Raw genomic sequence first — 128,852 nt, forward strand, 5'->3', positions numbered from 1 at the left:
AAACACAGAACTCTTAAGGGAACTATGAGCAAAATAGGCTCAACTGCATCTTCATCTAGGAAATGAAAGCACAATGTATGAACACATTTTCTACAAACACTCTTTTAAAATATTAATTATAAAACAATGCAACACACATTATATTCTGTCCAGACAGCAAACTGTGCCTTAAGACAAAACTGGTGATCTGATCAAACTAAATAGCCTGTTTCATTTCTGTTTCTTGCATTTGCAGACTTGGGATCTCGACTGATTTTTATGTTTCTCTTTTATCTTTTCCTTTCATTCAAGCAGCAATCAAACACATCAAGATGGACTCTGGATTTGGTCTGATGCACAACAGCTTGCCAATGGGTGACTAGCATCATTTATTAAATACTGCATGAAATAGGTCTGTTTTCTCCCGGGTGTGCTTTGATTTCTTCATAGAGAAAAAAACTCTATATGGCAAAAAGAAAACACATCTGTATGCAGGCTGTCCTTAAACTTAAAACAAAGGATGTGTTTGACATTATGGTATACCTTCAGTGAAACTAAGGGGTGCAAACCTGCTGCAGTATGCCAGTGCCCCTTTGCACAATGCAAGGTCCATAAAGACATGATTTTCCAAGGTCAGAGTGAACAGTTGTTTGGTAACATTGAAAAATTATTTTGAAAGTGTTTGATATTTTCCAAATCCATAATAATTTTTTTCCAAAAAAAAAAAAAAAAAAAAAAAAAAAAAATAATAATAATAATAATAATAATAATAATAATAATAATAAAATAATAATCATCATCATCATTAAATATCAACAGTAGAATTCCACCCATAAAATATACCACTGTTTGAACATTAACATTATTCAATTATGTTTATCTTTTTACAATAATCTTATTAAATTATATACAGTAAATTAATCATAAATATCTAAAATCAAATATTTTGGACTATTATATAGCCATTAAAACCAGTCAAATAATATCATTCTTTTTCCTTTAAAGTTTTAGGGTCACTTTCCAGTGTGAATGTGGCTACACTCATTTACACAGTTTAATTTTATGTGAATTATATCATACTTGTTCTATGACTGCTTTCTCTGCAATTAATACGTAAAATACGTTTCCACATTCACTTATCAGGATAAGAAAAAAAATTTTGCTCAGTTTTATTGTCCCAAATGCCACAGCTCGTAATTTCAACCTATATTGTAGGATTTTAGGTAGTGGCTTAATTTCTGTTTATTTCTTTTTTAATTTTCTAATGTTTTTTAAGTATTTTTAAAAAGCATGATGATTATATTGTATCCAAGATCTTTATATGACGTATATCATATATCAGTTAATTTTCCTGGAAAGCAGTGAGTATATAGTATTGTATATCAGAACTATAAGGAGTACAGCCTAATCTGTGGAAGCTGAGTGGTTAAATTGTAGGACTTCTGATCGGAAGGTTGTGAGTTCAAATCCATGCGTCACTAAGCCGCCATTTCTGGGTCCTTGAGCAAGGCCCTTAACCTCAACAGCTGCTCAGTTGTATAAATGAAATAATTGTGAGTCGTTCTTGGTAAGGGCGTCTGACAAATGGCGAAAATGTAAATGTAACCTACGAGACACCTTTAAGCCACATCCCAAGTAACTGCCTAGTAATTCCTAGAGTTGCAGTGGGTTTCAGTAATGAATAAGAAGCAAACCGAGCACGGTCTGGTGTTTAGAAATGCTTGGTTGAAAGAGCCGAATGACATCCTAGAGGCAAATTATGGACGATGACTTTTTTCCTCTTATAATGAATCCTATTTAGTTATGAGATAATTAATCTCAGTTACCAAAGGGATGCGTTTGCAATAGGGTGTGTTGGGGGGTAACTAGTTGCTAGGGGTAACAGGGGTGAGATGGTTGCTCTGTGTGTGTGTGTGTGTGTGTGTGTGTGTGTGTGTGTGTGTGTATACGTGTGCGTGCATGAGCGCGCGCCCGTGCGCGCGCGTGTGTGTGTGTGTGTGTGTGTGTGTGACGCTACCGCGACCCTCGAGTCCCCGCGCGATTCTCTACACGGGGGTTGGTTGGCTGTGGTGAGGCGCGGGGAGGATGCGAACGGGGATTTAGTTTCTCTAGCTTTTTCAGTCTGCAGCAGATTATTCCCTTTCACCAACACCAACACCCAGCAACGGATTTAGCTTCCCAAAACAAGGTAAGGGAAACAATTACTTCAAATAATCAGTTTTTTTTATATATATATATAAATCAAAATGTTAGGTTTTCATGAAACGTGTGTAACTTATAGCTTAGTTGTTTTTTTTTGTATTTTGTTTGTTTGTTTGTTTTATTTATTTATTTATTAAGAAGGGGCAGCCTGTCCCTGTCTGCAGCTCCAGTCTGATGACTTTAGACAAAAAAGCAACATGCGCATGTGCGCGTTTATTTAGTTCACAGCTTCAAACAGATGCGGTGCTTCTCATTTATTTATTTCGTTTTGTATGTATGTATGTATGTATGTATGTATGTGTGTATGTATGTATGTATGTATGTATGTATGTATGTATGTATGTGTGTGTGTGTGTGTGGGGGGTATTATTGATCTATTTATTTGTTTGTTTGTTTATTTATTTATGTTTTTGGAGATGCAGTGTGAAAGGGCAGACGTCTGGGTTAAATAGAATAATTATCGCATGACTTCTTATTTTGTTTTGAATCCAGCGGTTTGGTTTATGGTGAAAATGATCACAGGTGTGTGTTTCATTCCTTCTGGACTGCATCTTTTCGTTAAGAAATCAGGCATCAGTTTTATGGCTTTGTTTGCTGCTGAAGCAGACGGCATTCATTCATTCATTCGGGCAACTTGGCCAAGCGGCGCCAGACTGTGTTCATGCACCTTCTAATTCGAGTCAACCGAGCGTGAAATTTTAAAGGACGGCGCTTCAGATGCAGTCAAATTTCCCTCATAAAGCGCAATTTCTAAACACTGTTTGCTTAGTCACGGCAAATATTTATACACTGTAGCTCCACCTGTGTCTTATATACGTGACGTCTCGGGTACGGTGACGACGGGTTTTGTTTGTGTGCGTGTGTGTGCGTGTGCGCGCTCGCTCAAGTGACTGTTGTTTTCCCGCTGCATATTGATTTCACAATTTACCAGCGTGTTTACCGCGTAACATGCGAATCTCATGTACGCGTTACAATGTCAGATTATATTGCAGGGCATGCACATTGTAAAATGTGCATGTGTTTTTTTTTTTTGTTTTTTTTGGAATCGGCGGATTTCGCATCAGCCCATTGTTCAAGATGTTTTCCAGAGAAGCATGACTCATTGTCTGTTGATGACGTTTTGACTAAGTTGCTCGTTTACGTCATCAATTTAAACGCAATAAGTAGCCATTTAGGCATTTGTGTTAAATGACATGCATTTTGTTTTTATGAAGGGGGATGGGAATTACATTAGCATTGCAAATAAGCTTTTGAAAGAAGCACGGACACCTGCTGTCTCGAGCATTTGCATTGCCCCGTCACACACACACAAGCCTTTTCCAGACACACACACACGCGCGCGCAAACACTTCTGCAATAAGGTTTTAGTCCACAGTGAGCCGAAATTGAGGAAGCTTCTGCAGACACCCCCCTTCCCAGATCCCTTTACCATAACAAAGGCAAGGAGCCAAAATGGCTTATTGAAAAGAGAGGACAAAACCTTTAACATTGAATTGTCTGTGTGTCAGTCCGAAGGAAAAGCGCAGACTCAGACGTGGCGGCGCAATAAAACTCAAATTGCAGCACCCTCCAAAAACGACCTGTTTTTCATGTGCCGTAACTGTAGAGAAACAAGTTAGTTGCAGAAGTAATCACTTCCCAAATCGATTACACTGTAGGGTTGTATGTCTGCCTTGAGCTGTAGCCTACATTTTAACCTAAATGTTAACGCGTTTAAAAAGCTTGAAATGGGCTCGAGCTTCAGAGGAGACTCATGAAAACTAAGATATTGAACCATAAAAGAAGCCTCAGTAAAACGAGAAGAAGGAGCCTAGTGTTAAGAAGGCAATACAGCTTGACCCGGGGTGAAGCGTCAATTAACAAAATGGGCTCTTTCATCGTCATGTAGGCATCAACATAAAGAGCTATTTTTTTTTTTTTACAGGATTTTCCAGACCCTTACGATTAACTAATAAATGCAGTAATTCCCAGCAGCTAATCTAAAAGTGCCTCCAGGAACCTTGTTGCAAAGGCTCATGAACAGATCATTAGAGCATATTTTCTACTGAAATTTTAAATGTGGATTTTTTAACCAGACTATTAGATAACTACACAGCGGCTATGAGTCAGCATCAACTTAACGACACCTGCCTTGACATAACACTGACCAAGTTGAAGATTTATTCCCATCAATTATGCCATTGTTTTATTACATCAAGTTTTGATGAAAGTGCATGTGAATAGCATTGCTGAATAACACTGTTTTTAGCATTTCTTTACTATAAACTCTAATGCAATTATCTCCATGCATACCCTACTTCCCCTCCACACAAACATCTTGAGATATCTACTCTTACTACCTTTCTTAAATTGAGATCATTCATTGTGTTGTCATATTCAGGATGTTTATTTAATCTCAGTTTGCCTAAGAATAAGAAAAAAACATTTGACATGTTTAGCATGTCTAGTAAAATGGGAAAATTGCCTTGCCAATTAATTTGATATACTCTCAATTTTCCCTCCTCTAGATTTGAAACCTAACTTCTACACACGGAATAGGATGCAGAATTCCTTATTTTTTATGGGAATGCTATCTAGCACAGCTGGTTATCGATGAACTCTGTTCCATAAATAATTTAAGGAAAAAACATAGTGTTTAAGTGAAGTGAGAGAACTTTTTTGATATGGCAGCCACAGAGGTCAACACAGAGCCACTCCAAGTGGATGCAGGGGAGACCAAAGCTGAGGAGGAGCCTTCAAATTCAGAGTCATCCCCAGTTCCAACTGAGGAAACACATCCTACCACTGATGCAACCCTGACGACAGAGCCATCAGCAGATAAAGTCAAGCCAGCCTCAGAGAATATCTGGGACTCTTTTTTGAACAAAAGTGGGCTTGGAAAAGTAATGGGAGGGAAGAAGAAAAAAGAGCATAGTACATTAGCTGAAGAGGGTCTTGCAGAAGACCCAGATAAAATCTCAGCCACAAATAAGAATGATCAAATGGAGGAAGTAGATCCTAAAGACCAGTCAACTAGTCAGCCAGCAAGTGAAACAGCAACGGATGGCCAAGTTATTGAAAAAATACCAGAAAATGAGGAGGCTGTCCAAGAGCAGAAGGCATCCAGTGCCAAGCCAAAGCATGGAGAAAAGTCTAGTGTGCGTGATTTAATTCGCAAGCCTGTCGCCAAGATTTTCTCCCACAAGAGCACAGAGAAAAAAGATGGCTCAGGAGAACTATCAAAACATGGAAAGGTTCGGTCGAAATCTCTTGACAGACTGGAGAATGCTGATGCCAGCGCAGTTGTGATAGATCAAAATGAGGACCCAAAATCAACAGAAGAGGCAGATAAATCAACGTCCCAAACTGCAAAACCGATGAAACGCTGGCATTCCTTTAGGAAGCTTATGGTACAGAAGAGTCACAAGAAAAGCACCGATGAACCCAGAGATGCAGAAGGAGCAGAGGGTGTTAGTGCAGATGCAGCAGGTGACACTGAAACACTGGACTCAACTATAAAGTCAGAGCACACTGGGCAAAAAAGGTGGAAATTGAAGAGGTCATGGACCTTTCAAGGTTTGAAGAGAGACACATCACTTGCTGTTATTCACAAACCAAAGGACAAAGACTCGTCAGATAATCTCAAAGATGAGAATACCCCAGAGGCAGATCAGGGGGCCACACAAATCTCTGAAGAGTCAAAGGAATCAGGTGATGCAGAAACGCAAGTGAAGACTCATGATGATGGAGAAGAAGAGAAAGAGGCACCTGCAGCAGCAGCAGCAGCAACTGCAACAACACATACAAAAAATGTAGACCAACATGCAAATGATATCTGGACCTCGTTTAAAAACCGAGTAATTCACAAGTCAAAGAAAGCAGCAGATGCTGGTGGAGAAGAGGAAGAACCAATAGGTGAACAAGAACAAACTGAAGAACCACAGGCGAGTAAAGACTCAAGCAAGTCTGCCAAGTCGAAAAGGACACATTTCAACCGTGCTGTCTCACTAAAGAATTTTATAATGCGTAAGGGGAAGAGTACTAGCATGGATATGGGGGATGGCTCAGCTGTACAGAAAGAAAATAAAGAGGAAACTAAAGACACTGATGGCTCTGCAGACACAACTGGTGCAGCTGACCTCGCACAGTGTGGATCAGAGGACCAGGCTGCCATCACAAGTGAGAGAAACAATGGAGCTCAGGTGGGAGATGAGCACAAAAGTTCGGATGTAGAGGAGAAGTCGCTCCCAAGCATACCATCTGGTGAGCAGTCAGACACGCCTCACTTATCATCTGAGGGAAGAGACCAGGCAGAGCCAAATGTGGAACCCGAGACTAATGGTGAGAATGGCTGTTCTGGTGCTGCAACAGAAGACCCCACAGCACAAAATAATGAGCCTCCTGTCCAGGTTGATGTCGTAAAGAAAGAAGAGACAAACCAGGAGGACACCAACTCTGACAAAACTTGTGCAAAGGATGGGAAGATTCTGAATCAAGATGGGAACTGTGGTACAGGAAACGCAGTTGCTGAAAGCGGTGAGTTTGAAGCAGCAATTGACTCAAATAACAAGGCAGAATCTGGGAAGGCAGATTCTATAGTAGGATTAGGTGCTAATGATGAGTTAGAGACCGAGGTGTGTTGTAGTCCTGGCAATGGTGGGTCCTTTATTGAATCATCAAAAAACAATGATCAGCCAGATGACCAAAATGAGACCCTGAAGAGGATGTTTTACCAGGCTGCAACTTCCATCGTTCAAACTGTTTTACAGGCAGCTACTGAACAGTTAGTCAAGGAGAAGAATTTCCTGGATAGTAGTCTAGAATTCTCTCAAACAAACCATGACAATTTTACTGATGTTGATGTTGGTTTCTGTCATTAAATAGTCAATCAACATATTGTGACTCCCCTTTTCCCTTTTTATTCTGGTTATTTGTTATCAGTCCCCATCTCTATGTTAAATTGTTCTTGCATCATTGCCAAAATTAAAAGCCATTAACCTGTAATACCCCAAACACTTAAAGACTCTTCCTTAGTTTACTCCTTTGTAATGTATTATTGGTGAGAAGAAACATGGTTCCATGGATTCTGATTCTGGTCATTATAAAACCAGTGATGCTTCTTTGTGTTAATAGAGAATATCATTAAATAATTTAAATAACCATACTATAGGTCCTGACCAAATGTATATTTTTGTGTTAAGACATCAACAATTAAATTGTGTATTTTCTTATGTAAGTTTTAAGTTAGAGCTAAAAATGGTATTTGTGGTATTTTGATTAGGGCAGAAAATATTTTAGAAAAAATAAAGTGTGTAAATTTAAAATGCATTCTGTATTTGAATATACATATATATTTATTGTAATATATTTAATTTCTTCTGTTATCATTTACCAGAAAAAATGGCGGGAAACGTGTGAGGCCAAACAAAGAGGATTAGATCTCCATGGGAGTCGTTCAGCGTGAAGCTTTGCCCCCGCCCCCCTCCTCCCCCCAAAAAGAAGTAATCACACGTTTGTCATGATTCACCGTGGTGAGAAATGCAATCCATATAGCTAAAAAAAAAAAAAAAAAAAAACTTGAAAAGCAATAATTCAGTCATCAATCAGCACATTCCATTATTGTCAATGTTTTGCTTGTCTTCTAGTGAGATTTTATATTATCAGAAATGACATTCCTTTCAATTGTTAATCTCAACGATCACAGTTGTGATCATAAAGACTGTTAGTTTTATATTAATTGACATTCTGTCTGTTTGTAGTTTCCCTTGCAATAGGATTATCAGTGTGATACACATTTCAGATAACTCCAGACTGCCCCCATTGTGAATTCAATACGGAATGTGCTCTAATCTCTGTGCTTGTTTTTAGACTGTTATGTTGTGTACATGAATAAACAACCATAAAACTGTGTCAATCTCTGGGCTTTTTTTTTTATTTATTTTATTTTTTTTAATCTTTATAAAAATGAATAAATTCATAAATAAGTACAGATGTTACAATTTGGTTGCAAGTTTCCATAGTTTAGAAGATCAGGCTTTTCTGTATTGATCACAAAAATAAACCCCTTAAAGTATCTTACAATTGAGTTTATATTCATGTGATTTTAACACTACAGTTTTGTCTTTCTTAAATAAAATATCAATACTTTGAAATACACTATATGGACTAAAGTTTTTGGACACCTGATCATCACATCCATAAGTTTATGTTAAACATCCTCTCTATAAAAATTATCTTTAAAATAAATCTTTAAATTCACTCTCAATTTTGCTGCTATAATATCCCTCACCCCTTTTTGGAGGATTTGCAGTAGATTTTGAAGCGTGACTGTGGGGCCTGTCCATTTATACACAAGACCATTAGTTATATTAGGCACCAATGGCAGGTGAGGAGGTCAGGAGTGTGGTCGATGTTCCAGATTATCCCAAAGGTGTTTACTGGGGTTAAAGTCGGGGCTCTGAGCAAGACACTCGTTTATTCTTCAATATTCATTGACAAAGACTGAAGTTATTCTTTACTCATGCTCAACCAATTCAACCATGTTATCAGGGACTTTGGTTTATGCACAGTGACAGTACCATGCTGGAACATGATTGGGCTAGGCTCCCTAGAGCCGCTAAAGGGAAACTTTTAATGCTACACCTTACGAAGACATCAGATATTGCATATAGTGTGTACTTCATGTTAACAGTTTGAATAAGGCCCACATATGGCTGTGATGGTCAAGCCTGATTAAAAATAAATAAATAAAAATTTTGACTACTCAGTATACTAGCAAGGATAACCATAAAAAACAACAGCACAGTCATTAAACCACTGGAAATCAGCAGACAACAAACTGATGCCAAATGATTGAATCTAAATATACACACACTAACAACTAAACAATGAATGATGGTGCTTTGTTTCATTAAAACTCAGGGCCCCTGAAGGCCTATTTTGACCTACTTATTTGTGACAGATTTAAAATGCATGTGCATATGTATGGATTAAAAAATGTACCAGTATATCAAACAAAAAGGAAAAAAAAAATTCAAATATTATGTGATATCAGACCTTGTTTCACTGAACTTAAATCTAACTTTATCTATTGTTTTTTCCCCCACAGTTAAACTAAAGCAAAGTGTGCATTAGCTATAAATCATGGAACATTAAACTCACATTAGATACATTTCTCCTGAACAGCAGTGTTTGATCAATAAGAATCCAGACAGATGACACTAACAGCCATGAACAAACAAACAAAGAATAGCAAGCTGAAACATTTAGTTTTATATGCTCTGTATGTTAAAGGTAGCACTTGGTGTGGGGAAAAAAAAACATTCATCTTAATTAGTATAAAGTAGTGGGTTTTAATCACATTTTGTATTTCAGATGTGTAAACAAATGGCAAATGTGATTACAGTTTAAGTTGAAGAAGCCAAAATCTTTCAAATGAAAATATAAATACAAACAGGCAATACAGGCAAAATAATAACTATCAGTTCGAAACCTCCAATATTCACATCCCACATATTTATATACATCACTTATAATTCAAGATAAAATAAGTGTTTACATTCACAGACACTCGATATTTACAACACATACATATGGCATAATTTTATTCCATTTTTGACATCTCAAATTTTGTGGTCATGATTTCCTGAAAAAAAAAAAAAAAAATTAATAAATAAAACATTAAAACATTATTATAACTTAATGGAAAATGCAAAACTGTGCAAAGAGTATAATAAGATTGGACACCTTCTAAGTAATAATACAAACTATATTACATAATAATGCATACACTATTGCATAAATGCACGGTTCCCCCTAGAACAATGTTTATTAGCACTATGTAATGTGCGTAAATGTACAGTATCCTCTACTGACAGGGAATAAATTTATAGCTTGTATTAGCAAAATAATATCTCTAAGGCCATCTTATGAAAGCTGTGATTACTCAGACAAAAGCATTAAATCTCCGGTGCTCTTATTGTTCTCAGTAGAAAGAAAAATAACCAAGAGGGACTGAACAAGGTTAAGCGATGTGACGTGGCTGGATGCTTTCTTAATGTTCTACATGAGGAATGCAGAGTTCGCCCACTTCTGGCTTTACACGGTATTACATTACATTGCACTTTGAATTACTAGTGGAAGGTGACTCATTTCAGTCTTCACAAGACTAAATATACCACAGACAATTCTAATTGTTTATACTTATGAACCTAAATCATTGAAAAACTATATGTTTTCCTTGAAATTAAATGACAGATATTATATTTCTTATATTTATACATTTTTTTGTGTGCTGGTGCTATCATCTAATGATCTGTATTTGTTTAAAGACCTTTGTGTGCAATTACTTAAATATTTTTTTAACGAATATTGGCACTATTTTTCAAAATCACCCATGTACCCCACAGTGGAATAAAAAAAAAAAACATACCTCATCTGAGTCCAACAGAGGGGGCAGTGCACTGCATGTCAAAAAAAGGTACACAATCTTTTAACCAAGCGATTTTTTTGAATGTAAAAAAAAAAAAAGCTATATTGCTTACATACAGGTATATAATTTCAGAATCATGAAATGTATGAAATCAAGGCAAACTAAATACATTACCATCTATTAAGGTGTATGTCTAAGATCAAATGAATAACATCATCTCTGGTGTTCATTATAACTTACACATCAGCCATTGAAGAGGGGATGTTTTCCTCAACCCATTTCAGATCTTCATCCTGAGGAAACCACAATTATTTTTATTATTAATTTATTTATTAAATGGTACAAATGTGCATCTAAGTAATGAAGCTCCACGTGTAATGAGATATTAAAAGTCAAATGTACTGTAAATGCTTTGAGGGAAAGTTTAAAAATTCTTACCACTTTACTAGGCTTTACACTGCCATTGGTTTCTGATTTAATACCTCTCATTTTTACACCCTCTGTGAATAAAAAAAAAAAAATGTAAACTGAATGTCAACAAATAAAAGTAAAACTGCTTTCAGTAGCATGACTGCTAAAGTTTATTTTTTAATTTTACTAACAGAACCGATTACATACTAGAACGGGTATAAATATGATACTAAAGGCTTGCATTATGTTTTAAAAAAAAAAGCCTAGAACATGTTTAGATCCTTACCAAAAGCTTCATTCATTAGTTGTTCTGCCTCCTCCTCATCACTGAGCTCATCCACCAATGGGCTAAAAGCATACCTGAGGACATAAAAGAACACAACTTATAACCCAATATCTTGTCTTCTTTGTCATCCCAAAGCCTACATACTCTTAATTTTAAACATCAGTGTTCTGATCTTCAAAACGTGCTTATAGGAGAAAGCTCAAGGTTTTATCATGTTCTTCAGTTATTCTACTTGTGTAAGTGAACAGATTTCTAGCAATCTGCTTATAAGCTTTGCAACTCTGCTTGGATTATAAGCATCCAATCATGTCTAGTCAATCGTAGACGATTCTATAAAGTTTATTCAGGTATGAATGTGCCTAGTGGGCTTTAGACTACAGCCCCTACAACATTTAAATAATATATAATAATAAAATAAGCACATTTCCTTTTTATGCTTTTTAACTAAGGTGTTGGACTAACTGTCCACCAGACTCCCATTTCTGCGTACGTATATCATACATATAACATACCTTAACTGACTGCATTTTACAAAAGGCATGTTTAAAAAAAAAAAAAAAGAATCATATAATTTTACTGAAATAAATGAATGAATATGGGTTTGGGTGATAAATATCATATGCTGTCATTTATATAAAGATCTTAGATCAATTTAATAGCTGTACATAATGCTTATTTATGTTAAACCATAAAATAAAATGTTTGTATTACAGGAGGAATATAACATCTGATCACATTCTCTTTAAAGAAGTTTGATGGGTTTGACAAAATAACACATATTACAGTCAAAACTAAACTTGCAAATGTTTTATCATTTATAACAAAACAAAAACCAAAATAATAAACAGGAAAGACTGTGTGCTCAGAAAACAAAAACCTGACAATAACATATGCAGAAATTTGACTCAAAGTCTTCACACATCCAAATAAAAAAAAAAAAAAACGAAATAAAGAAGCTATTAGACTCTGTGATAACACTGTTAGATCATTATATTTGCCAAAGTTAACTAATGACATTTTAAAGTGCTTCACCTTTGGTTGTTGGCAGATGGCCTCCACAAGAACATGATGACAAGCAAGATGGTAGAGAAGAGAAAACGCCAGAATGCATCATCTATCCACATCTCCCTCCAGTCCTGCAAGAGACATGCAGTACCAGGCAATATTTTGATTACAAAATAGTCCAAGGAATTTATCATATTTAAAACAAACAGGCTTAACCGAAATAACTAAGTCAAAGTTGAAGATTACAATTGTTCTGTCAAATCTAACACTGTTTCTGGAATAGAAAAAAAAGGAAAAAACTTTTGCCTATAAGAAATTCCAATAACAAACCACACCAGATAATTATAATAGGGAATAAAGATGATAATAGCACAATGGGGTTATTATCCAATCAGCTACCTGTTGCTGTGCAGTTTTAAAATGTAAGTGCCACATCAGTGGCTGGCAGGAAAATGCTCTCGATAAATAGTCTAATCTTTTCTGTGAAACATCTAATTGGTTAAACATATCCCTGATTAGCCCTAGAGTGCATTGTGAAATAATTCTGGTGATAAAAACAACCAATTTGAAAGTAATTAAATTACTCTTACAGACTGGCATTTTGTCAACTTGAAGGTCTTTGTTGTCCAAACAATGAAAATGACTGAAGCTGCAAAAGAAATAAAAAGAGATGAAATCAGGTATTTAATATAAATGTACAGAGTAACCAAGTAAGATTATACTCTTTCAAATCATCTCACCTATAACTGCGAAGATGAGGGTGTTGGTGAAGTGGCGGTAAAGGGAGAGTTTAACCACGTTTCTCCTAAGCCGCAAAAGCTTCATGGTCTGTGCCAAGCTTATGAATATGTAACTCAGAGTCAAGGAAAATTTTTTTTTAACTAAATCATACATTTTATTTATAATGCTGAGACCAAAAAAACATTCATTCATCGATTACTAATGCTACACTCTTTTCCCTCAAAGCTTTGCATTGGCAAGGGGGGCATTAAATGCATTAACTGAAAACTTGTGTTTGAAAAAAGAGGGAGAAAACAAAATGGAGCAAACATTTCAGAAAAGAAAGGACAATTTAGAAACCCGCATACAGAAGCAGAATAGCATAGCCATTAAAAAACAAGAGCGAATTTAAGGGGCACAAGAAGACAAACACAGACATTGTGCAATGCAGGATATCCACCAGCAGAGGGTAGAGTCTAGCACAGCCAGTGGAATGGCAGCCAGCAATACAAGGTCATCTTCAGCCTGGCGGGATAATACAAATCAAGGATAGAGAAGTAAAGAGAGTGAAAAACAAAGAAGAAGAAGTAGCTCTTTGACACCACCACCAGGTAGTTGTGAACACAAACACTCACAGTTCAGACCAAGCCAACAAGTAAGCAGTGTACAGTTTGCAAAATAAGCTTAAAAGAAATGTTATTTTGTTGTGAAAAGTGCCATCAAAACAGAGTCTGGATGCACTGTGTGAATGAACTCTGCACTGATTTATAGTACAAGTAGATCATTTACATTGTCACGATCATGGCATTATATTGACAAATCATCTCTGATATTTTTCATTCTTTTAAAACAATAGTGAGTGTTGTAAGAGCTTTAGATCATTGTGTAATAATAATAAAAAAGGAGCTGCTATATGTTCCTAAACATAAAAATAAATAATGCAAATCTGACCCTAATGCAACTGTCAAACAAATAGATTCAATAGATGGCTAAGGACAAAGGATATCCACCACACAATGCAAGAGTCAGTGACAGCCAGCACAATGTCACACAGTAGTCTGCTGGAGCTCCCTTGCTCCTGTGAGAAAAACAGGTTTGCTTTCAGCAACTTGAACAGCAGCACCACATTAGCATCCATAAATTGTTGAATTTAAGCAGAGATCAAGATGAAAAATCTTTTCAGAGTGCATAAAAACTTACAATTTCTTGCTGTGCTGAAACTTAAAAGGGGGCTGCTGAGCATGACGGTCATATTACATTTGTAAGCATTACAGTATATTAATCTAATTAGCGTAGTATGTGACTTGTCTACTAAAAAAAGTAGAACTTAATAAATAAAAATACATAACACAAAAGTGACACACTACTCACAGAGTTGACTCTTAAAACTCCTTCGACCACAGAGAAGCCAAGATAGAGCAGACCTACTCCTACCACCCTGTGCAGCAATGCTCCAAGCCTTGGTCTAAAAAATACAAAATAATCATTCAATAACAAAGTTTCTGTGATAAACACCCCTATACTGTACCTTGACAATGAAAACGTTTCCAACTGATATACGTGTATATAAATATATATACATACACACACACACACACACACACACACACACACACACACACACACACATTATATTATATAATATATTATAATAATATAGTATTCATCCCCCTTAAATATTTCTACATTTTGTCACGTTATAACCACAAAATTAAATGTACAACTAGAGACCTGTATTAGAGGAATGGGACAACATTCCTATTTCTAAACTTGAGTTATAAAAAGAAGAGGGAATGCCACACAGTGGTAAACATGGCCTTGTCCCAACTTTTTTGAGATGTGTTGATGCCATGAAATTTAAGATCAACTAATTTTTCCTTTAAAAATGACACATATTCTCAGTTTAAACATTTGATATGTCATCTATGTTGTATTCTTAATAAAATATTGAATTTTTTAACTTCCACATCATTGCATTCTGTTTGTATTTACAATTTGTACAGTGTCCCAACATTTTTGGAATAAGGTTTGTATTTCTTTGGAGTCTCAAATCTTTTGCAGCTTCTAATAGGTTTACTTTCAGGATTGATTTAGCTCCATCTATCTTTCCATCAACTCTGACCAGCTTCCCTGTCCCTGCTGAAGAAACGCATCCCCATAGCATTATGCTGCCACCACCATGTAGGTTAAAAAGTTAAAATTTGGTCTCATCTGACCATAGCACCTTCTTCCACATGTTTGCTATGTCCCCTACACATGGCTTGTGGCAAAATGCAAACAGCACTTCTTATTATTTTTGTCAACAATGGCTTCCTTCGTGCCACACTTTCCTAAGACCAGATTGGTGGAGTGCACAACTAATAGTCATAGTCCTGTGGACAGACTCTCCCATCTGAGCTGGGGATCTCTGCAGCTTCTTCAGAGTAACCATGGGCCTTCTGGCTACTTCGTGGATCAATGCTCTTCTTGCCCGGCCTGTCAGTTTAGGTGGACGCCCACGTCTTGGTAGGTTAGCAGTTGTGCCATACTCTTTCCATTTTTGGATGATGGATTAAAGAGTGCTCCGTGAGATGTTCAAAGCTTGGGATATGTTTTTATTACCTAACCCTGCTTTAAACTTCTTCACAACTTTATCCCTGACCTTTCTGGTGTGTTCTTTAGTCTTCATGATACAGTTTGCTCACTAATGTTCTCTAACAAACATCTGACACCTTCACAAAACAGCTGTAATAATACACACAGGTAGACTCTAATTACTAATTAGGTGACTTCTTATCTGGATTTTATTTAGGGTTATCAGAGTAAAGGGTGCTAAACAACCCAGCCATTAGGGGGGCACAAGCCAGTGTACTCTTAGTGCCGGTCCCAAGCCCGGGTAAATGGGGAGGGTTGCGTTAGGAAGGGTATCCAGCGTAAAACATGTGCCAAATCAAATATGCGGATCACAAATGAGAATTTCATACCGGATCGGTCGAGGCCCGGGTTAACAACGACCGCCACAGGTATCGTTAGCCGACAGGGTACCGGTGGAAATTGGGCTACTGTTGGCCGAAGGAGGAGAAGGAGAGGAGGAAGGCGTCTACAGAGACGGCAGGAAAAGGAGCAGTGTAGGAGAGTAGAGGTTCGGGTTGGTACTTTAAATGTTGGTACTATGACGGGTAAAGGGAGAGAGATAGCTGATATGATGGAGAGGAGAAAGGTAGATGTGTAGTGTGTTCAGGAGACCAAGTGGAAAGGGAGTAAGGCCAGGAACATTGGAGGTGGGTTTAAACTGTTTTATCATGGTGTGGATGGGAAGAGAAATGGTGTAGGGGTGATTCTGAAGGAAGCGTACAGTAAGAGTGTAGTGGAGGTGAAGAGAGTTTCTGATAGGGTGATGATCGTGAAGGTGGAAGTTGAAGGGATGATGATAAATGTCATCAGTGCCTATGCTCCACAAGTTGGCTGTGAGATGGAGGAGAAAGAAAGATTCTGGAATGAATTAGATGAAGTGGTAGATGGTGTACCTAGAAAAGAACGATTGCTGATTGGGGCAGACTTTAATGGGCATGTAGGTGAAGGGAACAGAGGTGATGAGGAGGTGATGGGTAGGTATGGTTTTAAGGAGAGGAATGTGGAAGGGCAGATGGTGGTAGATTTTGCTAAAAGGATGGAAATGGCAGTGGTGAACACGTATTTTAAGAAGAAGGAGGATCATAGGGTGACGTATAAGAGTGGAGAAAGGTGCACACAGGTGGATTATCTTCTGTGTAGGAGATGCAACCTGAAGGAGATTGGAGACTGTAAGGTGTTGGCGGGGGACAGTGTAGCTAGACAGCATCGGATGGTGGTCTGTAGGATGGTTTTGGAGGCGAAGAAGAAGAGGAGGAAAGTAAGGTTTGAAAGAAGAATAAGATGGTGGAAACTGAAGGAGGAAGAGTGTAGTGTGAGGTTCAGGGAAGAGGTCAGACAGGGGCTTGGTGGTGGTGAAGAGGTGCCGGATGATTGGGCAACTACTGCAGGAGTGATGAGGGAGGCAGCTAGAAAAGTACTTGGTGTGACATCTGGAAATAGAAAGCAAGACAAGGAGACGTGGTGGTGGAATGAGGAAGTGCAGGAGAGCATTAGGGGAAAGAGGTTGGCAAACTAGAAGTGGGATCGACAGAGTGATGAGAAAAGTAGGCAGGAGTACAAGGAGATGCGGCAGCAGGTTAAAAGGGATGTGGCGAAAGCCAAGGAAAAGGCATATGAGGAACTGTATAAGAGGTTGGACACTAAGGAAGGAGAAAAGGATTTATACCGATTGGCCAAGCAGAGGGACCGAGCTGGGAAGGATGTACTGCAAGTTAGAGCAATAAAGGATGGAGAGGGAAATGTGTTGACTAGTGAGGAGAGTGTGTTGAGAAGATGGAGGGAGTATTTTGAGCAGCTGATGAATGAGGAAAATCAGAGAGAGAGAAGGTTGGAGGATGTGGAGTTGGTGAAGCAGGATGTAGATAGGATTAGTAAGGAGGAAGTGAGAGCAGCGATTAAGAGGATGAAGAATGGAAAGTCGGTTGGACCAGATGACATACCGGTAGAAGCGTGGAGATGTTTAGGAGAGATGGCAGTGGAGTTTTTAACCAGATTGTTTAACAGGATTCTGGAAGGGGAGAGGATGCCTGAGGAATGGAGAAGAAGTGTGCTGGTACCGATCTTTAAACATAAGGGAGATGTGCAGACCTGCAGTAACTACAGGGGAATTAAGTTGATCAGTCACACCATGAAGTTATGGGAAAGAGTAGTGGAAGCCAGGCTGAGAGAAGAGGTGACCATCTGTGAGCAACAGTATGGTTTCATGCCGAGGAAGAGCACCACAGATGCCTTATTTGCTCTGAGGATGTTGATGGAGAAGTAAAGAGAAGGACAGAAGGAGCTGCATTGTGTATTTGTGGATTTAGAGAAAGCGTACGACAGGGTGCCGAGAGAGGAGTTGTGGTATTGTATGAGGAAGTCAGATGTGTCAGAGAAGTATGTGAGGGTGGTGCAGGACATGTATGAGGACAGTGTGACGGCAGTAAAGTGTGCAGTAGGTACGACAGACTGGTTCAGGGTGAAGGTTCGACTGCATCAAGGATCGGCCCTGAGCCCTTTCCTGTTTGCAGTGGTGATGGACAGGTTGACGGACGAGGTCAGACAGGAGTCTCCCTGGACTATGATGTTTGCAGATGATATTGTGATTTGTGGTAAAAGTAGAGAGCAGGTTGAGAAGAGCCTGGAGAGGTGGAGATATGCGCTGGAGAGAAGGGGAATGAAAGTCAGTAGGAGTAAGACAGAGTACATGTGTGTGAATGAGAGGGAGGGCAGTGGAGTGATGCGGTTGCAGGGAGAAGAGGTGGAGAAGGTGGAGGAGTTCAGGTACCTGGGGTCAACAGTGCAAAGTAATGGAGAGTGTGTTAGGGAAGTAAAGAAAAGAGTGCAGGCAGGGTGGAGTGGGTGGAGAAGAGTGACAGGAGTGATTTGTGATAGAAGAGTATCTGCAAGAATGAAAGGGAAAGTTTATAGGACTGTGGTGAGACCTGCGATGTTGTATGGATTAGAGACAGTGGCATTGAGTAAAAGACAGGAGGTGGAGCTGGAGGTAGCAGAGCTGAAGATGTTGAGGTTTTCGTTGGGAGTGACGAGGATGGACAAGATTAGAAATGAGTTTATTAGAGGGACAGCACATGTAGGATGTTTTGGTGACAAGGTGAGGGAGGCGAGATTGAGATGGTTTGGACATGTGCAGAGAAGGGACATGAATTATATTGGTAGAAAAATGCTGAAGATGGAGCCACCAGGTAGGAGGAAAAGAGGAAGGCCAAGAAGGAGGTTCATGGATGTGGTGAGGGAAGACATGCAGGTAGTTGGTGTAAAAGAGGCAGATATAGAGGAACAGGGTGGTATGGAGACGGATGATCCGCTGTGGCGACCCCTAATGGGAGCAGCCGAAAGAAGAAGAAGAAGAAGAAGAAGAAGAAGAGTAAAGGGTGCTAAACACATAGGCACAGCACACTTTTCAGATTTTTATTTGTAAACAAAATCTTTAACACCATGTATCATTTTCCTTCCACTTTACTTTGTGTAGGTCTATCACATAAAATCCAGTCTGTGGTTAGTACGTGACAAAATGTGAAAATATTCAAGGGGTATGAATACTTTTGCAATGCACTGTATATATAATGTGTATGTCAAAATTAACACTTTAAAATGTGCTAACGCAAATATAAATAAATAAAGTCACTTACTTGACAATACCATAACCCAAACTGGCAATTATGACAAGTACTCGAGCCAGAGTTCTTTTCACAGCTGATAAGACCTCAGCAAAGACCACTGCACCCTGGACTACAAGAGAAAACAAAAACAGGAAAATCTTTAAAGGCCACGATTGACTGCTCAGTGAACCACAAAGAGAATTTACTCAAATTATTAGTTCTGTAATTTAGCAACAGGTGATGTAATTAGCAAAGAAAATATGATTTTTGATTCTAGACAGTCATTTGATGTTGTCAGTAACAGTTTGGGAATGCTATAGGGTTGGTTATAGGTATACGTATCTTCACATGCTAACTTGTCAGGTCGAACCTAATAGTTACAAGGCTTTAATATGTCTCCAGCTAAACATAGTGTACAAGTCAGCACACCCTTAAATATGTTTGATTGTTAACTCTAGAACAGGTTTACTGCTATAACTACCCTACATTTGACTTATAGAAAACTTGGATTTAAAAAATGTTCATGGAATCAACAATTAGAGAATGTGGATGTACCACAAGCACAAATCTAGAGGTTGCTCATCTTGTAAGGTGGCATACTACAGCGAAGGACCACACCTACTTTCACATTTTTGTAGCATCCAAAAAGAGAAACTCATGTCTGTAAATTAAAACAACTGTAAAATACCATTTTATTATTAGCTAAATGTTTAAATGGGTGTGCTGTGGATCACTGCATTTGACAGTCAGCTTTCTACACTACTTTACTTTTAACAAATTGGTTAGTAAGCAGGCAGTAAACTATGTACTTTTAAATTTCTGTCAAATGGCATTAAAACGTATATCTCATTAACTTACTTTTGCTGTTAAATTTGTTTCGCTAGTCTATGATGTCTTGCAATTACAATCATTTTTAAGCCAGGAAAACTGGGTACATTTCAGTCACTTTTGAAGGTTGATAAAAACATGGTTTAATAATGTTTAAATATAAAATTTTTATTTGTATAGCACTTTTAACAATGTATACTGTCTCAAAGCTGCTTTACAGAGATAAAGAGATTAAAAATATATTAGCATATAGTTAACTATCAAGCTACTATTAGTCCATAAGTGCATGGACACTAATTAAGATCAGTCCATATCAACTCAAAATGGTTGTTTCTTGATTTCAAAATTCAGCAAATAAAATTTTGTGCAAATCACAAATATTAAAATCTACTAAAATATGAATATTAAAAAAAAAAAAAAGTCAAACTGCAATGTATACAAAAAATGATCTCTAACTAAATATATATAAGGAAATCTTCACTTGTTGTTTCTATGATATTGCATAGCTGTGCTAAAGTATTTCAGGACAAACTTCTCAGGTGTTCAGAATCATAGCAGGGCTGTATTTGACTTGCAAAAACAGATTTGAAACTTGTCGCATTATTGCACCTTAGATTCTACTGACAAACACTACCTTCATTGTGAACAGTGTAGATATTGCTTCTGGTCTTATTTAGTTATACAATTCCTTTACACCTTCCCGTGGGCTCACCACCTGCAGGAGGGACCGTAAGGGACGGTGCTGTGAGGATTGGGCAGCAGTCGAAGGCGGGGGCCTGCTTAGACTGCTGCCCCCGCGACCCGAATTACGGATAAGCGGGAGAAAATGAATGAATTAATGAATTCCTTTACACTAACTAGTACAAAAGTTCTAGTACTATTGGCACCCAACTCATAGATCTGTAACAAGTATGTACCAAGTTCACTTAAAAGAAAAAGTACCAGCAAACTTATTCATAAACCCAATATTATTAGATAACAAAATGTAGAACGTAAAAAATATAATTTCACTTTTAAATAATTAACACACAGATAACCCAGACTGACAGGCTAACCTCCTAGCCTGCTAACCCCAGGAAATCCTTTCATATTATAAATGGTCTAAGTGCCTTTATTGCACTGTCTTGATGTCTTATGACATATACAGTATAAATCACCAATTTACACAATATCTGATTTATATATAATAAGTTATTTAGTTACCTTGCTACATGCAGCAAACCTTTGGCTAGCCCAATCAAGAAGGAGACTTAACTTACACTGTCCATATTGAGAGTCCATTTCCCCTGCTCTAATACAGCACTGAGCGGCGGAATGGATATGGATTTCACAGAGGGTTACTACTTCCCATCTGAGTGTACCATCGTGTGACGTCAACTAACTAGTTCAAAGGTTCTAGTACTATTAGCACCCAACTCATAGATCTAAAAAATTGTTGGTGTCATCAATATGAAAGCAATAAAAACATATTCTGCAACCTCAAAGTATGTTTAATATAGAGCTAAATTTGCAAGGATTATGGGAATGCCCACATTTGAATTGAAAAACAATTTATCATCTTGACTACTGCAACAGCCATGACTGTGTCCATTTATGCTCTGTGTATGCTTAAATTCTGAAGTACAAAAAAAAAATCATGCCCTTATGTCATGTCCCTATTTCACTAATGTGACGTTTAATGACAGCAAAAGGCAGTCTGAAATAAATGATGAATAAATAAATCTGGCATCTTTATAATGGTTTGATAGGCTGTTACCTGAAAAACCATCGTAGCGGATGCTTTGAAACTCTGCGTAGTAGACAGCCTTCTCCAACATGCCGAGGAAAATGACGCCTCCTATCCAGAACTGGATCCTTAAAAGGTCTCTCCAATAGCACGCAGAAAGTGCAAGCCACAGAACACCCATGACCACGTAAATAATGCACATCACCATATAGAACTGAGGAGGGAATTGCATAAAATATTATAAAAGTTTAATACAATAAGGGTAAACAAATTACTTTTTAGATTTGCAAAAAAAACCCCTCAAAGTTTAAAGAAGAAAGCAGTTGTCATTTAAAAAATATTTTTTTTAGACTTACAATCATCAGAGGCCAATCTGTGGCTGAAATATACTGATAAGGGCCCCGCATGTTGACTTCCACTGTTGACAGAGTAAATGTACTCAGCAAAAGTCTCAACAAACTCATGTTACTTTGTTTGATTACTCCTTGGTTATCTTTTGTGTGTCTTACACTTAATGCTCCATTTTGTCTGTACATTTGGATTTTCAACGCGCAGAATGAACATGTACGGGCTGTCCTCCCAGGTCTGTGCCACTCTGTCGTGTGTAGGGTTCTGGCACAACAGAAAATTTGGTTAAATAACAAAAAATCTCAGGTTAGAAAAACCTCTGGATTTTTGGTAAACTAATTTACCTGATTGAGAACTGACAGAATCTTGTTTTTGTTTTCCACAACATTGCTTGACACCTTGGTGTTGTTTTCTAAAGCCTGCAGAGACAGAAATTATTATCAAGCTCAGTACTTTAGAAAATAGTCTGTAAATAGAGTTGTGTAATGTGACTGCAAATATTCAGTCACTGAGGAATTATTGTCATACACATACTTTTGATTAACAAATTCATTTTGCTTATTTGCAGTATAAACATAATAGTCCCATAAAAGCTCCATGATATATCATAAACTAAATTATAGGAAAAACTGTGCTAACAGTCTCTCTCTAAATATTATATATATATATATATATATATATATATACACAGTGAGGAAAATAAGTATTTGAACACCCTGCTATTTTGCAAGTTCTCCCACTTAGAAATCATGGAGGGGTCTGAAATTGTCATCGTAGGTGCATGTCCACTGTGAGAGACATAATCTAAAAAAAAAAAAAAATACAGAAATCACAATGTATGATTTTTAAACTATTTATTTGTATGATACAGCTGCAAATAAGTATTTAAACAACTGAGAAAGTCATTGTTAATATTTGGTACAGTAGCCTTTGTTTGCAATTACAGAGGTCAAACGTTTCCTGTAGTTTTTCACCAGGTTTGCACACACTGCAGGAGGGATTTTGGCCCACTCCTCCACACAGATCTTCTCTAGATCAGTCAGGTTTCTGGCCTGTCGCTGAGAAACACGGAGTTTGAGCTCCCTCCAAAGATTCTCTATTGGGTTTAGGTCTGGAGACTGGCTAGGCCATGCCAGAACCTTGATATGCTTCTTACAGAGCCACTCCTTGGTTATCCTGGCTGTGTGCTTCGGGTCATTGTCATGTTGGAAGACTCAGCCTCGACCCATCTTCAATGCTCTAACTGAGGGAAGGAGGTTGTTCCCCAAAATCTCGCAATAAATGGCCCCGGTCATCCTCTCCTTAATACAGTGCAGTCGCCCTGTCCCATGTGCAGAAAAACACCCCCAAAGCATGATGCTACCACCCCCATGCTTCACAGTAGGGATGGTGTTCTTGGGATGGTACTCATCATTCTTCTTCCTCCAAACACGTTTAGTGGAATTATGACCCAAAAGTTCTATTTTGGTCTCATCTGACCACATGACTTTCTCCCATGACTCCTCTGGATCATCCAATTGGTCACTGGCAAACTTAAGACGTGCCTGGACATGTGCTGGTTTAAGCAGGGGAACCTTCCGTGCCATGCATGATTTCAAACCATGACGTCTTAGTGTATTACCAACATTAACCTTGGAAACGGTGGTCCCAGCTCTTTTCAGGTCATTGACCAGCTCCTCCCGTGTAGTTCTGGGCTGATTTCTCACCTTCCTTAGGATCATTGAGACCCCACAAGGTTAGATCTTGCATGGAGCCCCAGTCCGAGGGAGATTGACAGTCATGTTTAGCTTCTTTCATTTTCTAATGATTGCTCCAACAGTGGACCTTTTTTCACCAAGCTGCTTGGCAATTTCCCCGTAGCCCTTTCCAGCCTTGTGGAGGTGTACAATTTTGTCTCTAGTGTCTTTGGACAGCTCTTTGGTCTTGGCCATGTTAGTAGTTGGATTCTTACTGATTTTATGGGGTGGACAGGTGTCTTTATGCAGCTAACGACCTCAAACAGGTGCATCTAATTTAGGATAATAAATGTAGTGGAGGTGGACATTTTAAAGGCAGACTAACAGGTCTTTGAGGATCAGAATTCTAGCTGATAGACAGGTGTTCAAATACTTATTTGCAGCTGTATCATACAAATAAATAGTTTAAAAATTATATATTGTGATTTCTGGATTTTTTTTTTTTTAGATTATGTTTCTCACAGTGGACATGCACCTACGATGACAATTTCAGACCCCTCCATGATTTCTAAGTGGGAGAACTTGCAAAATAGCAGGGTGTTCAAATACTTATTTTTCTCACTGTATATATATATATATATATATATATATATATATATATATATATATATATATATATATATAAAAACAGAAAGGGGTGAATGGAGAATCCAGAAATTAATGGACATCAGCTATAAATATAGCAATGAAGTGGAAAACTATGTTGCAATGAACCATTTTGATATCGAAGCAAATATTTTCAGTTCTTCTATAATGTCCGCATGTGACTACAAACAGCATGAAAAGATAAGAAATTTTTGCAATATGCCAACTCATTAAAATTACTTTTACAATTACAGATAACTATAGTTGCTTCTGCCGTCTTCATACATTCAGATGGTTACATTCAAAATCTCTCATGATCTCCCATACCTCTGTGTCTCTCCTTTTTCTCGCTGATTCAGATGTTCCCTAAAACAAAAAAGCTTTCATTCAGCAGCTCATTTGAACAAGACCGAATAATGAAGTTTATTTAAAGATGTTTAATCTGATAAAGTCTTTGCAATCAGATTAAAACTATTTTTCTTTCTATACATCTATAGCTCACCTTTGTTGGATCATTCAGAGCTATTATCTTGGAATTTTGCAATGCCAACTGTAATAAATAAATGTATAAGAAACAAGTCAAATTATTACAAAAATAGACCACCTTGTATGCAGACTATACCAATACTTATAATTATAAACAAAAAGGTTATCATTAATAATCCTGTAAGAGTCACCTATCAGGCTGCTGAGATTATAGAAAGTGGTAAAAGTGTTAATCTGCACATAATAAAACAATAGCTGCATTACCACATTACTGGTCATGTGTTGGTGGCATTCAACGGTTTTATAAGCGTGGTTGATATAGTAACCGCTATCGCCACTCTTAATCACTGTGTTCCCGTTAAAGTACAATAATGCTTTCTGAGGCTGTAAGACAAAAATCACAGAAACAAATAAATTGTGACACACTTTAAAAGTATTAATAAGTACTCATTTAATGAACATAAACTGTAAGAGAAAATCTTAAGGGTGTACTGACATCTAGGCCAAATGCCTCTTCAAAGCACCGGGTGCTGCGTAGATGCCACGATATACTCAGGTTAACCTTAGGATTGCATTCTTCTTTTAGCCCTGAAACAGCAGATTAAATAAAATAACCACTTACATGTTATCTGTGTATTTAATGCTTCATGTTGTTTTTAGGAGCCAGATATTTCTTTTGACTGTTCCCAGGAAAAGTGTGTGGAGCAAAGTGAGATCATAATGACTATATACTTACATTTGATTTCAACCTGAGAGTTATTAAACATTGTCTTTGAGAAATAGAAGTAGTTTTGTGTCTTTACTGTTTCCTGCAAAATCAGAAAGAGCATTTCAGCATGCCACAGATACGGATCATATGAGTGTGAGAAGAATCCCCAGCACCTCTTTACCCACCTACAGTATGTACCAAGTTCACTAATATAATTTCGCCTTCAAATAATTAACACCAGTAGTGAAGTAGTTCACAGATAACCCAGACTGACAGGCTAACCTCCTAGCCTGCTAACCCCAGGAAATCCTTTCATATTATAAATGGACTAAGTGCCTTTATTGCACTGTCTTAGTGTCTTATGGCATATACAGTATAAATCACCAATTTACACAAAATCTCATTTATATATATTAAAACGTTATTTAGTTACCTCGCTACATGTAGCAAACCTTTGGCTAGCCCAAACAAGAATTGACTCAACTTACGCTGTCCACATTGAGAGTCCATTTCCCCTGCTCTAATACAGCACTGAGCGGCGGAATGGATATTAAAATGAAGATCAATGTAAGCAGGGTATTTCTCCGATTTGGTGAGAATAAACGGCGAAGCAAAAAAGTTGCCATTTTCTATGAGATTTTAATGACAACTTCACCGAGGGTTACTACTTCCCATCTGAATGTACCGTCATGTGACGTCAACCGGTAGGCGGGGCGCATTTGCTTTCAGCGTGTACAAGGCGGAAGTGCTGCAGCATTTGCATATATATATATATATATATATATATATATATATATATATATATATATATATATATATATATATATATATGCAAATCCTGCAGCTAAATATATATATATATATATATATATATATATATATATATATATATATATATATATATATATATATATATATATATATATATATATATATATATATATATATAAACTGTTTACTCTCTGAATCAAAAGAAGAATTGAAAAAGAAAATAATTGTGTTGAAGTGAACGGCTTTTAACAATACCTTTAATATGAAATTGAACATATTAATAGTGATAAAGGCTTATGAAATATATATTTCCTAATGACCTGTTTAAGCAAGGAAAGGAAAATGAGTGGCCTTGAGGAGACCTAAATGAAGCCTGTTTAATAGATAGATCCAAGAGAGCCAAGGTTTCAACTTATCTTAGATTCAACTTAGCATCACTGTGGGAACATGGTGGGAAAAGGGTGATTTACAAGGCACATATGAGCAAAGACAAAGCAGATCATCACATATGAGTTATTCTTGTAGAACTTATTTGTCCTGTTGAACCTGTCTGGAAGGGCTTGTCCAGTACTTCTGGTCATGGTGTGTGTCTTGCCTTCTTCTTTAGTCTCTTTCAGATTTACCACATGTAAAATATGAGTGTGAAGACCGTGAAAGTGTACATATGTAAGTTTAGGGTGTGAAGCCTCTGAAGGTCAGACCGACTTTATATACTGGTTGGGTAAGTTTTTATTACACAGGTTATGGATCACTCTGACACATAAATATAACAGATTTAAAAAAAAAGTCAAATTCATTCTGTCACATTTTCTTTGCACCCTATTTGCAATCATAGGCATGTATTGACTGTTTCCCATAAATATAGATACAGTATATACAAGCTTTTTTTTCCTCAAATATCGCCCAAAATAACTACAACCAATGCTAAGTAGTGAACTGAATACTAAAGTTAATATTTGTGTTTTAGCATATCCTGGGCAAAAAATGAGCCAAGCCCAAAATGGCAAACATTCACGTTCTTAACAACCAATCATTACTCAGAAAATTAGCAAGGATTAAACAAGTGCACTCCTTAAGCCTCTTGTGTCACCATTTTGTTATTTACATTTACTGCAGTAAAAATTGTTTGGTGAAAGATTAGAAACAGGGGAATTCACTAACGTGTCTCCTTCTATACAAAGGTAAAACGATGATTATAAATTAAATGTGTAATGTAAAATTTATACAGAATGATGATGTGTCTGGGTACACAGATACAAAAAAATTAAATAGTCATTAATTGATTATCTGCCACAACTAATGCTGCCCATCAAAAGAATGATAGGAGTGATACCATGAGTGATAGAGCAGGGAAAGATCTACACTTAACATTTGTTTAATTTTTCCAAAAATTCCTGACAAAGGGTTTGGTATTAAGATCATTTAAAGCTTGATATTTATAAGTAAGACTTGTTTCATTTTTCATGTCCATGAGTGTACTTAAAACCCTGTACTATAATTCACTTATTTAAACAAACAAAAAAGTCCAGATTAGGTCTACACAGTAAAAAAAAAAAAAAAAAAAAAAAAGGGCTATTTAGGATTTTGTTGGATAATTCATAGTTTTTAGCTTCCCAAATGGTTCTACAGGAAATGTGTGTTTGGTAACAGGAGCCTGTGATTCCTCGCTGTTCGTGTTCAGGGCGGGGTAACATTTTAATGCGATAGTTTTCTCAACTAGACAGACAAGTTTCCACAGTCGCAACAGTGCAAGACTGGGCGAACTGAAGAAGCTCTCTTTCGTCTGTAATTGTAAGTCATTAATTTGTTTTTAGGTCCAAATGCTTTCAAAATTGTATGCAACTATATTATGCTACATTGTGCTGCAATCTGTATATGTTCTGCGGCGCTACATTAGAGGAAGTTGGATTATTACGACCAAAGTGTGTGATGCATATTGTTTGTGAACAGGCTGTGCTTCGATTTTTCTTTTTTGTTTGTCTGAAGCTGTCTGTTAGCTAATGCGTCAAGATTACATGCGGTTCTTTAATGCTCTATTCTAGCTCAAAATAGCATTTAAATGTCTTTTTCCTGATGTAGAAGTTTCAACTGCTGAACTTCATTTGCTCCACCTTTCAAACAGGAAATGCAACACTGCGGTTTTTTAGAGCAAGCAGATTGTCGATGTGTTTTTTGTTTGTTTTAGTTCATTTCCTGAAATCACCAATAAACAAAAGCGGCAGAATTGTAAATTCTAATTACATACATATATTTTCTTTTATAGGTTTTCCATTTTTAACCTGAACAACCACCACCATGTTTGCAATCAAAGGAATTGTAGGAGGCCTTATAAATGTTGTGAGGTGAGTTATCGAGTGTTTTGTGGTTACAATATAATAGTTAAAAATGTACTCCTAATTATTGCTTTGACATTTGTGTCGTTTCTACTTTAATGCACTTCACTTCTAAGCAAATTCTTTTTCCCTTTCTAACGTGTTCTGCAGCAATATTGATCCTGGCATGTTTACTCCATCTGCTCCAGTAAGTTCCTATCATATTTATATTTTGTCATTCTGTTGTTTAGTCACAACCCATATACACTCACTATACAAAAAGTCACCTAAGTCGTAGTTAGAAAATGTATATTCTACACTATTGCGTATACATGTCTTTATGGCAGTTCGAAAAGCATATATATGATTTTTACTGATTTATTTTGTATGCCTGCCCCAGCCTCCTACCAGAAGGCCCATATCAACAGTTCAGGCTGCGGCAAATGAGAGCGATGAAGACAGGCAGTTCCGCAAAGTTTTCCAGCAGCTCGCTGGGGATGTAAGAACCTTATGTCTTTTTTTCTGTTTTTACTTTAAATAAAAAAAATATGCTCATGCCTTTTTTTGTCTGTTTTTATGTTTATTTGGGTTATTTGTCTTTCTACTGAAAACAATGGGAGTGGCTTGGGCATGTAAAAACAAATTGATCCTTGTAGTTATGAATCCTGACTCATTCCTTCTCTTTAACACATTCCTGCCACTATAATGAAGAGTGACTTAGTAGCTCTGAGAATGTTGTTATGAAAGATAGGTGGGTTTGTTATGGAATGTCTTCCATCAACTGTGTTTTTTTGTCTCAGTTGTTTCTTTTAGTTTCTTACATATTATAAAATGATAAATAACATTTGCCAGACATTCAGTTTTTTACAACTATTCTTCACAAAAACTGTTATTCCACTATGCTTTTGTTTTAATACTGCTGACAAAACTTGTGATTTGAAATAATATTAAGAAAACTATTAAAATTATTAGTCATATACAACAGAGAATATCAAACATTTATTACCAATAAATAAAATAGACACCACATTTTTTTCACAAGAAAAGGTTGGTGTTTTTGTGGCTCAACAGCAATATTTTTCTTGTTCTGTTTAAGGACATGGAAGTAAGCCCTAATGAACTGATGGATATTCTCAACAAGATTCTGACAAAACGTAAGTGTACTGTCTGAATTACAGCTTTTATTGCAGCATGTATTGTTAAAACACAGTTAAGGGAAAATTCAAGGGAAAATGCAAGGGAAAATATAATCTACACAGATGTCAGTGTAGATTAGAGTCAGTAAACATTGCAAGTCATCAGTGATCAACAAACTGTTATCGGTAAAAAGATTCTAAGCTTGCATGTTAAGACATTTTGTGTGTCTTTTGGGTGTGGTTAGTATATTGTCGACATTTTAAATAAAAAAAGTATGATAAGTTGAGTGATGAAATGTAAGTAACATTGTTGCTAAGGATTATATTTGCATTGTAGCTAAAGATTATAAGAATGAAAAATATTGCCATGGTCCACAAAAGGATTAATATAATGTCTTTTTATTCTGTCACTAGATGCTGACCTAAAGACTGATGGTTTCTCAATTGAGTCTTGCAGAAGCATGGTAGCAGTGATGGATGTATCCTTTAATAGTATACCATATATATATAGTTTATGTTAGTATATATAAAACCCTGAATAACCCTGTGTATGGATGGATGTATTTATGGATGGATGGATGGATGGATGGATGGATGGATGGATGGATGGATGGATGGATGGATAGATGGATAGATAGATAGATAGATTTTAGAATATAATGATGTGAGCACAGATGTCTTTGTTTATTCTGCCAGCAGGTTATATGTTCTGCTACAACAGGCATGAATATTTTCCTTTTGCCTTAACACTTGACAAACAGTGTGACAGCTCTGGAAAGTTGGGCTTCACTGAATTTAAATACCTGTGGAACAATATCAAGAGGTGGCAGGTAAGAGAGCTGTATGAATTTATTCTCTTGTAACTCTTAATTTATAATTTGCAAAACAAATGAGTAGTACAATAAAACAGGGTCTGGCATCTATCAGATTTGGAGTGCCTCTGTTTAGAAACTAGCAAGTCCAATACATGTTTTAGTAAAAAAAAAAAAAAAAAAAAAAAAAGCAGTAATGAAGGATTTTCCATTAGTAATAATAGTGAACTAGTTAAATATGCACACATATAATGTATAGATAACTTGATTACTTTATTCAACCCAGAGAGAAATTCAGAAAATAATAAAAAATGGCAGCTGTGTTTGTCATTTCTTAAAGAACTAAGCAAGTGTAAGAGGGAGCAAAAGATGTTAAAAAGAAACCCTTTGGCATGTGTTCCGTTTTATGCCTCTGCCGCTAAGTGCTGAAGATGGTATGGTTTCAGCTTTCATCACCACTTAATTACATAAAGCTCTCGGAGCACTGTTGTCTCTCTATACATTACAGATCTGTTTTCCTCCCTGTCCACTTGCTAGATCAAAATTACTGTTGGTTTGCTATTTCGCATATTGCAAACTAAATGTACAAAAAATTATTTAGTTTTTCAGTCCTATGTTCATGTTTGCATGTAGAAAATCCATTTAGTTTTTTTTTAAATAAGAAAGCATATAAATGATTTTAAAAAATTATATATTCCTTTATTATGGTTACAAAAAGTAATTAGTTCCGTTGCTCAGCTGCATGTATCTCTGTTATTGACTTTTACCTACTGTGGTTTAAAGAAGAAATTATGAGCTCATTATCTTCTGCCTGGCTGAGAACATTTATTAATGCATTATGACATTGGTTTAACCATAGTCCTACAGCAGCCTTTTGGAATTGTGGCTTCTGTTGTGAAATGATCTTCCTTCTCATTAATCACTGATTAATCTGTGATGTTTTTGTTATCTAGAAATAATAACTGGTTCTGGTAAATCAATAATAATAATCAAAACAAATAATGAATTATTAATTGAAATTATGAAATTTTAATGGAATTTTTCAATTAAGCTTCAGGCCACCCATAGCACAGGCCACCCATTGCAAGGTTATACATGACCCGAGTGATAACGGATGCTTGAATATTCTGTAAATCTTAGTTGTCTTGAATCTGAGCGCAGGCTTTGACACATCACACACAAAGTATCTGTATTATTGGCTTGCTGAATTCTACAAAATGCTGTATATTTATTTATTTTTACTGATGTTTTCTGCACTTCACTTTGTTTACTTTATGAAACTGTTTTCTGTAATTGTTTATTGGCTGTCCTTGTTTTATATCATATCTTGTAATGCTAAAGTGAATTGTTACAACTATATACAATTATCCATTACAATGTACTTTAAATATTTTATTATAAAAGTATAGAAAAGCAATGAAGTTTAACATGTCTTTGTCTGGTACAGAACATCTATAAGACATATGATGCAGATCGTTCTGGAACAATTAGCGCCACTGAGCTGGCTGGTGCTTTTAACGCTGCAGGTTAGTGTGGCAGTTACAGGAATGAAGTTTCTGATCATGAATAGTTTTTATATTTGCATTTAGGCACATTTGCACCTTAACACATGAGCTCCAATTTGCTCTTTTTCTTTTGTCCCAGGGTTTCCACTAAATCAACAGCTCCTACAGATGATCGTGCGCAGATACAGTGATGAAAATGGCGACATGGACTTTGACAACTATATTGGGTGCCTGGTGCGCCTGGATGCAATGTGCCGTAAGTCAGTTTTCTTACCCTGAATGGCAATCAGTCTAAATTACATGAACATTACTTACCAGGATACATGTTTATACACAGGTGCTTTTAAAACACTTGACAAGGACAATGATGGTCAAGTCAAAGTCAACATTAAGGAGGTAAGAGTTTTCTATATAAAATGGGTTTTAAAATTCTGTAACCAATAGCGAATAATTTTTTCAAAGCTTGCCATGTTATTTATTTTTATATATACACTGGCGATCAAAATTAGAGAACAATTTATAAACAATTTAACAATTCTGAAATAATGTCATCTTCACTGCTCAACAGAGTTTTTGTCCTGTCTATACCATGCTACCAGAACACCTTTTCCACAAAATAACTAAGGCATTTAAAAAAAAAAAACATTATTTTGAAGAAAACACACTGATCAAAATTAGAGAACAACAATGACTGTAGCAAGGAAAAAGATTACAACAAGATTTTCTGAAGGTTACAACAGTCAGCAATTATTAGGAAGTGTACAGGCCTCTGCTCTGAATGACTTCAGCACATCTGCGGCCACAGGACAGCACTAGTCTCTCACACTGCTCTGGTGTGATTTTGGTCCACTCTTCTTCCAGTCTCCTCCACAGTTCTGTGACTGTAGTGGGTTTCTTGGCCATAACTTTTTCGCCAAGGATTTTCCAGAGGTTCTCTGTTGGGTTGAGATCAGGACTCTGGGCAGGCCATGTCATTATTTCAATGTTTTCAGTTTCAAGGAACTGCTTTACCCGTTTTGCTGTGTGACATGGAGCGTTGTCCTGCATGAACACTGCGGGCTGATTGGGTGATGAACGCAGGGAAGGAACCATATGTTGTTGAAGAAGGTTCTGATAAACATTTGCATACACTCTGCCATGTAACTGTATAAGAGGCAAAACTCCTACTGCAGAAAACCTGACCCAAACCATGATACTTCCTCTTCCACTTTTCACTGACGTCTTTACACACTTTGGGTTCAGTCTTTCTCCAGTTTGTCGCCAAACATATTGTTTCCCATCGGACCCAAATAAATTGACTTTCTTTCATCACTGAAGTGAACTTTGGACCAGTTCTCCTCTGTCCACACAACATGCTTCTCAGCAAAGCTTGGTCTAGCCTTTTGATTCTTTCTGCTAATGAGAGGTTTGGTCACTGCAGAGTCGGCTTTCAGTCCAAATGCTCTTAAATTTCGAGACTGTATGACGAGACAAATCCTTACCCTGTTCAGCGCTGAACTGGTGAGCAATTCCAGCTGCAGTGTGAAAACGATTGCCCATTAAGATCCTCCGCAGTATCCTGTCCTCTCTTGTATTTGTCTTCCGTGGACGACCACCCTTCTTGGCAGACTTGAATGAGTTTGTGATGTTGTAAAGATTCAATATTATTGAAATCTCAGATTTGGAATGACCAACTTGTCTTGCTATGGCTGATAGGGTCATCCCTTTGCCCTTCATCTGGACCACCTGCTGCCGCAGTCTTTCAGTCACTTTAGAACGGCCCACCATCTTGCAGAGTCAGTGAAACTGGAAGTTAGGCTGCCAGTTAAATAGGGGTTGACAGATAATCAAGGAAATTAGCACCTGGTACCAGATTAACACCAATAACTGGGAGGTATCTGAAAGTGTTCTCTAATTTTGATCAGTGTGTTTTCTGGAAAATAATGGTTTTTTTGGAAATGCCTTAGTTATTTTGTGAAAAAGGTGTTCTTTTAGCATGGTATAGACAGGACGAAAACTCCTTCAACTGTTGAGCAGTGAAGATGACATTACTTCAGAATTGTTTAATTGTTTATAAATTGTTCTCTAATTTTGATCGCCAGTGTATGTGTGTGTGTGTGTGTGTGTGTGTGTGTGTGTGTGTGTGTGTGTGTATATATATATATATATATATATACAGTACAGACCAAAAGTTTGGACACACCTTCTCATTCAAAGAGTTTTCTTTATTTTCATGACTATGAAAACTGTAGATTCACACTAAAGGCATCAAAACTATGAATTAACACATGTGGAATTATATATGGAATTATATACATAACAAAAAAGTGTGAAACAACTAAAAAATGTCATATTCTAGGTTCTTCAAAGTAGCCACCTTTTGCTTTGATTACTGCTTTGCACACTCTTGGCATTCTCTTGATGAGCTTCAAGAGGTAGTCACCTGAAATAGTCTTCCAAAAGTCTTGAAGGAGTTCCCCGAGAGATGCTTGGCACTTGTTGGCCCTTTTGCCTTCACTCTGCGGTCCAGCTCACCCCTAAACCATCTCGATTGGGTTCAGGTCCGGTGACTGTGGAGGCCAGGTCATCTGGCGCAGCACCCCATCACTCTCCTTCATGGTCAAATAGCCCTTGATGCCTTCAGTGTGACTCTACAATTTTCATAGTCATGAAAATAAAGAAAACTCTTTGAATGAGAAGGTGTGTCCAAACTTTTGGTCTGTACTGTATATATATATATTTTAGCTAGTCTTATTTCTAATTCTTATACTTTCCCCTTTTTTTTATATTCACAGTGGCTGCAGTTGACTATGTACTCATAAAGCAAAATGTCTAAAATCTCTATTTCTCACTTCACCATTGAACACGTCACAAAAATAAGTTGCAACAAGTTTTTTTTATCAGTGCATTGTAGGCATGCAGTTTCCTTTTTGCAGCTTGTATTTACCCAATAAAACTATATGCTTTTAAAACATGTGTAGTGTTTTATGACATTTACAGACATTCAGGTTTTCAAGAACGGGAAATACAAAGCGAGGTCATTAAATAATTGAATTGCACATTTCAAACAACTACAGTAGGTTAAAGCAAATTCTGATACTATAATAGCACATATTGGCCATTTTTGTAAATCCACAATAATAAAGTCCATTTCTAATGCAGTCTGCTTAAATTAAAATCAATTAAATGGTAATGTTAAATGGCACAGCAAAAGTACTAGCACAAATAACATTTACCAAACAACCAGCATGCAAATGTTTCGTAGTCTACTTTAGTTTATTGTGTTCGTTCATGCTTTGAGGTTACAAAACAACAAAGTATAAATAGAAAGTAAGAATTTTCCCAAAATCTTGAAATGTATTTTTCTTTTTTGTATGATGATAAGCTAATGTCAGCCCTGTCAGATGCTAACAGTCTCTGTTAATGGTAACGTGTGTATGTATATATATATATATGTTTAGTTTTTTTAACTAATCATGTCACCTATACCTAACCCAATGAAAACTAGCATATTTGTGTAGTTTTAACATTTTAATTTACTTTTTTTTTTCTTGGTTGGGTAGTTTTAGCCAGCTCTCTACAGCCCTGGGTTTCTTATACATGACCGGGTAAAAGAAGTAAGAATGAAGGAGGTAGTTGAGATAACTAGGCATTTAAAGATGCAGTATTCATTTCTATTTATTAGAGTTTTGATTTTTATCAAATTTACTAGAAATGTCTTTCTCATATATATTTATACGTAATTATTTCTCGCAATTCCAACTTTTTAAGCCAATCGGGCAGCCTCAACCCCTTAGTAATGCCAGAAAGCTTTACACATTGAAAATGAAATAGGCTACAATCAATAGAATCGAATGGTACCAAAATTAGCCTCCAACCCCTGGAGAGAACTCTGTCTAAGAATCAGCTCTGGAGGAGACGGCACAAGACATACACTGTAAACACTAATGCTCTTATTACTTTAACCAGGGGTGTCCAACTCATCCCCGCGGGCCAAATCTGGCCAACAGTGTAAATATATTTGGCCCGAGATATATCAAATGTGTATTAGCAACCCAGTCTCACGGCATTTCATGATATAGTCACGAAATTTAATCTATTGACTCGTGTTCATGGACACGAATTTCCCTCTTTTTTCGTGTCATTCAACACGACTTTTCATCTAATGTATTTCAATATGATGTATTTTTCTGTATTTTTTTTCTGCCACTGGGCGCCACAGACGCTGTATTGTTTATTTTCCTCATTTGTTATTCATATTTTAAATATTCTTCAAGCACTTTTACACAACATTTAATTAGGAGATTTTATTTTTGTTTTAACTGCTTTTTATTCTGTAAGCTACTCAGAATTTTAAAGCATCATCAGTGGTTGCTTCGAGTCAAAATATTCAATTGTTAAATTTACAAGTTTGCAGAATTGTGGTACAGCCATCGCTTCTTAATTTTGCCATTTCTTTTCAGAGAAATACTATTTTTCCATCATTTTGGTGTGTAAAATCTAGGGATCAGTTGTGGATTAATGAATGCAAATGTATCAATGCAAATGTATCATGCAAAAAAAATTAACTATAAAATTAAATTCTTTACTTTTTCGTAAATATAATAAACATGTGATAATAAATATGTGAGCAACTGTTCTTTTTGATGAAGATGAAGAAAACACCACTCAATAGTCGTCTCACTGATGAACACCTTCACTCAAAACTGAGGATTTCCTCAGCTCAGAGCCTAACCACCGACATTGATGCACACGCATCTAAGAAGAGACACCGGGTATCTGACTTGAACCAATGTGCATCAGAGTAAATCAGTCTAGAAAACTGAGCTTGAATGAATGTTGTCTTTATGCACTTTTTCTAAGTGAGTAAGTAAAATGATTATGTAGGTATAAACTTGTATTAGTATAATATTTTAACTGTAAAATATATTTGTTTAAATCCTAATGGTACATTTCTATAATAAAGGACAAGCCAGCCATCATTACACATTTTCCAAAAACACGTTGCATAAGTAAAGTTTTTCCCGGTCAAACTTTGCCAACATCCCTATTAATTTTGTGAAGTTATGATTGTGAAATCAACTTAATTTGACTTGGATGATGTAAATACATCGTTTTATGCATCAGTTAATCGTGTGTTTCGAGGAAGAACAAAGTGATGTTTCCTAGGACAGTGAAACCCATTAAGAGTCCATCTTCACCTTTATCATTAGTAATTTTTCTTATTTAATATCACTATCTACCTACCTTTATTTGCTGGTTAATGCGTATTTTTTAATAACTAAGATTTTATTTTTAATTATAAAATATAATTACTTTGTTAACCTTTTTTATATTTTTATATTGATGATATAGGTGATATGAGAGAACATGTGTAAATGTTAGTATTTTTAACCTTTCTAAACTTTTTTTAACAAAAAAAAAGGGGAACTTCTCAAACATTATCGAAACATGGTGGTCATACAAAAACTGTACTTTTTCCATGCCTACACCACAACTTGCAACTTGAGGTTAGTAGTTATTAGTCTTATTTAAGATAACTTTTAGCATTTCATGTTGTCAATATTGAAGCATAAATGGAATTTCATGTTTATTCCTAAAGTCAGCCCAGCCAACTGAGGTCCAAACCCTTGTGCTGCGAGGAATGCCTGTACTGCGAGGAGATAATAAATCTGCTTTCTTTCAGTCATGTAAGGGACATGAATATATATGTAAGTACACATGTATATTTGTTGTAAAAAAAAAATATATATATATATATATATATATATATATATATATATATATATATATATATATATATATATATATATATATATATAAAATACATTTCAAAATGTGCACATTTTGCTTTGTGCTAAATGTTGTAATATGTGGCTAATAACAATTTGCCAATATAAATGGTGTGTGTAGTGATGTGCATATATTTATTGGCAGTTCTGAAAAATATGCACTGATGTTCAGCCTTTAATGCAGGATCATAATAATAGATTTATTTTTGAGTCTTCTCTAAGTGTCTGATCATCGCAATTCTATCCTTCATCTTCCAGTGGAGATCTTATTCGAGGACACTGATCTTTAGCCCCCCCAACTCCTTGCATTTGAATTCCTTGATTGGTATAATATTTAAAGGCCAAATGGTGATGGACAAGATGCCAGACCTCCCACAAGCAAAGTGTCTTCTATTTGGTCTCATTTATGCATTAGACGTGATTTACCCCAAATCACTTGCAAAGACGTTTGATTTCATACAGTGTATACTGATGTCAATGGGAAAGAAAGCTCTCAAGCCCAAAGTAGTCTTTGGTAAAACCAGTTTTTGGTTAAAAAAAAAATGTTGTTTCGATGAATGTCTGAATTTGAGTCAGTATTGTTACATGTACATGTTCGGTACAAATTAACATAATTGTAAAACCATTTTTTCCCTTTGTTTACTCCATTATCTATTAATGAATATTAGAAAGTGTGATTGGCTAAATTGATTAAGTGCACAAAGTTCGAGCAGTTATGTAGTGCAGCAGTTAATGTGTGGCTGTGACCCAGGTCTTTTCCATTCCAGTATGTACTGTCATTTAATTATTGTTTAACTGAGTTGTGGGTACAGGGTACTGTACAGGGTGGCTGTGACCCAGTTCTATTTTCATTATTTATTGTTATTTATTTAATACTGTTTGATTATGTGCAATAAATACATTTAATATGCTGTTCAGTATGTTTTATTTATGATAGCATAAATCTTTAGCAGTCAAAAGTAGTAAGAGCTTCGTCAATTTAATTTGTAATTAATTTTTTATTTTAGTTTAATGTTTAAGTTAACTTTAACTATTAATTTCACGTACTTACATATTTAATTGCAATTTATAAAACACCAAGTGAGATGAACTTACCAATTTTACAATTTAACAATTTAGTCTACATGAGCAGCAATTTAAGTGAACTTAAATATACAAGTTTTGGAAAATCCATTACTCAATTCGACTGATGGAACGAGTTTACTCAATAGCTTGAGTTCATTGAACTTATTAGGGTTTTCAGTGTATGAAGCAGAGTAGCCTCGGTCATACACCTACAGCTTCAAACTTCAGGCCGATGGTAACCCGGTGGATGCACCAGAAATGTTGGTGATTACGAGAAATAAAGTCGGAATTAGGCAACCTTTTTTTATGTGTTGAAAACAGGCTTCAATAAATTTAGGCCAAAATAAAGTTTTTAAAGTTTGGGATCATTTTCAATTCAATTCATTTTTATTTTAATAGCATTTTCAACAGTAAACATTGTCTCAAAGCAGCTTTACACAAATAATGTGGTAATAAAGACTTAATAAGATGTTCTTTATGTGTAAGTTTGTCCCTGATGTGTGAGCCGGTGGCAACTGTGGCAAGGAAAAACTCTACGAGATGGCATAAGGAAGAAACCTTGAGAGGAACCAGACTCAAGAGGGAACCCATATTCATTTGGGTGGTACCAAATGTCCATTTATTACAGATAAATGATGTTGAGGTGTGCAGTGATGCAAACTGTAGTCCTGAGTCAGTGTAGCAGACAGTTGACATTAACTACAGTCAAAATCCAAATCCTCAAAGCTCCTGTTCTTACTCCGTAATTTCATGGATCCCCAACGCGTTGATAAGAAACCATCCCCAGCTGCACAGAGTGGTCTCAAAAAAAAAACACCATCCAAAGGCACGCCGGGAGAAAGTGGGCAGTATAAAAGTTAAGGACAATGTGCAGTTGGGGATTTCTGCAAGACTCACTATGGCAGCATAACTAAAAGGGAGATCCAGAGAGATAAGAGACGGCCCACCACACCACCATCAACGTGAGTGAACATGTGAGGGGGCGACAGCATAAAAATATCCCAGTGCACTGAACACTATATCCATGATCCCTCCAGATCTGCTCCTTTACCTAAGAAAAATATACTGATAAAAGGTATGATTAAATAAATCTGAAAACTGAGACTGTGTCTGAGTCCCGAACACTGATTGGAAGGCTGTTCCATAACTGTGGGCCTTTATAAGAGAAAGATCTGAAGTCTTCATTATTTGAGGTACCACTAATAGCCTACACCTTTGATCTAAGTAGGCGTGGGGGATCATATTGGCACAGAAGTTCACTCAGATACTCCGGCAAGTGCTTTATATGTCAGTAATAGTATTTTATAATCAATGCGAGATTTGATTGGGAGCCAGTGTAGACTGATTAAAACAGGGGTGATGTGGTCATATTTTCTAGATCTAGTAAGGACCCTTGCTGCTGCAACTAACTGAAGCTTATTTATGCACTTACTCGAACACCCAGATAGTAAAGCATTACAGTAGTCTAATCTTGATGTAACAAAACAATGAACTATTTTTTCTGCACTCTGTAACGTCATCATATTTCAAATTTTAGCAATATTTCTGAGGTGAAAGAAGGCGATCCTGTTAATATTATTCATATGAGCCTCAAAGGAAAAACTAGGGTCAATAATCACACCAAGGTGTTTGACTGCTGTACACAGTGAGAAAGAAAGGCCATCCAGAGATGCTACATAATCGAAAAGTACTTCTAGCTGCATGTGGTCCTAGTAAAAGTAATTGTGTAACTAATGTCTTTTACACACTCCTCAACTATTTTGATAAAGCTTTTATTTAAAACTAAAACATAAAGAAAACACCATAGAGTGCATCTATGGTGATCACTTTTTTAAAGTGATCTAAAATTAATTTTAATTTTTTTTTTTTATTTGTTGTTTTTTATTTATATATTTGTATTTGCATGTAAATGTAACATGGAAATTAAATGCACTAAATGGGTTTAGTTTTCACAGATATTCTTGTATACAATTTCAGCAGTAAAATATTTTTTTCTGAAAAAAGGAAACAAATTACTCGTTCAGTTTTAAGAGACCTGCCTTATTTTTTTCATGCATATTTTTAGTATTGCTTCTTAATAAATAAAAAGTACTTCTTATCAGATTACTATATTAATCAATGGAATAATCGGTAGAATACTCTATTAGTAAAATAATCGATAACTACAGCACTGATCCATTATCTAATGAATTGTCTGTCAGAAATGAAGCAATATGTAGATCCCAGGGCCGCTGGAAGTAATTTTGAACAGGGGTGCTGTGAATTTATTTATTTATTTATTTTTGACAAAAAAAACCTATGAGCCTATGGGCCTATTTAGAATACATTTTAAAAAAATAACATAGGCCTGTGATGATGGCACTTTTTTTTTTTTTTACCACCGCGGTGGTAGTGGACCAAATACCGGCGGTGTTGCGGTGGTTGGGGGTTGTTTTAAAATAATAATAAAAAATAAAAAAAACCAAAGAAACAACACACTAAATCCTGTAAAGCATTGAAATAAATATCGGCAAATACTGGTAACTTGCATAATATAATAAAGTTGAATCCATTAAAAAACAAAAACAAAAACAAAAAAAAAACAGTTTTATATTTCCACACAAAGACGCGTTATAGCCTACCGCTCTGCGCTTTGAGAGGGATGTGGAACACGAGCAGGAAAGAGACCACCAATCTCTTTTTCTGATATCTTCATTTTGTTGTAAAAGGTACGAAGAGCTAATTTTATCTTCCACAAGGGCAAGGCATTTAGGCTATGTTTGCGCGCTGCCAGAGAAAGCCAAACTAAAATCACCCGCGCGTGTGAAACGCGCTTTACAAATGAACTTGAAAAATCAATATAATTAAAATAATCAAAATAATTAAATTAAAATCCAAAATACACTTAATAGCCTACGTGTGTCAAAATCATTTCCTAAAATATTCATAAGGAATTTATAAATTGTGCAAAATATTTTTAATAGGCCTACATTTTTTAAAAATCTCTCCCTCGCCAATAGGGGGTGCTGCAGCACCCCCAGCACCCCCACTTCCTGCGGCCATGGTAGATCCTACACTTTCAAAATCGAGTGTAATGCATTGGTTTGCTACCAGACAATTAGACATTCGCTTGCACAGATATTCATGATCAAATGTAATATGCTCCACGCATTTAAAGACATTAATAATACAATAAATGTAATAATTATTTCAAAATGCAGTCCCCTTTTTGAATATTGTATACTCTAATATCTTTATGGCACTTATTTGACTCCAGTCCTGTACCCTTTGAGCTAGTTTTGGATCTTCTGAAGACACTCAGACAATCAATTATGTAATATATCGTGAATATGTTGTGTATTTTGGTACCAGATTTGTGCTCCATCCACAGCACGCTCTCAGTTGTCTCTCCTGATGAGAAAAGCAGCCAAACCCGTAAGAGACAGTAACTGACAGTTTGTCAGCCAATAGTGGTGTAGCAGATGAATACAACAGCCAATAGCAGTCTGGCCCGACAAGAGGGCGGGGTTTAGGTTTACCTGAGATGCAGAAAACCAAGCTGCAGATATCAAAATCAGATCGCTGAGCAAACACAGGTGTTGTAGGCGCCCAGAACAGCTTCTCTGTACTGTGAAAAAACTGTGGAAGTCAAAGAGAGTTTCCCACAGAGGTAAGTCTTTGATTTCTTTAAAAAAAAATATCGATGCAAAATATTTGTCTTTCTATTGTAGAGCCTTTGTATTGGCCGAGACGGTTAAATATTAGAGAAGTCACAGGTGTTCTCTTTAAATATAGGTTATGTGTTCTATTTAAATACTTCCCCATAATAGTTTCGGTTCCGCAACATCGAGATCCTACTTGGCTCCTGTGTCATGCTTGATCCTGTATGAGAGAAATGTGTTAATTTAATCGTGATCACTTTTCAGAAAGTCTGTTCACGTTGTCATCTTTGTTTAATGAAAGCATTTGATTAAGCGTGGGGAACAGTCTAGCTGACAATAATGTCCTGGGGAATGGTGAACACTCAGGAATACTGCCTTGCCCTGTTCTCATGGGACGTGATGATGAAGACGGTGTCTCTTGGCTGTTGGGTGTTTTACTATAACATAAGGCATAATGTGTTCATATAATTATTATTATTATTATTATTATTATTATTATTACTACTACTACTACTACTAGATACATATAAGCAGAAAACACTTTTAGACTAAGTGTAGAGATACAGAGGAAAAAAGTTCCATCTAACCTTGTTTGATGCTCTCGGGCTAAAGATGGTTGTAAATAAAAAGAAAGTTGTGCTTGCATTAATATGCACCACCCCATTCCTGTTAATCATCAGAATTAGTTCTGAGGAGTCCAGCTGGGATCTGAAATCATATAATTAGTTGAATGTCAACCTGTGGGCAATTAAAGTGTCACTTGATCTCAGCATACCTGTAATGAAAGACCCTATACTTCAAACATCATCATGGCTAATGTACCAATTGTCCAGGGCACTGTTCTGGAAAAGTACCCCAAACGTTCCTTGGAGCACCATTATACCATTATTAAAAGTGGGCATAATATGGCATCTCTGGATAGTAGGGGTCACCAAAAAAAAAATGCTGACCATGAACGTGACCAGGTATTAGTCAGAAAAGCAACCAAAATAAGATGGTTTTCTGCACGAGGCAACAGCAGGATATTATTTGTTGGAGTCTTCATTTTATTTATTTATCAGGAACAATGTAAAAGAAAACATTTGTTTAAACATTTTAGATTTATTCATTCATCTGAAGTAAAGGCTTTATTCAGGTCATTGAGGATCCTATACAAGGATTACTGTGCATAAAGTGAGGTGGTCTGGCAGGCAATTGTAGAGCACCATTCACATACCCATTCACACCAAGAAGCAATTTATCTTCTGTTCGGCATGAAATTGCAACTTTGAAAAAAAAAATCCTCACTTGTAAAAGCCAAAACCAATCCGGAAATTTCAACTTAACATTAGATAGTCTTATTAATTACTTTCACATTTACAGAATGATGTCAAATCTAGGTGGCTATGCATAACATACAAAATAAACTAGGTAGCACTTCTTTAAATTTAAATGTGTTGTACTGTATATACATAGAAAGACATAAATTTTTGCTTTAGATCAGTCAACATTCTGACATAGCCAGACTTTAAATATAAAATATACTTTACTTATCAGTTGCAATTGCATATGCCTATAATGTAACACGTTTACAAACAATTTTCAATGTTCTTTTTAAATACATGTTCATGCATACATTAATTTTCCATAAAAGTCTCTAATGATGGAGCTGAAAAAGCCTTTTACAGTTGTGTGCATAATTTAAATGCTTTTATATTCTAATTTTTAATGAAAGAAATACATTCTGAATTTCCTTCAATCAAACATGTACATCACTCACATATCACACTGAGAACAAAATGTCCTCCGAAATAAGTGAAGCTGGTAAAAACATGCTTTTTGTGGTTTAACTGAGAAGTCATCTAAATTGCTTAATTTAATCAGGGAAGTTAAATGCTTAGCTGAAATGGAAGCATAAAGTGATTTCCTTTGCTCACAGACGGGAAGGGTGTCGCCTGATATTGTTGCCTAATGATCAATGCCATCATTTTACTTTATATTGAATCATACAGTTTTGGACATCAGTTAAATCAAAGCAGACACAACTTTACATTTTTTATCGTTTTAAACAATATTTTCTAGCAATATTTGTCACATACAGTGCAGTCAGTGGAATGTAAAGTTTATAAAGCATATTTTTGCGACCAATTTGAAAAATCTTTATAGAGAATAATGATTTAAATATAACTTTATTCACAAACTTCAGCTTAAATTCAAAGCATGTAAATTACTGGTGGGTAAAGCATATACAGTGGAAATAGCCATTTTAAACACCAAGTCCGCCTCCTAGCACGTTGCCTTGGTAAAAGCATAGTCTGTAATTATCTAGTAATTATACCTACATTCTGAAAAAAGCATCTCCAGCTTCTTTGTTTGTGCTTTTTGTGCTTTCTTTGACTGTTTTATTTTTACTTTAAATGCCCAGACGTTACACATGTGCATGTGATGGGTTTGAATTTAATAACTCATACTAATTCAAAGAACTTCTTAAATTGTGTTGAAAGCCTATTGGGTGCTATAGGGCCAATGATGTAATACCATTCCTTAAAATATAAATTAAATAATTTTCTTTGCATGCTGCTTTCTTTACTTAATTAATAGATTCAACTGTTTACATCTACAGTAAACTGACATCCTAGCAATTTGTTGCTTTATATAACCTTGGAGAGTACTTTATTTAACATATTCTCTCTTGACTTCCCTTTTGTTTGTTTTTTTTGGCTACTTAAATGCAATCTTTCGACAACACTGTTTTTAAGATTATTAAAGGCTGTCGCCCTCCTTCATGCTTTTGTGGTTCTTCTAGTTTGTTGTTTACCCGGCAATTAATAAATGACAACTGCAGTGGGAGGCAGAGTCTGGCTGTTTGCAATGGAGTCAGACACTGCAGTAGGTTTAGACCTGCTGGTGACTTATTTGCTTAAGCATCGACTTTATCAACTGTTCTGTGCTCTCATCCATTGTAACAGGCCAATTACACCTCCCAGTATGAGCCATGGTGAAGGTCCCTCTATGAATAACTGTGCTTTCTCATGTGCTTACTTTCCTAAGCCTAAGATGGCTGCCGATTGCCCCCTGAGACCTGAGGTGACGGAGCTTCACAGGAGGGTCAATCAGGTGACAGATGAGGTAATGGCAGCAAAAATTATAATAGGGAAACATTATAATAGAGAAATATTATTCACATATCTGTTTAGCTTCAGTGACATATTTATGAATTGTCATAAGTTTCAATACATGTTCAATATAAGGTATATTAATATATTAGTGTTTGTTAAACCAGTCAAATATAAATCGCATCCCCTCTAACACTCCATTAGGTAAAGGTTATTGACAGTCTGATCCATTCTCCTGTCCCTTCTCAGCTGAGGAAGTGACAGACAGTGTATTCATCCACAGTATCTCACAAAAATGAGTACACCCCTTACATTTCAGCAACCATTTCATTATATCTTTTTAAGGGAAGACTTATATATTTTAGAGTAGTCAATGTGCAGCTTGTAGAGCAATATACTGTAGATTTACTGTCCTCTGAAAATAACTCAACAGACATTAATGTCAAAATAGCTGGCAACAAATGTATACCATAAGTGATGATATCTGTATGTCGCTTAACCATGCAAAGCCACATGTCCTATTCATCATGTTCATGTTTTTGTCTGCTTGACAGGACCATACAATATTTGTGTATCTTGTATTGAAGCAGTAAAAATTTGCTGCTTTGAATACAATTCTATAATAACTCATGGCAAAGAACCCTTTGAGGATTTGAAAATTAGATTGTTGCTCTCCACAAACATGGCTTAGGCTATAAGAAGACTGGTAACACACTGAAACTGAGTTACAGTAGAGTGGCCAGAGTCATACAGAGGTTTTCCAAGATGAGTTCCACTTGGAACAGGTCTCGCAAGGTTTGATCAAAGAAGTTGAATCCTCGTTCTGTGCGTCAGGTGCAGAAGCTGCTTCAAAATAAAGACGCATGAGTGCTGCCAGCATTGATTTAGAGCTTGCTGAAGTGGAAGGTCCACTTGTCAGTGCTCAGACCATAAGCATGATCGTCATCCCAGAAGGAAGCCTCTTCTGAAGCTGGCTTACAAGAAAAAGTGAAACAGTTTGCTGAAGACAACCTGTCCAAGAGCATGAATGAATTAATTACTGGAACCATGTCCTGTGGTCTGATGAACTGATGAATGTGCTGAACTAAGATGAACTTGTTTGACTCAGATGGTGTCCAGAATGTGTGGCGATTTGTTTGTGAGATACTGTATGTCTATGAACTGCTCCAAAATATTTTTTCAGTCTTCACTATTCATTTTGCTTTAACTTTTTTTATTTCTTCTCTCCTGTCTCTTGGTAGTCACTTGAGATCACCAGAAACATGAAGCTTCTCTTAGAGGAGGTGAGGGACTAATTTATGTTCTTTCATACTTTGTCTACTGTAGCTATATGCAAAACCCTTTTTCAACTCTGTTACACAAAGCTCGGCTTACTGTATTGAGTGAGCAGAAAGTGGGGGCTATGTAAAACAGCATTTCCTTTCAGTTTGTAATCAAGGCTTATTATTATGCCTCTGAAATGCCATTTTATGTATTGAGACACATTGATATAATAGAATTGAATGGGCAATAGCTCATCATCTTTGTTTCCTAGAAAATAGCTAATTTGTAAAGGCTGTTTGGCCAAAGGACCATGCACCTGTGATGTCTTTATTAAGGCACACACATATAAATAAAATAAAAGACAAACACTGTATATAATCATATCATGTGCTTTACTACCCGGTCATAATTTACTGTCAATTAATTGCATTCTGTTAATATCAGAAAATATACAGTATTATTTAATTTGGCTTGATGTTGATTTCTGCTTTCCACAGAGCAAAGATGCAGGAATCAGGACATTGGTCATGCTAGATGAACAAGGCGGTAATGACATTTCTAATTATTATTTCTGTTTTACATATGATTCAAGTAATCATTCAAAAATACAAGGTGTTCCAGAAGTAACAGAGCAATGACTGATTATAAAAATGATTTTAAATTTGACCTAATGTTGTTTGTTTTGATTTCAGATTATATGACTATACAATTAGCTCCACAAACATTGTCATTCTTGCACATGAAAATGTATTTGTGTTATTTTGTGTAACAATTTTGTGTTCACTTAACAAAAGTCATTTTATTCTAAGAAAATTAAGAAAAACTCGCATGCCAAAATTAATGCATGTAGGACTGTGTGCAATATTCTAATAATTCTGAAGGTCAAAACTCATAAAATTTCAGTTTGCAAACAGAAAATGGGAGTCAGGTTACATTTTGATTGTTATTGCTTATGTCTGTCCTTGCAGTGTTAACAAAGCTTTTCCCAATTTTAAATATGGAATTCTTCTGGGACTTGCTCTAAACAAATTCAGAAATACAAATGTAAATGATCATAATCAGTCTAAGATAAAAAGCAAATATCTGTATTCCAGAGCAACTGGAGCGGATTGAAGAGGGACTAGACCAGATCAGTCAGGACATGAGAGAAGCTGAGAAAAATCTCACAGACCTTGGCAAATGTTGTGGCCTGTGCTCATGCGATAAGTATGTGCTCTTGGGAGTGCTCCTATATTCAGATGCATTTCTGTTTAAGATATATTTATTCAGGAATATTTTACCCCCATCTCTTTGTGGAAGAGAGAATTTACCTCTGTCATATCCAATAGGTTCAAATTATTTTTTGCCACTATTGATTAATTAAATGTAAATAAAGGGTTCAAATATAAAACACAATATAAAAAGTCATAAATAAACATAAGTAAACATTATAATCTATACAATATATATATTGTATATCTATACAACCTATAACAATGAGTGTATGTGTACTATTGACACAGTCCTCTTTCTGGATCACTGTATTTCAACTGTATTTCAAGGCTGAAGAACTTTGAAGCAAGTGAGGCTTATAAGAAGGTGTGGGGTAATAATCAGGATGGTGTGGTATCTAATCAGCCTTCATCACGCATTGTGGATGAACGAGAAAAAATGACAATGAGTGGTGGATACATCCGAAGGTTCTTAAATATTATTTTAGACTAAACATCAAATTTTATACAATTGTTTTCTGCTGGCTGTAATGAATGTTAGATTAGCCATCAGTGATTTGAGTGTGTGTGTGTGTGTGTGTGTGTGTGTGTGTGTGTGTGTGTGTGTGTGTGTGTGTGTGTGTGTGTGTCCACCAGAGTAACAAATGATGCTCGGGAGGATGAGATGGAGGAGAACTTGTCCCATGTGGGCAGCATCCTTGGAAATTTGAGAAGCATGGCACTTGACATGGGCAATGAAATTGATACTCAGAACGTGCAGACTGATCGCATACAGTCTAAGGTCTGTGTTTTGCTTTACTATATTATACATAGAGTTCCCTCTTAGACAGGCAAGGCCAATTTGTTTGTTTCTGAAAACATTTGTGTTTAAGATCAAAATAAAAGAAAATGAGACAATGGATTTCTGCTTTCGTTCATCTTATATTTAGACATGTTAACAACTTGTGGTGCCTTTGGTGGCAGACCATCCAATTTTTAGGTGAGAAAAGGTATTGGAATAGCATCTGTAATGCTGGATAAAGTCTTGCTCAAATTGTGGACTGTGATACTTTCACCTTGCCCTGTGAACGGTGTTGGTGATGTCACTATAAGCTCTCACAATATTTCTGTTTTTCGACTGCTGTTCTTTTGGCCAATCTGCTTAGTGTCTCATTCTTGGTATACCACTGTTGTCTTTATTTTTCAGGACATGCTTTTCTCCTATAGACATCTCTGGTCTCCATACTTTTTTATCCTGTATAACCATGAATGTAGTCTTCACAGGTGAAACCCAAAGCTGAAACTAAAAGGAGACATATGGAGCTAATAATTGTGTAAATGAGTCTGACAGGGGCCACATGGGCATCAATAAACACTAGTCAGTACCTTGTTCTAGTATTTTTGATCACATGAAAACCAAAGGGAGTCATGTTTTTATGTTTAACTATTTGATATATTATTAGGAAGTAAAAACTAAACTAAAATTCAATCTATCATTTTATATTCATATTTTGATTTTTAAACCAAAATGTATTCAATGAATAGCAAAAAGGAAAAAAACATATTGGCCTTGCCATTACAAAGCTTTCAAAGGGGACTGTCTCTTTAATGTGTTTAAACAAGTAAAATTAAGTAGATTACAATCTTTACATTTTTTTACAGGCTATTGCCAATGTTTCTCGCATCAGTGAGGCCAATCAGAGGGCTAACAAGCTAATAGCAAGGTAAACACAGAAGAGCGACGACCTTTTGTTTACATTATTTTGTCATATTATAGCTTTAAATGGATTAAATTTTTTGTTTGTTTGCTTTTTTATTTAATTTTGTATTTTTTTTTTTTACATCTGTGTTAAATTTTAATGAAAAAAAAAAAACATGAATGAAGATGGTTTTTTTGGTTCATGACTGTCTAAAACTTAGTTGTAATATTTCAAATATCACTGCTGTATTTGATTTTATTTCATATTTACATTTTTTTTTTTAAGAAGAGCAACCTTTTAGCAGCTTTCAGTGTGTGAAAAAATTGTGTATTGTGGTTTATTTTTCCAAAATGGTTAGGAGGAAATTTCCATTTCAAGCAGAAAGATGATAAACTGAAAAGCAGGTTATTGTGTGATTGCATTTTTTAACATGCAAGGACATGATGTGCAAGGATTAGATTTAAACATTTAAATGCAAAGCCAAAATGTCAACAGTCAGATAAGCCAGAATAAAAATAAAACTGACGACTATAAAAAAGAGCTGGTTTGTGAAAAGCATTGGAAAGCATAGTTTATAGTTGCCATAAGCAGTATACCAGTTATAAATACCTGTTTAGACCTTTTTATCCTGCTGTTCTGCTCACTGATTCTAAATAAATGTCCAGTGACATGCTTTCTTATTTTATAACAATGAAAAATGTTATTACTATGATTCGAACAAATGAAAGAAGTACTGGTTTTGTACTTCCTTAAGTGACTTTTCATTCAAAATGTTCATTTAAAAAAAAAAGAAAGAAAAAGTGTGTAAGAAAAATAAACCCTTGATTTTTTCTGTTTTTATTTTAATATTTTATTCTTTGTTGGTTGGATTTTTTTTTTTTTTTTTTAAGAAAAACGTCATATTTAAATGCAATAAATATTGATTTCACTGTGATGTAGTCTTTTTCATTAATTCAATATTGTGGCACACACTTTGCGCTCATTAGCGTCATCTGCTGGAGAACAAGCGGGACTGCGAAGCTGCCCAATGACAGGATTCAAAATGGAGGCTTCATTATCCTAGAGAAAATAAGGATGTTTGAAGGGACCTACGAAGTCAAACATTAACATGTTAGTTTAATTAAATTTAGTTGTATTTGTATGAAATTTTAATTTATGTTAGTGCCTATACGTTTATTGCTTATAAGCTTATCCCTAATGTGTGAGCCAGTGGAGACAGTAGCTAATAAAATCTCCTTGAGCTCATATGAGGAAGAGAGAGACTCAAAGGGGAACCCATCTTTATCTGGGTGACACCAAATCTCTATTTATTATAGTTTTATCGATGTTTAAGGTGTGCTTTTAAATGAACTGTTCACTTAAGGGAGCTAAAATGCAAAACTGTTCATGCCAGTAGTAGTCTTAAACCATTGTAGCAGATTATATAATTACAGTCCAAATTCATCCTCATAGTTCTTCAGTTGCTGCTCATGGATCATTAGGCTGTTTATGAAGAACCCTCGGGATGGATCAGACTGATACAGCAAAATCTAAAGCCATCAGTCACTGTTTATATATAATCGTCTTGTGTATCTATAATTTCAATGCAGTGGCAGGCAAGCAGGTCCTTAGTTTTAATATATATTGTTTCCATGTTAATGTTGGAGTTTCTTTACATATAGATTTCAGCCATCACATCATATGTTGCCAGGGTCAAAGGAATCTGACTTGAGGCCATTATAGTCAGCACTGCAGGCACCTTTAGCTTAAAATACATGTTGTTCTGTTCGAAAAACTGTTGCTTTGACCTATCAATTGCAAGTTTGTGAGACACTGAGGCCATCTAGCAGTTGTCCAATAAAGTCTGCATCTTCACATCCTTTGATAGGATGGTCAGAGGGCACACTAGTTAGAGCTTGCAAACTGCATCTGTAGCAAACTGCACAAAATCTAACTTTTTTTTTTATTCTAAAATGGTTGACAAAGGAGAAGAAATCACAGACTCAGTCACAGATATGCTTACAAGGATATTTTACAAGATTCACTTTTCAAGAAAAAGGTGGAGATTGTGAGGTAAGGTTGGTATGCATTTTCATGAACGATTTATACTTTTGCATTGTCTTTGCCTTAGAATTCGCATTAGAACTACACTATTTGCCCTAATTTTTTAAGTTCCCAGGAAAATCTAAATGCACGGAAAAAATGCACATAAATGCACAGAAAATACCAGGGTCATTTTATGAGGTTAATATTGATGCTTCTACTAGAGATGATGTATGTGGGAGGTGCAGCTGGTGACTTGTTGACTTGTGTTCATTGCTTCAGTAATGACATTCATTGTGATGGCATAAAATACCTAGATAAGAACGCTCTGTTAAACTGTTTTTGATTCAAATATTGATAAATTTAGCCATAGCATTATAATGGTGGTATTAAGAGGTGGATAGATTCAGGCAGGCCAGCACTGAAGGCCTAGGTGGGAAATATCTATGAATACAGTGGAACCTCGGAGCTCGCGAGGGTTAGGGACCAAGACCGGTCGCGAGTTCCGAATTTTCGCGACCTTTTGATACGCCCCTTCCAACCCAGTAAAAACCCAAAGAACACTATACGAAATCGATTTAAATGAGTAAATAACACTATTTCACTCCACAACACTTAATTATTAGACAATTTTAATGAGATAAACCTTGATTAGAAATGTTAAAACTAGCGTTTTGAGCTGCTCGCGGTTGTTCACGAGCCGATCTGAATGAGAGTCGCCGGTCGGAATGAAAGTCGCGAGCATGCGAGGTCACGAGCGCTGAGGCCACGAGCTCCGAGGTTCCACTGTATAGCACTTATGCAGATTTGCATCATTATAGATTAGTAAGGGCGATCACTGTTGTCTGAAGACTGAGCTTCTTACACTTCGTTAACTACAGCAGTTCGCATTATGACGTCACTCTTTCGTGTCAGACTTTAATTTGATTGGCTCAGAGACAAAGCGTCATTTTAGTGCAGCCAATCCAAATGCAAATGTGATTAAGTGTTTGACTAATAACTGAATATCCAAATCGATAAATGACGCTCGCACTGATTCTGCATGATGGTGGGCGGTGGATTCAGTTACAGTTTTTATTATGTATGTAATAATTAAATCATACAATATGTATAATATAAATATAGGAGGCACATTATTGTACGTTCGTGTCCGTGGAAAATTCGACTTCCGTAAAACTGGTTCGTGGTGCAAAAAAAAAGTGGCCTGTGGAGCAGAGCGCCGCGCGTTAACGTGAGGGAAGAAAACAGCGCAGAACGCTGTGTACGCAACGCCGCACGGGGGCGCGCTTCGGCACGCGAACGAGTGCGCGCTGAGCGAAAGGAAAGAAAAGAAGGGGGGGGGAACTGACGTAGCTAACAGCGTGTGCGCGCCCGACGCGGGGAGGGGGGAAGCTGGTCTACGAAGTTTTCGGAGAGATGTACTCGATGGCGCTTTCGTCGATTTGCTGACTATTACTGCAACCATAAAGTGTTTCGTGTGGGTAAAGTTTATTGTGCTACGTTTACAAAGGGTTACAATAAGACAAAAAGACCTCGACGCAAAAAAAGAGCATCCGTCATTGCGTGCACAGGGAGGAGAAAGGGAAAAAAAGCGTACGTTTGCTAGCAGACGGCTAGCTAGCTAATCAACAGATAAAGTTGCTAGCATAGTTGGCGGATCTGATAGCAGTAGCTGGATTGTTGGACACCGTTAAGACACCATGGTATATTATTATAATTATTACCTGTTTAATAAGTGAGTAGGTCTGAAATATTATCTAGTATTATCTAAATGCAGAGATGCCGGAGTGTTGATGGCGTTTGTCTGGGTCTCGAAGCTTTTCTGTCGCAGCCTGCAGCACCGCTAGCTGACACACATACACACAACCACACGCTGACACACACATACACACAACAAAGAAACTGGAAGCACCAGGGAGGCGGTGTGTGTGTGTGTGTGTGTGTGTGTGTGTGTGTGTGTGTGTGTGTGTGTGTGTGTGTGTGTGTGCGTGACAGTCTTGGTGATTACAAGAGCAACTCAGAACATTTAAAGCAAAACCATCCAGTAAAAGTCGGATCCCACTGCATAATCCCCTCTTTCCTTCCTGAACCTCATCCATCTTTCTGAGGACTGGAATCTGCTTTCTCAAAAACAAATAATGGCCAAAGCTTCCCCTTCCTGCCATCCATATACCACCTCTTTTTGCCTTTGCTAACAGTGCATTAAAAAAAAATGCCCTGATCCAGTTTTCATCACATTTTTGAGTCCTGTTTCCTATCAGGCTTTAGATGCACCCTTCACAATATATCTTAGTTTGTTGATGTGAGTCTAATCAAAATGACGACACCCTAGAAAGCAAATGAAAGTTGTAGTCTCATCCATTTAAATTATATTCTGTGCTGTTTGGCTGGCCTGTAATCATCTTTCTTTGTGTTTATATTGAGATGGATTCAGCTAATGGATTGTATGTAAAGAAACATTTTTATAATTGTATAATTATTTGAATGTCCTGATCCATTATTAAACATCTGGGCTGATGCTGATGAAGATACATGAGCACAACATACAATGTAATATCAGATCAGTATAGTTATCAGTAAATACACAGATTTTTGATATCAGATTCATATCATATTATACTTTATTCTGTCTTATATCCTATATATGCTTATCAGGTTTCCCTCTTTTAGACATTATATGAAGAAAATGTTTTTTCTTGTAGGTGTCAGGCTGCTTGGTGAATAGGAGACTTGAAGTTCAGAGGCTGAGAGGAGTCAAGAAGGATGTCTAGAGGTCCCTTTTCATCTACTGAATCAGCAGTTGTATCAGCACACTTTAAGAAAAGGAAGTCTCGTTTCACATTTTCGGAGATTCAGCTTTTGCTGACTGAGGTGAAGAAAAATCGGCACATATTGGTTGGTTAGTATGATTATTTACATTACATTGTAAGTTGTATTTTTTATACAAGGATGTGACAAATAAAACCTTGAATTAAGTAATTCTCAAACCCAGAGAAGCCGTCCAGGAATTTACGTGTTACTTTATGCATTTCAACATTTTCATTGTACCATGTATATTTATTAAACATTATAATGTGGATAACATATGGCCTCTCAAACAGGTAAATTCAACCAGGGGGTTTCGAGTAACACTAAGAAGAGAACATGGGCTGCTCTTGCAGCTCGCATTAATGAGATCAGTGAGTGCCACAGAGAGGTCATTGAGATTGTGAAGAAGTGGTCTGATCTTAAGTGTGACACCAAGCGAAAAGTGGCAGCAATGAGAGCTTCTGGCTTCTCTGCTTCTCGCATATCCGATGACCTTTCTCCTGTCGAGAGAATGGTGCACCAGATCCTCCAGCTTGGACCTGGGGAGATATTCCCACTAGCAGACAGCATTGCAGATGAGGATGAGGATGAGGATGACAACCAAAGTGTCTCTGGGATGCCATTGTTCAACCCTGGTATGACAAACGGCAGGCTGCCCATCAAGACACGGGGCATGCCAAACCACTCTGGGGTGAGCAGCAAAAGAGAGACAGATCTTCCCATGGATATATCATACAATTGTGAGTGTTTCCTTAAATATGTCTCAGAACGGGTGCAGAATTGATCAATGATGGCATTAAACGTTATTTATTTTAAACTTATTTTACATTGTTATTTTACCAAACACCACGTGGTAAATCTGGGGGACAGAAACCCAGCCAGAGGATGTTGTCAAATTTGCAAAATACAGAATTTTGTATTTCAGGTTGTGTCCAAAAGACAACGCATTACTATACAGGACCTACACTGTTAAACTTTTATAATATGTTGAGAATTAAGTTAGAAATTATTGAACGAGGTATGTCTTGTTTATGTGTGGTCTAGATGAATCTGCAGTGCCTCTTACTGACCTCGAGTATGAACCATCAGGCACCGAAGGTAAGATATATATATTTTTTTATAGAGGTAGCATTGTGCTTTGTTTGTTTTTTTATTATTTGGCGTTATTCATTATGTTCAGCATGTTGATATCTTGTATAACATGCTTATTGTTGTGTATCAGACCAGGGTCTACGAGAAACAGACACATCTGATCCAAACAAAATTCTCCCTGACCCACTCACTGCTAACATGGACCAGATCAGAAACGAAACTCAACCTACGGCATTAAGCAATAGTACAGCTCATGCAGGAAGCTCTTCTCGTACAGCTGTTTGTCATTCACCATCGCAAGGCACAGGCAGTCTGCAGGAGCACCTCGCCAAGAGCGCCTCCCTCAGCCTGCAGGAGCAACAGGACACCACATTGCTAATAGGGGCGTTGTCACGTTCACTGGAATCAGTGGCCGAGTCGGTGCAGCAGCTGGTGCATACACAGCAAATATTTGCACGAGACACTTTGCGTCTGCAGAGAGATACGCTGCACATGCTGCGTGACTTTTCCTCTAGTGCACTGGCATTGATGCAGGACAAATCCAACGGCCATCCATAGCACCATCATGTAAATGCAGTCTATACTAGTGATGGGCATTTTGAGTGAACTTGTTGTGGAGTACTAAAACCTATTTAAAGTTTAATCAATGAATTCATCTTAAACATAAACAAGATCATTTTGCGTGAAACTAAAACAACAGCCTACTGAATACATTCAAATGCACTCGGACATTGTTTTAGTTTTATACTACCACATTTGTAGTATCGCCAGGCTGTGCATTATATTGCGAAAACCTTGCAATATTATTTTTGTTTTGTGATGATTATAAGAATGTTACAGATATGGTTTTATTTATTTGCCCACAGTAATGTTTTCTTGTCACCGTTTCTGTCAAATAATACTGGCTGTTTTCAAGTCTATAAAACACTCCTGTGGTAGGCATTTTAAAAAGTCCATTGTTATGGTGTTTTACCTTATTTTCCAGTTATTTGATTTTTTTGCTCAGGTTTTGGTAATTTAAAAGTGACCGTATAAATCGTAGCAATTTTAATGTCGTCCCCCCCCCCCCCCCCCCCAAAAAAAAAAAAAAAAAGTCTTTATGTGACTGCTCTACTATAGTAGTAAAATGCTTAGCTTGGTGAAACTCTTTTTGCTAGAACTAACGTGGAAGTGACATGGATATTGTCTCACTAAGTGGTAGGTAATTTTGTTTCTTAAAGTCAAATTTTCCTAACATCTGACAAATTTTGGACATTTGGACATTCCCTATTTTCAGAAAGAGGAAAACATTGCTGTGCTTGGCTTCAACACCAGTGCAGCAGGCCCACAAATGCTCTCTTACTTGTCTGCCTCATGGAACTACTTGATATGGCAGCATATTTTTTGGGTGCTGCACTGGTGACGAAGCCGAGCATGACGATGCTTTCTTTTACAATTTTTACAGTTAATATTGTACAGGGCAAAAGAAAATGAATTGCATTTTGTAAAATTAAATTTGTGAATTAGTTACGTTACAAAATGACTTCTTAATTAGCGCCCATCACTAGTCAAAGTCTTTAAGCTATAGGATGCTCTATGGAGAGCATGGAGGGGCTGTTGAACTACGGAACAGTACGCCTATATGCCTCAGGAGTATATAATAGTCCACTACAGCATTCAGCTGCCTTTTTCTTAGTGTTTCTAATGATCACAGGACTCCTACATGCACTAACACTAACACTGTTTACTCTGTGCAGGACCCTTTTCAAATAAGTGCCCACTTTTCCAAAAAACAGTATTGATGGAGTAACCTGAAGACACATGGAACAGCTGAAAAGTAGCATTAGGACAGCAAACTGTTTTTCATATCCGAGATCTCTCTCTGTTTAAAATAATTAACTGTTTGGACCAGAGATAAGACACACTTACTCTAAACCGACAACGCGTTATTTAATAATGCAATGTAAGTAATCTAATTAAAAAACTCTGTAATAGAGTCTAATATGAGTCTGTAATAAAAACAGTCTATTTATCAGAAATGCACAGGTGTTTTAGACACTATTGTTCTTATTGTCTTCATTGGGTTTTTTTGTATTATTTTTTTCGATCTATATGTGACAGTTTTTTAATGTTATCACCAAATTGTTGCAATTTAGATGTGATCTGAATCCCTAGACGTTGTGTGGGGCACATTTTTAGTACATTTGCAGGTTTTATAACCTTTAACTTAACTACTTTTAAAGTGGTTACTTTTTTAAAAGTTTCTTCTTTGTAATCACATGTGCCATAGGATATTTAATTCTGAAAAGTGCTCAATACCTTCAATACAGCTTCCACTGATTTTCTTGTTGGCTGCTCTTCCAATAGTATAAACACTGTTAAATGTTGTCTGTAAAAACTACTGTAAAAATGTGAATAAACCAGAATAATCATGCTGTTTCTTTGCCTTTGTAAATTACTGGTACTTTTCAAACCGGCTGCTATGATGCTTGAAGACGTAGGTAGTGACCACTTTGTAATTTGATGAGAGGCTTTAATAAATAATGGAGCTTTTTCTAGGATCTCCATAACCGATGTTGTTCCTGTTTGCTCTTTGAAAGACAGACACAACGCTGTGTTGCGAAAACCAAAAAATTGCTCCTGCCTTTTGGAACAGTGCCATTATTTGGTGTAAACATGAATCCTGAATAGTAAGTATATCCTATCTATTTATTTTAACCAGGTTTTTTTTGGTCTTCTTCTATTGTGATTAAAATGAGTAAGGAGTTTTGTGTTGCTAAAAGGAAACAAGGAATCCAGATCTGCTTCATTGTGTGATTGTAATTCCTTATTATTCTAACATTAATGTTCACCTTGTAGGGTAGAAATGTTTTTGAAGAAGAATTTATTGTATAATTCATGAGCAAAATTGATCTACATGGTGCAGCTGTAGTTGCCTGAAATGAGCAAACATTGCATGTTCTTGGTTTGTTAGCATAAAGAAAACAATTATAAGATGGAGAAAGACTTCTGTATTTATATTATGCTTTTCTTTTAGTGACTACCTCTTTAAGCTGCTGTTGATTGGAGACTCTGGTGTGGGGAAGTCATGTCTGCTGTTGCGTTTTGCTGTAAGTCAAAAAGTCAATAAACACTGAAACACGATATTAGACTACTCTGGATGTCAGGTTTCATGCTGAAATATTACACTGTCTGAAATAAATTTTAAATGTATTTGTTGCATGTGGGTTAATTGTTTTCTTTTATTGATTATGGCTTAATGTTGCATGCTAATGCCAACAGGATGATACCTACACTGAAAGTTACATCAGCACGATAGGGGTTGACTTCAAAATCAGGACTATTGAAATGGACAGCAAGATAGTTAAACTGCAAATTGTAAGTAAAGAATGCATTATTTTTATCAGGATATTTTGATCTTAAAATCTTTACTGGGTCTGTACATTTTGGAATTAACATCACATTTGCCAGGTTTCATTCAATTCTGTGGGATTCAAGAGATTCCACATTTGTATGCCACATTCAGAATCAGTAACTGAATTTTCAGTAATCTGTCGGTAATCAGTCGAGATGCCTGTATTGATTTTATGTTTATATTGATTGATTATTGTTACAGTGGGATACAGCTGGTCAGGAGAGATTTCGCACGATTACCTCCAGCTATTACAGAGGTGCACATGGGATTATCATTGTATATGATGTTACTGACCAGGTAAAAAAACCCAAAGACAAAACAATAATATAGTAATAGAAAAACATGACTTTTTTAAAATGAGATTTTCAGAGTTTTTTTATTCTTTGTAATTGTAGGAGTCTTTCAACAATGTAAAGCAATGGCTGGAGGAGATTGATCGCTATGCATGTGAAAATGTTTCGAAGCTGCTGGTGGGAAACAAAAGTGATTTAACTTCAAAAAAGGTGGTGGACTGCACAACAGCAAAGGTACCTGCACAAGCGGCTTTTTAAAAGTCAGTTTAAGTATTTGTAGCCAATATTGGAGACATCTTCAGGTGTTTATACCTACAACAGTACAGTATATTAACACCTGACCATCTCACCCATATGTGCTTTTTAGGAATTTAATTCCAAATGTAGTTGTTGTTCACTGTTATAATAACCTCTTCTCTAATAGAAAGGCTGCTAGATTTTGGAGTAGGGCTGTGAGATTTATGGGTTCATTTATTCACAAGAGCATTGGTGAGGTCATTGTGAGGAGGTCTGGGATACAGTTGGTGTTCCAGTCAAAAAGGTGATAAAAAAAATGGCTCTTACACTTCATGGAGATTGCTTTGTGCATGGGGCGGTGCTGTGTTGGAAAATGTTTGGGCCTTTAAGCTCCACTGAAAGGAAACATAATATAACAGCATACAAAGACATTCTAAAACACAGTGTGCTTCCATCTTTTTGGAAATAGTTTGGGGAATGTCCTCCTGTAAAAGTGATGGTCATGTACTGTATTTTGCATATGTTCTTAACAAAAATAAAATAAAAAATATGCTGCTTACAGGTGTTTACAGGATATACTGTATATATTTTATGGTATTATTATTATAATACATCAGTAAAAATACTAAATATTACTGTAAATTTGCATAATAAAGTTGTCTGTCAGTTTTTTCCCCACTTACAATAGGATGTTATGTAAGTTTCCAGCATTGAAGTAATATCTTTTAACCTGTTTATTATCTCATTTCCTCCTGGACAAATACCACTTATTGACTTTAGGATCATTCCAAAATGTTATATACTTAATGAGTTTTATATTCATCCAAGTGTTGTATAATGGTGTTTAAAAAAATGGAAGAAGGAAAAATTTCTATTTCTTTGTTTTATTATAGAAATATTTATTAATATTTATTAATATTTTTTGGGGAGAAATTGGCAGGGGCATTAGAGAAATCGTTGCATTTTTAGTTGGAATAACTCTATGCTGACCTAAATGATACAAAAAATAAAAAATAATAATATCAAAATGGCCCAGCAGCATAAACACTGCTGTAAAAATGACTGTAATGGTAGGTTTTACAGCCATGTTACTTTCCTTTGTCCCAGTTCTTGAATTTATTACACAAAGAGCTATACCTATTGCATTTAACTGTTAATACTGTTGGTACAAACTTTTTTCAGGAATTTGCTGAGACACTTAAAATCCCATTCCTTGAGACAAGTGCAAAGTACGCAAGTAATGTGGAGAAGGCATTTTTAACGATGGCCTCTGAAATCCAGAAGCGAGTCGTGGAAGACAACGTACAGAACGAGACAGTCAAAGTGGGAAAAATCAATAGCGCTCCTTTGTGGCATGGAGCTCAGAAACCAACAGCAGAGGAAGTCAACACCTGCTGTTAGTGCTAACAGACTTAACATGGAGTATATTCAAGGGCTTTGCGTATTTAAAAATAATATTTTTTGGACTAATTGGATTTCACAGTTTATGCTGATTGATGTTGATTTATGGACGAATATACTGTAAACCCCTTTACTTTGTTGAATATTGTTTTAAATGTCCTAAGTGTAGGATTAAATAAATTAGGAACAATGTCAATGATACATTGTAGAAACATTGTAAATGATGTTATTAGTTACATGTAGTAATTATTAATGTTAGTCTGGACACAGACTATTGTAATGGATTTGAACATTTAATATACCGTACATTTATCCCATCACTCTACATCCCTGTAACATCTCAAACTGGCAGGATCCATCAGCAGGTCAAGATTTGTATTTTTCATTCTCATACATTTCCTGCTATTTTTTATTGAATAATGAATTCAATGTGTAATTATTTAAATATGTTTTCAGGTCTTTGCGGTTAAACAGGAGATTGTGTTTTTTCTTTTTCTTTTGATTGATTTAAATTTTTTTTGTATAGAAGACCATTAATCAGAAATCAAACCAAACCAAAAAAGATGCAGAAAGAAAAAGATGCAGCTCTGATGTGGGCCATGTACAATTCAACTAGATTATAAATGAAAATATCCCACATGTGGGACCTTAAATCTTGACTAAAAAAATATATAATTGCCTTAGAGCAATGTACTTTTTATACAAAGTATTTTAATATTTAAATGATCAATACAGACATTTATATTAAGCCTAGCTCCAAAGGCAAGCAAATAAATAATGAAAGAGGTATTCAAAGGTGATTTGTTCATATTTCTTTCCTTTTCTGGCAGAACCTTGTTTTTTTTTATTTTTATTATTATTATGATGATAAACAAACACAATAAGCTTATTTTTCTTTTGTGTGTGTAGTTCTGTCTTGCTTTTCAAAGTTAATAAATGAAAAAAATTGCTAGTTTTACTGATGCTGAGAAATCTAGTGCATTGTGGTGATTTAATAATGAGTGAAAATCATTAGCATATTAAAAAAAAAATTATATCCTTTGATTGTCTTTCATACCAATAACTGGCAAATGTTACCTTTTTTAAAAAGGTTATACAGTAAAGGGTTAAAAGGGTTTCACTTGGAATCATCTCTACTTGTGAGACACTGATGGAGCAAAGTAAAATATAGGATACAGTCGGTGAAAATTATTTGATCCCCTTCTGATTTAGAATTTATATGGTAGGTTTAGAACAGTTTAGAATTTATATGGTAGGTTTAGAACAGTTTAGAATTTATATGGTAGGTTTAGAACAGTTTAGAATTTATATGGTAGGTTTATTGAGAGGGTCTATCAATTCTAGCTGATAGACAGGTGTTCAAATACTTATTTGCAGCTGTATCATAAAAATAAATAGTTAAAAAATCATATATTGTGATTTCTGGATTTTTTTTAGATTATGTCTCTCACAGTGGACATGCACCTACGATGACAATTTCAGACCCCTCCATGATTTCTAAGTGGGAGAACTTGCAAAATAGCAGGGTGTTCAAATACTTATTTTCCTCACTGTATATTATAAACGGAGCCTACAGTGTCAGGAAAGATGGGTTTGTCCATTTAGTTTTCTTAATAAAATGAAAGGCCAATGAGAGGATGGCTGTATATAATTTTTGTCATGTAACCAAAAACAGTAAATAAACATTGGATGTTTCTTGGACGTTCAACAACATTAAACATAACTATAAACTAATAGGAAATTAAACATGCTGCACATTAATTTATTTAATTAATAAATAAAATCATTCACAAAACATTTCAGAGCATGTGGTTTTATAAAAAATAACTTCAGTGTGCTAATGGATCACCAATGCTGTCACTGACTATTTTCTTATGTAAAAAAAAAATTTACTGCACAATTCCTCAAATTTTAAATTGTCAAATCTCTGAATTAGTGTTAAAGAATTAAAGTGTTTTATGTATAATGGCAAGAATTTTGCTAAAGCTTTAACAATAATGGTCAGTAAAGAGCAGTTACAGTCCCTTATAACCAAGACTTTCTGCTGCTCAAATTAGCCATATTTACAAATTGTATTCCTGTACATTTTCTTTCTTCTGGGTTTGTCTTTGAGGTGCAATTTAGTGTTGAATCTGTCTCAAAAGAAATGGATGGTCCATGTGAGAGCAAGGCAGTGGCTGTCTTCTCATGGGACAGAGTGGCTGAAGAAGACTGCAGAACCAGCCTGCCTCGCATTGAGTGTCTGACCCTAAGCTGCAAAGGACTGTGAGAAACATGTAGTTTCCTTTTGGGTTTACAGCACCGGAAACATGCTGTATATAATATACGAAAGATATAGACCCAGCCTAAATAGTGAAGCTCAGCAATGTTGAGAAGAAAGCAGCCCAAACTTGTGCTAAACATAAAGTTTAGGAATATAGTCTTCTCCGTAGCTCGTGACACAAAGCAGTCAGTTTGAGTCGGGCATGGGTATGCTTTGCAGCGAAACAAAAATGGCACCTTAAATCCAAACATATAGTATTGGCCTGCCAGAAACATTATCTCCAGAATGGATCGAAAAACCACATGGATGATGTAGATCAACAAAATCTTGCCCGAATATTCAGTAGGATCCTTGCCAACCTCTTTGTAGTCATCCTGCAGGAGGCTCTGCTTGACACACTCCTCCTCACTGGGACTTTCCTCATTTTGTGGCCCATTTGATGGCTCACCTCCTAAATAAATGTTACTTTCTCCACCCGACTTCTTAATATACTGAACATGTGGACGGTGAAGCAGAGCCTGGGCTTGGTCTGTCCGAACCTTTTCATCTTTAGTGATTTTGTGGAGGGCATAGATGATATAGAAGATGGATGGTGTAGAGACCAGGACAATTTGAAACACCCAGAAGCGCAGATGTGAGACTGGTGCAAATGTGTCGTAGCAGACATTGTTGCAGCCCGGCTGGAGTGTGTTGCAGATGAACTTGGATTGCTCATCACTGTACACTGCATCTCCTACTAGAGTCACCAGCAGGATTCGAAAGATCAACAACATCGTCAGCCAGATCTTCCCGATCACAGTGGAGTGGTTTTGAACCTCCACTAAGAAGCGACTCAAAATTGACCAGTCTCCCATACTTTACACTGTGAAGAAAAAAAGAGTTAGTCATGAATGTAAAACCCTTATAGAAATATGCCAGCATTTTCCCCAATTTAATCTCTATCTATTGTATCTTTGGTAACTAATAATTACCACAGATAGCAATATAAGAGATCTTGTGGAAAAAAACTTTAGGGTTAGGTTTATACAGAAGCATTTATAAACCAAACACCTTTGTGTAATTTGTTTAGGGATTACTACTTTATTTACACACAGTGGTGTGGGTTGATCATGCATGAATAAACGAAATTGCTTTTGCTGAAAAGTGGCATTAAATTACAATACACATAATAGCCATGTTGAGATCTTCTCTTGAGTTGTTCTTATTCTAAGCCCTTTCTTGCGGAAATATGGTAGTTTATTTTACTTCATTCTGTAACATTTATGTATCTTCAGTAACTGTTTTATCCTGGTCAGGGTTGCAGTGGGTCTGGAGACTATTCAGCAAATACACACCATGCACATATTTGTGCACTCCTAGGGGCAATTTGGAGCTGCCAATATAACAGCATGTTTTATAGAGGTGGGAGGAAATGTGAACATGTGAAACAGTATCCTGAGCTCAGGATGGAACCGGGGACCATTGAGCTGTAGGGGAGGAACAACACCGTCTGTGGTGCCGTGCCTTCATATTTTACAAATTCTTTTGACCAAAAAAATGTTTTGCGCAATACATATTTATTGCCTCCCACTACTGTGATTAGATTTCCACTGTAAGTGTATTTAGCATTCTCTGGAAACACATAATCATCCTGATAGCACATATGCTATAGGTACACTAGATAAAACAAAATGTTGAAAACTGCTGGAATAATATTTTGTTATTAATATGTTGGCACTTACTATACAGTGGTTTCATTACAACTTCTTTAACTTTTAAAAATTCAATAAAAATAAGAATGGTATACAGTGACTAAGCTGCAGTTTACCTAGACATGCAGAAAACTGTAAACACTCACCTGATGATTTGTCTTTTATCCAGATCCAACAAAATGCAGAAAAAATTATTTTTACCCATACACATGTCTACATTTGTAAAGAAGCCGGTCAGAGGGAATGAACTGCACTGAGCAAGATCTGGAAGAATGGGCTGGTTAAATCTATTCAGGCCTTCCACCCAATACAGTGAACTGTTTACAGACAAAGACTCCCAATATTCAACACAGCAAAGATTTAAAGGTACAATGGGAGGCAATGTATCTAAAAGTCCATGAACAGAAAAAAGAATTTGCTGGAATTAGGCAACAATGTGAATTCATCAAGCGTTTCTATCTCACCTAAATGTTTCTTATTAAAATTGTAAACTATTATCTACAGTTTTAATTGTAAATATGTAACTGACCCTGACTATTAATATAACTGAAATAGTTACATATGCAATATTAAGTATTAAAAAAAAAAGTGAATGTTTTTATCCAGCTATTACCTGCAACTCAGCTCATCAGTATCGTTTACAACATATCCATGGAAATAGCTAAACAAAAACAGTCCTAGTGGCTTCTCACTTCTCTTTTGAAGCTATTGGTCTTTTTGCAGTGTGTGAGAGAGTGATGCGGTGACTCAGTCACGTGTTAGCTTCAACATGATCACAGTCCTGCTATATACACTGGTGCTCAGGGGAAAACACCACCACCACCATCCACCACTCTGCTTAGTGTGGCCAATATTAACTGTTGCGTGTGGTTGGTTTGGAAAAGCTGAATTAATTTTGGACTAATCACAAAACATTTAATGATAATTTAGTAATATATATATATATATATATATATATATATATATATATATATATATATATATATATACAGTACAGACCAAAAGTTTGGACACACCTTCTCATTCAAAGAGTTTTCTTTATTTTCATGACTATGAAAATTGTAGATTCACACTGAAGGCATCAAAACTATGAATTAACATGTGGAATTATATATGAAATTATATACATAACAAATGTCCCTTACGAGGGAAATATCAAGGTCCGTGACGTCGGAGTGACGTGGGGCCGCCTTCCCGTGGGCTCACCACCTGCAGGAGGGACCGTAAGGGACGGTGCTGTGAGGATTGGGTAGCAGTCAAAGGCGGGGGCCTGCTTAGACTGCTGCCCCCGCGACCCGAATTACGGATAAGCGGGAGAAAATGAATGAATGAATGAATACATAACAAAAAAGTGTGAAACAACTAAAAAATGTCATATTCTAGGTTCTTTAAAGTAGCCACCTTTTGCTTTGATTATTGCTTTGCACACTCTTGGCATTCTCTTGATGAGCTTCAAGAGGTAGTCACCTGAAATGGTCTTCCAACAGTCTTGAAGGAGTTCCTCGAGAGATGCTTGGCACTTGTTGGCCCTTTTGCCTTCACTCTGCGGTCCAGCTCACCCCTAAACCATCTCGATTGGGTTCAGGTCCGGTGACTGTGGAGGCCAGGTCATCTGGCGCAGCACCCCATCACTCTCCTTCTTGGTCAAATAGCCCTTGATGCCTTCAGTGTGACTCTACAATTTTCATAGTCATGAAAATAAAGAAAACTCTTCGAATGAGAAGGTGTGTCCAAACGTTTGGTCTGTACTGTATATATATATATATATATATATATATATATATATATATATATATATATATATATATACATAATATATATATGTATATATTGAGCACATATATATATATATATATATATATATATATATATACTGAGACTATAATAGCATTTTGGTAGACTCTGGCCTATTCAGAATAGAACAAAAAGGAAAAGATTTATTGGCATGTCTCAGGTATAAGGGAATAATATATATGAACGCCCACATCTGCCTTGTACATATATAAATTCTATACATAATAGTAAATTAATCGGCCTCTTTCAGGAAGACTCATTTAGAATTAACATCAACATTCCAAAAAGTGTGCATCACAAATACAATGAGCCATATTTAAATGCCAAGTGTATAAATAATTTAAGCAATCCCACAACTGTTTTTGATCCTTCGAGGACAAAAGATGCATTTGATTGTTATCCAGAGACATCATCATGTTGGAAGTAAAAGAACAATAAATCATGAATTACCTTTAAACCATGAATTCAGATCAACTCTTTATTCTTCTTCTTTCGTCTTCTCCCATTAGGGGTCGCCACAGCGAATCATCCATCTCCATACTACTCTGTCCTCTGCATCTGCCTCTTTCAAAACAACTACCCGTACCTGCATATCTTCCTTCACCTCCTTTTTTGGCCTTCCTTTTTCCCCCTTTCCTGGTGGCTCCAACCTCAGCATTATTTTACCGATATACCCCATGTCCCTCCTCTGCACATGTCTAAACCATCTCAAATGTGAATCTCTCACTTTGTCGTCAAAACATCCTACATGTGCGGTCCCTCTAATAAACTCATTTCTAATCCTGAGCATCCTCGTCACTCCCAATGAAAATCTCAACATCTTTAGCTTTGCTACCTCCAGCTCCTGTCCTTTAGTCAATGCCACTGTCTCTAAACCATACAACATCTCAGGTCTCACCACAGTCCTATAAACTTTCCCTTTCACTCTCACAGATATCCTTCTATCCTTCGATCACTCCTGCCACTCTCAGCACAAATCACAATATCATCCACAAACATCATAGTCCATGGAGACTCCTGGATGGACAAGGTCAGACGAGGTCATATGTAAATCACATCCTCTCACCTTGCAAAATCTTTTAAACAATCTGGTTAAAATCTCCACTGCCATCTCTTCTAAACATCTACACATTTTACCAGTATGTCATCTGGTCCAACCGACTTTCCACTCTTCCTCCTCCTAATCGCTGCTCTCACTTCATCCTTACTAATCCTATCCACTTCCTGCTTCACCATCTCCACATCATCCAACCTTTTCTCTCTCTCTCTCTCTCTCTCTCTCTCATTTTCCTCATATCCTAGTATATTTATAGATTTTTAACATATACATTTTTATTAAAGATGACAAGTTGATTGCATTTAATTTATGTTCATTTTCATCCTGAGCTCAAATTACTGCCTTTGTGGATTGTTGCATGTACTTGCTGTGTTTCCTCTGATGTGGGTTTCCTTTGGGTTCTCGGGTTTCCTCTTAACACCCAGAAACATGCAGGTACATAGACAGGCTACATGAATGTACCCATAACTTGTAACTGAATAAATGTGTGTGTGTGTGTGTGTGTGTGTGTGTGTGTGTGTGTGTGTGTGTGTGTGTGTGTGTGTGTGTGTGTGTGTGTGTGTGTGTTTTGTTTTAATTTGATGTACCGGTGTCCTATCCGGGGTGCATTTTTCCCATTGAAGTGGTTATTGAAGACACATAAATAAGTAAATAAATAAATAAATATTTGCATAGAGAAAATATGTATTTAGAAGAATAATTGTTAGACCAAATATGATTTCATTGACATTTTGAGTGTTTAAAAAAAAAATCTGTTGCATTTAATAGATGTTAATAGAGTGAACTCTGGCTTTTTATGCTGGTTAGTAATGTGGTAGTTGTAGTTGGTTGCACATGTGTGTGCATGATAAATATGTGGATGTGACATGAAAAGATAAATAGATGTGAAGAAGCAATTAATTTGAATAGAAACAAAACGTAGTATTTACGGCACTTTCCGTACAGGTGGTCACTCATTGTGCTTTTTATTGAAGAAAATATAAATTAAACTGTTAGATATAATGTCCATGTGTAAATCACAAAATTACATATTGACAAAAAAGTAAATAATTATGAATAATCCGTTTCTGTTTGTTTGATAATGCAATAAAAAAAAATAAGAGTAAGAGAAATCATTGTTGGTTTGTGTGCTCCTGGATTAATAATCATGTTGTGTTGTGTTGTGTTGTGTGTGTGTATGAGAAGTGTGAAATGTGTGTGCTGTGGACAATCCCAACAGCAGCGGCGCTTTTCTCAGGCGATGGTTTGGCCCGCAGGGTTACAGGAAGTTGGAGCAGCTGCCATGTTTAGCTGCTTTGTTGTAGATTTCTTGTAGGTTTCCTGCAGATTTTTTAGCTAAGTGTTGCAATGGAGCCGAGCTGGAGCTCATTTTTATTTCAGGTAAGAGAAACATTTTCAGCAAATCCCGAGCAGCTCTAAAGCGCTTCGCGGCCTCACAGCCCGTTTGCGCCACCGATATTTTATAGAAAAAAATTATTATCTTAAAAAAAGCTCAATCTATTCAACCAAAAACAATGGTAGCTAGCTGGGTTAGCTAGCGTGCCAGCTTACATTAGCAGGCTAGCTAGCCCGAGTTAGCTAAGTGGCTACATCAGCGCCAGACTTCCAGCTGTGGAGTGTGGGGGAGATGAGACACTCAAACGGGATCCTTGTGGCTTTTCCCTGCTCGGTTTTACCTCAGGGTTTGCTTGTTTTTTCACCCCCTCGTATTAGCTAAGATTACTTTCCGCCTGCCAGCATGTCGTTCACTTTTTATACGATTCCCTCATTGATTTCATGGGTGCATGTTGTTTCGTAGCGCGCGGCCAAGCACGAGAGGAGAAAAAATATACATAAAACACCCAGGATTGTACACCAGATCAGTTTTTCATGCCGCTTCGGTGGTTTTCTCACTGGAGTAGGAGTGGATGTGGAGGAGCAGGCAACTTTTCGCTAGCGGCGTTAGCATTGAGTGTGTGTGTGTACACGCTCGTGGTGCTACATTACATTGCGTTGCGTTGCATTGAGCGCGAGATACAAGAATAACCTTTGCAAGTATCCAGAGTCTTGAGAGTCTTTCGTGGGGTTGTTTTCCCCCAAGATTTGGACTTGAACACATCATGATCAGGTTTAAGATTAAACTTGTCTGGTTTCTCTTTTGCTTCTTCTTCAACTCTTAGTTTGAAGAGGGGGGAAAAGCAGCAGCAGCATCGGCGGGCTGCAGATGGAATCTCAGCTATGTTCAGAGTAGTGAAGCTGCTGCCGCATTCTGCATGCATTATACTTCATACTGATATGCAACAAATTCAAGCTGAGCTCATACAGGAAAGCGGTGTGCACACTTGACTTCACGCTACAAAACTCTGCATGACTTCATAGCTGTGAATTTACGCTCAAATGTGATTTGAAAAATTAGTCACATACACCCTGATACGCACTACACTACAACTTGCAACCCATTTTGTGCATCTAATAGACTGTGCCAAGTTCATACATGCAAGAAATCTACCCACTTCGTTCCCTTTACTTACTAGAGCTCAGATAGCACATAAATGTAAATTTCTTTTTACTATTACAATTATAATTGTGTGGAAAGGATAGAATTCGGCTTTAGGTACCACACTTTTTTTTTATTATTTCTTCCCAAGATACGGCACTGCAATTTATGCCATTTTGCCCACAGGCCAAAAAAAAGAGAGAGAAAAAAGTGCTTTCTCTGCTTGAGAGAGGAGGGCCGAGTGTGTTAATGAGATCTTGAAGTGTTTTCTGTTCCTTTACAACTCCAGTAGGTGAGTATGAACGGATTAAAAAAAATCGTCTCGAAGACTTTCCCTGGATTTCTGAATGTATCTCTTCACTATCGGAAAAGTACAATTGGATCGTATGTGTATATTATTGTGTTTTTAAGTAATGCGTATGGCATTAACTGAAAACCCTCGAGAACGCCGTGAAATCCAGCACCCATAACACTGACCACTGAAGAGTGAGATTAGAAGTAAAGCAGTGTAATTAACTTTCCTACACTGTAAATCTAAGAATAACTTATTGCTCGTTTTAAACGGTTAACATGGGCCATGTTTATACTTAATTACTAACCACATTAGTGACAACTCTAAACGTTCAGGCAGCATGTTGCTCAACTGATGATAATGTGTCATTTTGATTGTAATAGAAAACCTTTATTATATGGGGGGGGATCATTGAAGCATCAGAGATATTTTCTCTCAGCAAACGCTGAAAGGAATTGTTCTGCTTGATTCCCTCCTTGTGATTCAGCATCTAATGAGACGGCGGTGTAGCGCGTCACCCGGCATTGTTCGCGAGGCGTCTGAGGTTATTCATAAGCGTGGCATTGTCTAGCTCCCAACAGGCATCGCTTAATCCGTCTGTAGCAGATAATAAAAGAAAAGAAACATTTTTTTTTAAACTTACTCTGAGCTCAGTTTCTGCCGTAATATAAATTCAGTGTCTGTTGTGTGTAATGGCTGAATGTAATGACATTTTCAGGTGAACACTAAAAACAAACAACAACAAAAATCCACAAAATATTTTACTGGCTTGTTAAAGCGGCAACAAACTATTTGAAACTAGAGCTTAATATGTTTAGACCCAACTTAATGCTTACCCAGGAACATTTTATATTTTTGTGCCGATTTGCTCAACATCATTGTTGATGCTAATATTCAATCATTGCCATAAAACGGAGTTTGAATTACATAGAATGAAACATGTAGTCTTGCACAGATCAAGCCATGTTTTCTTTAAAAAAAAATAAAAATTAATAATAATAATAATAAAAACCATGGAAAAAGTTTTTGGAACATCAAGTCTTTAAGCAAGCATTGCTATGTTACACTAGACTTAAACGTAACTAATTTATCAGCACGTATAAGAGTAGATCATACTACAACTTCAGGTCACACAATACTTCTGTGCTGAACAAAATTCTCTAACAATAAGCTTTTTGTAGACTGCATGTAGTCTTTATTCTCATTTTGAGCTTTCTAGTAGGTTTACCCTGTATTCAGATGGATGATTTCTAATATGCATTAATGTGATCGGCTTTTCCTTTTGCTTGCTCCAGATTCTCCATCTCGACTACATGAAGTCTACAAAATGCTTATTGTTAGAGAATTTTGTTCAGCACAGAAGTTTTGTGTGACCTGAAGTTGTAGTATGATCTACTCTAATACATGCTGATAAATTAGTTACGTCTTTCCCTCTTTTTTCATGTTTTTTCTTTTTTTTTTTTTTTACAGTGAACAATTGTATTCATGCATACCATTTTTCCACTTCACCCCCCATTTTCTGTCCTTCTTTTTTTCCCCCTCACTTTCTCACACCTTCTCCCTCTTGCTTTCGATGCCATGACCAATGGGACTATGCAGGCAGCTGCAGAATGGACAAGCTGTAATGATAGTGTAGTCTTTTCAATTCTGTGTAAATGCCTGCTGACCTCCCTGTAGTCTTTCTTTTTTATTTAGCTTCAGTCCTCAATTCAAGATCATATATTTTTGTATCAGTAGTTGAAATTAATTACTGCCCTGGGTTTACAGGGTTTCCGTGGGGTCTAAAAAAAAGTCTAAAATGAAGAAAAAAATAAAATGAACGCCTTAAAAAGGCTTTGAAGACTTGAGAAATTTGCTGATCTAGGTCTTAAATATTTGTAAACAGGTCTTAATTTTCCGATGTCCGTGTAACGCTACATCTTATACTCAGTAAAATGCTCACACAGCACTTTTTTTGTTTGTTTCTTTGGCTATTCTAAGTATAATTCACTATATTATGATTATAAACGTGACCAACAGCCAATCAGCACAGACGTAAAACCGATTTAATCTTTTAGCTATGGAAATGTACAAGTTTAGCAAACTTTGGGGGGGGTCGTTAACATCGTTTTTGTGTATTTTTGTTGTCTTGATATAGGTCTTAAATTTCATTCTTAATGGTCTTATTAACATGAAAGCTGCAGAAACCTTGATTTTAATGATTACGGATATATTGAGTTTACCTGGATTTGTGTAGTACATGTTTTAAAGTGAATTATGAATGAGCTCTCACACAACTATACTAGAGCTATACATAACTGACTACTGCACCTCTTTTTTCAGATGCTGAGACTAACCTAGTTTTGAATATATTTATTTATTTTCTTGACTTAATTGTTTTTTTACGTCGTGGGTTTTATTTGCGTCTGTAACGCACAGACTGGGTAGTTTTGGCGCGTCTCCTTAAGCCAGAACAGTCTGTCCCTGCAGTCACATGTGGAAAGGTTTTTATGATAGTCAGAGATCACTTTACATGTAACAGATTTAGGTGTCATCATGGCAGCATGCTACGGGTCTCTTTATGCTGAGCTGCAAGAGACGTTAGGGTGTCCGTCCCAAACTTGTGAGTTCCCCGCTGTGCTCACCAGTGACTTGTTCATCATATAAGGGCTAAAACTGTTTTTTTTTTTGTTGTTTGTGTTTTTTGAATGATTTTGACAATTCACTAGTTTCTCATTAGAATGCTAAAATGTGGTGTTGGAGTGTGTGTGTCTCTTTCTTTATGTTGGAATGTCTATTTATTTCACTCTCACACACGTGCATGTCTGTGTTCTGAAACTTCCCCGGTCTCAGTTGTGGCAGCTTGTTTTTCCTTGTTGCACAGATGCTCTTGTAATGAGTCATGTTCTATTCCGTATAAAAATTTACCACCGTCATTCTACTCTTGGCTTGTCTACTACATTACTAGAACATTATTTTATAGCCGACTACACTGTTAGGGATTTATCTGGTCAGGTCAGAGCTTAGTGTTCAGGAGGATCTTTCATATCTGTTATAGTCATTATAATAATGTAGCAGAGATTATCGGCAAACATTTACACAAGGATTCAGATTTGTAATGTGTCAAATAGGAATATATATACGATTTCAAATATGTTGAGATTTTCATTGGTAGTGACGAGGATTAGACAGGATTAGAAACAAGTTTATTAGAGGGACCGTGCATGTAGTATGTTTGGGGACAAAGTGAGAGAGGCCCGATTGAGATGGTTTGGACAGGACATAGCGGGACATGATGCTGAGGAAGGAGGAAAAGAGGAAAGACCTAGGAGAAGGTTTATGGATGTGGTGAGGGAAGACATGCAGGTAGTTGGTTTAAAAGAGGCAGATGGGGTATGGAGACAGATGATCCGCTGTGGTGACCCCTAAGAGGAGCAGCTGAAAGAAGAAGAAGAAGAAAGATTTTATAAGGATGTAGATGCTGTATGTATCTTACGGCTAAAATTAGCCAAGGAGTTGTTTGGTTCTTGGTTCTGGGGGTTGGAAATGAACAGATAATTAAAAATGTATGAATGTAGCTAAGCATAAAAAAAGTCTGAATTTCTGTTAAAGGCAGAAACACAGGCTGGTTTACAGACTTGTGTATAAAGTATATATTATTAAAAGATTTTTATACATTCTTTCTTTCCACCAATCAGACAAATGACACTCTGCACCACCAGCACCAGGTTGGCCAGAACAGTCTGCTGCCTCTGCTCAATGCTGGAACAGAACCCCAAGACCAAAAGCCTGTGCTCCCCATCCCACTGGAGCAGAAGCCTCCAGTCAGTGCGGCCGACCTCCTCAAGGACAACATGGCCGGTGGGACAGGTGGAGGGGGAGGTGGGGGAGGTGGGGGAGGTCCAGTGGTGGTTAAGAAGGAGCCCAAATCAAAAACGCCCTTCATCTGTGGCTATTGCAGCAAGTCCTTTCGAGACAGCTACCACCTGCGGCGGCACGAGTCTTGCCACACGGGCATCAAGATGGTGTCCCGGCCTAAGAAGACACCAGCAGCGCCCACAATGGTGCCCATGATCTCCACTGTGCAACAGCGGGATAGCAACGGCAACCCCACCTATGTGTCTGCTGCAGGTATCCTGACAGGCACCAATTCAGCCACAGTGACGTTGGGAGCAATGGCCACTCTGCCCCAGCAGCAACCCAGCGTACCCAAAAAGCCCCCAAAGCCAGTGAAGAAAAACCATGGTTGTGAGATGTGTGGTAAAGCCTTCCGTGACGTCTACCATCTCAACCGGCACAAGCTGTCGCACTCGGACGAAAAGCCTTTCGAGTGTCCTATCTGCCACCAGCGCTTCAAGAGGAAGGACCGTATGACCTATCATGTGCGCTCACACGATGGTGGTGTGCACAAGCCATACATTTGCTCCGTCTGTGGCAAAGGCTTCTCCAGGTGGGTGAACTAGGTATTCTCAGTTCCTAATGGCTCATACATTCAGGGAGCTGGAAAAGAGAAAAAAATGTGGTAAGTCTACACGTGTCTACAATTGCTCTGGGGTATGACCAGGAACCTTCATGCTTCCACAACCCTAAGGTTTAAAATTTTTTTATTACAATTTTTTTTTTACTCCAGGGGTGCGACAAAAAAGGGTTTTTCTAGAAAAGCAATCAAACTATTTTTTTTTTTTTGGTCCACTTTTCCAAAAACACTAATTTAAAAAACACTGAGCTTCAACACTGAGAAATGCTTATTGTGTGTGTATTGTAAGTGTATTGTGGCAGGTCATTAAAAAAAAAAAAAAAATCATTTAAAATGATCTATGCTGAAATTAAGTAAAAACGCATTCATTTTTTTTTTTCCAAATATTTAGTTTTAAGAAATCAAATATGTAAGTGCCTCCTGGAAAAATATATTATATTACACAAGCTTTGGAACACTGCTTTGATCAGCTTTATTTTTGGTGCTTTGTAAAAATGCTCTTTAACCAATAATAATGCTACTCTGTTTGTTTGTGCAGTCATGTTGTTTTATAAAAGGACTCTCCTTTATAATCAACATAGTGTTTTGACTGTATTTTGTTATTCCATTTTTTTTCACCCGTTCTGTTTTTTTTTTTTTTTTTTTTTTTTTCCCCCAACAGGCCAGATCATCTCAGCTGTCATGTAAAACACGTTCACTCTACAGAGCGGCCTTTCAAATGCCAAGTAACGGTAAGAAGCCCCTCTCTGTTTCTGTCATACAAACTCAGGCTCTAGCATTGGTTTTATGGAGTATGTTTCTCGGAAGCCTCGGTTTTTAATAGGGTCTGGGTGTTTTAGTGATGACAGCTGCCGAGAAAGTGTACTGGCATGGCTTTTTTTTTGGTGAACAGCTAGGCAGAGGCTTGAAGAGTTTGCCAATCAACACCACTAAATAAATTTTTTGTGGCTGAAAGGTGATCTGCAACACGTGCTAGTCAAATTACCTAAAAATGAAATATATATATATCTCACTTTGACAAAACTAACACTGCACCAGTGCTTACACTTTGTAGGTGATACGTTTATATATTAAATCACGTAACTAAATTGCAATTTTATACAGGGCTGAAACTATTTCTCGAGTAACTTGAACAATTTGAATACATGCTTCATTTAGTCCATTTATCTACACACGTAGCATTGTGTTTCACACACAGTTATTTTTAAGAGTACAGTAAATCTGTACTGTTATACAAGCTGCACATTATAAAATATAAAAACTTTCTATCGGCTTCTCCCGTTGGGGGTCGCCACAGCGGACCATCCCCATGTTTGATTTGGCACATGTTTTTACGCTGGATCCCCTTCCGAAAGCAACCCTCCCCATTTATCCGGGCTTGGGACCGGCATTAAGGCTTGTGCAACCCTAATGGCTGGGGTTGGTTCCCTGACCGGGGATCGAACCCGGGCTGCAGCGGTGAGAGCGCCGCATCCTAACCACTAGACCACCAGGGAACCTAAATAAACGTTATAAAATATAAATAAATTTATTTATTTATATTTTATAATGTGCAGCTTGTATGACAGTACAGATTTACTGTCCTCTTAAAAATAACTCAACATTCAGGCATTATTGTCTAAATAGCTGGCAACAAAAGTGAGTACACCCTGTCAAAACTGTGTCCAAAGTGTACATTTTGTGTAAGCACCATTATGTAGCACTGCCTTAATCCTCCTGGGCATGGAATTCACCAGAGCTGCTGGTGGTGGTGTTGCTGGGATCCTTTTCTACTCCTCCAGAATGACATCATGGAGCTGCTGGATGTTAGACACATGGTGCTTCTTCACCTTCCCCTTAAGGATTCCTTAAAGGTGCTCAATAAGGTTTAGATTTGGAGACATACTTGCCCACTTCATCACCTTCAGCTTCCTTAGCAAGGCAGTTGTCATCTTACCCATGTGTTTGGGGTCGTTATGTTGGAAAAATGCCTTTCGCCCCAGTTTCTAAAGGGAGGCATCATGTTCTGCTTCAGAATACATGTTGGAATCCATGTTTTCCTCAATGAATCACAGCTTCCCAGTACCAGCACCAGCAGTTTATCTTAATCCCATCAGACCACAGGACATAGCTCCACTAATTCATGCTCTTGGATATGTTGTCTTTAGAAAACTGTTTGTGGGCTTTCTGGTAAACCAGCTTCAAAAGAGACTTCATTCTGTCATGACTGCCATGCAAATCGACTTGTTGCAGTGTGGGTATGGTCTAAACTCTGACCTTTTTAAACAAGTGAACCTTCCGCTTCTGCAACCTCTAAATCAATGCTGGCAGCACTCGTGCGTTGGTTTTTGAAGTCAGCTTCTGCACCTGACACACAGCACGAGGACTCAACTTCTTTAATTGTCTCTTGCGAAATCTGTTCCGAGTCGAACCCGTCTTGGAAAACCTCTGTATGACTGGTGTAACCGATCTTTCTTATAGCCTCGGCCAGGTTTGTGTAGAGCAACACGTTTAATTCTCAAATCCTCAGAGATTCTTTGCCATGTGGTGCCAACTTGAACATCTAGTGGTCAGATTGAGAGAATTGTACTCAAAGCACCACATTTTAACTGCTCTAACAGCATGAAACACATATATTGTATGGTGCTGTCAAGCTGACAAAAACATGAACATGATGAATAGAACATGTGGCTTTGCATGGTTACATGACTTTTACTGTTATCACTTGGAGTGTACTCACTTTTGTTGCCAGCTATTTAGACAATAATGGCTGTATGTTGAGTTATTTTCAGAGGACAGTAAATCTGTACTGCTTCACAAGCTGCACATTGACTACACTAAAATATATTTTCTTTCTTTAGTATTGTCCCTTAAGATGATGATAAAATGGTTGCTGAAATGTGAGGGGTGTACTCACTTTTGTGAGAGATTGTGTATGTAGGTAGGTAGAGTGATAGAGTGATAGTGATTATATAAATATGTATGTGTATGTATATGACATAATACATGGATATTTCACTTAATTGCTTCCAATCAAGATATACATTGTATTACTTACATAATTAAATACTTATCTAGGCAAGTAACTGTACATGATGCTAAATGTGTTCTAATCTGGACATGTCTCAGCTACTTTTTACTGAGTGGCTATTTCTGTGGCCACATGTGAATCGCAATTTTATTTATAAAAATATAAATATATATATATATATATATATATATATATATTTTTTTTTTTTTGCAAGGAAAAAATTCAGAATTGTTCGGAATTGTTTATAAAAATTTACAATAGCCTTTTATTTTATTTTTTTATTCAGTGGCAAATACAAGCAGCCACTATAAGCGTTAAAATGTCTAAATTAAAGATAATTAATCTCAAAAAATCTTAAAAAATCTGGCTTTTGCATTTTTTTAAAGTACACTTTAAAACATAGACACTATTAGGGTTTTCTATAGTTATAATCAGCAAAACAGCTTATTTAAATCTATTTAGTTTTTATCTGATGAATTGACTATAGATAAATAATTTCCGTCCGTCTATCAATAAATCGTCCGATTAATCGATTATTAATCGATTTACAAATAATCGTTGGTTGCAGCCCTATATATATATATATATAAAATGAAATAATACATGCATATAAAATATACTAGATTTTATTTTGTTAAAATGAGTGCATCACTAGTGTATAGAATTGTGTACACCAGTAAGTGTCTCTAAAATATTTTGTATAATAACTCTCTTACTCAATTTACATTTTACAAATGTACATAGTAATAGTATGTGTAAAATATTGACACAAAAATACTCAGGATAATATCATGGATTGCCATGGTATTACTTCGTATTTATTAATGTACTAAAATGAATTAGTTTTCCTTTAAAATGCCCTGAAAATTACCTGGTATAATTTCATCATTTGCAGAGATCAGTCCAGAAAGACCTGGTATATTGCTTTTTTTTTTTTTTTTTTTTTTTTTTTGTAATTATTATTATTACTTTTTGATGCTGTTTCTTTCCCTGTAATTTACAGATCACTAATTATTTTATTTCCTTTGATTTGTGTGTGTGGCAGGCCTGCACATCTGCTTTTGCCACCAAAGACCGCTTACGCTCCCACATGATCCGGCATGAGGGTAAAGTCACCTGCAACATATGCGGCAAGATGCTAAGTGCTGCCTACATCACCAGCCACCTGAAGACACACAGTCAGGCCGGCTTCACCTCGACCTGTAACAAAGGTACGCCAGCCCTCGCCCCTCACTCCTCCTCCACCTCTTCCTCTACCACTTCCTCCTGGCCTCCGCTCGCCTCGGCTGCGCCAAACCAGGACAACACACACTCAGGTGGGCCTCTCCCTCTGTCGTGGTGATGTCACTTCCTCAAGCAATTTACAACTGCTGCTACAGGGATCTGCTACTATTGGCCAAGCCTGTACATTTCTTACAATTAACTGTGCAGGTTCAATTGATTACTACAATGCATGTTATTTTATGGCCCATTTTATAACCCAAGTTAACAGAAAAAAAAAGAAATTCATATCCAAAACATTTTCCCTGAATTTAAATCCAAGTCTCATTTTGATTATGTTGATTGATGTTTCTGATTTCTGACCACAATATCTAATTTAGGGCACACAAACAATTCGAATTCTGATGCCAGTTGCTTTTGATATGTCTTTTAACAGAATGACAGATGACCAAGAACTTGTATTCCAACAAATATCTGGTGGCTCTGTTTTGACTTGTTTGCTGACTATTGTTTAATCAGTCACTTAGGAATGTGATCATACAACTTTAGTCTCTAATACTGGCAAGCTGCTTATGTTTATCTGTGACAAATGTAGACGAGTTTATAAGCAGCAGTTATACAGCCATCATGCTATTTGATATGACAGGGGTGAGTTTGTGTCTGATTTGCAATTCATGCATATTCATGTAATTGTAATGAGGATGAGATTTTTTGTGGACATGTTTTAGTAAGTGTAGAGTTTTATTTTGCAATATAGATGCACTATATTGTGAGACGTTTGTAAACATCTGAACATTCGACCAAATGTGCTTTATGAACAACCGAATCCAGATTTATTCTTTCCTTTGCTGTTTATTTTAGTGGCTTTCCAATAGATCTTAGAGTATGGTTGTGACAATTTAAAGGAGAGAAAAAAAAAGAACAATGTGTGTGCATCTAGGATTGTAGTAACAGTTTGAGGAAGTACCACGTATGAGTGTGTTGGTAGAATATTTTCATCCTTTTAGATAACACATTCTGATCTATAAAATTAGTCATTTTTCCTTTATTTTCCAGACACTAATAATGCATGCAATTCTGCCTCAGCTACACCAGTTACTGCCTCGGCCACCACTGCCAGCATGAACCGTGGAACCGTCAGCAACCCTGTCACCATCTCCTCCAACACAGTGAATATCACAGCACCTGTGAGCCTGCAGCACCCGGTGACCATCACTGCTCCGGTCAATATCGCCTCGGTGAACATCCCTGCCACAGCAACCGGCATGAACATCGCCCACCCAGTGGCCATCAGCACCCCCATGTCCATGAACATCACTGGCCCCCTCAACATTGCCATGAGGCCCATGGAGAGCATGCCGTTCCTCTCGCAGGTTTTGCCTTCCTCGCCACCTTGGTAGAACCCAAATAACTTCTGATTACTCATCCAACCCAGTGTGTCTTATTTTAAATCCTGTTCTGGTCTTCCATTAGTAGCGTGCTGTGAAGAAAGGGCAAGCAAGGAAGTAAGGTAGAGGTTCCAAGCTTAGTGTGGGTAGACAGTAGCAGCAGATGAGGGAAAACGCAAAGATCTAGTTGGTGTTATGTAGGGGGTGCTCTGTTTATCATTATATTGGCTATTGGCTAAGCAGAAAAAGAAATGTATAGGGTTTAGTGAAATAGCTAAAGGAAGAAGAAAAAAGTTAGTTCATGTATGGATTGGAAGCTGACATGCTGTGATTTCTGCATCCTTAGTGCCAGAAGATCTCAGCCAATGACCATTTGGAGAGAAGCAGATCGTGCGCATGACTGGTTTTAACAGTTTTTTATTTTATTTTTATTTTTTATTTTTATTTTTATTTTTTTTTGTTTTTTTGAACTGTGATGACTTTTTTTTGTTTGTTTTATATTTTTAGCTTGCTGATCAGTATTCCCTAGTTTTATTCATTGAGTTATGTACTACAAAAGGGACAGGAGCTTCCATTTGTGGGAGATAATTATTTTTAATACTATCTACATACGAGTCTGTTTTGGATTTACATTCATTGTAAGCCACTTAAAGCTGTAGCTATTATTTTAGTTTTAAAATATTTTCTGGAGTTGATCATTCCTGGTAGAAGAAAGATTATTACATATTATTCTTTTGAATTGCTGGGACATCTTTCTGTTTGGTGGGTGTTGGACATGAAATTAAAACACAAGTTTTGCACTGATAACATATCTGATTGGTTGTATTCTAATGGCAGTATTATATGAAATGTTTTCAAATCTGCGGAGTTAAGTGTCTTTATCTAGATGTCGGGCCGCCTATTAGGCACCTTTAACAGAAAGAAGTTTGAGATCTAAACATCCTTTTTAAGAGTGTTTTGTTCAGAACACTTTATTCTTCTTCCTTTAAGGATGAGGGCTGTACTCACATGGGCCTCTTCTCAGGGTCTTTACTGAGAGAATCCCACTCATTTGACACTCGTGTTGGACACTTCTGGAATTTTCACCTCTTTTAATACACTAAACCATTTTCTCTTTGTTGTCCCATAATTGTTAACTGTACCTGGGTGGAAGATGCATTGTGTTACATTTATGAATATTTTTTTTTTTTTATGATTACAGTTAAACCAAAACTGCCATCTAATATTCAGGGTTTGTTGACTTTTTTTGTTTTGTTTTTTTTATCATGACACTTATTTGTGTTCCAAATGACTGTGGAAAGCTAGCAACGAACAAAAGCAAAGCGTTTCATCCATTTTGGATGGCAAAAGCAATATTAAAGTTGCACTGCTTATAAATTCTTTTAATTTCTGATCAGTGTATTTAACTTCAATATCTCTCATTTCTGTATAGTCCCCTATCATGAGTGTGCTTTATATGAGTGAGCCAGGATGAGTAAGAAAACCAGCTTAATGTGACATAAAAGGCTCTTTTTAAACAGCAAACTAAATGCCAAAACATGTTCATATTTTTATTAGACATTACCTGAAATTATAAGCAGTAATTGTTGTTAAATCTGGTTCTTTGCTGATCAGAGATGTAATGGATTTGGGATGAAAAACAGATCTGGACTGTGAGTTAAGAAAAGCCTAAGAGCTACTGGATGTTCACTTTTTTTCATGAATTACATTGTCTCCTCATTTCAACGATCAACATCACAACTTCCCCATGCATTGCATGAACTTTTCATTTTAGAACCTAGGCACCCAAAACACTTGTCTTGATGTCCTTCAGAGGATGTTGCCTTGTTTAACAGGGGTGTCGTCTTTAGGGAAAACACTGAGAACTGGAATTTGAAGAATGAGACTGAGGTGACTGGTTGAAAGCATTACAGAACTTTTTGAAGTATGCTTGTGATAAATATATGGCCCTCCAGTGGCATCACTTCTGTGCCTGATCTGAAAATGCCACATAGGAACATGACTGTCCTGTTTACCAAATCTCTGTGAAGATTTTAGATCTATTTTGCTTTGGAGATTATCATGTATAAGGAATGATCACTGTCATTAGCTTTTCTTTTCCCTGAAGTATTGTTTTATGCCTTATGCACCAACAGTATCTTTTAAAGAAATGTTTGATTATTAGTGAGGGGTGGGAGATATTTTAAGTTTTACATTGGAAAATAAAATGGTAGTTCTGTCCTTTTACAGCTTGTTTTGATCAATTGGCAAAACCATGTGAATGCCAGTGAATGTATATCTTTGTACAAAACAGTTAGCTCAGAGGATGTCGTAGGTATGGTAGACAAGTGCAAGGAAAAAATAAAATAACCTTTTATAAAACTTTTTGTATTAGAACATTAACATTGATAATTTTGTATATATGAAGACTAGGACATTTTTTGGTTAGCAGAAAGGTGAAGCATTCCTACATTTTTTTAAATGTATGTATGTCACGAACAGTTATGTAAACACAATGTTTTATGTGCCTTTTATTTGGGTTGTCTAAATAAAAGAAAATTGTAAAACATGGATGTGTAACTCATTCTTGCTCATTAATCTTATTCACAATGCTGACCTGGTCTTTTCTCCCAAATGGTCGTTATTAAATTTACCCTGATTACCATGATTTTAATACAATTGTCTGTGTTTCATTCATGATTCCAAGGAATAATTCACAGGAATGTGTTTTGGCAATACAAATAATAATCCGAGTATATATATTTTTCAGGTTATAGCCGCCCTGTTTGGGTGAGTCTGTGCATATCATGGTTTGTTCTTGGCTGACAGGAGTGGTCTCCTAAAATGTTCTATTCACCATAGTGGTAAAGAGGATTTATTTGAGTTACAGTAGACTTCCTTTCAGCTTGGACCACTGCTCATTCACTTCTGATCTTTCTCATCAACAGGGTGTTTCTGCCTGCAGACTTTTTATTTCTATTTTGTACCATGCTGTATAAACTCGAGACATTGAGTGTATGTCAAAATAAATACTTGCTTTAAAGGTTATATGAAATATTATATAGTTGTACCAGTACACACTTTTTATATAAAGATAACTTTGTTTTAACAATAAAGTTCTATATAATATATACAATAAAACAATGTGTAAATTCTAATCATAAAAAAGTCAAGGGTTACTTGAGCCCCAAGTAATGCATGGAACCATGAGAAGGGTTATCACTGGCCAGCATGATCTCAGATCCTGTTTTATTTTCCAGCTCATTCTTCTAGGGGTAAGATGTCAGACTATCAAAAAAAAAAAAAAAAAAAGCAGTAATCCTGCTCAGTGTACTGTACAAATGTCCTTAGCACACTAGCATTAAACTGCTGCTTCTGGAATACATTTGTGACAGCTTTTATGCTCACTCAATGACTTATATATTATTATATACTTTTTAAGGTCCGGTTTCCTGGACATAGCAACAACTCTATTAAGTTGCACAAGGAGTTTAGTCAAAGATGCTAAAGGGAAAATGTATCTTTGAAACACTTATTTATTACTAATAATAGACAGAATTGATGCATACCTTACACAACCAACCAGGTAATGCAAATTAATTAGCTTTAATCAGATTAGTACAAGTTACCAAACAAGTTTGGGCATAGATATTTTACTTAATTGCTTCAAATCAAGATATACATTGTATTACTTACATAATTAAATACTTATCTAGGCAAGTAACTGTACATGATGCTAAATGTGTTCTAATCTGGACATGTCTCAGCTACTTTTTACTGAGTGGCTATTTCTGTGGCCACATGTGAATCGCAATTTTATTTATATATATATATATATATATATATATATATATATATATATATATATATATATATATATATATAATTTTATTTATTTTATTTTTTTTTGCATGGAAAAAAGTCAGAATTGTTCGGAATTGTTTACTATTATAATAAGACAGATATAGATATATAAATATACAATAAAGTCCAAGTAATGCATGGAGCTATGAGTCTAGTCATCACATGGAATTACGAGGGTCATCAAGTCATCACAGCATGATCTCACATCCTGTTTCTAATTTCCAGCTCGTTCCTTCAAAAAAAATGTCAAGGTGGGAAAAGGGCCAGAAAAAGAATAGAGATAAATATTTCTCCCTAAGCAGTACAAATTCTCCTTGACAATAATGTCCTCAGCACAAAGGACATCTCGTGGTGTAGTTAACTTTGGGGACAGGGATGCATTTGACGTGTGTGGCCACTAGGCAGCTGTCTGCTCCTTTGTTCCTCTGAAAGTCTGATGGTAACCCCCACAGTCTCTTCTGCTGGGTCTGATTCAACCGACGCGCGCGCGCACACACACACACACACACACACACACACACACACCACAATGTCGAGAAATGGGAACCACACACACACACACACAGTCTGTATGAGTGAAGGTTTAAACCCATCCCAGTTCTCTGTGCAGCTTCAGTGCTCAGAAGGAAACGAGGCTTCTCGGTGAATATATTTTACGGCAGACCGGAAAGCTGACGCCGTGCCGCTCACCAGCTGCTCTCTCTCCCTCTCCCAGTAAGTAACAGTGCTCAGATATTAGCTTGCTAACCTTTTATTTTATTCTTCCCAGGATTTCCCGACGTGTCGTTATTATTAGTGTTATCACTACAGACTTTTTGAAACCTAAACAGAGTTATATATTTATTTTTATTATTATTATAATTAAACTATAACACGCGACTCTTTTCAGCCCTGAGTCGTGCATGTGTTCAGCTCCTTGTAATTGTCCGACTTGAGTAGTGCGGCCTCCCTTCACTTCACTGAGCCTCTGTGCTTCTTTAATCCGCTCCTAAACAATTAAACCGACTCATCATTTACAGTAACAGTATTTTGTTTACACTCAGCTTCATTCTCTTGTACGCCAAATGGCAGCACATGTCAGTTTACAGCGTATTCCCATAAACAAATCTCCCCGTTTTTCCTCCTGGGCTTTATCCTAAATACATTCCCATTGGATATAAGGCGCCCCATGTAGTATGCAGTGAACATGGTTGTATACTTGTTTGTAGTGCACTTCTATTAGGAGGTAGGAGTGGTTTGGGGTGGAGCCCATGTCCCGGTTGGGTGCTAATGCTAGCTTGTATGTTACAGTGTAGATACGTTGTAGGCTGTTGTGTATATAAACAACACTTAAAGATGGACACAGATGTGCAGTGGGATTTAATTCATGTAACTGAAAAATCCTAAAAATTGATTTGCATTTATTTTGGATTTTATTCTGCAGCTTTTCTGTCATTCAGAACTCTAGTTTGTCTTTGGTTTTGCCCCCCACCTTTTGTTGATGTGATTATTATCCTTTCAAATATATATTTTTGTATTTTTTTTATTTGCTCTATTGTGATATAAACACACTCTCTATTCCCTTGTCACTTTTTCCTCTTCATAAATACTATACATTGAAAATCTACCACTTATAAAGATTTTTAGAAACACACTTTGATAAAATAGTTTAACAAATTTTGTTTATTTATTTACTTATTTCCCATAACATATAAACTTGTTTTAGATATGACCAGGGTTTTGTTGATTTTAGTATTTTAGTTTTTTGAGTGCAATAAAAATGTATGAGGTCTTTTAAGGTCTTGTTAGACAGACAGCTGGTGCCACTCCCATTCCCCATTGAAGGCCGTAGATTTGTATACGGTTAGTGACCCTCTTTTTGTGCGGATAAAGGCAGTCAGAAAAGCTTCCATATCCATATGCATACCATCCATGACAAAAATCAGTAAAGGACATTAAGGAAGGCTTTTTTTTCCTCTGAGAATGCCTGTGACAGGAACAGGATGTTGGTGGAACCCTTTTGATAACCTCCCTGTTCACTAAAGATTAGTTTGCTTCTTTGTGTTCTCCCAATATAGACCTAATGATAGTTCCTGGAAAGGAATACGTGCTCAACTCTGTCATGCACACCACACTGAGGCAAGCCGGTCAGCATTGTCCTTGATTTATTGTGTTTTTTTCAAACCACCTGAACATTTTTTTACACTTGGAGTTTTGCATTATATTATTACATTTTCTGTCTTGTCATCTCTCCTGCCTCTTTTCTTGATTTAAAGTTTAATATATATTTAAAGTTTTAATATATTTGACGTTCTTTCTGTATTAGCCTTAAATCTAATTCCTATTAAGTAACTACTTCAATCCTGCCCCCCCCCCCCCCCCTTAGGTTTCTCTTTTTTCATACTACTGAATCAAGGCATTGCCAATATGTGTGCCACTTGAAGAAAAAAATGGCCAGTTCACTTCACTGCTTAAATGGAAAAGATAAGTAGACAAATGAGGACATGGATGGAGTTAAACGGAAGTGTGGTTTTCACACCAAGGCTAATTAAAGAAATGTGCAAAATGAATTCACTGCTAAGATTTCTTAAATAATAATCAGAGGCACAGGAGGGATTACCAGTAAGTCAGTGTATCCTCTTAAGCTCTTCTTTTTCCTGTAATGAACCAGGCAGCCAGTTACTTTTTCCAAAACTTTCTGTGCATTTTTCTTATCTTAGATCATAAATAACTGCAAGGCTGTTTGTGAAATTCTTCAGCAATATGCCTATCTTTCAGCTTTGACTCAGTTGTATTCTGTCTTGGCTCTGTTGTGCAGTCAGATAGATCTTGCTTGGATGCCAAATGGATACAGTGGGGCAGAATGGTCTGTGGGGAGGGTGTCAAAAATAGTGTGGAGAATCCGACGTCTGTTTCCAAGATTTTTCCCAGTTAGCCTGTTTTGTTCACGAGTTTAGCAAACATGCACATATTTGCTTCTGACTGCTCTTTTTGTGGTGGCCTGTAATTGCAAAATAAAATGAACAAACCGCACACACAACGGCAATGACATCAGCATTATCTTAAAAAGGATTTGTACTAAACATTACATTCTTGATGCTGACTCACACAACATATGAATATCCTAAAGAAAAGAAATTGGACATTTATCCAGTTATGTTATGTAGTTAGTCTGGAAAAATAATGTAATGCCGAGTTGCTTATTTTAGTAAGGTTTCCTTTTAGGTAGATGTTCAGCATTCACAAACTCGTATTAATGTCAAGTAAAGCTGAGATCTAGAATAACATCATATACCTTCCATTGTTAAAAATAGGAATGCATTAGGATTCACGTCGGATCTTATATTACATCTCCTAGCTCTCTCTTTATGCAGTCACTTAGACTGAAATACTGTAGTCAATCAACAAGCTAGATCATGTAATGATTAGCAAGGAAAGACCTTCTGTGTCCATATTCAGTTAATGTGTTTTTCTGCTGTCTTTTGTTGCAGTTGTATTTTTTTTTAGATTTTTCATGTGTTTTCTTGTTAAAGCTATTCTTTCTTTGACCTGTACTTTTACTGAATTGTAATCTGAAGGCGTGATCAGTTTGCTGTTGAATTCATATAGTATTACTTAATCTTGACTTGTTTTTGTGTTTTGGCATTTAGTCATTTTGCGAGACAACAAAAAAATCTAGTACCCAAATTTAAATAAATACATATTAGAATTGTGCAATGTATTATATAAGGTTCCTGTTCCTGTTTCTCCTTGTTTCTTGCTCTGTTCCTGCTGATAGTTTCCTTTTCTCATAGTTTCTGCTTTTATTGAGGAATTTATAGCCCCGCAAGCTCGCTCGCCTCTTGTCTGTTATAATTCTTGCTTTCTCAATATATCTTTTTTTGACACCAAACAGAATTTAGGCCCTGAGATGTTTATTAGAGTAGATACCACATTTAAATGGTTTTGATAACGATGATTTTTCCTCACTCCTCCTGTTCATGTCCACATGTGCAGTTTGAGCCGTTTTTGGAATGGAATATGATGCCATGCATTTGGCCTGCTTAGGTGGACATTATGTAAGGGACCGGCTTCTCTGATAAAGCACATCTGTATGGTGCCCTGGTGTAGGCGTGTGAAAACTGACCATATCCACTCTGATATGGTCGACTGCCATTGAAACATCTTGATCTACAGCTTGTTTGCAGATGCAAGGGCAAGAGGAAGGAGTGCTATTCACAGCTGAGAAGTAGCACGCGAATAAGCCCTGGCACCACATTTAAAAACTATAGAATGGCATTAGAATCAACATTAAAGTTAAAAGAAATCAACTTGTTGAGCCTGGAACAATTTTGTTTTTGTATTGCTGTTCCTTAGAGGTTTGTGCTGTAATTGTAAAATATGATTCTAAAGCTGAGTTCATCATTTCACTCCTCATTATCTCATAATTTGAGGCATCTGAGTCTTTTTTTTTTTTTTTTTTTTAAAGAGATGTTTTTAGAGAATTTAGAGATGTGTTTACTATACAGTTAACTTAAATACCACGCAGTTCACTTTTAATTTGTATCCCAGCCCAATTTAAATAGAAACATTTTTTTAAATAATTTTATAACAGCAATATGTGCTGATTGAATTGCCATAAACCATAATTAAGGTTAAAGTTAGAAGTTAGATAAAAAAAAAAAAATTTACATCCGGGATATTGATGGTTAATGGTGATGTTGGCAAACTTTCTGAAAAAGTCTGCATGAAATTAAACACTCCAACATCTGGCAAAGTCTTATGGCCTACTGCTAGCCTTCAGACAGGATATGATGGGGTTTTTTCTTTTCCTTCTCACACACTAAATCTTGCCTTTTTTTAAATAAGCAAAAGGTTAACTTGAACATTGAATAAATTCACTAAATCTCACATTTACTATCTCATAATTATTATTATTGCATGATGGAAAGACTAGAAGCAATAAAAAATTCTTCGAGTATTGATCACCAGAATTCAAGCAGTGTAACCAGCTTTATGACTCTTTATGACTGAGGTTAACTGGGCTGTTGAGATAAATTTTAAAGGTTAAGCATTCCCTGACTTTATTGCTTATTGTACTGAAAATGTGCTCTGACGTGCTATAAAGCTGCATCATTTTCTTTTGAGTTTATTAATTTAGTAAATATTTAATCCAAAATAAAATCTGGATAATAATAAACATTTTACTTAACTGCTTAGCGCTGAGCTAAGAAATTTTTAATCAGTCATGCTGAAATGCATATATTTCAACTTGTTGCTCCTTAAGTTACTTACTTGGCTATGCATTTTGATAAATTATGCAATGCAGCAGGTTTGTTAACCACTTTTGCATAAACAATGAAAAAGATTAGAGATTTACTATTAAGCTCTTCTTGACCAGTAATAGTGAGAATAGCATGTTGTATTTAAACTGTTTTGGGAATGTGTCAAAATTTAAAAGGTTGAGGGTCATTGTAGTAATGTTATCACATCAGTGCTAGTAAAAATCAGTATGCATAGTTGCACTTCTGGGTATTGATGGTGAGTCGTTACTTTCTTTTGTGGACAAATAACCTAAAACTGCTTATTTTTGTGAAAACTGGCCGTTGTATTGCCATTAAATGGCATTGACTTTCCCATGGCTTGTCGGCAAATATGCAAGGGGGTATTTTGTTCACTTAACATTTAATGTTTCTCTTTTTGTATGTATGTGTGTTCCATTTTGTTTAGTTTTCAATTCCCACCTACTAGCTAACCTTCCCCAAACACACCACAGCTGTCATTGTGAGGCTGAAGTCTAGCTATATATGCTAGGTATATATATATATATATATATATAGGTCCCCTGGTGGTCTAGTGGTTAAGATGCAGCGCTCCCACCGCTGCGACCCGGGTTCGATTCCCGGTCAGGGAACCATCCCCAGCCACTCTTAGTGCCGGTCCCAAGCCCGGATAAATTGGGGAGGGTTGCGTTAGGAAGGGCATCCAGCGTAAAACATGTGCCAAATCAAACGTGCGGAGGATCCGCTGTGGCGACCCCTAACGGGAGAAGCCGAAAAGAAAGAATATATATAAATATATATATATATATATATATATATATATATATATATATATATATATATATATATATATATATATATATATATAGTACAGACCAAAAGTTTGGACACACCTTCTCATTCAAAGAGTTTTCTTTATTTTCATGACTATGAAAATTGTAGATTCACACTGAAGGCATCAAAACTATGAATTAACACATGTGGAATTATATATGGAATTATATACATAACAAAAAAGTGTGAAACAACTGAAAAATGTCATATTCTAGGTTCTTCAAAGTAGCCACCTTTTGCTTTGATTACTGCTTTGCACACTCTTGGCATTCTCTTGATGAGCTTCAAGAGGTAGTCACCTGAAATGGTCTTCCAACAGTCTTAAAGTAGTTTGAAGGCCCTTTTGCCTTCACTCTGCGGTCCAGCTCACCCCTAAACCATCTCGATTGGGTTCAGGTCTGGTGACTGTGGAGGCCAGGTCATCTGGCGCAGCACCCCATCACTCTCCTTCTTGGTCAAATAGCCCTTGATGCCTTTAGTGTGACTCTACAATTTTCATAGTCATGAAAATAAAGAAAACTCTTTGAATGAGAAGGTGTGTCCAAACTTTTGGTCTGTACTGTGTGTGTATATATATATATATATATATATATATATATATATATATATATATATATATATATGCTAGATATATACCTAGCAAGTGTTGACCTTTAATTTTCAGTTAATCTATAATATTGCATAAGCAAGATTACTGCTGTACTAATATAAGCACAGTTGTGATTAAAAACTAAATTGTAGCTGTAGTGATATTCATGAAAAAGCACTCTTGTTAAATTGCTTAATTAAACTATTATGATTAAAAATTACAGCTTGGAGTTGCCACGGGTAGCAATGGCCACTCGCAATTGTTGTTTGGACAAGGTAAATTGAATGTAGATGTGAATATAGGTGTGCATACATTTGACTGGCACCCAGTCTAGAGTGTACTCTCCCTCATTTCCAGTGCTCTCAACATGGACTCAGAATCAAGGATAAAACGGGTACTGAATGTGTTTTGTATATGTAATACTTTTTGTTTGTCCCATTCATCAGATGTGATATTTTATGACAGCTGCATGCATCTCTCTTGAAAACGAGCTCTACCCAAGTACCGACTCCACATTGATATCAGGACACCACTTGGCTAATAACTTGAAGATTTCTAAGCTTCACTGCTGAGTAAAATAGGGTTTAAACATCGAAACACTATTTATGTCCTGTTTAAAAGCAGAAGGTTTGGAACTGTTGTGGAGGCACTTAAAATGCATTTTGGTGAGTTTTAGATATTTAGATATTTGTTTAGTCAGCAAATATTAAATGGAAAGAGAGACTACAAGACAAAGAATCTGAAACTTTACTCTAAAGGGAACAAAGATCCTTTTTTCCTGTTACTTTACTTTAAGACAAAATGTTCTTTTCACATTACAGATGAATTACAGTGGAGAAAATGCTTTGCATTGGCACAATGAAGCACTTGGTACAAGGGATAACACCCCCTTTTGTGTTTTTTATTAACAGGTCACTGACTATGTGAAATTGTACCTAACGATCTCAACAGTGCAGCGGAGGACCACATAACATTCAGATATACAGTGTGTGACAGGTGCAAAATGTCTCCACAAACATTACAATTGCTGTCTTTTTTTATGATGGATTATAATCTACATTCTTGGAATTCTTTCCCATAGATTTCGCAGTGTCTATGGAGATTTGTAGTCATGCATTTACTGAGTGCTGAGTTCAGGCACTGTTGTAAAGTAAAGTGATCAGGGGTTCAGCCTGTGTTCCAGTTCATCCAAAGATGTTCAATTTATACCCCATGTCTTTAAGCACTTTCCTTTTACAGGGGCATTGTCACAGGCATGTTCGTGTCCCTTAGTGCTGGTGAAAAGAGATGTTCTATACAGTAGGCCCACATGATCGTCAGGTGGTCAGTACATTCTCTGAGCATGTGGTGCGAATCATTCTACATTTTAATGTGGTCTATGGCATCCTGTTTTTCATTTCCTGTTTACAGGGGACAATCATTGCTTCCCAGTTGAAATAAACATAATAGATGAAAAACTGTAATCTTCATATTTGGGGAAAAAAAGCATGAAAGGCAAAAAAGTGTTTTTGCAGGGAGTATTTTATAGAGACTTGAATTTACCTACACGTTAAGAAAAGATCTCAAATTAGGTGTAATTTTAAAGACACCAATTTAAGAAGGTTAGATTAAAAAAAAAATCTAATTGTAATTGCTTTTAAATGGTTTATAAACTTATTTTCTTATATAAAATACCTTAATTAAACTTGAGTTTTGTAAGCCTTTCTCTCTTTGTGTGTTGTGAAGGTATCATACTCCCTGACCAGAATGTTTAATTAGATGCATTTCAGATGCCATTACTTTAGAAATGATCTCAAACAATATCTCTTGATTCCAGAACAGCTCTAAAGCCACAGGCATGGGCAGGCCACTGCAGCTTGCCTCACAGCTTGCTTCACAACCTCAAAACACAGACTACATATTCTTATTTTGCATCCTGTTTACATCACAAACATAAGGGTTGGCAGGGCACACTGGGACCTGGCGGTGCCATGTGGGCCTGGCTTCAGCTCAGCCTGGCTTATTGTTTCTCAAGAGCCGGGATTTCTCTACCCAGTACTGAGGGAGGGCAGAGAGGGAGCCTGAAATGAGTGGGGAGCAACATTTGAAGAAATTGCACTGGACTTTTGCATGCTCTTATGGTTTTTTATTGTAGTTTTTTAATCTTCGGGATGTGGATAGGATTTAACAGATGGAGTTGTTGCAATATATTAGATAAGTGAAGGTAAATCTAAATGTACAGTTTTTATTTTATGGCTGCTGGTTAAGAAACTTCCACTTTTTGGAAAATAACTCTTAATTGTGGGCTTAGTATGTGATCAATAACTACTAAAATCTGTAATGTGCAGAATATAAAACATGATATTGAATAACATTTTGTGTACAATAATATATGTGAATGTTAATTATATTTGCATGCTATGACTTGATGTCCAGTATTTTTCTTGTACCTGTACACATTCTGGACAGTACTATGTTTACTGGCTTTATTTGCTAAAATATGTTTTGAACAAATGGTACCATGCAGTTTTGGGTGTTCTTGTTTGTTTGTTTTTTCCTCCACCCATCATAGTGGTTTCCTTACCAAATGTGCATGTCACTAATTTAGCGCTTAGCCTTTAAGGTGTAGGCTTATGTGGTGTTTTAATGTCACATTGGTTTCACACTGTCATTGGTTTGGCCTCTTACTAATCTGGGTCAGTGTCATTTAAGGTTCTCTATGCTAAACGCCCTCACTGTTGTTTGACCTTTATTTAATCATGCATTTTTTTTTATTTTTTATTTTTATTTTTTTATGTTTTTTTGGCAAATGTGTCCTCACTAAAATGGAAAAATAAGTGGTACTTATTTTTATTTTAGTCTATTCCATTTATTTACCTACCACACACACACATTTTACTTGCTATAACAGCCTTATTTTGTTTTTGTCTAAAATATTCTAAAGTCTACAATTGCTACAAATTTAGTTGTTGTACTTGATGACAAAATGTTGTACAATCATGGGGCAGCACACTTACTGCCCCACATGTCTCTATATAGTTATTATTGCACTAAGAAAAATTTGCAGCAAGCAATTATTGTTAAATCAATTTTCCCCAAACATAGTTAAAGTGTACGTGCAGAGATTTTGTCCATGATGCACAGGACCCTAACAATTGTAAGGTATATTTCAAAGTTTAGTAAAGTGGATTTTGTAATTAAACCATCTACCTATAAATCAGAAATGTGTGACCTTGTGTCAGCCAAAAAAAAAAAGAGGAAGAAAAATGTGTCTCTTTCTTCCAGTTTCTGAATATTGGTGGCTAGATTCCGGAGATTTATGTGTTTTTGAGATGTATTTGGGCTGGAAATGTTTTGCTAAATAATGACAACTCTGGTAAACTGGGCCTTTGTGTGCACCTTGCTGGTGACCAGAAACACATCTACTGTATCAAACAAAGATATTTCTAAACCTGTTATTTAACTCTCATTAAGTTGACTTTAAACTGGATGACTTTAGTTAGCTATAAAATAACCGTGTCAACTGTGATAGCTTTTTATTTATTTATTGAAGTTGTGTCATTATTAATGTTGCCCCACCCAAGCAAAAGCTCTGGTTTGCTCCTGTTATAGTTGTATGGCCTGTTCCATAACCCTACTTCTGTAGACCTTGAGGGTGTCATGCATGCATGCTATCTGACAATGGATCTATTTTTGTTTGTCATGTGTACAACCACTAAAACATTTCAGAACCCTAACCCTTATTTAAAAATGTTTGTTTACAGCAAGCTATTTGACTACTTCACTGCAGCTTGAGGAAGCCATGTTCTCAATCAAACTTTAACAGCTGGTTAAAATGTTTTATTTATTTAGTACAATTAAGTACATTGATTTGGTCAGTTGCTTTATACCCTGCCCAAGTAAAAGTCACTAAAGAGATTCTCCCCAGGGAGCTTTTATCTGCACATTTTTCAGTTTTCATGCTGTTTTATCAGCTTGTGGAGAGAGTGACTCATTAGAGGCTTTTTTTTTGTGTTGGTTTTTTAGTGTTTTTCCATCTGCTTTACTGTCTGGAGAGGAAAGCTTCTGTTCAGTAGTAGTTTGTCGATCAGTCTATAGACTGGAACCTTAAAATTAACTTTTCTGAACAAACCAATTGGATATTAAAATAAAAACATTTCCAAAAGCCTTCTGGTTTATTTTTAGTATCCCTTCTGCTAATGCTTTCTTAATAATTTTATTTTTCATTCTGCCTTTATAGGTTCAGATGAAAACCTAAGTCCACTGAAAACTTATATAGTTATCATCCGCAATGTGCTGAATGTCATTCTTCCCCCTGGAAGTGTCTCCAATACTGCTATATTGGATGCAGTTTAAAAAGCAGAAAAGGAAGAAATATGCTTTCTCTTGTCCCAGTGGATTAACCTACTTGCACAGAGATAAAGGACTGAATAGGCTTCGAAAGCTGTCTTGCTCTGAGACAAATACAAGTGGATATAAGAAAGCAAAAAGTTGGAGTTTGTGCAATCATTTCCTTGGTGCCTTAGTTGGTCAAGATGACCAGTCTGTTTGGGCGGAGTAGCAGTGGCGGCTCTCGTGGAGGAGGTGGAGCAGGAGGGGGAGCAGGAGGGACAGGAGGAGGAGGTGGAGGATCGGCCCCAGGAGAGCTGAACAACAGTAGGCCTAACCGACAGGTGCGACGGCTAGAGTTCAACCAGGCCATGGAAGACTTTAAGACCATGTTTCCCAGCATGGATTATGAAGTGATTGAGTGTGTGCTGCGCTCCAACAATGGAGCTGTAGATGCCACCATTGACCAGCTTCTGCAGATGAGCATCGACGACAATGGATCAGATGACTCCTCAGACTCTGATGACAGCATCCCACCCGAGGTAACAAGATGCGCTATGTATTCTTTTGCGTTTTCCTGTATGCGTGAAACAAATCTTAATTGAGTAGCCACAGTGACACTGCGCGTTTATTTAATTGTATTTTATTTTATTTGTATTTATTTATTTATATATATATATTTTTTTAAATATACCCCTGACATTATTTTGTATGTTTTAAAGTTTAATAATTTTAAAAATGCACTCAAAGTGCGAGGCCGTGACTAAACAAACTTGCGGTCCGTCACTTAATACGTTGCAGAGGGATCTCGGACACGTGTGTACCGAACCCGAAAGCCCTGTACTGAAAACCCCTAGACAGTTGTAATTTTAATAACTTTGTAAGTATTTCTACTACATTACTACTTAAGTAAAAAAAATAAATACATATTAAAAATAAATATACTGTAACCCAGTAAACGCTTCTTGCGTAAAACATGCATGTGGATTTTTTACAGTGATGTACAGTGATGCCAAATCAAATCCATATTTTCTAGCTCACATGCAGCATTTGCTTTTGTCAGTCTCAAATTATTTTTGGAAACACTGGTTACAGTCCTGCCTTATTTCCACCGCTTTAGTATTCTACTGAACTAGACATAATCACAAACCGATAAAACTGTCAGAAGCTGAAATTAGATTCAGACTTTTTCTTTATATACATGGTACAATATTTACAGCTATTTCATACGTTTTCATCTTTAACCTATGCTTTGTTTGGCTTATTCTTCTATTTTTAAAACCTTCGTAGGGAGACACTGAGCCAAGGTTAAGATCACATGATTTGCCTCTTTGAATGTAGTTTCAATCTCTAACAGCTTAATATATTTATTATGAGGTCATATTACTCTAGAATATGCATTTCAGACTTGTAGTTAGAGAGTTTTTGTTGGTTCATTTACATTCAACCTTTGGAAATACAAGTCAATGTAGAGAAAAATTCAGCCAATGTTATACTTTTGCTTTACCTGGTGTGTGTGTGTGTGTACACTTTTATTTTATTTTTTGAATGCCATATCCTTTTTATGCCTTTTCTGTGTCAGATTATGGAGCGGACCCTTGAACCAGACAGCTCCGATGAAGAGCCACCTCCAGTGTACTCTCCACCCACATATGACATGCACATATATGACAGGAAATATCCCAATGCCCCTCCCACTCCTCCACCCAGGTAAAAATAAATACATTAAAAAAAAATAGAAGCATCAAGGTTATGTTAATATGTAATAGTAACATGAAATATTAGAAACCATTGTATGTTATAGTTCTCTCTTCAGAATAAAAGTTATTTGGCTCTGTGTGTAATAGGGATAGATAATACTATAAAAATATTACTGCTCTTTTAATACTGATGACCCCTGGTGTTCAGGACACATACTGCTGGTTCCAGTCAGTATAAACTGGTTTTGGTAATCATTGCCCATGTAAATCACTTTAGCTGTGTTACAGGTGACTATGAATTTAAATGAGTAGCTCAACAGACTAAAGTACAGAAGATGTGCATAAGAGAAGCTATAGTAACAAGCTATTGCAAAGGCACTGTTTGACACAGTACATTTATTTATATATATATATATATATATATATACACACACACACACACACACACACACACACACAATGAGGAAAATAACGATTTGAACACCCTGCTATTTTGCAAGTTCTCCCACTTAGAAATCATGGAGGGGTCTGAAATTGTCATCGTAGGTGCATGTCCACTGTAAGAGACATAATCTAAAAAAAAAAAAAAATCCAGAAATCACAATATATGATTTTTAAACTATTTATTTGTATGATACAGCTGCAAATAAGTATTTGAACACCTGAGAAAGTCAATGTTAATATTTGGTACAGTAGCCTTTGTTTGCAATTACAGAGGTCAAACGTTTCCTGTAGTTTTTCACCAGGTTTGCACTCACTGCAGGAGGGATTTTGGCCCACTCCTCCACACAGATCTTCTCTAGATCAGCCAGGTTTCTGGCCTGTCGCTGGGAAACACGGAGTTTGAGCTCCCTCCAAAGATTCTCTATTGGGTTTAGGTCTGGAGACTGGCTAGGCCATGCCAGAACCTTGATATGCTTCTTACAGAGCCACTCCTTGGTTATCCTGGCTGTGTGCTTCGGGTCATTGTCATGTTGGAAGACCCAGCCTCGACCCATCTTCAATGCACTAACTAAGGGGAGGAGGTTGTTCCCCAAAATCTCGCAATACATGGCCCCGGTCATCCTCTCCTTAATACAGTGCAGTCGCCCTGTCCCATGTGCAGAAAAACAACCCCAAAGCATGATGCTACCACCCACATGCTTCACAGTAGGGATGGTGTTCTTGGGATGGTACTCATCAATCTTCTTCCTCCAAACACGTTTAGTGGAATTTTGACCCAAAAGTTCTATTTTGGTCTCATCTGACCACATGACTTTCTCCCATGACTCCTCTGGATCATCCAAATGGTCATTGGCAAACTTAAGACATGTGCTGGTTTAAGCAGGGGAACCTTCTGTGCTATGCATGATTTCAAACCATGACGTCTTAGTGTATTACCAACAGTAACCTTGGAAACGGTGGTCCCAGCTCTTTTCAGGTCATTGACCAGCTCCTCCCATGTAGTTCTGGGCTGATTTCTCACCTGCCTTAGGATCATTGAGACCCCACAAGGTGAGATCTTGCATGGAGCCCCAGTCTGAGGGAGATTGACAGTCATGTTTAGCTTCTTCCATTTTCTAATGATTTCTCCAAGAGTGGACCTTTTTTCACCAAGCTGCTTGGCAATTTCCCCGTAGCCCTTTCCAGCCTTGTGGAGGTGTACAATTTTGTCTCTAGTGTCTTTGGACAGCTCTTTGGTCTTGACCATGTTAGTAGTTGGATTCTTACTGATTGTATGGGGTGGACAGGTGTCTTTATGCAGCTAACGACCTCAAACAGGTGCATCTAATTTAGGATAATAAATGTAGTGGAGGTGGACATTTTAAAGGCAGACTAACAGGTCTTTGAGGGTCCGAATTCTAGCTGATAGACAGGTGTTCAAATACTTATTTGCAGCTGTGTCATACGAATAAATAGTTTAAAAATCATACATTGTGATTTCTGGATTTTTTTTTTTTAGATTATGTCTCTCACAGTGGACATGAACCTACGATGACAATTTCAGACCCCTCCATGATTTCTAAGTGGGAGAACTTGCAAAATAGCAGGGTGTTCAAATACTTATTTTCCTCACTGTATATATATATATATATATGTATATATAACACATCAAGACGATATCACTTTAATTATTAGCTTTGCTTTTGTTGTTGGCAAGTGGTAGACTCTTTTCTTCAATACTATAATTTGTAAGTCATTACAAATTATACTTATAGTACAACATGAAACTATTTGATACATGATACTGCATTTAGTTATTACATTGCTTTTTAATGTTATTTCTTTGTTGTTGTTCTTGAATGCTTAATCCCTGGTTGTGTGAAGCTTGGTAAAAAGTTCTTGGTTTTGTAGATAAGGTCGCAAAACATTCATTGTCCATGTCTGCTTTGACTCAGTCAAAATCTTGTATTTCTCTATGTGATTAGTCATGTAGTCGTGATTCAGATTGTACGCCTTAAGCACAGCGATCGGTACTTTACAAACTAAGCACACTTAGACTTTAGTAAATAAATACTTGGGAAACCGTGTCTAGTTAAAATCTTTTCTCTGTTTTTAATGTGAGCTGACATTATTTGGGGCTTAACTGCGAACTCAGAATCTCTTGTAGACACCTGTTCTTCTACACATTATTGTGAAGGTGTATAGGCACACATGCACATATGCAAACTGAGTTTTCTGCAAAATAAAAGCAATGCAGTAGTATTGATTGTGCAGCGTACACTCTATTTACATTTGATTTCTGAATAAATTTTTGATTGACCTCACATGGGCTGGACAAGGACAGGCAAAATACTAAATGTGGCCCAGGGTCCTTAAACTGCCTAGGTATTGTCTGGCTTGTAAGGGTTTTTTTTTTTTTTTTTTTTAAACTGTGGTCACAGTCATGTTTTTTTTTAAGTATGTCAAAAAGTTGGGCCTGTTCACATCAATGACGTATTACAGGTTTGAAGTCCAGCCCTCAGCAGGACACCAGCACACACGCAGTTACAGGAACTGGAACCCACCTTTACTTGGAAACCTGCCCGATGACTTCCTGCGGATCTTGCCTCAGCAGTCAGACAGTATTCAGGTGCAAAATTGGACATTTACCCTCGCCCGGTATTTTATTTATTTAATATTGATGGGATCATTACCTTTTATATAAACATTTTTGCTTCTGTAAAAATGCACATGTCCTTTTATTGTCTCTTAAACTGCCTATTCTGTATTATATATCTATTACATTTGTTTTTAATAGAGCTCTCAAAACAGCATACAGGAGCCATCGTCCTCGATGGCATCAATGCCTCAGCCGGTTGCCAGTGTTGCTGGAGCATCAGGAGCCTCTGAGCAGGAACGCAAACTCAAACAGTACCTGGAAGATGAGCGAATCGCTCTCTTCCTTCAAAATGAAGAGTTCATGAAGGAGCTGCAGCGCAATCGGGAGTTTCTCGTCGCATTGGAACGAGGTGTGCTGTCTTAATTGTGCTGTGAGGTGTACAATATAAGACTGCTTTCACAATGACCTCTTTCACTGATTTTAAACGGAGCAGGTTGTTACATTAAATATGCTCCCTGTAGTGAGATTCATGAAGAAAGGGTCATTATGGTTGAACTTTTAAATCATGCTGTGGCATGGACATCAGTCAGCTTATATGAGATCTTGGGACAGAACTTCATGTAAATTGGGGAGATCTGTCCAGTCCAGTGGTTCAAAAAAGATAGCACTGTGTGCTATTTATATTAATAATTATTATTATTATTATTGTTGTACATTGTCAAAATCTGGGACTATAGCTTATAAATTATTTGACAAAATATAAATAGTTTTGTTTTCTATTCAAAATGCTATACCAAATCTACAATACATTTAACTGAGTTTTATGATTGTCCCTGTAAAAGCAGTCAAGAAGTTCTGTGATATAAGTACCTAATACACACTGCATAGATGTAGTGATGAAAACAAATGAGTCAAATTAGGTTTTTAAAAAAACTGCATACAATTGCTACATGAATAGCTGTATAATAGTAAGTGAGCTCACACTGCATGTTTGTTCATGAGTTATTCAAAACATCACAGGCATGATGGCAACATAGATAAAAATCAAGTGTATCCTCTACCTAAGTGCCACATTTGTATTAATCATATATATTTATAGCAAACATTACTAGTTATTAGAAAATCAACAAGCAAAATCCCATTTTAGTGTTTAAGGCTAAGTTCAGCTTTGATGCTGTTAGTAGGTTTTGCTTTAAAAAAAAAAAAAAAAAAAGCAGCTGATGGTGCAATTTCAGGCTTTCGCAAATTAATGTTTTACAGTAACTCATTTCTTGTAAATGCGTGCATGCAGTTAATGCATGCTGGTTTACTTGGTAATGTTTACTCTAAGTTTGTGTAGCTGAGCACCTTGTCATTATTATTATTATTATTATTATTATTATAATCATTATAATTTCTTTTTTTATTTTTTTTTTATAAAGATTTTGTCGTCATAACAAGTGTCACCATTTTAAGTTAAATCTTTCTTTTCATTTTTAACACAGCATTCCCCTTGCCTTTCTAGATCGCCTGAAATATGAATCAAGGAAATTTAGGTCAGCTGGTAACTCTACAGGTAAGTGTCCTTTAGCTGTGTTTGTACTTTTATACATACCTGTACAATTTTGTGACATCATATATATTTAAAAGTGGATACAGTGTGTGACATTGTATGTTTACCCACACGACAGGTGTCCACTACACTCCTGGGTCATTCGAGGCATGCACGGTAGTGTCAGATGATGCTCTGTTCAGAGACAAACTGAAGCACATGGGAAAATGTAAGACACTATATTCTTGCCAAAGATATTAAAGTTCCAGAAGCATATGATCCATTTCTAATGTTATTGAGACCTCACTTCCACAGCAACCAGGAAGAAACTGTTTGAAATTGCTCGAGGGTTTTCAGAAAAGACAAAACGAAGAAAGGCCAAAAGAAGGACCCTTCTGAGACATCATTCGTATCCTTTAAAAGTCAGATTTTTAACACTGTACATTTTTGAAATGAATAAATAAATAAGCTAACAACAAAAAACATTCATCTACAGCAACTGCTTTATTTGGTCAGGGATGTTGTGAATCCACAGACTGTTCCAGGAACACTAAGTCTGTCCATTGCAGTGTACCGAGCAAACAAACAATTGTGCATTCACTCACACCAAGGGGCAGTTTTTAGTAGCCAGTCCACCTAAATGCATGTTCTTGTAAGGTTGGAGGAAACTTTGGAAATTCACCTAATTATAGGGGGAAAAGTGTGAAACTTCACTCAGGCAATATGCAAAGTTCAGGTGCCTGGTACCTGTTAGCTTTGAGCAGTGTGATGAGACAAGGATATCTGTTGCACCAAAAAAAAAAAACATAAACAGTTCAAATTCAAACAAACCTTCAATATTGTAAATAGAAACAGTTGCATATTCAGTGTTTGCTTTATTTCATCCATTTAACCTACACAAAATTGTGAGCTGAGTATCTGGGTATTACTGGGATATTATTTAGATTAGATGTCTAAATTAGTTTTAATTGCTGTCTTGCCCTTATTTTAGTATACCTATTCTAGTGAATTGATTGTAATACGTGATTTGTAACAGATTATCCACCCTGGTATTGATGCTCAGTAAATGAATATTTTTTTTTATGTAATAATAGTGTGTTTGCCTTAACAGTCTCTCAGACTAGGCACTGCCAACTCCACTGCCAATCTGCTGGATGACGTGGAAGGAAACCCCTGCGGTAAGAATATTTATATTTGGTTGCTGATTACAGCCATTTACCCACTTCAGCATATAAAAACGATGACAAAAATTGCTGGAGCAAGAGTTATAATGGCGGAGGACAGAAGGGGCACTATTACAAATCATGTGTGTTGTATATGTATTTAGAGGAGGAGAGTCAGCTCAGAAGATTGCAGGAAGAGGAACGACATCACAGGGAAGCACTTTCATGGTGAGTGGTCATGCCACAATTCAGGGAATGTTGTAATGTTTCTTGGGGTTTCTTCTGGCAAATCAATATTTTGGGGTAAATTTTTACATTTAAATTTTTTTTATAAAGTACTACAGACAATGCCATTTTTTTGTGTGTGTTGTTTGAGCACAGTTTCTCTGTTCTCTGGCTAATTTTTAGATAAAAATATATAAATATTTAATATTGGTTCTGTGTACATTGCCACACCAAAACACCCGAAGTTTCTCATTCGAGATGGTTTATAGTTTTATTACATTATCACAGAACAAACTAAATAATGCAGAATAACAAGAAAAATCTTTATTTTAATACAATTAAGTACTTTTTAAAAACATTTTAGAGTGCAAAGAGCACTGGATAGTAAATTTATTTTTGGTTGTCTTATTGGTACATCTATTTCTTGTTCAATTTGTTACCATAATAAATTAAGATTAATTTGTAACATTATGACATGTCACTGATTTTAAAAAGGTTTTGTCATTTGTTTTGGTCATTTGGGTCTTTTACTTCAGCCTGCTATTAAACAAACTGCACACTACATTGGGCATGAAGTACTGATGTGGGAAACCTTTTGTTTGGCAAGACATTACTGCTATTTATTGATACAGTCTGCTGAATATCTAGTATACACAAACTGAAGATGTTGTTGCCAAACCTCATTCCAATGTCTTTTCCCCTTAACTATTAGAAATGTACAAAGGAAACAACAATCATATGAATTTAAACCAGAAATCACCAGAAACTGAAAGGATTCTGCTGGTTCTCCAGTGGTACATTTAAAGAAAGCGTTTTCTTTTGTACAGTTATAGTTTTATTGTGTATTAACAAAAAAGCTTAAAAAATGTTGACCTTAGTGTGGTGCTGTGCCAGTGTTGGGTTAGATTAGGTGCACTCATATGGCCTTGTATAGTTGGGGATTGAAATTAGTCATCATACGCAAAATTAGATTTGTTGTTTGATTAAATAAAATACTAATAAGTAATGCACAATGATTGTGGTTGTGACCATCAGTTATCTACAAATGTTTGGCTATACTGAATATAACACGTGCTCTTATTTTGGAAATATGCCCCATTATTTTCCACCAACGTATATCTGAACATATAATAAACGTGTTTATTACGTTTCAGATTTTTTCCTGTCACCTGGTATATTTCAACGGTCCGTGGTGAAGGCAGAGTAACCCGTAGCAGACAGTTCCTCCGTGGTTCCACGATGATGTGCGAGCTAGTCGTTTGTGACTCTGCCCACACAGTCTCCACACACACAGGTTTCCCTAGTCAAAGGATTGGACTAGAATTCTAAATCAGCATTGTAACTATGATTATTATCTGCAATATATCAACTTTACTATTAATATAGGAACGCTATGTTAATATATGATGATTTTTTTTTATGTAAAACTGAAGAAAAAAAACAGTATTAAAAGTTCTTTTCCCCCTATATAATGGTAAAAAAAATCTCAATTTGTGCTAGCTACTTTAGATGTATTCTTTCTTTTGATTATTTATGGTTTAAGAAGAATTTGGCTTATGTATGATTTTCATATCTTTGCAAAATATTTATATTTCCTTAAACATACAGAATGACCAACTCTGATGGCTATAGAACATTGAAATGTTTTCTATACTCTCCAAGTTTCCACTTCTACAAAAGGATGCCACATTTGCTTATGTATTCTATTTTTAGTAACACCAAAATGCCTTTTAAAATCTGTGTCTGTGTGACTATAATATACCAAGGCATAAAGGTTCAAACTTAAGGTTTTTTTTAGGAGGAGGAGGATATGCCTCCATCATGTTCAGCCTGTGTAAGTGCCCTTTTGTCCAGTAGGCATTTACTTTGTACTTGTCCAGAGCCGAAGCATTATTTTGCGTAGCCAAACGATGCTGTTACAGTGCTAAAATAATTCTTATTGTCAAAATGTTATTTCATTTTTCACATGAACATGTGAAAGGGCAACAATCTGTGAATGGACTTCTACTTGCATTTCATAATCCTGTTAAATGTCTTTTGTAGTTTTCTTAAAGGAAAGCTCACAAAGAAAAAGCCAGTATTAATGGGTTTAGCAAGTTAGAGGGTTTTTTTGTTTTGTTTTGATTTGAGACTGTTGGGTTTAGGATATTCTGACCCTTATGCTGAGCTGTTGGGTGCACAGAATGAGTTGCAAGTACCATGATGTTAGTGTAATGCTGTGTTGATATTTGACTATGATTTCAATTTTATTTTGAGGTGTGTGATTTTATTCTAAAGGAAGATTAGGAAAATGTGACCTTCTACACTTGGTTTGTATTTCAGTTTTTGATAGCATAGCAAGTTTTGTGTTCTCCATTAAGTTGTTCCTGAGTAGCATCACAGGAATTTAAATAAATTGTATTTTGTGCTAATATGCAATGGATTATTAGTAAATGTAACAAGGTGTCTTTTTTTGGGGTTTTTTTCTAAACAGAGTTTGTACTTTTATTCTATTATTACTGGTTCTAAATATTAGGTTTCTCCATTTCAAGCCATATAAGGCATTGCACAGTCCAGCATGTTCCATGACGCTTTAGTTTTCATTCATGAGATGTAAGTTAATAATCTAAACACAAATATCATATTAAATTACTATGTGATGCTTAACATGTTAGAATTTTCAATTCGGGACCTCTTGAAATAGGGGTAGGACACTGTGGAAAAATCATTTGGGACATTTTGACATTTTCTTTGAAGTTTTTAAGAAGTAGAGTATCAAATAAATGTTTACTTTTTTTTTTTTTTTCCTCTTTTTAAAAAGTAATTTCAAGGAGTGCTAAAGTTTTCATTCTATATTACAATTTTCTCGCATTTTTTCATTTTAAAGGTTTTATCTTTTGGAAGCAGGCCACCATTTTTGCCACACTCGTAGCATTATACTTGTTTGTTACACCTCACTGTGTGACCATAAATTTACATAAATTCAGTTAATCTCCTAAAATACCTGTTCATTCTCACACATTTAATCTCTCAGGGAACTTGCTCTCATTTGACCATTTTGGTACAAGAACAGCTTAAATGGACAGAAAAGTGAATAGTAAAGACAGCAGTTTGAAAGCTTAATGTAGCCGGGTCAGAATTGCTTCATAATGCAATAAAAACAGTTAATCTAACCAAAAGGTTTTTTTATATATATATTGTCAATATTTAAGGATTCTTGTCTTATCCTAGATGTTATTTTTGCTTTTCATTCTGGTATGTAATTTCTCACCAAAGTTATGTTTGGTCTTCATTAAGGAAGTTTACAGAGGGTTAAAAGTTGTGCAGTGATGAGTGGTGTAATGAACAGTACAGTGTAATCTTGGAGTGTTACATTTTTATCAGATTAGATGGAATATTTTCTTAATGTTAAACTAGGTTAGTAAATTTAACTTGTAATGTAAACTTATTATTTTATTATTATGGAAGATACCATTATTTCTAAGACATTGACTGTATTTGCCCCACTAATAAGAGTAATGATTCTGTAACCCATCTCTCTCGCATCTAAAGTTTTCTTACAATCATGTTACATTGATTAGTTATTTCAAAGGAATAAAATTTGTTATACGTTGTTCTGCTGCGTCATTATTTTTAAGGCATCATATACAATTGTGTACTTCCAACTTTGTGGCAACAGACGAAAAAAGGCTCACATGTAGGTGTGTACAAACATTGCGACATGTACTTTAATATACAGTGGTTATTTATTTGCATGTTTGTCTCACTTCACTGTTGCAGATCATCAAACTAATTTAAATATTGGTAAAAGATAACACAAGTGAACACATTAAACAGTTTTTGAATGAAGTTTTTTATAATTGCGGGAAAACAAAATTCAAAACCACATGGCCCTGAGTGAAAAAGTGTTTGCTTCCCTTTTAAAACGGTGGTTTATCACACCTGAGTTAATTTCTCTAGCCACACCCAGGCCTGATTACTGCCACAACTGTGCACAATCAAGAAATCTCTTAATTAGGACCTGCCTGACAAAGTGAAGTAGACCAAAAGATCCTCAAAAGCTAGACATCATGCCAAGATCCAAAGAATTTCAGAAACAAATGAGAAAGAAAGTAATTGTGATCAATCAGTCTGGAAAAGGTTATTAAGCCATTTCTAAAGCTTTGTGACTCCAGTAATCCACAGTGAGAGCCATCATTCACAAATAAGAAAAACATGGAACAGTGGAGAACCTTCCCAGGAGTGCCCGCCTGACCAAAATTACCCCAAGAGCATAGGGACGACTCATTCAAGAGGTCACAAAAGATCCCACAACAACATCCAAAAACTGCAGGCCTCACTTGCCTCAGTTAAGGTCAGTGTTCATGATGCCACCATAAACAAGAGATTGGGAAAAAAATGATCTGCATGCCAGAGTTTCAAGATGAAAACCGCTGCTGAGCAAAAAGAACAAAGGCTCGTCTCAGTTTTGCCAAAAAACATCTTGATGATCCCCAAGACTTTTGGGGAAATACGAGACAAAAGTTTAACTTTTTGGAAGGTGTGTCCCCCATTATGTCTGGCGTAAAATCGTCTTTGTGATGGTCTGGGCGGTTTTGCTGCTTCAGGAGCTGAAAGACTTGCTGTTATAAATGGAACCATAAATTGTGCTGTTTACCAAAAAATCCTGAAGGAGAATTGAAGCAAAAGCGAACTTGGGTTCTGCAGCAGGACAATGATCCAAAACACACCAGCAAGTCCACCTCTAAATGGCTGAAGAAAAACAAAATTAATTCTTTGGAGTGTGCCTGGTCAAAGTCCTGACCTGAATCTTATTGAGATGACTTTAAAAAGGCGGTTCATGCTCGAAAACCATCCAATGTGGCTGAATTACAACAATTCTGCATAGAGGAGTGGACCGAAATTCCTCCACAGCGCTGTAACAGACTCACTGCAAGTTATCGCAAAAAACGCTTGATTGCAGTTGTTGCTGATAAGGGTGGCCCAACCAGTTATTAGGTTTAGGGGCAAACACTTTTTCACTGTAGTTTTGGATTTTGTTGTCCCACAATAATAAAAAACCTTTATTTAAAAACTACATGTTGTGTTTACTTGTGATATCTTTTACTAATATTTATAGTAGTTTCAAGAAGTCAAGAAGCTTTTATTGTAATTTCAACCATATATAGCTGACGCATTACACGGTGAAGTGAAACAACGTTCCTCCTGAACCCTGGTGCTACATACAACAACAATCACAGAAAACACATGGATAATACAAGTAAGTGTCCTCGCCACATAAAGTGCATCGTGTGCAAATGATTTGATGATCTGAAACATCAAAGCAGGGGTCTCCAATCTTTTCCAGAAAGGGCTAGTGTGGGTGCAGGTTTTTATTACAACCAATCAATGGTCACACCTGATAGTCATTGAAAATGTAGATCATTAGATTTGAACAGGTAGAATTTGGTGTGGACTTGCTTGGTTGGAATGAAAACCTGCACCCACACTGGCCCATTCTGGAAAAGATTGGAGACCCCTGCATTAAAGTGTGACAAACATGCAAATAAATAAAAAATCAGGAAGAAGTCAAACACTTTTCCACAGCACTGTATCTCAGAAATCATTTTTACACGTTTGAATGTATTTTGTCCTTACAAAGTCCGACCAGTAGGGGGGACTGCAGTCACATAAAAATGTATCCTCGGTTTGGATTCTTTGCTAGAATTTTCTAGACAAATCTTAAATACAAAACAGCTGTTGGAAATATTTAGTATCTTCTGACGCCTAATCGTTTTTTATTTTTGTATTTGTTTTGAAAAACGTTATTTATATATATATATATATATATATATATATAAAACGTTTCTCAAAACAAATACAAAATTACATGACTTATAAAAGCAGCATTTATATTTATATATATATATATATATATATATATATATATATATATATATATATATATATATATATATGTGTATGTATTTAATGCAGGTAATATTTGTTTATACTTTTATTATTATTTAATTTTAGTTTAATTAGATTGGCTTTGCGAATTACTTACTTGTTAATACTTGGGTTATTAACTTATTTTGTATGGGGAAAGCTTTAACCCCAGGCTGGCGCTGTGAAGTCTGAGCTGGTATCCAGAGTAGCAGAAAATCTTAATACAAATGCATTCATTCTAAATATCCAGAATGTCATAATAACGTGTGCTTGTTTTATTATTGTTATACAGAAGCTGTTGTATTTCTTCATTCTGCTGGAACACCAGGTTTGTAATTGATTTGTTCGACATATTGAATTTGAGGCCAGTTTCACCCCGATTAGCTCGAACAAGCAGTTATATATATATATATATATATATATATATATATATATATATATATATATATATATATATATATGTTTATATATATATATATATATATATAATTTTAACAAAATTCAGATTTATAAAAGAATGTTTACGTGTTTTCATTTTTCACATTCTCTTTTTAAAAGGAGAATTGAGTGACCAGAAGATACACGGACCATTAAAAAATCAACTTTTTACCAGCAGAGAAAAAAACATCCTTCCAATTCTTCCAAAACTTCAGCTATGTAACAATGGCCGCCCAGTACGTGCGTTTAACCACGTTCAGCACTTCTGACCAATCACAAGCTCGCTTTTGGGCCTTCGAACGAGTCGGTGGGCGGAGCCACGGCTTATTTGCTGACGTACTTTCATAGTAACCGTCCCTCCGGTGTAGCGGCCATTATAATCCAGATTGTACAAACGTAGTCTCTCATAGTGTCGTGGAAACTGAAAGTGGTGGACGTAGATATACACGTTCTGTTGTTTTCGCGTTTTTTCCGTTGTCCTGCATTTTCCAACGCAAACTGTCCAGAATACGTTTTTTGCGTGTAGAAGTATATTGTTGTGCTAGCATAGCTCTAAACTAGCTCGCTCATTCCGGTTTTTTGAGAGGGTTTTATTAGCCGTCACTCACCACCCGCTTAATCTCAATCAACTAACAGGCGCTGATTAGAGTCGCGTTATAATTTAGATGGCAAGCTTCCCAGATTGTGTTAATGAAAACGAAATAGGTGAGTAAACAAACCTGGATTTGTAAATGTTTTTTTTTTTTTTTTGCACACTCCCTCCGGTCTGTATTATGGATGGGGGAAGGGACTGGTTACTCTTTACATGTAGATATTGACCCCTGTATTAGACAATTACTTAAAAAAAAAAAAAAAAAAAAAAAGGGTAATCAGTTTGTTTATATATTTACCTTTTAATGTATGTGTTTTTTCCCCCTATTTCTAGCGGCGCGTGTGTGTTTGTTTAGAGTAGTGTAGAGTTTTACATGATGTACAGCTAAAAGTCTATTTATATATAATTTTCTTTTTTACATTGGGGATTTTGTCTGTTTTTTTTTTTTAATTCCCATGATTTGGATTTAAACCAAATTCAAACACGTGTGTGTGTGTGTGTGAGTTGGCTATTTGGGGTTGGAGCAGGATGACTCATAGCCGAGTGTTTATCCGACACCGGAAGTCCAGTGATAATAATTAACTCAAATAAAGATCTCACGTGTTATCTTTCATATCATATAAACGATAATTTCGATCCAGTTTTTTTTTTTGTTATCTGAAACCTAACAAATCTTCCCGTTCTTTCCATAATCAGCTTTGAATGCTTACAACCCGGAAACTCCTTTTGGTTTACTTGCTGTAAAAGAGAACATGATCTAGTTTTCATATAAATATTTATACTTAAAGAACTGATCCCCTGCCCCACGTGTAACTCAAATCTTTTAATATATAAACAGGTAATGCTTTATTCAAGATAAAGTATAGGGAGGGGACTGATTCAAGATTCCCACTCCCAGAGACCTGGCAAATGCTGTCAGATATCCACGTTCATCTTTTTTTTTTTTTTTTTTTTTTTTTTTTTTCCTTCTTCTAGCTAAAGCTAAGTTCATTGGAGAACTATTAGCTCCTTTGGCTCCCTTTGACCAGAAGTCTGGACGGGAGACGTGGACTGTGGCTTTTGCTCCTGATGGTTCCTACTTTGCTTGGTCTCAAGGGCATCGAATTGTACGACTCTTACCTTGGTCAAAATGCATGAGCAGCTTGTGAGTATTTACATGCAGCTTTTTCTCCTTTATTAAAGAATAGTGAAGTTGTCAAGTTTCATGCTTTTATTAATATGGTTGAGTTGTAACCAGTCGTCTGCTGACAGACTGGCTGGTATCTGTTTTTTTAGCCTTGTGCAGGTAGGTTCTGTTGTGGGTGTGTTGAAGATTTACCAAGAGCCGTGTTAACAAGTAAAGAATTAAGCTAATTTTTAACAAGGTGTGACATAGTTTCTTATCAGCGCAAAGCAAAACAACCCCCCTGCCAGGAATGTACGACAGAGTGGCGTCTGTTGTCCCGTATTTAGGTCATTAGAATGAATTCAGTTGAATTTGTACTTTTTTTTTTCTTTCCTTTTTTATGTGACTTATAGAATAAAAGAATATACTTAGAATAACCTTGCACTTTCATATTTTGTGGCCTGAAACTTTCCATCTGCCACAAAATATGAAAGTGCAAGGTTACTCTGAGTCTCGCATGAAACAAAAACAAAAATCCCAGTACAAATTCAACTGAATGTATTTTTAGTGTAGAGAATTTAAATGGCCCGTGTATGCACTTATCTGGACTGAGTGAATATTCTCAGTAAAGTAAAGGTGCTGTTTTGTTGCTGTCTTTTTAGTAGAAATGAACTCCACACAATAGTTCTTTGTAATATATGTGAATATATATATATATATATATATATATATATATATATAATTTATATTATAATTTATATTATAATGTGAATGTGGGGGGAGAGAAAGGAAAAAAAAAAGAAGAGTTCCTTGTTCCGTCTGCGACGTGTACAAGAGTTCATTGGTGCATTAAGGAAAGATCTCACTCATGACGAATATGCATTTCTGATGCAACGCCTGATCTGTTTTTTCCTGTTTTTTTTTTTATTTATTTTTTTTATTAAAAATGTAGAGAAAGTAAATAAAATGTATAACCTGTAATGTATATAGGATAAAGAAGATTTAGGTCCTTTACAATAAATCAGTGATTTTATTTTGATTAAATGGTACATGTAGATTTAATTAAATCTGGTAAAAAAAAAAAAAAAAAAAATAGTATTGTATATTAATTTGTCATCAACTTTATCTAAATGTTATTTATTAGCTGCTTATTATAATTCTTTTTTTTTTTCTGCTAATCATGATGTATTTGATGAACTGGAGCATGTGGCTGCATACTCATTATACCAAACAGTAATCCTTTGTCTTATTCTTGACTGTTTATTTTAGCTCTGTGAGAAAGGAGGAGTGGCTAAATGGCGCCGGACCCAGACGCTTGTCTCGGCAAGGTAGCGACGGTGTCCTGGTGCCCAGTGAGCCCAGAGAACACACCATCGACTGTGGGGACATTGTTTGGGGGCTGGCATTTGGCTCGTCTGTTCCCGAAAAACAAAGCCGCTGTGAGAATATTGAGTGGCACCGCTTTAAATTCGGCCAAGACCAGTTACTCCTGGCTACCGGCCTCAACAACGGCCGCATCAAAATATGGGACGTGTATACAGGTGAGAATTTTACACTCATAAACTGAGGAGTTGTTGATAGCCCTCAAAAGTAAGAGCCTTTCTCTAAATGTTGTTTTAGAGTATTTATAGTTTGCCCCAGCTATGTTTAGTTGACTGAAGTGAAATCAGCTGCCTGTTCCTGCATGTAGCTTTCCTTTTTCCAGTAGAGAGCAAATTAGAGTTTTGGAATGCTTTATTTATAGGTCATGATTTTTCCCTTCTATGGTTCTGTTATACATTGCATTATACAAAATTCATTAATCAGTGTCTAGTATGCCCTGATGGTGACTTTTCCTTTTAATTGAATGCATGTGTAAAGATGGGAGACTGTTTATATAAAAATGGAATGTTTGCAAAGGTAGTTATTAATTGCCTGCCTGTTGAACAGTGTTTTCATTGGTAGGTGAGAAATATTTGCAGAGGAACCCTGGCTCTGTGCTGCTATTGGGTGGTTTGAGTGTATGAGTGACTGACTGCACTTATTGCTTTAACAGAAAACACCTTTACCTTTTTTGCCTTCCCAGAGATTCACTGCTTATACACTCTTAATTGAGGATCTCATCCTCTTTGAGCTTACTATGTTTGTGTTGTACAGGGATTTATTGTATAGTGTTTCAGAAGCCTGACAGCATTTGACTGTAGTAAATTGCCAGGAAATATTGTACACACCTAGCTTTTGTGGTTGTCAAAAAATGAATAGATGGTATTACTTAAGCCATAGCCCAATTATAGGGATTTAATGTGTATTAGATTGACAGCATTTAAGCACAATCCTTATTTACCCCAGGCTATTAAAAGAAATAAGGCAGAGGTGTGTCCTCAGAATGCATTCTATAGCTAGTGAGAGCTGTGCATAACCTGTATGGATGAAGGTTTACAGTTATAATCTCTAGTAGCAATAATCTTTTCTCTTATTGCTGAAGTATTTGACTATATTGTTCAAATTCAGTACACTAAAAATATAGATTTTTCTTTCCTTTTAGGGGGAAGGAATTGTTGTGAACTTTGTACAGTAAACAATGCTTGCCTAAGTGTGCAGTTACCGTTAATTTTACCCCCATTTTCTGTCTAATGGCGACTTTGTTTTTTCTCTATGCAGGAAAACTTTTGTTGAATCTTATGGATCACACAGACATTGTTCGGGATCTAACGTTTGCGCCAGATGGCAGTCTTGTGCTGGTGTCTGCTTCCAGAGACAAGACATTGCGTGTGTGGGACCTCAAGGACGATGGTAAGAAGTTACTGGAAGCCCTTGACAGGTTTCCTATCTTTTAAACTTGGAAAGGCAATTGTTTGTTTTCTATGTGCCAGTTAACAATTCACATGTCTGTAATGTATTAACTAGGCATGCCAATTATTACCTCACATGGAATTTTTTTTTTATCCCCACGTTTTCCTGCAGAAACTCACCAATATAATATGCACCATATTTCATAAGCTCTTTTCTATTTCCGTTGTTTTGGAACAAGTAAATGGAACCAGGTTAAGTTTACGAAACAGCTCTAACTCAAGGCGTCATGAGATTCACTGTTCGACTTCTAATTAGCATAATAAACTTTGTTTAGATGTAACTGAAAATAGAGGGAAGCCATAAAATACACAGACCACGCATAAAGTGTTTGAGCACAGTATGTGCTTAATGCTGTGCTAAGCCAGGTCACAGTCCTGATTTTATAATTTTTTTTCTTGCTACTTAAGGTAACATGGTGAAAGTGCTGCGTGGGCATCAAAACTGGGTCTACTGCAGTGCCTTCTCCCCAGACTCATCAGTGCTGTGCTCCGTGGGTGCCGGCAAAGCGGTATGTACTTCTGAATCCGTTCTAACTTTTTGGCTGCGTTTATTGTTTGTAACAAGATGAATGATGAATCAATGAGATTTTAAATTGGATATGCACAAAATGCTCGGTGTCATAATCAGCTTTTACAGCCATGCCTAAAGTGTTATACTTGATGCAGCTTTTTGTTTTCTTTTGTTTTGTTGTGTGACTGACATTGTGCATATTGAGCAACCTGAATGCAGAAATGCTATATCGCAATGGCCTTAGTGTCAGTTTCTTCTAGAAAACCATCTCTTCAGAGTTCGCTGTAAATAATGTCTATGGTAGGATTATTCTAAAAAGCTAAATGGTGTGCTATTCATTTACTGTCTCTTCATCTAACAATTAGAATTTTTTTTTCCCCGATTGCATTAATGGACCTAGCCTGCTGAGCCCTTATGGCATTGATTATTTTTTTAAATAGGTGGCAGAGGAACACATGACTAATGTGCTAGCCACAACACCTCAGATGCTTCTGGTCTGAGAGCTAGGCTTCTCATCTTCCATGAGCAGTCTGCAGTCGTTGTACCTTCCGGTTGTGTGTGTCCTATAAGTGTCTTGCTTTCCCTGTCCCAGGTGGAGGCAGAGCTCTGTGTATGAGTGGTATTGAAGGGAAGTATGCGGGGCACGGCTGCCATCGCGCATCCCTGCTGGACGCTCATGTGCCCGTGCCCACGCCCCAGGGGCCTCCGTGCTCCTGGCCGCAGGGGCTTCCTGCACGTAGGTTTTGCTCCATCTCTGTCTACATCTGCTGTTGCAGTTAATGCTCCCTTTATTGTATTCTTCAGAATATCCAACAAGAGTTGGTTTAAATTGTAGAAACTCCTTACCCCACAAAAACTATTCCTTCTACAACATCTTACTTTTTATTCATTAATTGTAACTCCGTTACCTTTACTTGTCCCTCCTCTTTAATTCCCCCTCTGTCAACCTGAGCTGATCCTCATGTGTCTTTCTATATCTGTAGGATTCTGGAAAGTAGAACTTAAACAAATATTAACAGCCACACGTTAGTTGCAGATTTGTGGGCCAGTGCAGTCCTCTGCTGATCAACTTCAGATCCTTAAATATTAGTTATTGGTGTAGGGCGTAGCACATTGCTGGCGTCTGTGAAGTATGAAAGGGCTCTTAGTGCCTTGATGGGCCATCTGCTGTTGTGACATTAGAAATAATTTTAATTGCTGTGAAATGATCACATGGCCAGAGTATTTCAGTTCTCCATGAATGATTTTTTTTTTTAATTTATTTGTAAATCTGTTTGCTAATACATTGTTGTAAATCAAATGTACAATAAAGCATAAACAGCCTGGAAAATTTTAATGTAATTTTTTTTGGCTTGATGCTGGCAGCAGATGTACAAGTGCTAAAGGCTGTTGGGGAAACTGTACTAATTTGTAACCCGCTTGGCGCCAGAAACTTCTTTACCGCCAGACGGACCTTCTGCTAAAATTTAATATAATTTTGGCTCTTCCAGCTGCACGTCAAGCTCTGCCCAAGTTTAAAAAGCATCCTGGGATTTTGGACACTGGAGCCCTTTCATCTCATGGTGCTATGTAGGGGTGGGAAAACTTAGTCAAAATACATGTACTGTTTGGGTAACCCACACTAACAAAGTATTTTTTCAGTTATAGTTTGGACACTGGCACTTGTAATCAAATTTACACTTTTGCTCAAGAGCAATACCTTCAAAACAAAATGTCATCTAGTAACAGTTTTTTAAATGCTGGAAAAATTGGTGTTTCCTAATATGGTCATAAAACTGAACTGGGACATTGTTCTGGAGCAAAACTATCTGTAGAGAAGCACATGGCAAATTTTGATGTTACGAGTTTGCACTAATCATGCTTTTTGCTGCTGTATGTTGTTTGCCAAAAGCGTCAATCTTTTGGCCATCAAATGTTCTCTTCTCTTTCAGTATCTGTCTCTCCTCGTAGGCCTCTGCCGGCACGGTGCAAGCCTATTGTAAACTCAAGTGAACTAAAACTCTGAAAAGGGGATACCAGTGGAGTAACCTTAGGTTACTGCTTGTTTGTATATATATATTTTTTTTGTATCACTTTTAGCCTTTTTACATTTTTTTAATGGAAATTTAACTGAAGATTTTTTGTAATAAGTAGTAATACTATTCAAGATTTAACTTAGAATTTTTGTATAAAGTTATACATAATTTTCTCATGTATTATGCAAGTTGTAACAGTTACAAATGTAGAGTTTGATTGTCCATTGATTTTAAACAATGCCTTGCTGTATGAATAGCATGTGCTAACTTTTTTTTATTTCTTTTGTTTACTATACTGTGTAATGTTAAAGAAAAATGGCACTGAGCACATTTTGTCCTAATTTGAACTTAATTGTAAGTCATTGTCAACCTGTGGTATGGTATAACTCCTGTGTTCAGCAGTACAGGGACATAACCAGTAACCAGTATCCGTTTTACTTTACAGGTGTTCCTGTGGAACATGGACAAGTACACAATGATTCGTAAGCTGGAGGGACACCATAATGATGTGGTGTCCTGTGAGTTTTCTCCTGATGGAGCCTTGTTGGCCACAGCTTCCTATGACACTCGTGTCATAGTGTGGGATCCCCACACTGCCACTATATTGCTTGAGTTAGGGTACGACTTATTATAAATGCCGTTTAGATAATTTTCTACAATAACCTTTTTCTTCCCTGTTTGTACCAGCTACTCAAGTTTCTCCACTTTTTCCCCTAAAGGCACCTCTTCCCTCCTCCTTCACCTATTTTTGCGGGGGGAGCAAATGACCGCTGGGTTCGCTCTGTGGCCTTTTGTCATGATGGTCGCCATATAGCCAGCATCACTGATGACAGGTAAATGTATTCAGTATTTATTTAGTAAAGTTTCTTACTTTTTAAAACAAAAAATCTTTGTATTCTCCTTTAAGTTTGAAAGCATTTAAACCCCTGAAGCACTAAATAATAACTTGCTCCTATGAGAGGGTTTGTGTTTGGGCCTCTCCCTGGGAAAGATCACATGTTCCTCACGTGACTGCTATTAATCATGTAGAGCTGCCAAGATTCTGCTTAGCTTGTTATTGGCTGGCTGTGGGGGAGTTGTTTGAGGGGCGGAGTATAGGGGTGTGGTTCAGTTTCTGGCTGAGAGGTTAAGTGTTAGTTACAAACTCGTTCCATAAAATGTTATTTACAGCATGTATATCTGGAGTCAAAAGTGCAGCATGCAGATCAATGCTGATATTAATGGAGGGTTCAGATTTTATTTCCTGTATCAACTGTGCATGCAGAAAAGATTAACTTAATAAGGTCATGTTCTATTGAGGCAAAAATCTTGTCGTAAAATGGAAGATAATTTTTTTAAATTATTATTACCTGCCCCAGTCCTCTATTAATCTATGATTGAATGCACTGTAGATAATCACTTGTAATGTAATGTAGAAAACTACATAATAAAGATGTGGATTTTATTCAAGCTCTCAACATAGCCTTTGTTCTTCGGGCAGGTTGATACGATTTTGGAGCATTGATGAGAACTCTCCCCAGGCTGTTGCCTCAATCACAAATGGCCTCTGCTGTGCATTCTCTCCAGATGGAAGCGTTTTAGCTGCTGGGTGAGTTTTTACTCTGCCGAGTGTCGTCGTTGCATGATCGTTTTTTCCCATTCAGGTATTTGACTTCAAGATATTAGGTGAAGAATCAGCGTTTCCTCATTTGTGTTTAGGCTTAGCAAGCTTTGCCTGCAGGCTTTTTTTCAGAAGCAACATCATGTAATTTGTAATGTTAATAAAATCTTAAATGCAAGTGTAGTATTGGAGTAGTAGACCCAGCTAGCCACTGAAAACTATGGGCTGTTAATTAGAATATATGTGTAAATAATTATTAAAAAAAATTACATTAATTCAGATTTCCAAAATCTATACACTTTGGAGTTGATCAATTTCTCTCTTTCTTTTAGTTCACGTGATGGCAGCGTTCATTTCTGGACATGTCCTCGCAGCATCTCCAGTCTGCAGCATTTGTGTCGCATGGCACTGCGAAGAGTGCTGTCCACACAGCAGGTCTATGCACTGTCTGCCCCTCAATGCATGCAAGACTACCTAGCCTACAGAAGCTTCTAGTCCAGGATGCATGTCACAGCACACGGTTAAATCAGTAAGAAAGATTGGGCTATTGGTGTTGAAGATTAAATAAAAACATGCCAAAAAGCCCCACAAAGAAGGAGGGGGGGGGGGGGTGCAGTGATCTGTTAATAGCCCACAAGCTATACTTGACGTCACTGCTTCAAAGTGTTGTATGTTTTAATGCTGCTTGCACCTTTCCTGTCAGTATTTTTTCTTTTTTTTCTTTTTTTCCTAAACCCCAAGCCTTCTCATTTGCTCTTTCACCTATTTCAGCAAGTGGCCTTTAGACAGTCTTATCATCAGTCACTTTTTTCTGGCACAACTTCTTGTGCAAAAACCTATGGTGAAACTTGGAATGAGAAAGCTGTAATGTCTTCTTTTGCACATGAGATGTAAATGATTGTTAGTTGACCTGAAGTGGGTTTTTCTTTCATATATATCGGGGTGTGTGTGTGTGTAGGTGGTTGAGGGAGATGAACAAACGAGAAGAAATGTTCGAAAACACCGTTTCAGTGGCGTGCGCGTGTGAGCTCTAGGAGATCAGGGATCTAGGCAGTGCCTCTCTTTAGTGTGCCTCGATAGCAGCAGAAATCTCTTGTGCTGTATATTCACATCCAGACGCTGCCTCATTAACAGCCTTTTTATCAACCTCCGTATCTCCCTGACAATATAATGATGGAGTTCATTTTTCTTTTGAATTTTTGTGTACATACGTTTTGTAAAGAAAAGTTGTGTGCATGTGTAAATGTATGTATATATGATATATCTAAATTTGCTTTTCTATGTTTTGTTTTTTCACTCTTTCTTTGCTGAATCTAAAAATGTGACGTTTGTGTTGCTTTTTTATACATGTATAATGCTCCTGCTGTGAAAAATCCAGAGAATGTGGCTTTACTCTGAAATGGCTGTACAACAGAAGAGGAAGTTATGGGGTATTCACTAGCAAAAGCACTAACATACACTCTTCCTCCAAACTGACGCTACTTTTGAAAGGTTAATGGGCTACCAATATTTATATTATATTTAAAAGCTCTGGTGCTTGTCAGGGGTTAAACAGCACAATTAAAACGCTATTCTATGTTTTAGCCTCTTTTGGGGATTTTCAATGTGAGTAGTTCTCTACCTCCTGAGTACAGCCAGTACGGTGTACTTGGCCTGAGTACAATCTGTTGGAGGCTAAGTGTTTACATGCAGTTTGAGTTAGTGGTGTAACTGTTGATAATATCCTTCTGCCCATTGTAGCTTCTGATTAAGGAGAAAGTGGGAGAGGTACATGCTCAGTGAATGAAGAATGGTTACCTTTTTTTTATGTGAGGACAAAGAATCTTAGCAATAAACTATTCGTTGTAACCGTTGGAGCTGATGCCAAAGATCCCATAGGGTTCTTTCTTGTATTTATGGCACCCAGTATTATTTATCCTCTTTCTTCTATTTCTGGCTAAAACTTGAAACGTATGAACACTTGCCTGTTTTTTTTGTGCTTAAGCCTTCTGCATCATAACCGTACCAGAGCACTCTGCAAAAGAAATTCTGTATTATTAGCTGATTGCATGCGGTAGCGCACTTTTCTGATACATAGACTTGCGTTATACAGTGCAAACTTTTCCAATGATCTTGTTCACAATAGAACTGGAGTAGTCATAAGAATGTACGGTTTTGGTTTTGAATACATTTTTTTTTTCTTGTGCATTTTGTAGTTAAATAAAGGCTTGTTTTCAAATGCATCTGTCTCATTTAAAATCAGCTAATTTAAAGCTGGGCGTGGACGGTTCTGTTTACTTTTTAACAGTTTAAAATACCCAGAATGGCTTGTATACTGAAATATCAGTTCACTGGGGGAACAGATGCCACCTATGCAGTATTTTGGTATGTTATTTCCTGCAGTGGGACACTAATAAATTTTTCCATGTGTGCATGAGTAGCATTGTGAGATTCCACAGCTGAGCTGCTTTCCAGAGGGGCCCAGATGAGGATCTCAGATACATTAACATCTCACCAGTTCATTCCTTGCTTGTTTCATAACCGAAACCCAACAGCAAGCTCTACTCTTCTATAGTGTATAGAAGTATAATGTTCAAACTTCACTCTAGCAATGCTTTTTTTTTCCTGCATTTAAATGACAATGCATTCCATGTTTTGTTTTGTTGTTTGTTATTTTTATTGAAAGCTGCCTGTAAGGTTGTGACAAAGGAGGAAAGGACACTATTACACACCCACATATCTATATACCATGCATGCCTATTTTACTAAGATTAATATTACTCTTTTTAAATTTTGTTTTATTTTTAGGACCAGATATATCTCGCACCAAACAACTACAGACAATTTTAATACGATGAGACTTTAGTTACATTTTCAATGTCATTAACAAGGCATTATCTTTATCTTTTCATTCCTTTCAACATTAATTTCTTTATAGAAAAGCAATGAAAAATATCCCGCACCAAAAATATTAAACAACTAACTCATTATTATTATTATTGTTATAATGTCAAAGCTAGTTTCTAAAAGTTAAGTTGCACTTTGAATAGCTTCTTATCAGCTGGAAGATTGTTGTCATAACTTGTGAGGATAGATGATCTAAACGCAGGTCACATACTGATACAGAACGTTCCAGAACATTTGACTGCAAAAGTTACAGACAACAGTTAACAGACTGACAGGTTATGAAATATTAATCATCGCCTGTTTGCTATCATACAGGTTTAAAAGCATACATGACCACGACAGTTTGGAATGAGTTCATACTGAGAGCCTGAAGTAGAGCCTTTGGGACAATTTCCTCCAAAATTATATTTAGATTCTACATTCTGAAATGCAGATATGGAAAACATTGTTCACAATTCTTGGTTTTACTTGGGTTTCCTACAATTGTCCACACTTCCTGTTTCTAACTGTTGTTGCAATGGATTACAGAGGCATTTCCTGTACTGACAACAGATTTTCTCTCTCAAATTCTGTATAAAATGACAGTTATTGTTTAAAAGAGTACATTTAAAGCTATTTTTTTGTCGTTTAAGTGCCAAGTGATCCTTGAAAAAAATAATAAAAAAATCTTTAATTAAAAAAATAAATAAATTATATTTTATTTAAACATCCTCTCTACCTTTAATAATTTTGCAGTTATTTTATTTAAGCCTATTATATTTTATATCTGAATAAAAAATATTACAGAGTAATAAAATATAAAGTCATAATACATATAACACGGTTAAGAAAAGACAAAAAGAGGCGTATGATTTGGCCATAGTAAATGTATAATACTCTTAAATCTCTTAAACAGAAGATTGTTCTTGTATTGTTCTTGATTGGGGCAGTATATAAGATTAGAAAGTTATTAATAAAGAATGCTAGTAGGTAAAAAATACATGGCATGATGAAGGGTAAAATTCCCCATACTGTAGTTAGTATCACATACTGTATAGCCATTAAATTAAACTGCACAAAAACATGCACATCACGTGTGTGTGTGTGTGTGTGTGTGTGTGTGTGTGTGTGTGTGTGTGTTTGTGTTTGTGTTTTGTGATGCCCAGCAGGTGGCGACACCTTCACACTCAGTATTGTTAATTCGTTCTAAACATTACACCAAAGATTATTTAAAAAAGTTTATTTTAATAATTCATTTGATCACATTTATATATTTTCTTTTAAAGTAATACAAATTGACACAAACCTTTGTTTTCACATAACATTTTCTTAGAACAGAGATTCTAGATCAATTCCACATTACCACCAATTACATGTATCTTTCTATATAAATATACGTTTCTAATATACTGCCCCTGACCCCCTTGCTGCAGTGGAAGCCAGTCTCACTGTCTATGTGCTAAAATAAACAGTCTTCTCTGAAACACATGAAATGTCTTTGCAGCATGCTTAGTGGTTCTGGTGCTAATGTGTTGGTTGATGCTGTATCTTTGCTGTTCCTGTGAGCAGTTAGAAGTTGTGTGTTGTTCACACACCACAATGGCTTCTTTTCTCACTTACCATTTTCCAGTGATTTGCAGTGTCAAAATAATCAGAAATCCAATGCCGAAAGTAGAGTCCACAGCAACAGCTGAATTCTAGGTTGCAGAATGTAGCTATGGTACTGTTTTATTGTACATGTATAGCATTTACACTGAGGCTTGGCTCAGTCAGTTAACAAGCATGACAGTGTTGAGGGTGATAATAGCATGAAATGTGAAACTTTGAAACCTGATCTGTTTGAGCAGGGTGTAAAGACAAGGAGGAAAGAGAGATGAACAGGCTTAAAAACTCACTATAGGTGTTGCTGCATCAGTCACATGTTGTTATCAGCCAAAAGTCAAAAGGCATTATGGTTAAAGTGAACATAGTCCACCTTGTCTGTGACAGCTAAAACTTTACCAATAACAAAGGGTATTAATATGCATGGTATTCAGGGTGTAGATTCAAGATGGGATTCGACATGCTTTTACTTCTCTCTCAGTAAGATGTGCCTTAGGCCAGCCTCATGGTCCTGTCAGGCTGGCTTGGGTGTGTACTGAAGGTTTCTTGCCTAAGCAGAAAAACTGTGAATCACAGGCTTTGTGTCACACGTTTTGTTTTTTATTATTACACTGGAATAATTTCAGATATAAGAATGACTACGGATTATGTTAGTCTAATTAAACACACATGTAGGAGAATGTTCCCTTACTCAGATTGGCACACTGCTTAAGCAACGATGATGCTCCCGTGGGAATCCTGCTACAGAAAGCCTGGTTCTCATGCAAGGGCTTTTCCCCACCCCCAGCATGTTTCTTCAAACTGTTTATTACAGCCTACTATCATTTTATGATCTCATATCAGAAAATTTAATCCTGAAATCATACCTAGTCTAGAAGTGTGCAGGTGACAGCATCTATGAACAAACATCTACATACATACAGCAGAGGTGGCAAAAGTACACACATCCTTCACTCAAGTAGAATTACAGATATTAATGTTTTAAAACACTCTGGTAAAAGATGAAGTACTGACTACACTTTTTCACTCAAGTTAAAGTAAAGAAGTTTGGGTTCTGACGTAAAAAAGTAGCCATTACTACTACCTGTTTTAGTGTCACGCTGGTAACTGGACCTCACATCATATTAATATATTAATACAAAGTAATATTAAATTGTGTTATGTAATGAATTTATCCAGGCTGAACAACCATCATATAGAACACAAGCAGAGCAAAGATGATGATGATGATCAGGTGATCAAGAATGTCCCTGTTCTCAGTCATGTTTACATCGCTGATTCCCTCTGTCTCCTCTACATTAGCCCCATACTTGTTGCCTTCTGCCGTGTTTGTTTTGGTAGGTTGAAAAACTGTGCAATGACAAGAAATAGGTTGATGGGCTGAGAACTATGTGTCAAATAGATTAAAACTAATGGTGGTTTGAAAATGTTAGAAGTAAAAAGTACAGATATTTGTTTAAAAATGTTAAGAGTGAAAGTAAAAAGCTGTCTAAAAAAAAAAAAAACATTGAAGTAAAGTACTGATACCAGAAAAATCCACTTAAGTACAGTATTTATGTATTTCTTTCTAAATATACTTCATATTTGCTTGCTATCTCTGACACACACACACACACACACACACACACTAGTGAATACACTTTACTTGTTCTCTTCATGTTGTATGGCAGTGCTGATGACATAATGGGAATAGTGAGTGTCAATGATAAGAGAGAGAGAGAGAGAGAGAGAGAGAGAGAGAGAGAGAGAGAGAGAGAGAGAGAGAGAGAGAGAGAGAGAGAGAGAGAGAGAGAGAGAGAGAGACTGCCAGTAAGTTGTAAAAGATATTCAAGAATTGACACTAATCTAACACACCACCGTATGTTCAAAAAACCACAATCACAGAAACATATAATGCTTTATTTGTCATTTTTTTGCATGCAGATTTCAGCATTTATCCTAATTTGATGGTTCTTTACTGCTTTTCTTTCTTACTTTCTGAAACCTTGACATTTACTCTGAAACTTATTATCTACAATAGTTAACATTTAAAATGCAATTATATATAATTAGTCTGCCTACCTTATTTGAAATTAAAACTTGCCAAATATTTACTGCACTCTCAAGAACAAAAGTTCACTAATAGTTCTTTGGCCAACATCCTACGGGGTTCTACTGGGAACCCTCTCTGTCAGATGAATACTCTGCTGTAGGGTTCTACATAGAAACATTCAGGGTCTCTTCCAGGACAGCACATTTACGGTTAACAAAGTGTTAACAAACCTGTTAAGATTCTAGATTGAACATTTATAAATTATCCTAACTAATGCATTATAGGTTACTTTAAAATGTTATGCTTTGAAGAATCTTTTATCCAGTAAAATCAATCCACACCAGAACAAGGAGCAACAGTGGCAATCAGCAGTAAAAAACAAAAATGCTCTGCCTATTTTATTGCCTTCAGTTTTACTTGCTGGTACTACTAAGGATGCATCGTTTTCTTTTTAGTGTGTAATTATTTTTATTCGAACAACTATTAATGTAAATGTAAACATTATTTAAAGGATGTAGTTGAAACCTAAAGACCACTAATGCACTTTAAAAGTAATACACATGAACCCTCATCTGTAAAAAAAATGGAAAGTTTTATTTGCCCCATTGATAAAGAAATTGAGTGTTTATTTTTCAGATGCAAAAATGTTGTAGAGTGTAGATTATGCTTACTTATCACTTCCATTCACTTCTTTATTTTATTTCCATACACTCAAACAGATAAAAAAAATAAACCAGCTGATGATGATGATGCTGCAGGTGTGGTCCTTTAATTACCAGTGTGATAGAACGTTTAATATAATTAATGCACCACCCATTATCATGATCCAAATGTACATAAAACAAGCATGGTGCAGGTTGATTCCTGCCCTAATGGAACTATAAATGTATTTGCAGTTCTCATTGTTTGAACTCTTGGTTCTTGTCCAACATCCATCCAATGTCCAACATTTTAAGAGTAATGTTTTTATTAATACCTGTTCATCCTACCTCATCCAGTGGATAAACCGCCACGGGTGGTGTTAGTGAAGGCAATTAGTTTAGAGACTAAACATAAAAACAATTGCAGCTCATCTGTCTCCACAACGCACATGTAGCTTTAGCATGACAAACAACATGAATGACAGATGGATATTTCACAGGTTTAATGTCATTGCCTTTTTTTGTTTGTTTGCTTCAAAGCTTTATTTTTGAGTTTATTTATCCTACTTTTATTGTATACTTTATATATTATGTATATAAAATATGTATATTATGCATATTATGTTCAAAGTACATATACAGTGGGTACGGAAAGTATTCAGACCCCCTTAAATTTTTCACTCTTTGTTATATTGCAGCCATTTGCTAAAATCATTTAGGTTCATTCTTCTTCCTCATGAATGTACACATAGCACCCCATACTGACAGAAAAACACAGAATTGTTGACACTGTTGCAGATTTATTAAAAAAGAAAAACTGAAATATCACATGGTCCTAAGTATTCAGACCCTTTGCTCAGTATTTAGTAGAAGCCCCCTTTTGATCTAATACAGCCAGGAGTCTTTTTGGGAAAGATGCAACAAGTCTTTCACACCTGGATTTGGGGATCCTCTGCCATTCCTCCTTGCAGGTCCTCTCCAGTTCTGTCAGGTTGGATGGTAAACGTTGGTGGACAGCCATTTTTAGGTCTCTCCAGAGATGCTCAATTGGGTTTAAGTCAGGGCTCTGGCTGGGCTATTCAAGAACAGTCACGGAGTTGTTGTGAAGCCACTCCTTCGTTATTTTAGCTGTGTGCTTAGGGTCATTGTCTTGTTGGAAGGTAAACCTTCAGCCCAGTCTGAGGTCCAAAGCACTCTGGAGAAGGTTTTCGTCCAGGATATCCCTGTACTTGGCCGCATTCATCTTTCCCTCGATTGCAACCAGTCGTCCTGTCCCCGCAGCTGAAAAACACCCCCACAGCATGATGCTGCCACCACCATGCTTCACTGTTGGGACTGTATTGGACAGGTGATGAGCAGTGCCTGGTTTTCTCCACACATACCGCTTAGAATTAAGGCCAAAAAGTTCTATTTTGGTCTCATCAGACCAGAGAATCTTATTTCTCACCATCTTGGAGTCCTTCAGGTGTTTTTTAGCAAACTCCATGCGGGCTTTCATGTGTCCTGCACTGAGGAGAGGCTTCCGTCGGGCCACTCTGCCATAAAGCCCCGACTGGTGGAGGGCTGCAGTGATGGTTGACTTTCTACAACTTTCTCCCATCTCGTGACTGCATCTCTGGAGCTCAGCCACAGTGATCTTTGGGTTCTTCTTTACCTCTCTCACCAAGGCTCTTCTCACCCGATAGCTCAGTTTGGCCGGACGGCCAGCTCTAGGAAGGGTTCTGGTCGTCCCAAACGTCTTCCATTTGAGGATTATGGAGGCCACTGTGCTCTTAGGAACCTTAAGTGCAGCAGAAATCTTTTTGTAATCTTGGCCAGATCAGTGCCTTGCCACAATTCTGTCTCTGAGCTCTTCAGGCAGTTCCTTTGACCTCATGATTCTCATTTGCTCTGACATGCATTGTGATCTGGAAGGTCTTATATAGACAGATGTGTGGCTTTCCTAATCAAGTCCAATCAGTATAATCAAACACAGCTGGACTCAAATGAAGGTGTAGAACCATCTCAAGGATGATCAGAAGAAATGGAGAGCACCTGAGTTAAATATATGAGTGTCACAGCAAAGGGTCTGAATACTTAGGACCATGTGATATTTCAGTTTTTCTTTTTTAATTAATCTGCAACAATGTCAACAATTCTGTGTTTTTCTGTCAGTATGGGGTGCTATGTGTACATTCATGAGGAAGAAAAATGAACCTAAATGATTTTAGCAAATGGCTGCAATATAACAAAGAGTGAAAAATTTAAGGGGGTCTGAATACTTTCCGTACCCACTGTATATCTGTATATTATACTCATAGTACACATATATTTATCTGTATATTATGTTCATAGTACATATATATTCATCTGTATAATATGCTTATAGTACATATATTCATTTGTGTATTATGCTCATAGTACATATATATATATATATATATATATATATATATATATATATATATATATATATATATATATATATATGTATCTGTATATTATGCTCATAGTACATATATAATCATATATATATATATATATATATATATATATATATATATATATATATATATATATATATATATATATATATATTATGCTCATAGTACACATATATTCATCTGTATATTATGTTCATAGTACATATATATTTATATGTATATTATGCTCATTGTACATATATATTTATCTGTATGTTATGTTCATAGTACATATATATTCATATTTATATTATGTTCATAGTACATATATATTCATATGTATATTATGCTCATAGCACATATATATTTATCTGTATGTTATGTTCATAGTACATATATATATATATATATTCATATTTATATTATGTTCATAGTACATATATATTCATATGTATATTATGCTCATAGTACATATATATTTATCTGTATGTTATGTTCATAGTACATATATATTCATATTTATATTATGTTCATAGTACATATATATTCATCTGTATATTATGTTCATAGTACATATACAGTATATTCATCTGTATATTATGCTTATAGTACATATATATTCATATTTATATTATGTTCATATTACATATATATTCATCTGTATATTATGTTCATTGTACATATACAGTATATTCATCTGTATATTATGCTTATAGTACATATATATTCATCTGTATATTATGTTTATAGTACATATATATTCATCTGTATATGTTCATAGTACATAAATAATTATCTGTATATTATGCTCATAGTACATACACATCTGTAAATTACTGTTTATAGTCCTATAATACCATTTTATTTAATTTATGTAAATCTTGTAAACACTGTATATCCTGCACTTGCTGCTATTGCACTCTGGTTAGACCCAAACTGCATTTCGTTGCCTTGTACTTGTAATAAAGTTGAATCTAATCTAATATATATATATATATATATATATATATATATATATATATATATATATATATATATATATATATATATAAAA

At 36.4% G+C, this 128,852-nt stretch overlaps 10 protein-coding genes and 2 long non-coding RNA genes across 26 annotated transcripts; 8 read left to right on the top strand and 4 right to left on the bottom strand.

Annotated features, from left to right (window-relative positions):
- Nucleotides 1-1,652: 1,652 nt before the first annotated feature.
- On the top strand, nucleotides 1,653-8,068 carry LOC310729933 (uncharacterized protein). The gene is made up of 3 exons (XM_083548599.1): nucleotides 1,653-2,167; nucleotides 4,689-6,696; nucleotides 7,556-8,068. Exons 2-3 carry the CDS (start codon nucleotides 4,845-4,847, stop codon nucleotides 7,576-7,578), a joined length of 1,875 nt encoding a protein of 624 aa, XP_083404725.1. The 5' UTR covers nucleotides 1,653-2,167; nucleotides 4,689-4,844; the 3' UTR covers nucleotides 7,579-8,068.
- Nucleotides 8,069-8,070: 2 nt separating this feature from the next.
- On the bottom strand, nucleotides 8,071-26,370 carry LOC310729935 (transmembrane protein 87A). 2 transcript variants are annotated; one of them, XM_083548607.1, is made up of 21 exons: nucleotides 26,135-26,370; nucleotides 25,674-25,746; nucleotides 25,434-25,525; nucleotides 25,202-25,321; nucleotides 24,954-25,001; nucleotides 24,779-24,817; nucleotides 22,475-22,549; nucleotides 22,292-22,394; nucleotides 22,139-22,200; nucleotides 21,813-21,996; nucleotides 19,259-19,358; nucleotides 14,385-14,478; nucleotides 13,474-13,538; nucleotides 13,034-13,146; nucleotides 12,884-12,942; nucleotides 12,321-12,424; nucleotides 11,289-11,362; nucleotides 11,030-11,091; nucleotides 10,832-10,884; nucleotides 10,592-10,622; nucleotides 8,071-9,805 (listed from the first exon to the last, which is right to left on the bottom strand). In XM_083548607.1, the coding sequence occupies exons 1-21, from the start codon at nucleotides 26,270-26,272 to the stop codon at nucleotides 9,764-9,766; spliced, it is 1,731 nt and encodes a 576-aa protein (XP_083404733.1). In that variant the 5' UTR covers nucleotides 26,273-26,370; the 3' UTR covers nucleotides 8,071-9,763. The 2 variants fall into 2 exon arrangements, with proteins under 2 accessions (XP_083404733.1, XP_083404732.1); XM_083548606.1 differs by lacking the exon at nucleotides 13,474-13,538 and adding an exon at nucleotides 14,024-14,091 and having other exon boundaries at nucleotides 26,135-26,369.
- Nucleotides 19,493-21,033, bottom strand: LOC310729957. The gene is made up of 2 exons (XR_014534702.1): nucleotides 20,911-21,033; nucleotides 19,493-20,752 (listed from the first exon to the last, which is right to left on the bottom strand). It is a non-coding gene; the product is annotated as an uncharacterized lncRNA (long non-coding RNA).
- Nucleotides 26,371-28,022: 1,652 nt separating the features above from the next.
- capns1b (calpain, small subunit 1 b) lies at nucleotides 28,023-35,133 on the top strand. Of its 4 annotated transcripts, none has more exons than XM_083548657.1 (11): nucleotides 28,023-28,198; nucleotides 28,681-28,759; nucleotides 28,901-28,937; nucleotides 29,130-29,228; nucleotides 29,826-29,883; nucleotides 30,280-30,344; nucleotides 30,627-30,695; nucleotides 32,125-32,203; nucleotides 32,322-32,438; nucleotides 32,520-32,578; nucleotides 34,957-35,133. In XM_083548657.1, exons 2-11 carry the CDS (start codon nucleotides 28,713-28,715, stop codon nucleotides 34,981-34,983), a joined length of 657 nt encoding a protein of 218 aa, XP_083404783.1. In that variant the 5' UTR covers nucleotides 28,023-28,198; nucleotides 28,681-28,712; the 3' UTR covers nucleotides 34,984-35,133. The 4 variants fall into 4 exon arrangements, with proteins under 4 accessions (XP_083404783.1, XP_083404780.1, XP_083404781.1 ...); XM_083548654.1 differs by having other exon boundaries at nucleotides 28,050-28,202; XM_083548655.1 differs by having other exon boundaries at nucleotides 28,055-28,208.
- Nucleotides 30,627-30,884, bottom strand: LOC310729958. Its single transcript, XR_014534703.1, has 2 exons — nucleotides 30,753-30,884; nucleotides 30,627-30,721 (listed from the first exon to the last, which is right to left on the bottom strand). It is a non-coding gene; the product is annotated as an uncharacterized lncRNA (long non-coding RNA).
- Nucleotides 35,134-42,530: 7,397 nt separating the features above from the next.
- On the top strand, nucleotides 42,531-50,785 carry LOC310729953 (synaptosomal-associated protein 25). The gene is made up of 8 exons (XM_083548659.1): nucleotides 42,531-42,667; nucleotides 45,690-45,767; nucleotides 46,996-47,037; nucleotides 47,515-47,563; nucleotides 48,112-48,223; nucleotides 48,559-48,696; nucleotides 48,865-49,009; nucleotides 49,870-50,785. Exons 2-8 carry the CDS (start codon nucleotides 45,696-45,698, stop codon nucleotides 49,933-49,935), a joined length of 624 nt encoding a protein of 207 aa, XP_083404785.1. The 5' UTR covers nucleotides 42,531-42,667; nucleotides 45,690-45,695; the 3' UTR covers nucleotides 49,936-50,785.
- On the top strand, nucleotides 50,777-58,247 carry LOC310729949 (uncharacterized protein). Of its 3 annotated transcripts, XM_083548651.1 has the most exons (7): nucleotides 50,777-52,384; nucleotides 52,724-53,885; nucleotides 53,925-54,505; nucleotides 54,632-54,828; nucleotides 55,031-55,477; nucleotides 55,782-55,835; nucleotides 55,960-58,247. In XM_083548651.1, exons 4-7 carry the CDS (start codon nucleotides 54,693-54,695, stop codon nucleotides 56,385-56,387), a joined length of 1,065 nt encoding a protein of 354 aa, XP_083404777.1. In that variant the 5' UTR covers nucleotides 50,777-52,384; nucleotides 52,724-53,885; nucleotides 53,925-54,505; nucleotides 54,632-54,692; the 3' UTR covers nucleotides 56,388-58,247. The 3 variants fall into 3 exon arrangements, with proteins under 3 accessions (XP_083404777.1, XP_083404776.1, XP_083404778.1); XM_083548650.1 differs by lacking the exons at nucleotides 50,777-52,384; nucleotides 53,925-54,505 and having other exon boundaries at nucleotides 53,271-53,406; XM_083548652.1 differs by lacking the exon at nucleotides 50,777-52,384 and having other exon boundaries at nucleotides 53,639-54,505.
- A 96-nt stretch (nucleotides 58,248-58,343) lies between these two features.
- LOC310729952 (ras-related protein ORAB-1) lies at nucleotides 58,344-62,126 on the top strand. Its single transcript, XM_083548658.1, has 6 exons — nucleotides 58,344-58,498; nucleotides 58,846-58,918; nucleotides 59,091-59,186; nucleotides 59,425-59,520; nucleotides 59,619-59,750; nucleotides 60,936-62,126. The coding sequence occupies exons 1-6, from the start codon at nucleotides 58,485-58,487 to the stop codon at nucleotides 61,152-61,154; spliced, it is 630 nt and encodes a 209-aa protein (XP_083404784.1). The 5' UTR covers nucleotides 58,344-58,484; the 3' UTR covers nucleotides 61,155-62,126.
- Nucleotides 62,127-62,951: 825 nt separating this feature from the next.
- LOC310730471 (gap junction delta-2 protein) lies at nucleotides 62,952-65,752 on the bottom strand. The gene is made up of 2 exons (XM_083549497.1): nucleotides 65,255-65,752; nucleotides 62,952-64,279 (listed from the first exon to the last, which is right to left on the bottom strand). Exon 2 carries the CDS (start codon nucleotides 64,269-64,271, stop codon nucleotides 63,180-63,182), a length of 1,092 nt encoding a protein of 363 aa, XP_083405623.1. The 5' UTR covers nucleotides 64,272-64,279; nucleotides 65,255-65,752; the 3' UTR covers nucleotides 62,952-63,179.
- A 3,359-nt stretch (nucleotides 65,753-69,111) lies between these two features.
- Nucleotides 69,112-83,350, top strand: vezf1b (vascular endothelial zinc finger 1b). Of its 6 annotated transcripts, none has more exons than XM_083548518.1 (5): nucleotides 69,112-69,339; nucleotides 74,405-75,156; nucleotides 75,845-75,914; nucleotides 79,239-79,509; nucleotides 80,501-83,350. In XM_083548518.1, the coding sequence occupies exons 1-5, from the start codon at nucleotides 69,307-69,309 to the stop codon at nucleotides 80,812-80,814; spliced, it is 1,440 nt and encodes a 479-aa protein (XP_083404644.1). In that variant the 5' UTR covers nucleotides 69,112-69,306; the 3' UTR covers nucleotides 80,815-83,350. The 6 variants fall into 6 exon arrangements, with proteins under 6 accessions (XP_083404644.1, XP_083404646.1, XP_083404643.1 ...); XM_083548520.1 differs by having other exon boundaries at nucleotides 69,129-69,339; nucleotides 79,239-79,404; XM_083548517.1 differs by having other exon boundaries at nucleotides 69,134-69,339; nucleotides 80,471-83,350.
- Nucleotides 83,351-85,113: 1,763 nt separating this feature from the next.
- On the top strand, nucleotides 85,114-105,695 carry cuedc1b (CUE domain containing 1b; the record flags this gene model as incomplete). Of its 4 annotated transcripts, none has more annotated exons than XM_083548647.1 (11): nucleotides 85,114-85,359; nucleotides 95,528-96,158; nucleotides 97,199-97,326; nucleotides 100,242-100,368; nucleotides 100,537-100,747; nucleotides 101,843-101,893; nucleotides 102,009-102,098; nucleotides 102,185-102,278; nucleotides 102,989-103,047; nucleotides 103,197-103,260; nucleotides 104,412-105,695. In XM_083548647.1, coding segments are annotated over exons 2-11 (1,161 nt in total). In that variant the 5' UTR covers nucleotides 85,114-85,359; nucleotides 95,528-95,822. The 4 variants fall into 4 exon arrangements, with proteins under 4 accessions (XP_083404773.1, XP_083404771.1, XP_083404772.1 ...); XM_083548648.1 differs by lacking the exon at nucleotides 85,114-85,359 and adding an exon at nucleotides 93,349-93,511; XM_083548645.1 differs by lacking the exon at nucleotides 104,412-105,695 and having other exon boundaries at nucleotides 85,149-85,369; nucleotides 103,197-103,264.
- Nucleotides 105,696-109,943: 4,248 nt separating this feature from the next.
- On the top strand, nucleotides 109,944-120,474 carry wsb1 (WD repeat and SOCS box containing 1). The gene is made up of 9 exons (XM_083548623.1): nucleotides 109,944-110,307; nucleotides 111,170-111,338; nucleotides 112,569-112,840; nucleotides 113,940-114,071; nucleotides 114,539-114,639; nucleotides 117,102-117,274; nucleotides 117,376-117,489; nucleotides 118,137-118,244; nucleotides 118,589-120,474. The coding sequence occupies exons 1-9, from the start codon at nucleotides 110,268-110,270 to the stop codon at nucleotides 118,749-118,751; spliced, it is 1,272 nt and encodes a 423-aa protein (XP_083404749.1). The 5' UTR covers nucleotides 109,944-110,267; the 3' UTR covers nucleotides 118,752-120,474.
- The last annotated feature ends 8,378 nt before the right edge of the window (nucleotides 120,475-128,852 follow it).

The sequence above is a fragment of the Silurus aristotelis genome (assembly GCF_946808225.1).
Source record: "Silurus aristotelis genome assembly, chromosome: 8".
In the NCBI taxonomy this organism is placed as follows: Eukaryota; Metazoa; Chordata; class Actinopteri; order Siluriformes; family Siluridae; genus Silurus; species Silurus aristotelis.

What these genes read in the sequence shown, in the direction of transcription:
- LOC310729949 (XM_083548651.1), top strand. Translation starts at nt 54,693, where the DNA reads ATGTCTAGAGGTCCCTTTTCATCTACTGAATCAGCAGTTGTATCAGCA. An exon ending in AAATCGGCACATATTGGTTG is followed by an intron (nt 54,829 to 55,030) that starts GTTAGTATGATT and finishes CCTCTCAAACAG; the next exon opens with GTAAATTCAACCAGGGGGTT. An exon ending in TGAACCATCAGGCACCGAAG is followed by an intron (nt 55,836 to 55,959) that starts GTAAGATATATA and finishes GTTGTGTATCAG; the next exon opens with ACCAGGGTCTACGAGAAACA.
- capns1b (XM_083548657.1), top strand. Translation starts at nt 28,713, where the DNA reads ATGTTTGCAATCAAAGGAATTGTAGGAGGCCTTATAAATGTTGTGAG. An exon ending in TGTTTACTCCATCTGCTCCA is followed by an intron (nt 28,938 to 29,129) that starts GTAAGTTCCTAT and finishes TGCCTGCCCCAG; the next exon opens with CCTCCTACCAGAAGGCCCAT. An exon ending in GCGCCTGGATGCAATGTGCC is followed by an intron (nt 32,439 to 32,519) that starts GTAAGTCAGTTT and finishes GTTTATACACAG; the next exon opens with GTGCTTTTAAAACACTTGAC.
- vezf1b (XM_083548517.1), top strand. Translation starts at nt 69,307, where the DNA reads ATGGAGCCGAGCTGGAGCTCATTTTTATTTCAG. An exon ending in GGAGCTCATTTTTATTTCAG is followed by an intron (nt 69,340 to 74,404) that starts GTAAGAGAAACA and finishes TCCACCAATCAG; the next exon opens with ACAAATGACACTCTGCACCA. An exon ending in TGTGGCAAAGGCTTCTCCAG is followed by an intron (nt 75,157 to 75,844) that starts GTGGGTGAACTA and finishes TTCCCCCAACAG; the next exon opens with GCCAGATCATCTCAGCTGTC.
- wsb1 (XM_083548623.1), top strand. Translation starts at nt 110,268, where the DNA reads ATGGCAAGCTTCCCAGATTGTGTTAATGAAAACGAAATAG. An exon ending in GTGGGACCTCAAGGACGATG is followed by an intron (nt 114,072 to 114,538) that starts GTAAGAAGTTAC and finishes TTGCTACTTAAG; the next exon opens with GTAACATGGTGAAAGTGCTG. An exon ending in GCCAGCATCACTGATGACAG is followed by an intron (nt 117,490 to 118,136) that starts GTAAATGTATTC and finishes TTCTTCGGGCAG; the next exon opens with GTTGATACGATTTTGGAGCA.
- LOC310729933 (XM_083548599.1), top strand. Translation starts at nt 4,845, where the DNA reads ATGGCAGCCACAGAGGTCAACACAGAGCCACTCCAAGTGGATGCAGGG. An exon ending in AAACGCAGTTGCTGAAAGCG is followed by an intron (nt 6,697 to 7,555) that starts GTGAGTTTGAAG and finishes ATCATTTACCAG; the next exon opens with AAAAAATGGCGGGAAACGTG.
- LOC310729935 (XM_083548606.1), bottom strand. Translation starts at nt 26,272, where the DNA reads ATGGCAACTTTTTTGCTTCGCCGTTTATTCTCACCAAATCGGAGAAAT. An exon ending in ACTGACTCTTGCATTGTGTG is followed by an intron (nt 13,147 to 14,023) that starts GTGGATATCCTT and finishes CTTGACTCTGAG; the next exon opens with TTACATATTCATAAGCTTGG. An exon ending in CTCTGTTGGACTCAGATGAG is followed by an intron (nt 9,806 to 10,591) that starts GTATGTTTTTTT and finishes TTTTTTTTTCAG; the next exon opens with GAAATCATGACCACAAAATT.
- LOC310729952 (XM_083548658.1), top strand. An exon ending in AGATAGTTAAACTGCAAATT is followed by an intron (nt 59,187 to 59,424) that starts GTAAGTAAAGAA and finishes TTATTGTTACAG; the next exon opens with TGGGATACAGCTGGTCAGGA. An exon ending in TGGACTGCACAACAGCAAAG is followed by an intron (nt 59,751 to 60,935) that starts GTACCTGCACAA and finishes AACTTTTTTCAG; the next exon opens with GAATTTGCTGAGACACTTAA.
- LOC310729953 (XM_083548659.1), top strand. Translation starts at nt 45,696, where the DNA reads ATGGCTGCCGATTGCCCCCTGAGACCTGAGGTGACGGAGCTTCACAGG. An exon ending in GGCCTGTGCTCATGCGATAA is followed by an intron (nt 48,224 to 48,558) that starts GTATGTGCTCTT and finishes CTGTATTTCAAG; the next exon opens with GCTGAAGAACTTTGAAGCAA. An exon ending in AGTGGTGGATACATCCGAAG is followed by an intron (nt 48,697 to 48,864) that starts GTTCTTAAATAT and finishes TGTGTCCACCAG; the next exon opens with AGTAACAAATGATGCTCGGG.
- LOC310730471 (XM_083549497.1), bottom strand. Translation starts at nt 64,271, where the DNA reads ATGGGAGACTGGTCAATTTTGAGTCGCTTCTTAGTGGAGGTTCAAAAC.